At 43.6% G+C, this 143866-nt stretch overlaps 1 protein-coding gene across 8 annotated transcripts; it reads left to right on the forward strand.

The window, feature by feature from the left end:
• The first annotated feature begins 7003 nt into the window (after positions 1–7003).
• CCDC71 (coiled-coil domain containing 71) lies at positions 7004–119128 on the forward strand. 8 transcript variants are annotated; one of them, XM_073591803.1, is made up of 3 exons: positions 45418–45458; positions 48763–48807; positions 108430–119128. In XM_073591803.1, the coding sequence occupies exon 3, from the start codon at positions 108467–108469 to the stop codon at positions 109550–109552; it is 1086 nt and encodes a 361-aa protein (XP_073447904.1). In that variant the 5' UTR covers positions 45418–45458; positions 48763–48807; positions 108430–108466; the 3' UTR covers positions 109553–119128. The 8 variants fall into 8 exon arrangements, with proteins under 8 accessions (XP_073447899.1, XP_073447900.1, XP_073447905.1 ...); XM_073591798.1 differs by lacking the exons at positions 45418–45458; positions 48763–48807 and adding an exon at positions 7004–7310; XM_073591799.1 differs by lacking the exons at positions 45418–45458; positions 48763–48807 and adding an exon at positions 23849–24237.
• The last annotated feature ends 24738 nt before the right edge of the window (positions 119129–143866 follow it).

Genomic DNA, 143866 nt, shown 5'->3' on the forward strand with positions numbered 1-143866 from the left:
GGGCACACCCTAATCACCCAGTGTGGTTCCCTCTGCTGTCTGGGTTGCACACACCTACAGTAAGCTCCCTAACTAACCAAGTACGACGACCGCCAAGCGCAAAGTCTGCCTTCCTCCCTTCTCTCTCCTGCCTCTGAGCGAGTGAGTGCACTATGGTAAGGGGGGCTCAGATGTTAGGGGTGCTCTGTGGACTCTGATGTAAGGGGGGCTTTGGGAACCATGATTTAAGGGGGAATGCTAACAATTCTGATGTAAGTGGGGGCTTTGGTCAGAGTTCCACAGCCTTCCCCCTTAAAAAAAAAAAAAAAAAAAATTGCCATGTGTCACTTAAAGGGGTTGTAAAGGTAAAAATTTTTTCACCTTAATGCATTCTATGCATTAAGGTGAAAAAACTTCTGACAATACCGCCGCCCCCAGCCCCCCCCGTTTTACTTACCTGACGCCTCGAAAGTCAGCTTCTCGTTCCCAACATCTATTTCTCCGCTCACCCTGGCCGCTGATTGGCTACAGTGGATGGATTGGAAGCAGCGCAGCCATTGGCTCGCGCTGCTGTCAATCACATCCAATGACGCGGCGCACTGGGGGGCGGGGCCGAGTGATACAGTGAGCGGCTATAGCCGCCGGCTGTATCACGGGAGCGCGCCCGCAAGCACTAACCACCATGCGAGGGAGCTCGCATTAAGGTGGTTAGTTCTTGCGGGGAGGAGCTGAAACAGCCGCCGAGGGACCCCAGAAGACCAGGTTCAGGGCCACTCTGTGCAGAACGAGCTGCACAGTGAAGGTAAGTATAACATGTTTGTTATTTTTTTTTTTTTTAAATTTTACCTTTACAACCCCTTTAAGTGTTCGGGTTTGGCTTGAACAAAAGGTGGCCACCCTACACACAGCCCCCACACAGACAATCGCAGGAGCCATCTCAACGGGGGGACGTGGCCACAATCTGATAACCTGGAACAATGGTTCTCAACCTCAGTTCTGAAGTACCCCCAACGGGCCGTGTCTTGGGAACTTCCCTTAGATAAAATAGCTCTTATCATTACTATGTCATTGATATTGATTTAAAGTAGCTGTGCAAAGTAAAGGAAAACCTAAAAACATGGACCGTTGGGGGTATTTGGGGACTGAGGTTGAGAACCGCTGCAAAAGAACACACATATGATTGTGCAGCATTAAAGTGGAACTAAACCCGCCTATACTTTACAGCCAAGGAAGCAGCCATCTTGGCCTCCATTTGATCTGAAGATGTCATGGTGCTGAACATGTGGTCAGTTATGACACCAACCATTTCATGGCTTGACAGTCTGTTTGAGGACAAATGCAAATGTGGCAGTTAGCATTCATGGGATACCTTAAACAGTTAAATCAAGGGGTTTAGTTCCACTTTAAAGTGGTTGTTAACCCTTACAATACACTTTTTGCTACAGGTAAGCCTATAATAAGGCTTACCTGTAGCTACCCAGGATATCTCCTAAACCTGCACGGTTTAGGAGATATCCCCATAATAAGCTAGTATGCTATACATACTAGCTCATTATGCCTTTATCTTGCAGGTTTTTTTTTTCTCCCTGAGGGTTTACAACTACTTGTAAAAGGTGGGAAAAGCACACAGACTACAGCATACAGATCTAAGAGGGCTGTCAGGTGATCCAGCTCGGCAGTTGGCCATCATTTTTCTTTTTTTAAGTACCGATTGGCAAGCTGCCACCACTTCAGAGCCTGACAGCTGCACACAGTAGCACTTATGGTCATAAAGTCATAACATCGGGTAAATCCGCTGGATATTAAGTCATTTTCAAGTACAGTAAAACCTTGGATTACGAGCATAATTCGTTCCGTAAACGTGTTTGTAATCCAAAGCACTTGTATATTAAAGTGAATTTCCCCATAAGAAATAATGGAAACTCAGATGATTTGTTCCACAACCATTTGCTACACTTGTCTTGCATACACACAGCCACGCAATTGTTGGCCAACAAATACGAACGTAGTGACGTACTACGTGGTTTTTCAGCTCTTTAGTGCCACCCTTTGGGCTCCCTCTGCTAATTTCTTGTTAGTAGAAGTTTGGTGAGTACTGATTCGCGCTTTTCATTTCGCATTTTTTTTTGTTCATTCCTGAACGGCCGTTCGTCAACCAGCCATGTTGCGGAATCGGAGGAGATAACGTGTTATTTATTATTGGCCTTGGAGTTATTGCTTTGACATTATTTTTTTGGGTTGAAAAATGATTTGATTTGGTATATCTTCTGTGTTTTTGGATGCATAGAATGCACTTTTTGGTTAAGTTCTATTGGCAGATATTTCATCTGTTTTTTTTTTTTTTAATCCACAATAAAAAAATTGTGGAGAATAATACTTGGCTATGTGTTTTACTTCAAATGACAGTTTGGGAGTCGGCAGTTATATTTAAAAAAAATACAATGTAAAATTAACAAGGGACACCAACATAGTTGTATCATTGATCTTTAACAATACGGGATAATGGTGTTGTGGCAACTTGCCCAAATAAAAAAAAAAGCATAATAATATTATTCTTGATATCACTAGAAAAAAAAGCCTTTGAAATTTTGTTTGCAATAACCCCATCAGTATCACCAGCAAAGCAGCTTCATTATTATCCCATTAAAGAAGAAGAAGAGAATTGTGCGCTACATTTGGAGATTTCATAATTTGTAGCGTCACGAATGTTAATTCTCCATTACGAACGCTAGTTTACAAGACAAGCTTCCGGCTCATCCGAAAACACATACAGTGCCTTGCAAAAGTATTCACCCCCCTTGGTTTTTTACCTATTTTGTTACATTACAGCCTTTAGTTCAATGTTTTTTTTAATCGGAATTATATGTGATGGATCAGAACACAATAGTCTAAGTTGGTGAAGTAAAATTAGAAAAATATATACATAAAACTATTTTTCAGAAATAAAAAACTGATAATTGGCATGTGCGTATGTATTCACACCCTTTGTTATGAAGCCCATAAAAAGCTCTGGTGCAACCCATTACCTTCAGAAGTCACATAATTAGTGAAATGATGTCCACCTGTGTGCAATCTAAGTGTCACATGATCTGTCATTACATATACACAACTTTTTGAAAGGCCCCAGAGGCTGCAATACCTAAGCAAGAGGCACCACTAACCAAACACTGCCATGAAGACCAAGGAACTCTCCAAACAAGTAAGGAACAATGTTGTTGAGAAGTACAAATCAGAGTTAGGTTATAAAAAAAATATCCAAATCTTTGATGATTCCTAGGAGCACCATCAAATCTATCATAACCAAATGGAAAGAACATGGCACAACAGCAAACCTGCCAAGAGACGGCCGCACACCAAAACTCACAGACCGGGCAAGGAGGGCATTAATCAGAGAGGCAGCACAGAGACCTAAGGTAACCCTGGAGGAGCTGCAGAGTTCCACAGCAGAGACTGGAGTATCTGTACATAGCACGAAAATAAGCCGTACGCTCCATAGAGTTGGGCTTTATGGCAGAGTGACCAGAAGAAAGCCATTACTTTCAGCAAAAAACAAAATGGCACGTTTTGAGTTTGGGAAAAGGCATGTGGGAGACTCTCAAAATGTATGGAGGAAGGTGCTCTGGTCTGATGAGACTAAAATTGAACTTTTTGTCCATCAAAGAAAACGCTATGTCTGGCGCAAACCCAACACATCACATCACCCAAAGAACACCATCCCCACTGTGAAACATGGTGGTGGCAGCATCACGCTGTGGGGATGTTTTTCAGCAGTCGGGACTGGGAAACTGGTCAGAGTTGAGGGAAAGATGGATGGTGCTAAATACAGGGATATTCTTGAGCAAAACCTGTACCACTCTGTGTGTGATTTGAGGCTAGGACGGAGGTTCACCTTCCAGCAGGACAATGACCCCAAACACACTGCTAAAGCAACACTTGAGTGGTTTAAGGGGAAACATGTAAATGTGTTGGAATGGCCTAGTCAAAGCCCAGACCTCAATCCAATAGAAAATCTGTGGTCAGACTTAAAGATTGCTGTTCACAAGCGCAAACCATCCAACTTGAAGGAGCTGGATCAGTTTTGCAAGGAGGAATGGGCAAAAATCCCAGTGGTAAGAAGTGTCAAGCTCATAGAGACTTATCCAATGCGACTTGGAGCTGTGATAGCCGCAAAAGGTGGCTCTACAAAGTATTGACTTTAGGGGGGTGAATAGTTATGCACGTTGACTTTTTCTGTTATTTTTGTCCTATTTGTTGTTTGCTTCACAATAAAAAAAAAACAATCTTCAAAGTTGTGGGCATGTTCTGTAAATTAAATGATGCAAATCCTCAAACAATTCTTGTTAATTCCAGGTTGTGAGGCAAAAAAACACGAAAAATGCCAAGGGGGGTGAATACTTTTGCAAGGCACTGTATTTGTCTGCGGAAAATTTTAAAGCCTGCCATTCAAAATTTGCCTGCGGAAAATCCGCGGAAAACAGCCTGTCATCACACAATTCCCGTCGGAAAATCCAATCATGTGTATCAGGCTTAAGAGGCACAAAAAACACAGGTTATTGGCGCACTCCAGCTGGTGTTGTTTCTGTTAAAAAGTCCTAATTAGGTGGTGATGTGACCTTCAATACATAGTCCATAGGTCCCGATATGTAAATATTTAAAAGGTAAAAACCTAACACCTTCAATGGCGGCCGGTGTTCCGTCATAATCGGCGACCCATCAGATTAGGTAACGGAAGTGACGTTCCTTCACTACACTGTGACGGCCATCTTGCTACACCCTGCACTCATCTGCAGTAAGGATACAGTGAGAAGGCGGCAGCGGACATCTTTTTACACCCACCCAAGTCTTGCACTTCACACTTATTTTTACCAATAAACTGAGCTTATATAGTGAAATACAGTATTTTATAATCCATGACAGTTTTGATGTTGAATTTTAAAAGCAGCGGTGTTCTGTCAGATTAGCAGGCTTGCCGCTGCTTTTAAAATTCAACCATAGGTATGCGCAGCCTATTGCATTAGGGTGTGCACCCTAAAGCTCAAATCTATGTGCGTGTTAATATGTCTACATATATATGACCCCGGCACATTGATCCGGCACATTGATCTCCCAGCCGGCACGGTGAAAGAGAAGTGCATAAACACTTCTCTTATGGCAGAGCCGGTAAGAGGGAGATCTTTCCCATCTTCCTGCTGGTACACAGAGCGATAATGCGCATGGGGTGATTAGGGTGTGCCCAGGCACACCCAGCACACCCTGTGCGCACGCCTATGAATTCAACATTAAAACAGTGTCACGGATTTCAAAATACTGTATTTCACTATTTAAGCTCAGTTTACTGGTAAAAAATAAGTTTAAAATGCAAGACTTGGGTGGGTGTAAAAAGACGTCCGCTTCCGCCTTTTGACTGCAGGCTTACTGCGGCCGAGTGCGGGATGCAGCAAGATGGCCGTCGCGGTATTGTACGGAACGTCACTTCCATTACCTATTCTGATGGGTCGCTGATCCTGACGGAACACCGGCTCGGATGAGGGCTAGTAGGCACTCTGGAGACACAAAGAACAAAATGAACAGGGGCATCTAAGTGTAGTATGATCACAGTTTTATTGTAAAAAAAAGTGGAATGACTCTCAATGTTAAATACAATATCCAGCTTTAAGGAGTCCGATGCTCATCCACCTTGCTTCCGGAGCGTAACGCTGGTGGTGTATACGTGGCCAAAGGTCCCGGGGGCGCTGGTGGCTCCCAGCACTTCCTGGAGAACTCTGAGACACTCTCAAAAACTGTTGACGTCACTTCCGGGGTGGGGCGGGCGTAACGCGTGTTCGGAGCACCCAGAAGTAACGTCAACTTTTCCCTAGTGTCTCCACGTGTCTCTGAGTTCTCCAGGAAGTGCCGGTGTCTTGTCAAATACAGTCCCCTATCCAGAAGTGTCCCCCCTGTACTGCGCAGGCGCAGTACGGGGGACAAACGAGACGCCGAAAGTCTCCGAAGTTCAACAGCTGATCGTCAGCTGTACACGGCGCCTGCGCATTTATTCTTACCCTATGTCCAGGATCATTCCTTACTATCCAAGTGGACATAGAGCTAGAATAAATAGTTGCCGAGCGCAGCGAGGCCGTGCCCGAAGCGTGGCGAGCGAAGCGAGCCCGCGAGGGGCCCTCTTACACAGCCATCGCTAACAGGTGCCCGAGCGCCGTGTACAGCTGATGGTCAGCTGATCAACTTCGGACATTTTCGGCATCTCCTGCTCCTCCGTACTGCGCAGGCGCTGCGCCTGCGCAGTACGGGGCGGACACTATCTGATAGGAGGACACTATATGTCAGAACACCGGCAACCACCAGCGCCCCCCAGACCTCTAGCCATGTATGGGAGTTCTCTCATTTTTTCACCTGCAATCTGGCCAGTAACACATTTCCTGTCCTGGGGTGACAATGCTCACTCTTCTACTTTATCTGTGGAGGAGCAGTGTAGACACCCTTGTCTACACTGCCCAATGAGTAATTTATACCTCTCAGATAAGATCCCACTGACACCATTGATCTTTTTAGCTATTTTTAAGGGGGTAATTCTTCCCATTGACCACAAGTGTAAGGAACATTCTTCCCACTGACCATCAATGTATCATCAGTAGATATAGCGATTTTATTAGGGGTTCCCTGAAACCAAAATATTATTTCAAGGGTTCCCCTTGAAATCACCAATCAACGCATCACAAAACCATTGCCCTGCAGAAAAATAATTTTTTTAAATGATTACACAGTCCTTAAAAATGCTGTAGGAAACCTAAAGGAATGACATGTATTCTCCTAATAGCCATTTTTTAAAGACGTCTTTAAAATCTGACTTGCGATTTCTATTGGCATAAAGACAACTAAGAACCAAATGCAGCACTATTCTAATATGCAATTGTTGCATTTGTGTTGCAATTGCATAGAAAGGGTTACAATTGTGGATTGCATTGATATGTTTTCTCGTCTTAACTGATGTTTTGTGAATCTACAGCTCCCCCCAGCTGCACCAAAGCCAGTCTGATTCCTGACAGCCTTCCCCACCTCCAGCAAGGTCAGGGAGTGTGGTGTTTTCTCACCTCCATGTGGAATGAAAAGAGTGTGATAAGGGAAGGTTCAGGCTCCAGGCAGTGTGGCTACAGCTCACTGTGTGTGGGGGAGGAGTAAAAAAAAAAAAAATTGGGTGCAGTATGCAGTGGGGGAGGGGAGGCAGTATTGCTGACTACTCATCAGAAACCCTGTGGCTGTTCCTTTGATACATTCCCTAACTGACAGGAATTGTGGCCTTCGCCCTGCCGGGGGAAAAAAAAAATGGAGAAGAGGTATGATTGAGTTTTCACATATCCCTTGGGCATTTAATGGGGTGTAGGATTGTGAGCAGCTGTAATGCACAGGAGACTGCAGGGTACATCCTCTGTTGGGGGGGGGCGGGGGGGGTGGGGTGATGCCATTTATAGGCTGTACTTTTGCACTGGTTCCATTAGCATCTGTCTAGCAAGGAACCGTAGACAATTTGAGTTGGCTTGGGCAAGGAAAATGGCCAAAGACAGCCTCACTGTCAGCCAAGGAAGGTCATTAGAAGCCTCCTGTGTTTGGGCCTCCTACCGACTTTCGAGGTTTTTAAATATCTGATATTGGTTGAATGAAGGTCAGGTTGTATGTAGTTATCTACTATCTGATATTGGCATTTGAATCTTTATATCCTCCCTTCAAGGCAAAAAGAACCTTCATTAAAAGAAGGCTGAAGCCGAGGGTTAAGGTACAACGATGTTCGCATGCAATCAAAAAAAGTCATTACTCTTCTGAGGAACATTAAACAGGAACAACCCTGTCCAAGAGGAAATCATGTATTTATTTATTGTATTTATATAAAACTCGGCATGTTGCACATTAGAGTACATAGAAGCATTTCCATAGGCCTCACTCCACGGGAGCTTATAATCTAAAGCCCGGATTATACCTGCACACACAAAAAAGGTCAGCTTGAGGAGCAACAAAAATCCTTTCATGGCCCTTTTGAATCTTAGGAGGAATCTCAGGCAAACTCCATGCAGATGGTACATAAGGAATAACCTCATCACCCTGATGTAGCAAGGCAAGAATGCTAACCTCATAGCCACCTTGCCATAATAATTCCATCGAAGATAATGATTCCAAAATTTTTACTGGACAACTAATACCAAGGCCATGCATGAGATAATTTTTCTAGTAAAGTAAGGATGGAAAGTTTGTACTTTTCTTTGTAGCTGAAATACTTCCAGCCATATTTGGGGACTCTTACGATCCCTCTTGTACCTTACTCTTCTAGGAAATAGAGGCCAAAGATGGCCTCACTATCAGCCAAGGAAGGTCAGTAGAAGCCTGCTGTGTTCGGGCCTCCTACCTACTTTCGAGGTTGTTAAATATCTGATATTGGTTGAACGAAGGTCAGATTGGCATGTGTATGTGGTTATCTGTTATCGGATATTGGCATTTGAATTTTATATCCTCCCTTGAAGGCAAAAAGAACCTTCATTAAAAGAAGGCTGAAGCTGAGGGTTAAGGTGCAACGATGTTCACATGCAATCAAAAAAAGTCATTACTCTTCTGAGGAACATTAAACAGGAACAACCCTGTCCAAGAGGAAATCATGTATTTACTTATTGTATTTATATAAAACTCGCCATGTTGCACATCAGAGTACATAGAAGCATTTCCATAGGCCTCACTCCACAGGAGCTTATAATCTAAAGCCTGGATTATACCCGCACACACAAAAAGAGTCAGCTTGAAGAGCAACAGAAATCCTTTCATGGCCCTTTTGAATCTTAGGAGGAATCTCAGGCAAACTCCATGCCGATGGTACATAAGGAATAACCTCATCACCCCGATGCAGCAAGGCAAGAATGCTAACCTCATAGCCACCTTCCCATAATAATTCCATCAAAGATAATGATTCCAACATTTTAATACCAAGGCCATGCATGAGTTAATTTTTCTAGTAAAGTAAGGATGGAAAGTTTGTACTTTCCTTTGTAGCTGAGATACTTTCAGCCATATTTGGGGACTCTTACGATCCCTCTTAACCTTACTCTTCTAGGAAATAGAGGCCAAAGATGGCCTCAATTTCAGCCAAGGAAGGTCAGTAGAAGCCTGCTGTGTTCGGGCCTCCTACCGAATTTTGAGGTTGTTAAATATATGATATTGGTTGAATGAAGGTCAGATTGGCATGTGTATGTGGTTATCTGTTATAGCATAATGGCATTTGAATCTTATATCCTCCCTTAAAAGCAAAAAGAACCTTCATTAAAAGAAGGCTGAAGCCGAGGGTTAAGGTGCAACGATGTTCGCATGCAATCAAAAAAAAGTCATAACTCTTCTGAGGAACATTAAACAGGAACAACCCTGTCCAAGAGGAAATCATGTATTTATTTATTGTATTTATATAAAACTCGGCATGTTGCACATTAAAGTACACAGAAGCATTTAAATAGGCCTCACTCCACGGGAGCTTATAATCTAAAGCCCCAATTATACCCGCGCACACAAAAAGGGTCAGCAGGAGGAGCAACAGAAATCCTTTCATTGCCCTTTTGAATCTTAGGAGGAATCTCAGGCAAACTCCATGCAAATGGTACATAAGGAATAACCTCATGACTCGGGTGCAGCAAGGCAAGAATGCTAACCTCATAGCCACCCCGCTGCCCATTCCATCATAATTCCATCAAAGTTAATGATTCCAAAATTTTTACTGGACAACTAATACCAAGGCCATGCATAGTTTAATTTTTCTAGTAAAGTAAGAAATGAAAGTTTGTACTTTCCTTTGTAGCTGAAACTTTTTCAGCCATATTTGGGGACTCTTACGAACCCTCTTGAATCTTAACTCTTCTAGGAATAGAGGCCAAAGATGGCCTCACTATCAGCCAATGACGGTCAGTAAAAAAGCCTGCTACCAACTTTCGAGCTTGTTAAATATCTGATATTGGTTGAATGAAGGTTAGATTGGCATGTGTATGTGGTTATGACTTCATGACTGGTCAACTAATACCACTTCCATGCTTGAGTTATCTTTGTAGCAAGGTAAGGACCTAAAATTTGTAATTTCCTTTGTAGGTGAGACTTTTTAAGCCTGTTTGGGGACTATTACAAACCCTCTGTGACCAAATACCTTGTTTTCAATCTTAGTTTATTTTCAAAAGAAAGAACACAAAGAATATAACAGAAAAATACCGTTCTTTACAGTATGGCATCACATATAGTATACATAGATTAGTGAGGTGTACTTTACCCATGTATAAACAGGAGTGATCATTTTAACATACAGCTTTCGGTGAACTACTGGTATATCATATTGTATATTGAAATCTTTATTCTAAGAGAGGAATAATATGCGGGTGGGGGCCAACATATAATGAACCTTATAGTTTCGCGGGTTGGTGTTATCTGAGGGTTCCCTCTCAACGAATTAGAATGCTGTAGAAGTCTTTTATTCACCTATTGTAGATAATTAAGTCATTTAGCTATTCCAAAGATATGATCTTTAACTATATAAGTGAGTGGTCGGTTCAGTACTTAACAAAGAGGAAACAGAAAAAGTCAGAAATAAGATCGTGAGTAGAAGTGAGGGATGGTACCTGAGGCACCAGGCACTCCAGCATGGCTAATCGGCGGGTAAGGGTGGGGTATCTCTGACCCATAGGGAAAACTCATCAGAATAGCGAAACATGGACCATGAGGCCCAGGTGGCGGTAAACTGCTCCTCCTTTCCCGCTTCCTCCTCCAACAGGCGCTCCAGATCTCTTATCTGGTCCACTTCAACCGCCCATTCTCCCAAGGAAGGCACATCTGTCGTTTTCCAATGTCGGGGGATCACTGTCCTAACTGCTGCCAGAAAGTGGCGCAGTACATCTTTTTTAATCGACTTGAGGGGGCCTGGGAGTATAGATAATAGGGCTATCTCTGGTGTGGGTTTGATTGATGTCGCCATCAGCCTGCTGTAAAGATCAAAGACCTTTTGCCATAGTTTCCAGATTGGAGGGCAAGCCCACCAGATGTGAGGCATTGTCCCGCTAGAGGACAGGCATCTCCAACACACGTCTGTCAAAGAGGGGTTAAACTTTTTAATATCTACTGGGCATCTGTACCACCTCGTTAATAATTTAAACCCTTTTTCTTGGTTCTTGGTTGCCAGGGAAATCCTATGCGTTAGGATAAAGCTTTTTTGCCAATCAGTGGGGGAGATGGAGTGTTGCAGCTCCGCTTCCCATTTCTGTGTATATGTTGGAAGGTCAGGGGCGTATTTGTTCAGTAGTAGGGAATACAACAGTGATACTACATGTATTGGTGGGTCTGGTTGTAAAAGCAGTTCGTCAAAGTCTGATGGGTCGGCCAGTATCTCTGAGATGGATGAGAAAGTGCGTATGTATGACGTTATTTGACCCCTTTGTAACCACATTGTTGAGGTCCCTAATTCCGTCCGAGAGGGTATGTCTGTTCTCAAGGATGGGTCAGCGCGTAAGACCTGTGCTAAACGTCTATGGCTATCCCTACTCCAGGGTCCAAATCTTAACTTGTTCGCTGCTGGGGGGAAAGCCGGAGTCCCAAAGAGAGGGGTCATTGGGCCCTGGATTTTAGACAATTTACTCGCTGAGATCATGCGGTCCCAAATCTGGAGAGTTTGGCGAGTAAGAGCAGTGGAGAATAAGCCGTCTCGACGCCCAGCCGTAGGGGTCCACGGCAGGGCGCAAAGATCAACCTCATTAAGATATTTCTCTAGTTGAACCCAAAGTTTGGAGGAAGAGTGGTGGAACCAATCCACTATACGCACGAGTACCGCTGCCTTATGGTATATAGAGGCATCTGGGACCCCTGCACCCCCCCTGACTTTCGGGAGAATCATTGTGTCATGTTTTATCCTGGGGCGACGTCCCTGCCATATAAATTTAGAGAAGATCTGACGGAGCCTTTTGAAGAACGAGGTGGGGATATAGATAGGAATGGTCTGGAAAAGGTATAAGAATCGAGGGAGAACATCCATCTTCAAGACATTCACCCTACCCAGCCAGGAGAGCTGTTTAGAGGCATATGTGGTCAGATCCGCTTGAGTTCTGGTAAGTAAAGGGGTGAAGTTGCTGGAGAATAGTTGGGATGAGACTGTTGGAATATGGATTCCTAGATAGCGGATAGATGTGGAGCTTGTCTTAAAAGGGAAGGAAGTCGTGAGCTGTTGTAGAGCCGCTGTTGAGAGTGAAATGTTGAGGATTTCTGACTTATTTAGATTAACTTTAAAATTACTAACCTCTCCATACCTCTGAAACTCCTGCATAATGGAGGGTAGAGAAACTTGTGGTTGGGTTACAAATATGAGTAGATCATCAGCAAATAGGGCAATTTTAGTGTGTAGTGGGCCTATTCTAACGCCATGTATGGCCGGATTGTTTCTAAGGGCTATGGCTAGGTGTTCCATGACAATCACATAAAGAATGGGGGACAAGGGGCACCCCTGCCACGTTCCGTTGTGTATAGTAAACTTAGGGGATAGGGAGCTGTTTAGTCTAATCCTAGCGGAAGGAGATGTGTAGAGGGACATTATTCTGGAGATCATGTTTTGGCCTAGACCTAGTTGTTGTAATGATAAGCGGAGAAATTGCCAGTCGACACGGTCGAAGGCTTTTTCCGCATCGACTGTGAGAAGGCACAATGGGATATTGTGGGCCCGAGCATAATCCGCAATGAGGAGTGTTTTTAGGGTGTTGTCACGCGCCTCCCTTCCACTCACAAAGCCAACCTGATCTAGGTGTATTAAACGGGGTAACAATGGTTGCAACCTATTAGCTAAAATTTTTGCGTACACCTTTAGATCTACTCCTATTAGCGAAATAGGTCGGTAATTAGCGCAAACATTCAGGTCTTTGTCTGGTTTGGGGATGAGGGTAATATGTGCCTCTAAGGTTTGTGGTGGAAACACTGATCGTTCAGAGATGGAGTTAAATACTTTTGTCAAGAAGGGAGTAAGAAGGGTAGCAAATTGTTTGTAGAATTTCGGAGTAAAGCCATCAGGACCCGGGCTTTTACCAGATGGGGTAGAAGCAATGGCGCGGGCAACCTCGTCCTCCGAAATCGGGGCCTCAAGGTCCTCTATCGTCTCGCCATCTAGAGTGGGTAATGCAGTTTGCTCGATGTATAAGGCTTGTGTTTCCGCTGTAGTGAAGGGAGGATCAGTGGCACTCGCTGCAGGTATATTATATTATTATTATTATTATTATACAGGATTTATATAGCGCCGACAGTTTACGCAGCGCTTTACAACAACATTAGGGCAGACAGTACAAGTACAATACAATTCAATACAGGAGGAATCAGAGGGCCCTGCTCGTTAGAGCTTACAATCTAGGAGGGAGGGTCAAGTTATACAAAAGGGTAATAGCTGTGGGGGATGAGCTAATGGAGAAAATAATGCAGTTGTTAGATGGAGGCAGGATAGGCTTCTCTGAAGAGGAAAGTCTTCAGGGATCGCCTAAAAGTGGATAAATTTGGAGACAGTCTGACAGATTGGGGTAGGGAATTCCAGAGGATGGGCGAGGCTCGGGAGAAGTCCTGGAGGCGGATATGGGAGGAGGTGATGAGGGAGCTAGAGAGCAGGAGATCTTGGGAGGAACGGAGATGGCGTTTAGGTTGGTATTTTGAGACTAGGTTAGTGATGTAGCTGGGGGCACAGTTGTGGATGGCTTTGTAACTTATTGTTAGTATTTTGAATTTAATTCGTTGGGCGAGTGGCAGCCAATGGAGGGATTGGCAGAGAGGGGTAGCAGACACTGATCGGTTTGTAAGGTGGATGAGTCTGGCAGCAGCATTCATGATGGACTAAGGGGGGATAGTCTATTTAAAGGTAAACCAATGAGGAGGGAGTTGCAGTAGTCGAGGCGAGAGATAACCAGGGAGTGAATCAGGAGCTTTGTAGTTTCACTGGTTAGAAAGGGACGTAGTTTAGAGATGTTGCGGAGGTTGAGGCGGCAAGCTTTGGAAAGTGATTGGATGTGGGGCTGAAAGGAGAGTTCAGAATCTAGGATAACACCTAGCATTATATAGGGATTGATAAAAGTCCCGGAACACCTGTCCCATCTCGGAAGGTGATGAGACAGTTTTCCCAGAGCTGTCCCGTATATGAGGTATAAAGGTGTTAGGTTGTTTGGTGTGGAGGGTGCGAGCCAGGGATCTACCACATTTATCTCTAAATTTATATTGATGAAAGGCTAGTTTGCTCGCAAACGTGCGGGCTGATGCCTCATATAACTCTCTAAGCTGGGTGCGAGCAGAAGAAACCTCCGTAAGCAGTTCATCCGTCGGGGAACGTTTATGAGTAGTTTCTAGTGTCCTTAGCTTATGTACTGCCGTAACTATCGCAGCTGAACGTTCTTTTTTCATGCGAGCACCCATCTGAATAAACCTACCCCGTAATACCGCCTTCAATGCTTCCCATTTAATGGGTGGTGAGGTGTCATCAGATGTGTGGTCTGTGAAGAAGTTTGATATCGTCTCTGCTATCTGTGTTTCAAACCCTGGTTCAGTCAAGAGAGAGTCATTTAACCTCCATGTCCATTCTTTTATTGGAGTAGAGGGGATTGTAAGCGTCAGGAATATGGGTGAGTGGTCAGACCAAACCATAGGGTCTATTTCACAGTTGGGGGACCAATCTAAGCAGCCGTGCTCGACTAAAAAATAATCTATACGACTGTATGATTGGTGGATGTTGGAGAAGTGTGTGTAGTTTCGTGAGTCCGGATACAGTTTTCGCCATACGTCAATGAGATGCATATTGTAAATGGCTTGTTTTAGGGCCCGTATTTTTGGAAAGGATATAGATGAACGGGATGTCGATGAATCCAAAAGTGGATCCAGGGGAGTATTGAAGTCCCCTCCGAGTATGAGCTTACCCTCGGTGAAACCCGCCAAGATCTTTAGGTATTGCAAGGCTGATGGGACTTGGTGTGTGTTAGGCAGGTATACGTTGGCTATTGTAAATTTAGTCCCCCATAATAAAATTTTTACAAAGACATACCTGCCTTGGGGGTCCATCACCTGATCAAGCAGTTCAATAGGGAGTGTTTTATGAAACGCGATAGATACTCCTTTAGATTTTTGTGTCGGGTTGGTACTGTGTATCCATCTATTGAAATATCTATTGGAGCAGGAAGGAGTGGAGTCAGAATGGAAGTGGGTCTCCTGCAGCAAGAGTATGCTGACCTGTCTTTTGTGCATCTGATATAGAATTTGCCCACGTTTCGACGCTACGTTAAGTCCGTTTACATTTTACGAACAAAGTTTCAGGTGTGGGCGCAAAGTCACCGTGTGAGCCATGCTGGAGTGCCAAAAACTATAAAAGGGAGAAAGTATTAAGATATGGAGGAAAGGTATAGGGAGCAGGAAAGAAAAAGAAAGAAGAGATGAAGAAAAAGATAAACAGACAAAGGGGGGGAAGAGAGGGAGGGGGGGAAGAAAAATGAAAGGAGCGTGAGGATAATGGAAGAAAAACGATATGAATGAAAAGACACCTAAAAAGATGTGTCTGGAAAACTAATGTGTCCGCGAACGCAGAACACTGCGTGAAAATTCACGTTTTAGGCACAAACTGTGCCTGTCCTATTGCAGGGGAAAAGTCGAGATGAATGGGTCTGAGCCGTGTTCCCGACAGCATATCAGGCATGCAAGTAGTATGTGTGGCACACTTGATATTTAAAACGAGTGTGGGGCATAAGGCAGCTTAACCACAACAAATGATAACAATCAACCAAGTGTGTGCATTGGATTTAAATAATTAACCCTGAGGTATATATAAAACTATTACATTGTCTCATGTATATAAAGAAAGTTATTGCGCCAAGACAATTGGGTGGGTATATGGAGGGCAGGGAGAGCGGGGGATCCCCCCACGGGGGCAATCCTCCGCTCCATGTGTAACGTTCTTTAAACCTTGTATTCTCTGTAGCAGAGACTGAGTAAAACCGGGTGCCAAACCCCCCTCCGAGAAAGGTATCCCCCCACTCCCGCTACACCTCCCCCACTGCATATATCATCATGGGGAAGTGAGAGAAATCAATCTGAGACAATGCAAAACATCTTTAGAAAAACAACAGATAAAAAGGAAAAAAGAGAAACACAAAAACATAGCATTGGTATACATTCGCATTACCTGACGCTCTTCATAATGAGAGGCATAAGATTGACTCCAATCTATCTTCTCACCCGAACCCCAGCCAAATTATAAATTGGCAAAGAGCAGGGAAAGAGCCGGTGGAGACAAAACAAGCCATTAGTCTCTAATTAACTGTTGAGTTAATCTTCTGGGGAAGTAGGTCTTCTTATCCCTGGGCCAGAGGAAACTGATCTGGACCTAGGACGTCTGCGGCGCTGTGGAAGTGGACCAAGTCCCACCTGGCCTGATCTATCCTCTGGAGGGTCTAACCAGTTCAAAACTTCCACCGGATCTTGTTCAATAAAGAGGAAAAAGTCGGGCAGTTGGTCTGGATCAGAGAGCGTAAACCTGTTGCCGCCCCGTGTCACCTTGATGCTGAAGGGGTGACCCCATGTATAGGTAGCTCCAGCTTGCCGTATAAGGTCAAGTAGAGGGCGCACCACTCTACGCATATACAGCGTATTGCGAGATAAGTCAGGGTATAGGTGAATAGGGGCACCAAAGAAGTCAACAGGACCCAAGTTCCATGCCTTTCGCATGATCTCTTCTTTTAAAGTGTAATAGTGGACCCGACATAAAACATCGCGGGGGCGACCATCTCGGGCCCCCCCTGGTCCTCCTACCCTGTGAACACGATCCAGTTCAATTGGTGATGTTGCCTCTCTTCCCAGTGCTTTATTGAGGATAGTTATGACAGTGGGTTTCAATTCTGCTCCAGATGTTGCCTCCGGTATGCCTTGCAGTCTAATGTTATTTCTGCGACTGCGATTTTCGCTGTCTTCTATGCAGAGTTGCTGATGGCGTATGCGCCTAAGATGTGTCGCGGATGAGGATTCAAGGGCTGTTATACGTGCCTCGTGGTCATCCTGAGCTGTGGTTAAGACCGATACTGGTTCCTCGTTAGCTGTGACTTGTTGCCTCAGGGCGTTCAGCTCCACGTGGAGGGAATCTTCCATTTTGCTTGCCCAGGATTCGAAATCCATTCTGAAGGCAGAGAGGAGGGCAGCAGCTTCCGTTCTAATGGGTTCTCCTGATAGGGGATGCGTAGCAGACTGGTATTCCCCGGTGCCTGTGTTGGACGATGAGACTGTCCTTGTGGAGGAGGCTGAGGGCTCTCCCTTACAATTCTGAAGTCTCTCATTATTGTCCTCTGCCGTGTGAGCTGCTGTTGAGGCGGAGGTAGGAGGCTTGGTCTTCCCCGGGTTGCGGCCGGGCGCCATCTTGTCTTTGGGAGTTCGGGGATCAATCGGTGTCGTTCTAAGTAGATACCTCTGTATGGTGCCTTGTTGGGGGTCGGTAAGCTCCGTGGAGTGTGAGCTAGCTGCCGCCATGTATTATGTGGGTGTGCTATGCTATGTAAATAGCCTGTAGCTGTCGGGATAGCACGGGACTCAGGGGTGCGGGTCTTCAGCCATCCATCGTTAGTCTCTCTCCATCAAAACCTATCTTCCACGGAGATGAGGGGGACTGGGGAGGGAGAGCAGGCCTGCGGGAGCAGCGGTGTCACCCTATTAACATGGGCGCAAGGCTGGGACCCCGTATGGGTTCAAGGGGGAGAGCACCGTCCAGCCAGGGCACAGTTTCTGATAGTGCGGGCCCGTCTTGTAAGCTAGGCCGCAAGATGGTAAGATGGCGGCCGTCACTGGAAGTCTCTAGTGTTACCGGGGCCAGCGATGGGTCTGAGCTGGCTATAGACTTGTCAGATATGCCCAGGGGGTGGCCACTTTAAGTGAAGGTGAATTATATGACCCCCTTACCTCCGGTCGTGGCGCCAAGATGCGGTGATGCTGGGGGCCTCACAGGCCTCGGGCCTGCCGCAAGCATCCAGGTCCTGCTTTCTCTGCCCCGTCTGCTGTCCCCTCCGCTCAGGATACAGCGCTCCCGGCCCCAGGGCCGCCGATCGCCCTCCGCGCCGCCGACCGCGGCACTCAAGACCGGGGATTCTGTGTGTCTCGTAGGCCGCAAGATGGCGGCCGGCGTCTGTGGAGTGAGGCCGGCCGCGGCCCGAAAACAAGGCAATCCGTCAGCCAATCTACTTAAATACTCTCAGGAAAGGACTCCTCCAGTGCCCAGTGGCTACCAGGTAGGCTTTGGGGCAGCTTTTGATGTCTGTGGAGGCCGGATGGCAGTAGTTTGTAGAGGGCCAAGCGGAGCTCCCCTGCAGTGCATCCAGGGCCTGTTTGCTCTGCCCTGTCTGGTGTCCCCCTCACAGTCCGGTCCGCTCCAGATAAAGCACTCCCAGCCCCAGGGCCGCCGATCGCCCTCCACGCCGCTGATCGCGGCACTCGAGACCGGGGATGCTGTGTGTCTTGTAGGCCTCAAGATGGCAGCCGGCGTCTGTGAAGTGAGGCCGGCCGCGGCTTGAAAACAAAGTAATCCGCCGGCTAATCTGCTCCAATGTCCTCAGTAAGAGGATCTCCTAGTGCCCAGTGGCTATTAGATGGGGGCAGTTTTTGGCGTTTATGGATGCCGGATGGCAGTGGATTGCAGAGGGCTAGACGGAGCTCCTCTGCAGTGCGTCCATTCACCTCGCCATTCGGACACGCCCCCCACCTTGTACTTTACTCTTCTAATGCCGTGTCCACACAACCGGACTGAATCACGTCGGACTTTGATGGACTTTCGTCGGATTTACGTCGAATCGGACTTGTCTGCACACAATCACACCAAAGTCCGACGGATTCGACCGTGATGACGTACAACCGGACTAGAATAAGGAAGTTCATAACCAGTAGCCAATAGCTGCCCTAGCGCCGGTTTTTGTCCGTCGGACTAGCATACAGACGGACTGATTTTTCGACCGGACTCGAATATGTCGGAAAGATTTGAAACATGTTCTAAATCTAAAGTCCGTAACATTTTCGACAGAAAAGGTCCACTGCAGGTCTGATGAAGCCCACACACGGTCAAATTGTCCGACAGATTCGTTCCGTCAGATAAGTTTGGTTGAAAAGTCCGGTCGTGTGTACACGGCATTAGAGGTAAGCTAAAGGTGAACAAAATGCCCCATGCCTGTCTTGCTCACAACAGAGAAGGGGAGGTCTGGGACTGACCGATCTTCTCCATTCTGGGTTCTTAGAGAGGTGACAGCTAATTTGCCTCTCAATTTATCTGCAAAAACCCATATTCTAAAATAATGCCTCCTGTCCATTATGGCATCATTCTGAGCCAGACTTAGGCAAGAAATGTGCCTCACACCTAAGGGAAGAACAATAGCCTCAGTGGTACAACCAGGCTTCTTCCCTTTCTTTCCTTACAGCACTGAGAGAAACAATCTAGTTACTATGAACAACAAAAGCTATTTTTTAAAGCAATCTTGCCAGGGGGTGTAAAAATGACTGCACCAACTTCAAAAGACAAAGCTTTATATTTACCTTAATTAAACTTCACTCTCTTGAAGAGCTCCAGGCATTGATACTATCTGACACTTCCGGGTGTGTTGAATCACACATCCCCTGGTGACTGCTGTGGTTCTTCTGGCTGACCCCTATGTCACCACAATGACCTATACAGACGTAAGGGTCTATGAAAGGCACCACAGCCCTCAGTGGGGTACGAGTTGCATGCCTTAACCAGAACTTTTGGAGCTTTTCAAGATGGTAAAGTTTTAACATGAAGGCTGCCGGACAGGTAAGTAAGCTTCATCTTGGTGCAGTCATTTTAACACTCCCCGAAATGGTCGCATGAAATAAAATTGGCTCTGCTGCTCATAATAACCAGATTCAAAATAGAAAGGTAGGGGACTGATATTGGTGAAAGGTTGGTGAAGTTTAACCTTCCATTAAACTGCTGGAAAGCCAAACTTTAGATTTCAAAGTACTCCTAAAGCCAAAGCCTTTTATTTATAGTTTTGGATTTTTTTATTTTGTTACAGGTACTTATATAGCGCTTTACATATTTATTACACATTCACATCAGTCTCTGCCCTCAAGGAGCTTACAATCTAAAGTCTCTTATTTAACATTCATACATACCCATACTAGGGCCAATTTGGACAGGCACCAATTAACCTGGCTGAGATTTGAACCGGTAATGGGCAGGCTGAATGTACCAAGTTGATCAATCGATCACCTTGGGTACAACCAGCCTGCTGAATTTTCTTGCGATTATCAGTAGCAGCTGCTATAGCTTCTAGTGAAAATCAGTCTTCTCCCGCTCGTCCCCCACCCTCGTAAAGACAATGCCCTGGCAGGAGGGATTTCCGCATCAACACGGTAATAATTCTCCCGCTCTACAAGACTCTGGTCCAGCCGCACCTGGAGTATGCTGTCCAGTTCTAGGCACCAGTCCTCAGGAAGGATGTACTGGATATGGAGCGAGTACAAAGAAGGGCAACAAAGCTAATAAAGGGTCTGGAGGATCTTAGTTATGAGGAAAGGTTGCGAGCTCTGAACTTATTCTCTCTGGAGAAGAGACGCTTGAGAGGGGATATGATTTCAAAATACAAATACCGTACTGGTGACCCCACAATAGGGATAAAACTTTTTCGCAGAAGGGAGTTTAACAAGACTCGTGGCCACTCATTAAAATTAGAAGAAAAGAGGTTTAACCTTAAACTACGTAGAGGGTTCTTTACTGTAAGAGCGGCAAGGATGTGGAATTCCCTTCCACAGGCGGTGGTCTCAGCGGGGGAGCATCAATAGTTTCAAGAAACTATTAGATAAGCACCTGAACGACCGAAACATACAGGGATATACAATGTAATACTGACACATAATCACACACATAGGTTGGACTTGATGGACTTGTGTCTTTTTTCGACCTCACCTACTATGTAACTGTCTGTGTTGACGGGGGAATCAAGTGAATTGCTTTCTTGCAACCCATGGTTCCGGGAAAGAAATTTGCTCCGTGTATGGCCAGCCTTCACTTCCTGTCCCAGGAAATGAGAGGAAATCTCTTGGGGACCCCTTGGTCACCAGAACTAGTGTCTCCGTTGGAAGATTTCCCCTCTATTACATTTCTGGGGACAACCCAAAATGTCGGGTTTTCTTTTACTTTTAGGGATAATGGTAAACACGACAAATAGAGAGTGTGAATCTCCCTAATGGGGGCACAGACAGCAATAAAAACTAACAGGGGTTATAATCCCTCTCCACTCTATCCAAAACTAAAAAATAAAAATTGCCCTTAGTTATACTTTAACTAAAAAATGAATCATTCAGTTTCTAACTCACACATAGTGATGATGAAATTGATTTACAAACCAGGTGAACTGCACATTTTCTCATTTGTCCTGCAGATAATCATATGATTCATGAAACCATTATTTCCATTCTCCTAAAATACGAGATTCTTCACAGATCACAGACTTGTATGTAAATATTTCAGAAAGTTAAAAATGAGTCAGAGATTTTTCTTGTTCCTTTCGTACTTATGTAGTTGCCACAAGCAGGGCTGGCCCAAGACGTTGTGCTGCCCGGGTCCAAGAATGAAATGCTGCCCCCAACCCCCAAAAAAAATCACGCCCACCAAAAGGCCTCCACATCCATTATCTTATATCATGATAATTAAAACTAAAATTAAATTTATCAGGAAGTCAGATTTTACATGCAACAGCACCTTTTCTATATGCAAAATGATATGACATACCGGCCGCATGTTTGGAAAGGTGCCTGCACCTTTTTTTTTTGCAGGTACAGAAGCCCACACAAACATGGCCTGCACTAAACAACAGAAGTGTGAACCTAGATTAAGGGCCAGTTCATACCAGGATCACATGGGAACACGCGCTTTCTTGTGGGCAGCATTTTGACAGTCCGTTGATTTGAATGGGCTGCAAAAAGTAACAGACTGTGGAAAAAGTAGTGTTTGCACTACAGGCATACCCCACTTTTAAGTACACAATGGGGTTTATTTACTAAAGCTGAAAAGTGCAAAATCAGGCTCACTTCTGCATAGAAACCAATGAGCTTCTAACCCCAGCTTGTTCAATTAAGCTTTGGTAATAAAACCTGAAAGCTGATTGGTTTCTATGCAGAAGTGAGCCTGATTTTGCACTTTTCAGTGCAAAAACATAAACCCCATTGTGTACTTAAAAGTGGGGTATGCCTGTACTTTTAAAAACACACTGCACCAAACTGCAAAGTACTGTGGTACCATTCGATATTGTGCCTGGAAACACACTGCATTTGCGATCTGCGTTTCGGCTGCCATTAACAATACATTGGCACCCACATGCAGCAGATCGCAAAAGTAATCTGTTCACCTGCTGCGTGGGAAACGTGCACACAGCCTACCTTAGCCGCACCGACCGTGTGCTGGTGTGAGCCGGCCCTCAATCAACCAGGTATAATAGGGAGCCCCCCCAGATCCCCACACATGACATGAGCATGACATTTACAGTCGACTTTACAATTTACAATCAATCCCCCATACAGCCCAGCGATCTCCATGGCCACATGCAGTCTTGCCCTGGGAAGGAGGAAAGGACAAGGTGTCCAGACCAGGACTCATCTGTGACCTGCAGCCAGGGTGATCACTCTCTGGCTGGCTCTAATAACCTGGTGGCGGTGCGGGTTTTCCCTGTTGTCTGTCCACTCCAGCAGTGTGCCCGGCGGGCGGCAGGTGAGGCTAAGTTTCGGTCATGGTGCTGTGGTTCCGCCTGCTTCACTCACCTGCTCTCCCCGGAGCCTGTCTGTTGCCGGCCCGTGCGGGGGGCGGCAATCCCAGCTGAGCGATGCGGTTCCTCACCTGGCTGGGAGGAGAGAGAGGTGGTCATTCTCTGGAGCCCAGAGGGGGGTCGCTGCAAGTAGGTAAATTAGGCTGCCGCCAGGCCCCTGTGAACACGAGGCCTAAGGTGACCGCCTAATTTACCTACTTAAAGAGCCGCCTCTGCGGCCCCTCTCAAAGTTCCGCCTGGGTCCAATGGAACCAGTAGGACCCATGGTAGGGCTGGCCCTGACCACAAGAAAACTAGCTAAAGATTTACCTATAATGACCTCAAGTGGTTAAAAAGGCCACACATTCTTCAATTCCTATAGATTTATTCAGAATAATATCAATTTTGCAAAATCAAAGTTAAAGCGCACCCGCACGAGTGCCCCAAGGGAGAACGGCTCTCCAACAGGGCACTCGAGAAGAGGAGGAGCCAGGAGCACCGCTGAGGGAGCCCAGAAGAGGAGGATCAGGGCCCGCCTGTGCAAGACCAACTGAACAGAGGAGGGAAGTATAACATGTTTGTTTTTTGTTTTGTTTTTTAAAACTAACCTTTACATATCCTTGAAAGTGGACCATCAGTCATTTTTTCAACTCCATCTATTAAATCTTCTGCCCTTGTGGTTTTAACTTTTGATAGTAAAACAATTTTTTTTTTTTTGGATTTGTATGGCAGCAGATCGGCAATTTACCGGGACATTCAGACAAATCAATCTACTCATCGCCTATTGACAACCCACCACATTACCATTGTCCTTTTTGTTCAGGAAGGTTATTATTTTACCCGCTTTGAATTGTCCTTACAAATTTAACAGGATACCAAAGGAAATGACATGCACTCTCATAATAGCCAAAACATTTTACTTTTTTTTTTTTTTTCTAAATAAAACTTCCTATTTCCATTGGCATAAAGGCAACTTTAAACCAAAAGCAGCACCATTGCATTATGCAACTGTTGCCTTTGCATTACGTCTGCTTTGAAAGGGTTACAACTGTGGCTTGCATTTATACTTTTCCTACCACTAGCAAATGTTTTGTGAATCTACAGCTCCCCCCAGCTGCACCAAAACCATTCTGATTTTTAGCAGCCTTCCCCACCGCAAGCAAGGTCAGGGAGTGTTTTTTTTTTTTTCCCACCTCCATGTGGAATTAAAATAGTGGAAGGTTCTAACTGCCAATGATCAGCATAGAAACTATATCCAAGCTCCAGGCAGTGTGGCTACAGCTCACTGCGTGTGGGGGGAGGAGGAGAGAAAAAAAAAAAAAAAAAGCTGCAGTATACAGTGGGGGAGGGGAGGCAGTATTGCTGACTACTCACCAGAAACCCCGTGGCTGATCCTTTGAAAGATTCCCTGACAGCACATTAACATTCAGCAATTGTGGCCTTCGCCCTACCGGAAAAAAAAAATGGAAAAAAGGTATGATTAGGTTTTCACATATCCCTTGGGTATTTAATGGGTGTAGGATTGAGAGCAGCTGTCATGCACAGGAGACTGCAGGGTACATCCTTTGCTGGTGGGGGAGGGGGTGGGGTGATGCCATTTATAGGCTGTGCCTTTGCACTGGTTCCATTAGCGTCTGTCTAGCAAGGAACGGTAGACAATTTGAGTCGGCCTAGGCAAGGAAAATGGCCAAAGATGGCCATACTGTCAGCCTTGGAAGGTCATTAGAGGCCTGCTCTGTGCCGGTCTTCCTACAACTTTCAAGGTTGTTAACAGTCTGATATTAGTTGAATGAAGGCCGCATTGGTATGTGTATGTGGTTACTCTTCTAGGAATAGAGGCCAAAGATGGCCTCACTATCAGCCAAGGAAGATCAGTAGAATCCTGGTGTGTTCAGGCCTGCTACCAACTTTTCGAGGTTGTTTAATATCTGATAATGGTTGTATGAAGGCCACATTGGTGTTTGTATATGGTTACTCTTTTAGGAATAGAGGGCAAAGATGGCCTCACTATCAGCCAAGGAAGGTCAGTAGAATCCTGGTTTGTTCAGGCCTGCTACCGACTTTCGAGGTTGTTTAATATCTGATATTAGTTGTATGAAGGCCACATTGGTGTGTGTATGTGGTTACTCTTCTAGGAATAGAGGCCAAAGATGGCCTCACTATCAGCCAAGGAAGGTCAGTAGAATCCTGGTCTGTTCAGGCCTGCTACCAAATTTTTGAGGTTGTTTAATATCTGATATTGGTTGTTTGAAGGCCACATTGGTGTGTGTATGTGGTTACTCTTCTAGGAATAGAGTCCAAAGATGGCCTCACTATCAGCCAAGGAAGGTCAGTAGAATCCTGGTGTGTTCAGGCCTGCTACCAACTTTTCAAGGTTGTTTAATATCTTATATTGGTAGTATGAAGGCCACATTGGTGTGTGTATGTGGTTACTCTTCTAGGAATAGAGGCCAAAGATGGCCTCACTATCAGCCAAGGAAGGTCAGTAGAATCCTGGTCTGTTCAGGCCTGCTACCAAATTTTTGAGGTTGTTTAATATCTGATATTGGTTGTTTGAAGGCCACATTGGTGTGTGTATGTGGTTACTCTTCTAGGAATAGAGTCCAAAGATGGCCTCACTATCAGCCAAGGAAGGTCAGTAGAATCCTGGTGTGTTCAGGCCTGCTACCAACTTTTCAAGGTTGTTTAATATCTTATATTGGTAGTATGAAGGCCACATTGGTGTGTGTATGTGGTTACTCTTCTAGGAATAGAGGCCAAAGATGGCCTCACTATCAGCCAAGGAAGGTCAGTAGAATCCTGGTGTGTTCAGGCCTGCTACCCACTTTTCGAGGTTGTTTAATATCTGATATTGGTTGTATGAAGGCCACATTGGTGTGTGTATGTGGTTACCTGTTGTCTGATATTGGCATTTGACTCTTATATCCTCACCTCAATTCAGAAAGAGCCTTCAGTCGAAGAAGGCTTAAGTTAAGCATTAAAGTGGAACTTCACACTCCCAATCAACATTGATTATTTTAAAGGAGTTGTAAAGGCAGAAGGTTTTTTTTATCTTAATGAATTCTATGAATTAAGATAAAAACCTTCTCTGTGTAGAACCCCCCAATTACCTACTTGAGCTCCTTCTCTCTCCAGCGATGTCCACTATCCCCTCAGCCATCCAGTACGCTCCTCCTGATTGGCTGAGACAGAGCAGCGGCGCCATTGGCTCTCGAGGCTGTCAATAAAAGTCAGTCAGCCAATCAAGGGAGAGAGGGGGGCGGGACTAGGTTGGGGCTCCGTGTCTGAATGGATACACGGAGCTCTGACTCGGCTTGGATGCCTCTTGTAGCAAGCTGCTGGCTCAGGGGGCACTCAAAGAAGGGAGGGACTAGGAGCACAGAAGAGGGACCCGAGAAGAGGAGGAACCAGGCTGCTCTGTGCAAAACCAACTGTACAGAGGAGGTAAGTATAACATGTTTGTTACTTAAAAAAAAAAAAAAAAAGAGCCTTTACAATCACTTTAATCCCTCATGCTGCTAGCATTCGTAAAAAGATAGGAAAGTATATCATATTTATTTGTTTTAAACTTTTTTTTTTTTTTTAATTTCTTCAGTTCCTCCCTGCTTTCTTGTCTAGGCACTGATGTCATACAACCCAAGAGTCTTCAGGCGAGGAGGAGGGGTTTTCTCAGCTAAGCACGCCCTCCTGTGTGCATGCTTGAGCTAAGGGCAGATGGATTCCAGGAAGTAAATTCTACATGAAACATTTGCTCTTACTCAAGATGGCCATGGACAGAAATTCTAGGGGTTTGTGATTTCTCAACAAAATAAAGCATGGATATATGGATGGATGGGGAAGTTTCCTTTCAACATTAAACATTAATTAAAGTGGAGTTCCACCCAAAAGTGGAACTTCCACTCATCAGATTCCTCCCCCCCTCCGGTGACACAGTTGGCACCTTTCAGGGGGGAGGGGGGTGCAGATACCTTTATATTACAGGTATCTGTACCCACTTCCAGCATAGATAGCCGCAGAATCTGCGGTTATTTACGCCACTTCCTGCTCCCTCCCCGCTGCCTGCTGGGAAACACACGGGTCCCAGAGGCAGCAGGGACCATCCGTATTGCGCTGCGCGACTCGCGCATGCGCAGTAGGGAACCGGGAAGTGAAGCCGCACGGCTTCACTTCCTGATTCCCTTACCGAAGATGGAGGCGGCAGCACCCGAGGACGGAGAGACTGTTCGGCCACGGGTGCCGACATCGCGGGCGCCCTGGACAGGTAAGTGTCCATGTTTTAAAAGTCAGCAGCTGCAGTATTTGTAGCTGCTGACTTTTTTAAAAAAAAATTTTGGCAGCGCTCCGCTTTAAATAGTGTTTTTGGTGGTGCTCAGACGCAGTGAAGATCTGATTTAAGGTGCAACAATGTTAAATTGCATGCAATAAAAGTCACAATTTTTCTGAGAAACACCAAATAGGAACAACCCTGCTCTATAGGAAATAATATATATTTACTTCCCTATTTATATGCCACCAAAATATTACTCGACTGAGTACCTAGAAGCATTTTCATAAACCTCTGCCTCTAGAAGAGCTTACAATCTCAAGCCTTTTTTTGCCATGCATGAGTTAACACTCCAGGGTCAACCTAAGGAGTCAACAGCTAAACCATCAGGGCCTTTTTGAATCTTAGGAGGGAACTCAGGAAAACTCAATGCAGATGATTCCAAAATTACAACTAAAACCAGGGCCATGCAGGAGTTAATTTTGTAGTAAAGTAAGGACCAAAACTTTGTGCTTTCTTCTGTAGCTGAGACTCTTAAACATGTTACCAAATACTTTCTACCCTACTCTTCTAAGAAGTAAGCTAAACAAAAAAAAATTACCCATACCTGTCAATTAATTAACGCTATGAATGGCTAGATTTGTCTCAGCCTTGCCTACAACACAGAAGAAGAGGCTGGTTTGGGCCTATCTTCTCCATTTGGGCACTTTGATGTTAATTAGCTTCTCAGTTTTGCAAACAGGTAACCATATTATAAAAATTGTCTGCCTCCTGGTCATTAGGGCAGCAAACCGAGCCAGACTTTGGACAGAAATGGGCCTCATACCTAAGGGAAGAACGGTTGCCTCAGTGGCCCAACCAGGTTCTCCACTTTCTTTCGGTACAGTGCTGAGAGAGAGAATCTAGTTACTATTGGCATCAAGAGCTATTTTACCTAAAGTGACCATGTTTAAAAGAAGAAGCTTTATACTTCCCTGTTCAGTGTGTTGAAGCTTGCCTCTCTTGAAGATCTCCAACCACTGACATTTCCAGGTGTGCTGATTAGCGTGTCCCCTGGTGGCTGCTGTGGTTGCATTCTGCATCATTAAAAGTGACCATGTCAGGGGGTGTAAAAAATGACTTCACCAATACACTCTGAAAGAAGAAGCTTTTTACTTATCTTCCTAGAAGCCAAGGACTTTGCTCTTTTGAAAAACCCCAGACATAGAGACTAATTTACATTTCCAGATGTGTCGAAAAGCTGCTGTGGTTCCATCTGCCAATCCCTCTGTCATTACTGTGCCCTGTACTGACATTCAGTGCCTTGAAAAAGTATTCATACAATTGAAATTTTCTACATTTTGTCATGTAACAACCAAAAAACGTAAATATATTTTAGTTGGACAAAGTGGCACATAATTGTGAAGGGGAAGAAAAATTATACATGTTTTTCCAAATTTTTTCCAAATAAATATGTGAAAAGTGTGGGGTACATTTGTGTTCAGCCCCCCGGAGTCAATACTTTGTAGAACCTCCTTTCTCTGCAATTACAGCTGCAAGTCTTTTTGGGGATGTCTCTACCAGCTTTGCATATCTAGAGAGTGACATTTTTGCCCATTCTTCTTTGCAAAATAGCTCAAGCTCTGTCAGATTGGATGGAGAGCGTCCGTGAACAGCAATTTTCAAGTCTTGCCACAGATTCTCAATTGTATTTAGGTCTTGACCTTGACTTGGCTATTCAAACACATGAATACGCTTTGATCTAAACCATTCCATTGTAGCTCTGGCTGTATGTTTAAGGTCGTTGTCCTGCTGGAAAGTGAACCTCCGCCCCAGTCTCAAGTCTTTTGCAGGCTCTTTTTTTCTAAGATTGCCCTGTATTTGTCTCCATCCATCTTCCTATCAACTCTGACCAGCTTCCCTGACCCTCCTGAAGAAAAGCATCCCCACCACATGATGATGCCACTCGTGTTTCACGGTGGGGATGGTGTGTTTAGGGTGATGTGCAATGTTAGTTTTTCTACCACACATAGCATTTAGCTTTTAGGCCAAAAAGTTACATTTTGGTCTCATCTGACCAGAGCACCTTCTTCCACGTTTGCTGTGTCCTCCACATGGCTTCTCACAAACTGCAAAAAGGACTTCTTATGGCTTTCTTTCAACAATGGCCTTCTTCTTGCTACTCTTCCATAAAGCCCAGATTTGTGCAGCACACGACTAATGCCCTGTACACAGGCCGTCGGAATAAACTCTGAAGGTATTTCCGACGGAGTTCCGACGGAATTCCGCTCAAGCTGTCATGCATACATACAGTTACACCAAGTTCCGACCGTCCAGAACGTGGCGATGTACAACACGTGCGACGGGACTAGAAAAAGGATGTTCAATAGCCAGTAGCCAATAGCTTCCGTTTCGTATTTGCTTCAGAGCATGCGTCAATTTTGGTGCGTCGGAACAGCATACAGACGAGCGTTTTTTCCCGATAGGAATTTGTTCCGTCGGAAAAATATAGAACATGTTCTCTATCTAAGTCCGTCTGAATTTTCGACAGAAAAAGTCTGATGGGACATACACACGATCGGAATATACGATGAAAAGCTCCCATCTGATGGCTTCACAGAACAGCTGTATTTATACTGAGATTAAATTACACACAGGTGGACTCTATTTACTAATTAGGGGAATTCTGAAGGCAATTGGTTCCACTAGATTTAAGTTGGGAGTATCAGAGTAAAAGGGGGTTGAATACAAATGCCCCCCCACACTTTTCACATATTTATTTGTTAAAAAAGTTTGAAAACCATTTGTCATTTCTTTTCCACTTCACAATTATGTGCCACTTTGTGTTGGTCTATCACATAAAATCCCAATAAAATACATTTACTTTTTTGGTTGTAAGATGACAAAATGTGGAAATCTTCAAGGGGTATGAATACTTTTTCAAGGCACTGTAGGGGTCAATGGGAGGAACCACAGTGTCCAGTGAAGGACACATTATTTGCTACACCTGGAAATACAGGTTGGATAATACAGATGGCCAGAGCTCTTCAAGAGGGTAAAGTCTACCCGCCACTAAACAGATGAATTTGTTTGGCAGCAGATCGGCGATTTACGAGAAACATTCAAGCAAACCTATCCACTCGTTATCTGATGACAACCCACCACAAAACCTTTTTGTTCAGGAAGGTAACCCTTTTACCCCTTGCAAATTCAACAGGAAACCAAAGGGAATGACATGCACTCTCATATTAGCCAAAACATTTTTTTAAATAAGACTTCCTACATCCATTGGTAGAAAGACCCCTGAGAATCAAACACAGTATCATCTCATTATGCAGCTGTTGCCTTTGTGTTACAAGTGCTTAGAAAGGGTTACAACCGTGGCTTGCATTTATTTATTATTTTCTACCACTGGCTAATGTTTTTTTTTAATCTACAGCTCCCCCAGCTGCACCAAAACCAGGTTTCTTAGTCAGTCTTCCCCACCACCAGCAGAGTGTGGTATTTTCTGACTTCCATGTGGAATGTAAATAGTGTGATAAGGGAAAATTCCAACTGCTAATGATCAGCATAGAAACCGTATCTAAGCTCCAGGCAGTGTGGGGGGAGGAGGAGTAAAAAAAAAGCTGCAACATACAGTGGGGGGAGGGGAGGCAGTAATGCTTACTAGTCACCGGAAACCCTGTGGTTTTTTTTTTTTTCCTTTGAAACATTCCCTGACAGCAAATTTACATTCAGCAATTGTGGCCTTGGCCCTGCCGGGAAAAAAAATGGATAAGAGGTATGATTGAGTTTTCACTTGGGTATTAATGGGGTGTAGGATTGTGAGCAGCTGTCATGCACAGGAGACTGAAGGGTACATCCTCTACTGGTGGGGGAGGGGGGAGGAGATTCCATTTATAGGCTGTGCCTTTGCACTGGTTCCATTAGCATCTGCCTAGCAAGGAACAGTAGATAGAGAATTTGAGTCAGCCTAGGCAAGGAAAATGGCCAAAGATGACCTCAATGTCAGCCATGGAAGGCCATTAGAGGCCTGCTGTGTGCAGGCCTACCTCCAACTTTCAAGGCTGTTACAAGACTGATATTAGTTGAATTAAGGCAGAATTGGTATGTGTATGGGGTTACCTGGTGTCCTGGCATTTGACTCTTATAACCTCCCTCAATTCAGAAAGAACCTCCAGTACAAGAAGGCTGAAGTTGAGAGTTATGCTGAAACAATGTATAATTGCATGCAGTAATAAAAGTCTTTGCATATTCCTTGGGTATTTAATGTTGTGTAGGATTGTGAGCAGCTGTCATGCACAGGAGACTGCAGGGTACATCCTTTGCTGGTGGGGGAGGGGGAAGTGATGCCATTTATAGGCTGCATCTTTGCACTGGTTCCATTACCATCTGTCTAGCAAGGAACTGTAGACAGACAATTTGAGTTGGTTTGGGCAAGGAAAATGGCCAAAGATGGCCTCCCAATCAACCAAAGAAGGTCAGTAGAAGCCTACTGTGTTCGGGCCTCCTACCGACTTTCGAGGTTGTTGAATATCTTATACTGGTTGAATGAAGGCCAGGTTGGTATGTGTATGTAGTTATCTGTTATCTGATATTGGCTTTTGAATCGTATATCCTCCCTTAAAGGCAGAAAGAACCTTGAGTGCAAGAAGACTGAAGCTGAGGGTTAAGGTGGGATGATGGTTGCATACAATAAAGAAAAGTCATCAATCTTCTGAGGGACATCAAACATGAACAACCCTGTCCAAAGGGAAATTATTTATTTCAAATTTAGAAAAAGAGGGACTTAAGGCCTCCAATGAGGCCAAGGGACATTAAGGGTGCTCAGTAGACAAAATGAAAGATAGCAAGAATAAAAAAATACATACTTTATTAATAGATCTTATTAAAACATCTTTTAAAAAAAAAAGAAGAAACAGATATAAAGCAACAAAGCTAATGTGTTTCCAAGACAAATCTATACAGATGTGATACAGAGCTTAATACCACTTTCTCGACATGTTTCGCTTTTTTAAGCTTCTTCAGGAGATATAGTGTGGCATCTGATCAACTATAAAATGAAGAATGGATAAACAATAAGTGCTCATGTCCAGAAATGTACATAATAACCACATTGATTATATTCAAAATGTGTAGTCTCATAATTAGTATACATCAATACATTTATATGTAAACAGTTGTAGGGTATAGATATATACGTATGATATAGCATCAAAATTGCAAAACAAATGCAAAGAAGATAACAATACATTTGAGAAGTAAATAATTTTGAAAAATAATAATATACACACATAGGTAATATGAAAAAAAAAAACACACACACACAATCCACCTTACCAGTATTGTGGAGACTAAGATTTTCCAAAATGGCCGCCGCTCAATGAACGCTCGTGCGTCATGAGCGTCGCCGCCATTTTTGTGAGCCCTGATGCGCGCGAATGTGCGGTCCTCTTTTTCGGTCCGCGGCGTGACGGTGAGTCAGACGCCGTCACGCCGGAGGGGGTATATAGTGGGGTTCTCCCTGCCACCCGCTGACACTCCTGTTTGAACGTGAGACGGCTAACGTTGTGGTCCTCCTGGCGGACCACTCCTGGGTCCCATTCTGCTATCTGTGGATGTATACAAGTAAGTTTCTTATCCCTGGCTGAACTATTGATCCTCTATTGGCTCCCCAATTTTTTATTATTATTTTTCATTATCTTATGGTTGATTTTTTTTAAAAACTTATAGGTTCCCATCTATGGGAAGCTAAGCATCTGTTCCTTACTGCCTGACCTACGGGATTTTATGGGCCAGTCTAACATCTTGCGGAGCAGCGCTTACTTCCCAAGGAACCCTCCACCTAAGAGGCAATCTGTTTTCAACCATCCTTTGGATGTGACTTTAAAATCCTATTGATTCCATTCACCCCACAAGGTATTTTTAACCTTTACTGCCCCCTGGTTGTAAGAACTTTGTGCCCCCCTCTGATAAGAACTTTGTGCTAAGACTCATTACTCGAGTTCATTGTTTGATATTATCGATTTTTGATTCTTACAGAGTTCCATTTACTCTATACATAGGAAGTTTTTTCTTTGTCCCTCTCTGCATACCACCCCAGGAGGCCAGTCTTGAAGGGCATGACGCACTGCATATAATCTTGACCTTCTAAGTTATTTCTACAGACATTTTTAGTCTCCACAATACTGGTAAGGTGGATTGTGTGTTTTTTTTTTTTTTTTTCTTTTCATATTACCTATGTATGTATATTTTTATTTTTCAAAATGATTTACTTCTCAAATGTATAGATATCTTCTTTGCATTTGTTTTGCAATTTTGATGCTATATCATACGTATATATCTATACCCTACAACTGTTTACATATAAATGTATTGATGTATACTAATTATGAGACTACACATTTTGAATATAATCAATGTAGTTATTATGTACATTTCTGGACATGAGCACTTATTGCTTATCCATTCTTCATTTTTTAGTTAATCAGATGCCACACTATATCTCCTGAAGAAGCTTTAAAAAGCGAAACATGTCGAGAAAGTGGTATTAAGCTCTGTATCACATCTGTATAGATTTGTCTTGGAAACACATTAGCTTTGTTGCAGCATGTCTGTTTCTTCTTTTTAAAAAAAAAAAGATTTTTTATTAAGATCTATTAATAAAGTATGTATTTTTTTATTCTTGCTATCTTTCATTTTTGTCTACTGAGCACCCTCAAAGTCCCTTGGCCTCATTGGAGGCCTCAAGTCCCTCTTTTTCTAAATTTGAATTTAATATTGGGATGTGGTGTTCCTGTTTGATTCCTCCCCTCTACTCCTATGATAGAAATTATTTATTTGTTTATTGTATTTGTATAAAACTCAACATCTTGCACATCTGAGTACATATTATTATTATTATTATCATTATACAGGATTTATATAGCGTCAACAGTTTTCGACACATACATAGAAGCGTTCCCATAGGTCTCACTCCACAGGACAGGAGCTTACAATTTAAAGCCCTGATTATACCTGCACACACAAAACACTTAAAGGTCAGCTTGAGGGTGCAACAAAAATCCTTTCATGGCCCTATTGAATCTTAGGAGGAAACTCAGGCAAACTGCATGCAGATGGTATATAAAAAATAACCTCATCACCCTGATGCAGCAAGGCTAAACTGCTAACCTCGTAGACACCTTGCTGCCCATGGCATAATCACTTCCTTTAAAGATAATTACTCCAAAATTACTACTGGACAACTAATACCAAGGCCATGCATGAGTTAATTTTTCTAGTAAAATAAGGACCGAAAGTTTGTACTTTCCTTTGTAACTGAGACTCTTTCACCCATATTTGGGGACTCTTATGAACCCTCTTGTACCTTACTCTTCTAAGAAGAGAGCTAAAGGAGAAGAAATTCCCCATGCCTGTCAAATTCAATATTGCAGAGAAGCCTGTGACCAAATTCCACACCCCCATGGCCAAGGGATCATTACCGTAGCCTGCAGAGCGGCATCAAAGTACCCCAGGAAACCCTCATCCCTGACAGTCAGCTTCATCTCATGAACCTGTAAGTTTACATCCTACACTAACATTCTACAATCAGTAGGACTATTTCAGTTGGCACCTCCGCCCCTTCTCTCACTTCCTGTCAAATTCAATTAATGCTATGAATGGCTTGACTGATTTAAGCCTGGCTTGCCCACAGCAGAGAAGGAAGGGTCTGAGAGGGGGCTATCTTCTCTATTCTAGGTATTTTACAGGGGTTACAGCCAATTAGCCTTTTAGTTTACCAAACAAGAAACCATATTATGCCATAATGTCTGCCTCTTTTTCATTAGGGCAGTATAACAAGTCAGACTTTGACCAGAAATGGGCCTCATACGTAAGGGAAGAACAATTATCGCGGTTGCCTAAACAAGTTCTCTCCTTTCTTTCCAGCTATTTTACTCACCAAGTCAGAGGGTATAAAAGATACTACACAAAGTACTACACTAATACCACCTAAAAGAAGAACCTTTATACTTACTATACAAATTATGTCTGGTGGGCAGTGTGTTAAGACTCTGCTCTCTATACATTTCTGGGTGTGCTGACTAGTGTGCCCCTTGTGGCTGCCATGGTTCCACATTATGTCACTACAGTGCCCTATTCTGATGTAATGGTCGATGGGAGAAACCACATTGTCCAGTGGGGAACACCTGGAAACCACCACACCAACACCACATTTGTGACACCTGGAAATTTTGGATAGTATAGACCCCTGGCACCCAACCTGTGGCCCTTTGGTATATCAACCTGCAGCCCTCGGATCTCATGTAGTGGGAATATATTGATTATGGTAATAGCATTGATCTACACTAGCCTCACGTAATGTTCCCAGTTTTGTATTGCCTATCCCCAGCCAAAAAAGTAGCATGTCTACACTCTCTTAAAATTTTGGATAGTATAGACCCCTGGCGCCCAACCTGTGGCCCTTTGGTATATCAACCTGCAGCCCTCGGACCTCATGTAGTGGGAATATATTGATTATGGTAATTGCATTGATCTCCACTAGCCTCACGTAATGTTCCCAGTTTTGTATTGCCTATCCCCAGCCAAAAATGTAGCATGTCTACACTCTCATTTCTTCTATTAGGACTGCAGTTCCTGACAGCCCTCTAAAGTATTACATATATAGAACCTTATGTGCGTCATGTGATGTCATGAGCTGCATTTGTGGCCCCCTTTAGCTCTTAAGTGGACAACCACTGGTATAGACACCCAGAGCTCTTCAAGAGGGTGAGGTTTCAACACAAAGGCTGCAGGACAGGTAAGTAAAAATACTGGGTTTGAAACAGCAGATAGGAGATGGATATTGCTAAAAATCTTCCATTAAACTGTTGGATTTCCAGACTTTAGATTTCAAAGTATAGCTAAAGTCAAAGCCTTTTACTTGTAGTTTTGGATAGAGTGGTGGTGGTGTTGGTGGGGGGGGGGGGGGGGGATTGGGTGTTAAAACCCTTGTCAGGTTTATTATTACTGTCTGTGTCTCTGTTGGGGAAATTTACTCTCTTTGTCCTGGTGTCCATTATCAATTGGGACAAGAAGTGAAGAAAAATTCCAATTGTTACAGTTGTCACTGGGCAGGAGGTTATGGTAAAATTTTTAATGAGAGCAACAATTCCAATGACAATTCAAAAGGTATTTCCCATAATTTTATAACGATTTACTCTCATTTCCTGTCGCATTAACGGGAAATGAAAGAAATCTTACCAACAGGATGTGGCAATAGGGGGGAAAATAAGGGTTCATTCTCGATACAAAACAAATTATTTCCATCAGAAACTTTGAACGAGTTTGTGAATGCTTTAACAATAATTCCAATCAGAAACTCACAAACTAGCAGTGGCAATATATTTCCTTTCAATTTTCCACTAAAAAAAATGAATCATTCAGTTATAACACACACATAGTGATGACCAAATTGATTCATTGATTGAGTGAATCAGGCAGACCGCAAATTTGGCTCATGAACATTTATCCTGCAGAAAATCATCCAATTCATGAAGTCGTCATTTTCAATTGTCCCCGAACCACGGAATTCTTCACAGATCACACACCAGAACTGTATTTCAGCAAGTTAAGGTTACAGAATCAGAGATTCTCCTTATTCAAACATTTCTTTGAACTTACGTAGATGCTACAACCCCAAGAACGATAACTAAAGATGTATCAACTAGACCTATACCAACCTTTTTCTAATAAACAAGAGCGTTACAAAGGCCACACAATTCCTTTACATCCACTCGGGATTATTGAAAATTTTGCAAAATCAAAGTTAAACAGGAACACCTACGTACATGAACTTGTGAAGGGTCCAAAAGGACCTCTCTACTGACTTTCTACTAAACATATGAATTCATTTGGCAGCAGATTGGTGAATTACAGGGAATATTCAGACAAAGCAATCGACTCATTACCTAACGACAACCCATCGCAAAATTATTGTCCTTTTTGTTCAGGAATATAATTTTTTAAACAGCATTACTTTTTCCCTAAAAATTCTATAGGAAAATGAAGGGGACAGCCTTTTTTTTTTAAAGATAAGACTTCCTATTTTAATTGGCCTAAAGATAACTTTGAACCAAAAGCAGCACCATCCTATTATGCAACCATTGTCTTTGTATTACGATTGCTTAGAAAGGGTTACAACTGTGGCTTGCATTTATACTTCTTCTACCACTAGCAAATGTTTTGCAAATCTACAGCTCCCCCCAGCTGCACCAAAACCAGTCTGATTCTTGACAGCCTTTCCCACCACCCAGCAAGGTCAGGGAGTGTGGTATTTTCCCACCTCCATGTGGAATGAAAACAGTGAGATAGGGGAAGGTTCTAACTGCCAATGATCGGCACAGACACGGTATCCAAGCTCCAGGAAGTGTGGCTACAGCTGTGTGTGGGGGAGGAGGAGAAGAAAAAAGCTGCAGTATACAGTGGGGGAAGGGGAGGCAGTATTGCTCTGCAGAAACCCTGTGGCTGTTCCTTTGATACATTCCCTAACTGGCAGCACATTATCATTCGTCAGACTGTGGCCTCCACCCTTCCGGAACAAAAAGGAGAAGAGGTATGAGTGAGCTTTCACATATCTCTTGGGTATTTAATGGGGTGTAGGATTGAGAGCAGCTGTCAAGTACAGGAGATTGCAGGGTACATCCTCTGCTGGTGGGGGAGGGGGAGGAGATTACATTTATAGGCTGTGCCTTTGCACTGGTTTTATTAGCATCTGTCTAGCAAAGAACAGTATTTGTTTCAGCCTTGTCTACAGCAAAGAAGAAGAGGCTGGTTTGGGCCTATCGTCTCCATTTTGGGCACTTTTGATGTAGCAGTTAATTAGCCTCTCAGTTTAGCAAGCAGGAAACCACATTATAAAAAATTGTCTGCCTCCTGTCAATTAGGGTCAATAAGGGCAGCAAACCGAGTCAGACTTTGGCCAGAAATGGGCCTCATACCTAAGGGAAGAACGGTTGCCTCAGTAGCCCAACCAGGTTCTCCACTTTCTTTCGGTACAGTGCTGAGAGAGAGAATCTAGTTACTATTGGCATCAAGAGCTATTTTACCTGTCCAGTGGCCAGTGTATTAAAGCTTGCCTCTCTTTAAGATCTTCAACCACTGACATTTCCAGGTGTGCTTATTAGCGTGTCCCCCCCCCCGTGGCTGCTGTGGTTGCATTCTGCATCACTACATAAAGTGACCATGTCAGGGGGTGTAAAAAATAACTTCACCAATACACTCTAAAAGAAGAAGCTTTATACTTATCTTTCTAGAAGCCAGCGACTTTGCTCTTTTGAAAAACTCCAGAAATAGAGACTATTTGACATCTCCAGATGTGTCGAAAAGCATGTCCCTAGGTGGCTGCTGTGGTTCCATCTGCCAACCCTTCTGTCACTACTGTGCCCTGTACTGACATAGGGGTCAATGAGAGGAACCACAGTGTCCAGTGAAGGACACATTATATGCTGCACCTGGAAATGTTGGACAATACAGATGCCCAGAGCTCTTCAAGAGGGTAAAGTCTAACCGCCACTAAACAGATGAATTTGTTTGGAAGCAGATCGGCGATTTATGAGACACATTCAAACAAACCTATCCACTCGTTATCTAATGACAACCCACCACAAAACCTTTTTGTTCAGGAAGGTAACCCTTTTACCCCTTGCAAATTCAACAGAAAACCAAAGGGAATGACATGCACTCTCATATTAGCCAAAACATTTTTTTAAACAAGACTTCTTACATCCATTGGTATAAAGACTCCTGAGAATCAAACACAGTACCATCTCATTATGCAGCTGTTGCCTTTGTGTTACAATTGCTTAGAAAGGGTTTCAACTGTGGTTTGGGTGTATTTATTTTTTTTCTACCACTGGCAAATGTTTTTTAAATCTACAGCTCCCCCAGCTGCACCAAAACCAGTCTGTTTCTTAGGCAGTCTTCCCCACCACCAGCAAGGTCAGGAAGTGTGGTATTTTCTGACTTCCATGTGGAATGTAAATAGTGTGATAAGGGAAAATTACAACTGCTAATGATCAGCATAGAAACCGTATCTAAGCTCCAGGCCGTGTGGGGGGAGGAGTAAAAAAGCTGCAGTATACAATGGGGGAGGGGAGGCAGTAATGCTTACTAGTCACCGGAAACCCCATGTTTTTTTCCTTTGAAACATTCCCTGGCAGCACATTAACATTCAGCAATTGTGGCCTTCACCCTGCCGGGAAAAAAAATGCAGAAGAGGTATGATTGAGTTTTCACATATCCCTTGGGTATTAATGGGGTGTAGGATTGTGAGCAGCTGTCATGCACAGGCGACTGAAGGGTACATCCTCTACTGGTGGGGGAGGGGGAGGAGATTCCGTTTATAGGTTGTGCCTTTGCACTGGTTCCATTAGCATCTGCCTAGCAAGGAACAGTATATAGAGAATTTGAGTCAGCCTAGGCAAGGAAAATGGCCAAAGATGACCTCAATGTCAGCCATGAAAGGTCATTAGAGGCCCGCTGTGTGCAAGCCTACCTCCAACTTTCAAGGCTGTTACAAGACTGATATTAATTGAATGAAGGCAGAATTGATAGGTGTATGGGGTTACCTGTTGTCTTGGCATTTGACTCTTATATCCTCCTTTCAATTCAGAAAGAACCTTCAATACAAAAAGGCTGAAGATGAGAGTTATGGTGAAACAATGTTTAATTGCATGCAGTAATAAAAGTCTTCACATATTCCTTGGGTATTTAATGGGGTGTAGGATTGTGAGCAGCTGTCATGCACAGGAGACTGCAGGGTACATCCTTTGCTGGTGGGGAAGGGGGAAGTGATGCCATTTATAGGCTGCACCTTTGCACTGGTTCCATTACCATCTGTCTAACAAGGAACTGTAGACAGACAATTTGAGTTGGTTTGGGCAAGGAAAATGGCCAAAGATGGCCTCCCAATCAACCAAAGAAGGTCAGTAGAAGCCTACTGTGTTTTGGCCTCTTTTGGGACCGACTTTCGAGGTTGTTACTGTAAATATCTTATACTGTTTGATAGAAGGCCAGATTGGCATATCTATGTGGTTATCTGTTATCTGATATTGGCATTTGAATCCTTTATCCTCCCTTAAAGACAGAAAGAGCCTTCAGTGCAAGAAGGCTGAAGCTGAGGGTTAAGGTGGGATGATGGTTGCATACAATAAAGAAAAGTCATTACTCTTCTGAGGGACATCAAACAGGAGCAACACTGTCCAAAAGGAAATGATTTATTTGTTTATTGTATTTATATAAAACTCGACATCTTGCACATCAGAGTACATATTATTATTATACAGGATTTATATAGCACCAACAGTTTGCGACACATACATAGAAGCGTTCCCATAGGCCTCACTCCACAGGACAGGAGCTTACAATTTAAAGCTCCGATTACACCTGCACACACAAAACACTTAAAGGTCAGCTTGAGGGTGCAACAAAATCCTTTCATGGCCGTGTTAAATTTGAGGAAGAAACTCAGGCAAACTCCATGCAGATGGTATATAAAGAATAACCTCATCACCCTGATGCCGCAAGGCTAGACTGCTAACCTCATAGCCACCTTGCTGGCCATGGCGTAATCACTTCCTTTAAAGTTAATTACTCCAAAATTACTACTGGACAACTAATACCAAGGCCATGCATGAGTTAATTTTTCTAGTAAAGACTGAATGTCAAAGGATTGGAGGTGTGGGTATAATAACTCATCTGCTGAAATTGGCTGACATCCCAAATTGATACAGAAAAAGTTTTCCCCAAAAGGAAGGTGGGACTTTAAAGGCATAAATTGTCAACAAAAATTGATAAAAAGTATATTTTATTTTAGCAAATATTAAAAAAGTTTTTTATATAAACCAAGAAAATTGATAAATACAAGCATATACGTAAAAATATTCTTAAATAGAGCCTATGAAATGCATGGTGCAGGGCTGAAAGAGACAAGAGACACCCAAATTGTAACAAACATATAGGCATTAAGTAGATTAAAATGTAATGACATATGAGCATTCGATGAATCCTACGCGTTACGAAGTGTTTTACACTTCTTCAGGGATAACGAAGTGTTTTACACTTCTTCTTCAGGGATAATTCGATATGCATACATATTGTGCGTGTAACCATCTAGAATGTAAGAATACATACATATTATCAACAACATAGCTGAGTCAAGTACTTATATCCATTAGAGGCAACAAACGAAAAAAAAAAAAGGATACGTCAGTGAGGCTATCATACCTACGCATCCAAAAAGCAAACAGAGCCTGAACAGTCGGACTTGGAAGACAAAGGGAAAAGGATTCCCGTCTGATGAAAAAGGTGGGCCCGGAAAACACCCGGACACAAACCGGGACCGCAAAAAAGCTGGAGGCTGAGAAATAGGAAGGAGCAGAGTATAAGAAGATCACAGTGAAAGCAATGGACCAAAACACAATAATGTGAAAAAAGCCTAGTATAAAGATAATGTATAAATGTATATATGTATAAAATATCTCAAATATCCATAATCGATGTGGGCAGGGGGTGTTCAGGCTCTGTTTGCTCTTTGGATGCATAGGAACGATAGCCTCACCGACGTATCCTTTTTTTTTTTTTTTCGTTTGTTGCCTCTGATGAATATAAGTACTTGACTCAGCTATGTTGTTGATAATATGTATGTATTCTTACATTCTAGATGGTTACACGCACAATATGTATACATATCGAATTATCCCTGAAGAAGAAGTATAAAACACTTTGTAACGCGTAGGATTCATCGAATGCTCATATGTTATTACATTTGGATCTACCTAATGCCTATATGTGTGTTACAATTTGGGTGTCTCTTTTCTCTTTCAGCCCTTGAAGACACCATGAATTTCATAGGCTCTATTTAATAATATTTTTACGTATATGCTTATATTTATCAATTTTCTTGGTTTATATAAAAAAACTTTTTTAATATTTGCTAAAATAAAATATACTTTTTTATCAATTTTTGTTGACAATTTATGCCTTTAAAGTCCCACCTTCCTTTTGGGGAAAACTTTTTCTGTAGTAAAGACCGAAAATGTGTACTTTCCTCTGTAACTGAGACTCTTTCAACCATATTTGGGGATTTTTATGAACCATCTTGTACCTTACTCTTCTAAGAAGAGAGCTAAAGGAGAAGAAATGCCCCACGTCTGTCAAATTCAAATAATGCTATGAATGGCTTGACTGATTTAAGCCTGGCTTGCTCACAGCAGAGAAGGAAAGGTCTGAGAGGGGCATATCTTCTCTATTCTAGGTATTTTACAGGGGTTACAGCCAATTAGCCTTTCAGTTTACCAAACAAGAAACCATATTATGCCATAACGTCTGCCTCTTTTTCATTAGGGCAGTACAATGAGCCAGACTTTGACCAGAAATGGGACTCATACCTAAGGGAAAAACAGTTGCCTCGGTTGCCTAAACAAGTTCTCTCCTTTCTTTCCATACAGTGTAGAGAATGAGAATCTATTTATTATTGTCATCAAGAGCAATTTTACTTAAAGTGACCAAGTCAGAGGGTGTAAAAGATACTACACAAAGTACTACACTAATACCATCTAAAAGAAGAACCTTTATACTTACTATACAAACTATGTCTGGTGGCCAGTGTGTTAAGACTCTGCCCCTATAGGAGCTCCATGCACATACATATCTGGGTGTGCTGAATAGTATGCCCCTTTGTGGCTGTCGTGGTTCCAAGTTATGTCACTACAGTGCCCTGTTCTGATGTAAGGGTTGATGGGAGAAACCACATTGTCCAGTGGGGACACCTGGAAACCACCAAACCACACCACATTTGTTACACCTGGAAATTTCGGATAGTATAGACCCCTGGTGCCCAACCTGTGGCCCTTTGGTATATCAACCTGCAGCCCTTGGACCTCATGAAGTGGGAATATATTAATTATGGTAATAGTATTGATCTCCACTAGCCTCATGTAATGTTTACAGTTGTGTATTGTCTATCCCCAGCAAAAAATGTAGCATGTCTACACTTTCTGACCCTCATTTCTTCGATTAGGTCTGCAGTTCCTGACAGCCCTCTAAAGTATTACATATATTGAATCTTATGTGCTACCCTTTGGTGATGTCATGGGCTGCATTTACGGCCCCCTTTAGCTCATAAGGGGACAACCACTGGTATAGACACCCAAAGCTCTTCAAGAGGGTGGGGTTTCAACACAAAGGCTGCAGGACAGGTAAGTATAAATACTGGGCTTGAAACAGCAGATAGGAGACGGATATTGCTGAAAATCTTCCATTAAAGTGTTGGATTTCCAGACTTTAGATTTCAAAGTATAGCTAAAGTCAAAGCCTTTTACTTGTAGTTTTGGATAGAGTTGTAGTGGTGGTGGTGGTGATGGTGTCAAGTTTTTATTACTGTCTGCGTCTCTGTTGGGGAAATGTACTCTCTTTGTCCTGGTGTCCATTATCAATGGGACAAGAAGTGAAGAAAAATTCCAATTGTTACAGTTGTAACTGGGCGGGAGGTTATGGGAAAACATTTAATGAGAGCAACAATTCCAATGATAATTGAGAAGGTATTTCTCCTAATTTTATAACGATTTACTCTCATTTCCTGTAACCTTAACAGGAAATGAAGGAAATCTTACCAACAGGATGTGGCAATAGGGGGAAAAAATAAGGTTTCATTCTCGATACAAAACAAATTATTTCCATCAGAAACTTTTAACGAGTTTGTGAATGCTTTAATAATAATTCCAATCAGAAACTCACAAACAAGCAATGGCAGTATATTTCCTTTCAATTTTCCGAGATCTAAAAGACCCAACTAAAAAAATGAATCATGTAGTTATAACACACACATAGTGATGACCAAATTGATTCATTGATTGAGTGAATCAGGCGGACAGCAAATTTGTCTCATGAACATTTATCCTGCAGAAAATCATTCAATTCATGAAGTCGTCATTTCCAATTGTTCCCGAACCACGGAATTCTTCACAGATCACACACACTGTATTTCAGCAAGTAAAGATTACAGAATCAGAGATTCTCCTTATTCAAACATTTCTTTGAACTTACGTACAACCCCAAGAAAAATGACTAAAGATGTATCAACTAGTCCTATACCAACCTTTTTCTAATAAACAAGAGAGTTACAAAGGCCACACAATTCATTAACATCCACTCGGGATTATTGAAAATTTTGCAAAATCAAAGTTAAACAGGAACACCTACGTACATGTACTTGCGAAGGGTCCAAAGGACCTCTCTACTGACTTTTTGCTAAACAGATGAATTCATTTGGCAACAGATTGGTGATTAATTCCCTGTACACACGACCGGTTTTGCCGTCGGAATAAACTCCGAAGGTTTCTCTGACGGAACTCCGCCGGAATTCCAGTCAAGCGGTCTTGCCTACCCACGGTCAAACCAAAGTCCGAACAAAGTCCGACCGTCCAGAACGCGGTGACGTACAGCACTTACGACGGGACTAAAAAAAGGAAGTTCAATAGCCAGTAGCCAATAGCTTCCGTCTTGTACTTGCTTCAGAGCATGCGCCGTTTTTGGTCCGTCAGAACAGCATACAGACGAGCGGTTTTCCCGATAGGAATTGGTTCAGTCGGAAATATTTAGAACATGTTCTATTTCTAGGTCCATCAGAATTTTCGAAAAAGAAAGTCCGACGAGGCACACACACAATCGGAATAGACGATGAAAAGCTTCCGTCTGACTTTTTTCTGTCGGACATTCTGCTCGTGTGTACGCAGCTTTACAGGGAATATTCAGACAAAGCAATACACTCATTACCTAACGACAACCCATCGCAAAATTGTCCTTTTTGTTCAGGAATATAATTTTTTAAACAGCTTTACGTTTTCCCTAAAAATTCTATAGGAAAATGAAGGGAACAGCCTTTTTTTTTAAAGATAAGACTTCCTATTTTATTTGGCCTAAAGATAACTTTGAACCAAAAGCAGCACCATCCTATTATGCAACCATTGTCTTTGTATTACGATTGCTTGGAAAGGGTTACAACTGTGGCTTGCATTTATACTTCTTCTACCACTAGCAAATGTTTTGCAAATCTACAGCTCCCCCAGCTGCACCAAAATTATTCTGATTCTTAACAACCTTCCTCACCACCAGCAAGGTCAGGGAGTGTGGTATTTTCCCACCTCCATGTGGAATGAAAACAGTGTGATAGGAGAAGGCTCCAACTGCCAATGATCGGCACAGACACGGTATACAAGCTCCAGGAAGTGTGGCTACAGCTGTGTGTGGGGGAGGAGGAGAAGAAATAAGCTGCAGTATACAGTAGGGGAAGGGGAGGCAGTATTGCTCTCCAGAAACCCTGTGGCTGTTCCTTTGATACATTCCCTAACTGGCAGCACATTATCATTCGTCAGACTGTGGCCTCCACCCTTCCGGAACAAGAAGGAGAAGAGGTATGAGTGAGTTTTCACATATCTCTTGGGTATTTAATTGGGTGTAGGATTGAGGGCAGCTGTCATGTACAGGAGATTGCTGGGTACATCCTCTGCTGGTGGGGGAGGGGGAGGAGATTACATTTATAGGCTGTGCCTTTGCACTGGTTCTATTAGCATCTGTCTAGCAAAGAACAGTAGATAGATATAGATGGCCTCACTGTCAGCCTAGAAAAGTCATTAGAGGCCCGCTGGGTGTGGGCCTCTCTCCGACTTACAAAGTTATTACACATTTGATATTGGTTGTATGAAGGCCGCATTGGTGCGTGTATGTGGTTATCTGATATTGACGTTTGACTCCCTTAAAAGCAGAAAACGCCTTCAGTACAAGAAGATTAAAGTTTGGGGTTAAGGTGCAACAATGTTTAATGGCATGCAGTAAAGAAAAGTCACACCTCTTCTGCGGAACATCAAACAGGAACAACCCTGTCAAAGAGGAAATCATGTTTATTTTTATCCTCTTTGTATACACCACCCAGAATGTTACACAACAGAGTACATAGAAGTGTTTCCATAGGTTCCTGCTTCCACAGGAGATTACAGTCTAAAGCCTCAATCATACCTGGTGGTGACAAAAACACTCTAGGGTCAACTTAAGGGGGCAACATCTAAACTTCAGGGATTTTTGGGGGGAAACTCAGCAAAAGTCCATGCAGATAATTCCAAAATTACAACTAATACCAGGTCCATGCATGAGTTAACTTTGTAGCCACTAGCCAGGCATGGACCAAAAGTTTGTGCTTTCTTTTGTAGCTGAGACTTTTGCAGCCATATTTGGGAACTCAAACCAAGTACTTTCTATTTTGCTCTTCTAAGAAGTGAGCTAAACAAGAAAAAATGACCTATACCTGTCAATTTTAATTAACACTATGAATAGCTAGATTTGTTTCAGCCTTGCCTACAACAGACAAAAAGAGGCTGGTTTGGGCCTATTGTCTCCATTTTGGGCACTTTGATGTAGCAGTTAATTAGCCTCTCAGTTTAGCAAACAGGAAACCACATTATAAAAAATTGTCTGCCTCCTGTCAATTAGGGCAGCAAACCAAGCAAGACTTTGACCAGAAATGGGCCTCCTCATACCTAAGGGAAGAACGGTTGGCTCAGTGGCCCAACCAGGTTCTCCACTTTCTTTTGCTACAGTGCTGAGAGAGAGAATCTAGTTACTATTGGCATCAAGAGCTATTTTACCTAAAGTGACCATGTCTAAAAGAAGAAGCTTTATACTTGCCTGTCCAGTGGCCAGTGTGTTGAAGCTTGCCTCTCTTGAAGATCTTCAACCACTGACATTTCCAGGTGTGCTGATTAGCGTGTCCCCCCCTCCCCCTTGGCTGCTGTGGTTGCATTCTGCATCACTACATAAAGTGACCATGTCAGGGGGTGTAAAAAATGACTTCACCAATACACTCTGAAAGAAGAAGCTTTAAACTTATCTTTCTAGAAGCCAGCAAATTTGCTCTTTTGAAAAACTCCAGAAATAGAGACTATTTCACATTTCCAGATGTGTCGAAAAGCATGTCCCCAGGTGGCTGCAGTGGTTCCATCTGCCAACCCCTCTGTCACTACTGTGCCCTGTACTGACATAGGGGTCAATGACAGGAACCACAGTGTCCAGTGAAGGGCACATTATTTGCTACACCTGGAAATGTTGGATAATACAGATGGCCAGAGCTCTTCAAGAAGGTAAAGTCTACCTGCCACTAAACAGATGAATTTGTTTGGCAGCAGATCGGCGATTTACGAGAAACATTCAAGCAAACCTATCCACTTGTTATCTAATGACAACCCACCACAAAACCTTTTTGTTCAGGAAGGTAACCCTTTTACCCCTTGCAAATTCAACAGAAAACCAAAGGGAATGACATGCACTCTCATATTAGCCAAAACATTTTTTTAAATAAGACTTCTTACATCCATTCGTATAAAGACCCCTGAGAATCAAACACAGTACCATCTCATTATTCAGTTGTTGCCTTTGTGTTACAATTGCTTAGAAAGGGTTACAACTGTGGCTTGCATTTATTTATTTTCTACCACTAGCAAATGTTTTTTTTAAATCTACAGCTCCCCCCAGCTGCACCAAAACCAGTCTGTTTCTTAGGCAGTCTTCCCCACCACCAGCAAGGTCAGGGAGTGTGGTATTTTTTGACTTCCATGTGGAATGTAAATAATGTGATAAGGGAAAATTCCAACTGCTAATGATCAGCATAGAAACCGTTTCTAAGCTCCAGGCAGTGGGGGGTTGGAAGAGTAAAAAAGCTGCAGTATACAATGGGGGAGGGGAGGCAGTAATGCTTACTAGTCACTGGAAACCCCATGTTTTTTTCCTTTAAAACATTCCCTGGCAGCACATTCAACAGTCAGTTGTGGCCTTCGCCCTGCCGGGAAAAAAAAGTGGAGAAGAGGTATGATTGAGTTTTCACACATCCCTTGGGTATTAATTGGGTGTAGGATTGTGAGCAGCTGTCATGCACAGGAGACTGAAGGGTACATTCTCTAATGGTGGGGGGAGGGGGGGGGAGATTCCATTTATAGGTTGTGCCTTTGCACTGGTTCCATTAGCATCTGCCTAGCAAGGAACAGTAGATAAAGAATTCGAGTCAGCCTAAGCAAGGGAAATGGCCAAACATGACCTCACTGTCAGCCATGGAAGGTCATTAGAGGCCTGCTGTGTGCAAGCCTACCTCCAACTTCTTAGGTTGTTACAAGACTGATATTAGTTGAATGAAGGCCGAATTGGTATGTGTATGTGGTTACCTGTTGTCTTGGCATTTGACTCTTATATCCTCCCTTCAATTCAGAAAGAACCTTCAGAACAAGAAGACCTAAGTTGAGAGTTATGGTGAAACAATGTTTAATTGCATGCAGTAATAAAAGTCTTCACATATTTCTTGGGTATTTAATGGGGTGTAGGATTGTGAGCAGCTGTCATGCACAGCAGACTGCAGGGTACATCCTTTGCTGGTGGGGGAGGGGGAAGTGAGGCCATTTATAGGCTGCGCCTTTGCACTGGTTCCATTACCATCTGTCTAACAAGGAGCCGTAGATAGACAATTTGAGTTGGTTTGGGCAAGGAAAATGGCCAAAGATGGCCTCCCAATCAACCAAAGAAGGTCAGTAGAAGCCTACAGTGTTTTGGCCTCTTTTGGAAACCGACTTTCGAGGTTGTTAAATATCTTATACTGATTGAATGAAGGCCAGATTGGCATGTCTATGTGGTTGTCTGTTATCTGATTTTAGCATTTGTACTTTATATCCTCCCTTAAAGGCAGAAAGAACCTTCAGTGCAAGAAAGCTGAAGCTGAGGGTTAAGGTAGGACGATGGTTGCATACAATAAAGAAAAGTCATTACTCTTCTGAGGGACATCAAACAGGAACAACTCTGTCCAAAAGGAAATTATTTATTTGTTTATTGTATTTATATAAAACTTGACATCTTGCACATCAGATTACATTATTATTATTATTATACAGGATTTATATAGCACCAACAGTTTTCGACACATACATAGAAGCGTTCCCATAGGCCTCACTACACAGGACAGGAGCTTTAAAGCCCGATTATACCTGCAAACACAAAACACTTAAAGGTCAGCTTGAGGGTGCAACAAAAATCCTTTCTTGACCCTTTTGAATCTTAGGAGGAAAATCAGGCAAACTGCATGCAGATGGTATATAAAGAATAACCTCATCACCCTTATGCAGCAAGGCTAGACTGCTAACCTCATAGCCACCTTGCTGCCCATGGCGTAATCACTTCCTTTAAAGATAAATACTCCAAAATTACTACTGGACAACTAATACCAAGGCCATGCATGAGTTAATTTTTCTAGTAAAGACCGAAAGTTTGTACTTTTCTTTGTAACTGAGACTCTTTCAACCATATTTGGGGACTCTTATGAACCCTCTTGTACCTTACTCTTTTAAGAAGAGAGCTAAAGGAGAAGAAATGCCCCATGCCTGTCAAATTCAAATAATGCTATGAATGGCTTGACTGATTTAAGCCTGGCTTGCCCACAGCAGAGAAGGAGAGGTCTGAGAGGGGCCTATCTTCTCTATTCTAGGTATTTTACAGGGATTACAACCAATTAGCCCTTCAGTTTACCAAACAAGTAACCATATTATGCCATAACGTCTGCCTCTTGTTCATTAGGGCAGTATAATGAGCCAGACTTTGACCAGAAATGGGCCTCATACCTAAGGGAAAAACAGTTGCCTCGGTTGCCTAAACAAGTTCTCTCCTTTCTTTCCATACAGTGCTGAGAATGAGAATCTATTTATTATTGTCATCAAGAGCTATTTTACTTAAAGTGACCAAGTCAGGGGGTGTAAAAGATACTACACAGAGTACTACACTAATACTATCTAAAAGAAGAACCTTTATACCTATTATACAAACTATGTCTGGTGGCCAGTGTGTTAAGGCTCTGCCCTCTATAGGAGCTCCATGCACATACATTTCTGGGTGTGCTAAATAGTGTGTCCCCTTGTGGCTGCCGTGGTTCCATGTTATGTCACTACAGTGCCCTGTTCTGATGTAAGGGTTGATGGGAGAAACCACATTGTCCAGTGGGGGACACCTGAAAATCACCACACCACACCAACACCACATTTGTTACACCTGGAAATTTTGGATAGTATAGACCCCTGGTGCCTAAGCTGTGACCCAAGGGCCACGTGGCCCTTTGGTATATCAACCTGCAGCCCTTGGACCTCATGTAGTGGGAATATATTGATTATGGTAATAGCATTGATCTCCACTAGCCTTGTGTAATGTTCCCAGTTTTGTGTTGTCTATCCCCAGCCAAAAATGTAGCATATCTACACTCTCTGACCCTAATTTCTTCTATTAGGTCTGCAGTTCCTGACAGCCCTCTAAAGCATTACATATATTGAATAGTATGTGTGGCCCTTTGATGATGTCATGGGCTGCATTTGCGGCCCCCTTTAGCTCATAAGTGGACAACCACTGGTATAGACACCCAAAGCTCTTCAAGAGGGTGGGGCTTCAACACAAAGGGTGCAGGACAGGTAAGTATAAATACTGGGCTTGAACAGCAGATAGGAGATGGATAATGCTGAAAATCTTCCATTAAAGTGTTGGATTTCCAGACTTTAGATTTCAAAGTATAGCTAAAGTCAAAGCCTTTTACTTGTAGTTTTGGATAGAGGGGTAGTGGTGGTGGTGGTGGTGGGGGGGGGGGATGGGTGGTAAAACCCTTGTCAAGTTTTTATTACTGTCTGTGTCTCTGTTGGGGAAATGTACTCTCTTTGTCCTGGTGTCCATTATCAATGGGACAAGAAGTGAAGAAAAATTCCAACTGTTTTGCCCCGTACACACGGACGGATTTTCCGATGGAAAATGTCCGATCGGAGCGTGTTGTCGGAAATTCCGACCGTGTGTGGGCTCCGTCGGACATTTTCCATCGGATTTTCCGACACACAAAGTTGGAGAGCAGGAGATAAAATTTTCCGACAACAAAATCCGTTGTCGGAAATTCCGATCGTGTGTACACAAATCCGACGGACAAAGTGCCACGCATGCTCAGAATAAATAAAGAGATGAAAGCTATTGGCCACTGCCCCGTTTATAGTCCCGACGTGCGTGTTTTACGTCACCGCGTTCAGAACGATCGGATTTTCCGACAACTTTGTGTGACCGTGTGTATGCAAGACAAGTTTGAGCCAACATCCGTCGGAAAAAATCCTAGGATTTTGTTGTCGGAATGTCCGAACAAAGTCCGACCGTGTGTACGGGGCATTACAGTTGTCACTGGGCAGGAGGTTATGGGAAAAAATATAATGAGAGCAACAATTCCAATGACAATTGAGAAGGTATTTTCCATAATTTTATAACGATTTACTCTCATTTCCTGTCACCTTAACAGGAAATGAAGAAAATCTTACCAACAGGATGTGGCAATAGGGGGAAAAAAATAAGGTTTCATTCTCGATACAAAACAAATTATTTGCATCAGAAACTTTGAACGAGTTTGTGAATGCTTTAACAATAATTCCAATCAGAAACTCACAAACAAGCAATGGCAGTATATTTGCTTTCAATTTTCCGAGACCTAAGGCCTCATGTACACTGCTGCTGCTAAATGGACGTTTTGGATGAAGTTTTTTTCAACTGCCCCTAAACTCTACTCTATGTTATCTTATCTGTCCATGTACACAGGGTCATTTACTGTCGTTTATAGGCAGTTGCGTTTAGAGGCATTGTTTGGAACGCAAAAAAATGCATTCAGAAGCTGAGTTTAAAGGCATTTCAAGCGCCAAATGCTTATAAACGCGGCTAAACGCGGGAACTCATTTTTCATTTTTGGCTATTTCCAAAAAAAAAAATGTTTTTTCTTTTTTAAAACACTTCTAAATGCAAATTGCGCTACTAGACGCGGCATGTAAGAGCGACAAAACGAACGTTTTAAACGTTGATTACTATCTGTCAAGGTAAATCGTTCAGGAGAGGTTATAAAAACATCCTGTGTACATGAAGCCTGAAAAGACCCAACTAAAAAAATGAATCATTCAGTTATAACACACACATAGTGATGACCAAATTGATTCATTGATTGAGTGAATCAGGCGGACAGCAAATTTGTCTCATGAACATTTATCCTGCAGAAAATCATCCATTTCATGAAGTCGTCATTTCCAATTGTTCCCGAACCATGGAATTCTTCACAGATCACACACCAGAACTGTATTTCAGCAAGTAAAGAGTACCGAATCAGAGATTCTCCTTATTCAAACATTTCTTTGAACTTACGTAGATGCTACAACCCCAAGAACGATAACTAAAGATGTATAAACTAGTCCTTTACCAACCTTTTCTAATAAACAAGAGAGTTACAAAGACCACACAATTCCTTTCCATCCACTCGGGATTGTTGAAAATTTTGCAAAATCAAAGTTAAACAGGAACACCTACGTACATGAACTTGTGAAGGGTCCAAAAGGACCTCTCTACTGACTTTCTACTAAACAGATTAATTCATTTGGCAGTAGATTGGTGATTTACAGGGAATATTCAGACAAAGCAATACACTCTATACCTAACGACAACCCATCGTAAAATTATTGTCCTTTTTTGTTCAGGAGGAATATCATTTTTTAAATGGCATTACGTTTTCCCTAAAAAATATATAGGAAAATGAAGGAAATAGCCTTTTTTTTAAAGATAAGACTTCATATTTTAATCGGCCAAAAGATAATTTTGAACCAAAAGCATCACCATTCTATTATGCAATCACTGTCTTTGTATTACGATTGCTTAGAAAGGGTTACAACTGTGGCTTGCATTTATACTTCTTCTACCACTAGCAAATCTACAGCTCCCCCAGCTGCACCAAAACCAGTCTGAATCTTAACAGCCTTCCCCACCACCAAGCAAGGTCAGGGAGTGTGGTATTTTCCCACCTCCATGTGGAATGAAAACAGTGCGATAGGGGAAGGCTCCAACTGCCAATGATCGGCATAGACACGGTATCCAAGCTCCAGGAAGTGTGGCTACAGCTGTGTGTGGGGGAGGAGGAGAAGAAAAAACGCTGCAGTATACAGTAAGGGAAGGGGAGGCAGTATTGATCTCCAGAAACCCTGTGGCTGTTCCTTTGATACATTCCCTAACTGGCAGCACATTATCATTCGTCAGACTGTGGCCTCCACCCTTCCGGAACAAAAAGGAGAAGAGGTATGAGTGAGTTTTCACATATCTCTTGGGTATTTAATGGGGTGTAGGATTGAGGGCAGCTGTCAAGTACAGGAGATTGCAGGGCACATCCTCTGTTGGTGGGGGGGGGGGGGGGGAGATTAAATTTATAGGCTGTGCCCCTGCACTTGTTCTATTAGCATCTGTCTAGCAAAGAACAGTAGATAGATATAGATGGCCTCACTGTCAGTCTAGGAAAGGCATTAGAGGCCTGCTGGGTTTCGGGCTCTCTCCGACTTTCAAAGTTATTACATATCTGATATTGGTTGTATGAAGGCTGCATTGGTGTGTATGTGGTTATCTGATATTGACATTTGATTCCCTTAAAAGCAGAAAACGCCTTCAGTACAAGAAGACTAAAGTTTAGGGTTAAGGTGCAACAATGTTTAATGGCATGCAGTAAAGAAAAGTCACACCTCTTCTGCGGGACATCAAACGGGAACAACCCTGTCCAAGAGGAAATCATGTTTATTTTTATCCTCTTTGTATACACCACCCAGAATGTTACACAACAGAGTACATAGAAGTGTTTCCATAAGTTCCTGCTTCCACAGGAGATTACATTCTAAAGCCTCAATCATACCTGGTGACAAAAACAATCTAGCGTCAACTTAAGGGGGCAACAGCTAAACTTCTGGGACTTTTTTGGGGAAACTTAGCAAAACTCCATGAAGATAATTCCAAAATTACAACAAATACCAGGTCCATGCATGAGTTAACTTTGTAGCCAGGCATGGACCAAAAGTTTGTGCTTTCTTTTGTAGCTGAGACTTTTCCAGCCATATTTGGGAACTCAAACAAACCCTTCGGGACATGCTATCAAATACTTTCTATTTTGCTTCTTCTAAGGAGTGAGCCAAACAAGAAAAAATTACCCATGCCCGTCAAATTCAGTTAATACTATGAATGGCTAAATTGGTTTCAGCTTGACTTGCCCACAGCAGAGAAAGAGAGGTCCTCAGAGGGTCCTATCATCACCATTCTGGGCAGTTTTACAGAGGTAATAGACAATTAGCCTCTCAGTTTACTGACTAAGAAACCGTATTATAAAATTATGTCTGTCTCCAGACCATCAGGGCAGCATACTGAGCCAGACTTCGGCCAAAACATGGACCTCATACCTAAGGAAAGAACAGTTGTTCTTCTAGAAACTCCAGTTATTATTGGCATAAAGAGCCAACCTGGTTTTCCCCTTTCCTTCGGTACAGTGCTGAGTGAGATAATCCAGTTACTATTGGCTTCAAAAACTTTTTTACTTAAAGTGATCATGTCAGGGGGTGTAAAAAATTACTGCACCAATACACTCTGAAAGAAGATGTGTTGAAAAGCATGTCCCCAGGTGGTTGATGTGGTTCCACTGTGACAGATCTATCCAGGACAGGGGCTTTTGGAGGGGGACTATGGTCTAGCCTTCTACCCACTATTTATGTCCCATGGAGGAGACTGAGGATTTTGTCTGCTTCTCCCGGTTTGAGCATGGAGGAGAAACCCTCTGACTGTCCGGGAGTATCTACTGGGATTATGCAGCCAGTAAGTCCCCAGAACAGTGGTGCATCTGCGGAAACATTGTCAGACAGATTGTGCAGGTGCACCTTCACCACCTGTGGATATGAGACTCTTCTTGGGCAAATTTCTTATCTAGCCGAGGCTGGTCCTTGAGAGCTGCATAATGCGGCATTTGCCCATTTTCCCCGGGCTACTACCAACTTTATATAATTAACTTTTTATACTATTTCCGCCGAAGATGTGTCACTTGGTAACCTAGATCTGAGCTGGAAATGGAGTGGGACATTTAGAAAGAGTAGTGTAATGTACTTTATGTATCCAGAGCTGTGGATTTGTTTCTGGGTATCCTGGTGGGCACGCCCTGGCTAATCAAGACTTATTGTAGACATGTTTTCCAGCACATAGACAAGGGAAGAAGGGTGGGAAATTCCTGTGACTACTAGCCATACTGATAAAACCTGTCTAGGTGCCTACCTGTTAATTAGATGACTGTTTAAAGGTTGCATTGTCATGTTTTTACTTATCTTATCTATGCTAATAACTCAAAGAGGGGAAAGTCTTCCTGGGGATAAAAGTATGTGTCTGGCTTTCAATAAACAGTTATTCCTTTGGTTTTACCTAAACATCTTGTCTGCTATAATGCTTGGTTAAAGGGCTGGTCTGCTGGAAGGGTTTGGAGGGCAGAAGGCACTGTTTGACAGAGGCACCCAGTCAGGGTGCCAGGGGGTCTGTCACATCCACCTGCCAACCCCTATGTCACTACTGTGCTCTGTACTGACATAGGGGTCTATGGGAGGAACCACAGTGTCCAGTGAAGGACATGCTATTTGTTCCACCTGCAAATTTTGGATAGTACAGGCACCCAGAGCTCTTCAAGAAGGTGACGATTAAACATCAAAGGCTGCCAGATAGGTAAGTATAAATACTGGGTTTGAAATAGCACGTAGTAGACTGATATCTGAGGATCTTCCATTAAACTGTTGGGTATCCAAACTTTAGCTTTCAAAGTGTATCTAGAGCCAAAGCCTTTTAGGTTTAGTTTTGGATAGAGTGGTGAGGGGTTAAAACCCCGTCAGGATTTTATTGCTGTCTCGGTCTCTGAATGGGGAAATTCAACTTCTAAAATTATAATGGTGACCATTATCAATAGGAAAAATAGCGATGGGAAATCCAAATTGTTACAGCTGTCACTGGGACAGGGAGTAAGAGGGAAATCTTCCAATGAGAGCACCAATTCCAATTTATCTATCATAGGTACTTATATGGTGTTGTCAATTAAGGCAGTGCTTTACATATACAGTACATTGTACATTCACATCAGTATCTGCTCAATGATCTTACAATCTAAGGTCCCTAACTCACATTTATACATACACATACCAGGGCCAGTTTAAACAGGTGCCAACTAACCTACCAGCAGGTCTTTGGAGTGTGGGAGGAAACTGGAGTACCAGGAGGAAACTCCCGCAGGCACAGGGAGCACATGCAAACTCCAGGAAGGTAGTGTCGTGGTTCCAATGACAATTGAGAGGGTTTTTCACCTAATTTTGGAAATATTTCCTCTCTTTTTCTTGTCTCCTGAACAAGAAATGAGGGAAATCTTACCAATATGATGTGGCAATAGGTGGAAAAAATAAAAAAAATTTTTAATCTAGAAAAAAAACAAACGATTTCCATCAGAAAGTTTGAACGATTTTGTAAATACTTTGACAATAATTCAAATTAGAGATTCACAAAGAGACAATGGTTTTAAATCTTTGTATTTCCTTACCTTTTATATTTCAAATTTCTGCCATCTTAAAGATTCAATTGAAAAAGTAATAATTCGGTTATAGCACACACAAAGTGGTGACTAAATTGACTTACAAATCAGGCGTACTGCACGTTTGTCTCATGAACATTTGTCCTGCAGAATATCATATGATTCATGAAATCATCATTTCCATAGTTCATGATTCTTCCTACACCACACATCAGAACTGTATGCAACTATTTCAGCAAGGTAAAGATTACAAAGTCAGAGATTCTTCTTATTCGGAGCGCTTATTCAAACTTCTGTAGTTACTACAACCCCAAGAAAAAAAATACCTAAAGATTTATTAACTAGACCTGTACCAACCTTCCAAATAAACAAGTGTGGGTAAAATGGCCACACACGGTCTTCAATCCCTTTGGATCCACTCGGAATATGAATAATTTAGCAAAAATCAAGGCTAACCACTTCAGCCCCGGAAGATCTTCCCCCTTAATGACCAGGCCAATTTTTGCGATACGGCACTGCGTCGTTTTAACTGACAATTGCGCAGTCGTGCGACGTTGTACCCAAACAAAACTGATGTCCTTTTTTTCCCACAAAGAGAGCTTTCTTTTGGTGGTATTTGATCACCTCTGAAGTTTTTATTTTTTGCGCTATAAAGAAAAAAAGACTCGCAATTTAAAATAAAAACAAAAACAAAAAAAACAATATTTTTTACTTTTTGCTTGAATAAATATCCAAAAAAAAACAACAAAAAAACAAATTTCTTCATCAGTTTAGGCCAATATGTATTCTTCTACATATTTTTGGTAAAAAAAATTTCAATATGATTGGTTTGCACAAAAGTTATAGCGTCTACAAAATAGGAGATAGATTTATGGCATTTTTATTATTAATTTATTTTTTACTAGTAATGGCAGTGATCTGCGATTTTTAGCAAGACTGCGACATTGCAGGGGACAGATCGGACACTTTTGACACTGTTTTGGGACCAGTGACATTTATACAGCGATCAGTGCTATAAAAATGCACTGATTACTGTATAAATGACACGGGCAGGGAAGGGGTTAACACCAGTGGGCGATCAAGGGGTTAAATGTGTTCCCTGGGGGATGTTTCGAACTGTAGGGGGAGGGGACTGACGGGGAGTACAGAGAGATCTCTGTTCCTAATCACTAGGAACAGACAATCACTCTGTACTTCCCTGTCAGAACGGGGATCTGTTTGTTTACATTGACAGATCCCTGTTTTGGCTCTCTGTGGAGCAATCGCAGGTGGCTGGCGGACATCGTGGCCGCTGGCCTTGCACATCAGCTCCCTCGTCATGCAGCGTGCGCACGCACGTGCCTGCTATAGCTGTTAAAGCGGGAGTCCGGCGACCAATCTTTTTTTTTTTTTTTTTTTGAGGTCATTGAGACACTTTGCTAACTCCAAAATAATACTCACAGTTTGGGTGTAATATTTCCGCCTCTGTCTGTTTTCATACTGAAGAATAACTTAAAAAATGTGATGCTGGCTGTTTCCATCTTGCTTGTGGGCATGTAAAGCCCACAAGCATTGATTTCCTGGATGCGGTGAATGCTGTTCATTCACAGCTTGTTCACACACATGATCATTGTTCCCGCACTGAATCTTGGGAAGCCTGACACTAAGCTCCCAGGAGACAGTGCGGCGCAGTGGAAAGGCAATAAACATGCCTACTCCCATGGGAGGAGAGACAGGAAGTGCCACAATAAAGTACAATCTAAAGGTAATTACAGCGATAAAAAAAAAATTCGTGCAGCATTTGAACATCTATGCAATTAACTGAAGGGGGTAAGAATTAAAAATTTGAGTGGAACCCTGCTTTAAAGAGACCGATGTACAGCTACGGCAATTTACGGGAACGAGCCACCCTGTCGCAGTATGACTGCGGCTGGTCGGCAAGCGATTAAACAAGAACACCTGCAACAGGGGTGTGCAAACTTTTGCCCTTCCTGGACCACAATGGAAAAAGAGGAAGAAAAAAGGTCTTGGGCCACACATAAAATGTACTCACAATATGGAGAGCCGATGAGCAGAAAAGGTCAGGCAGATCACAAGCTAAAGTCATAAGGTTCTAAAGTCATAAGGTTCTAAAGTCATAAGGTTCTAAAGTCAGAAGTTTTTCTTTATCTTAATGCATTCTATGCATTAAGATAAAAAACCTTCTGTGTGCATCAGCCCCCCTAATACCTACCTAAGCCCCATCTTGATCCAGCAATGTTGCACGAGAGTCTCGGCTGTCCAGGACTCTCCCTTCTCACTGGCTGAGACAGTAGCTGGGCTCCACTGGCTCCCACTGCTGTCAATCAAAGTCAGGAGGCCAGTGAGGAGAGAGAGGGGGCCGAGCTGTGGCTCTGTGTCTGAATGGCTCGGCTCGGGTGACCCCATAGCAAGCTGCTTGCTGTGGGAGCACTCGGTAGGAGGGAGGGGCCAGGAGCACCGGCGGGGGACCCGAGAAGTGGAGGATCCGGGCTGCTCTGTGCAAAACCATTGCACAGAGCAGGTAAGTATAACATGTTTGTTATTTTAAACAAAAAAAAAAATAAAAAATAAGACTTTATTATCACTTTAACCATCACTGATATAGATAATGTACCTATCGGAGCAAAAAAAAAAACATAATTTCTTTGTAATATTTAATTATAAAAGTAAAAGAGGGCAACATAAAACTATGATAAACTAACGCATCAATATCTGGTTCGATGGAGAAGCAATTCTCAGTGAATTCTCATCAGATATTTAAATTCTAATTTTGCCCTTTGTGATCTTCATCCTTGAAAATAGTTGCTCACAAATCTAGGTGCTACCGAAAACTGATGACATGAATAAGGCGTGATTGTGAAGGGTGGGAGATTTTTCTTTGGGAAGATAAAACTTCTAAAAGTCCTGTAGACACTGTACATTTTTTCTTCAGATGCAATGTATACGCTAAGTGTAAAGACATTTGAAAAAAAAAAAATGTTACAAAAAACCCCAACATTTTTAAGTACCTGTATGTTTACGATTTTGTGTTGGGCCGCATGCGGCCCTCGGGCCACACGTTAAACACCCCTGACCTACATAAACTTGTAAAGGGTCTTTTGCAGGAATAAAATTTGCACGATTCCCCCCATCAGCACAGCAGCCCCGATAGGGGAATCCCTCCTGCCGAGACATTGTCTGCTCCCCGCGGGGGCAGGCTGAGGAAGCCGCTCCCACCGGGAGAAGACAGTGATTGTTGCTAGTGGCTATAGCAGCTGCTAGCAATAATCACAAGTGAATCCGACAGGCTGGTTGTACCCAAGTTGATCGATCAATCAGCTTGGTAATTCAGCCTGCCCACACACAGTTCAAATCACAGTTCATCTTCATGCTGAACCGGCCAAGATTCCAACCATCTATGGCTGGCCTTACAAGGACCATTCAATTAAACCTAGGGATCCTCAAACTACGGCCCTCCAGCTGTTGAGGAACTACGCGTCCCACGGGGCATTGTAAAACTCTGACATTCACAGACATGGCTAGGCATGATGGGAATTGTAGTTTCTGAACAACTGGAGGGCCGTAGTTTGAAGACCCCTGAATTAAACCAATCCACTCATTACCTGGTACAATGATTTTTATTGAAATACAAAGAGAACAGATGAAAAATTCAAGCGCAGGGGAAACGAGCATTAGACACAAAATTTCACGCAAAAAATACAGAAGAAAACGTGTCATAGAGTGTGAACTATGAATTAACAAAGACCCTTCGGCCGAGGCCTGGCGTCAGAGCTAAGTGCCTAAGCCTTCATACTCAGGGGCTAAGGTGGTTGAAGGGAGTGTCCACTAGGAAGGGAATAACTAAACCAGATAGAACATGGGGCAAAAAAAAAAAATAGGGCGAAAGGAAAAAAAAGAAAGGAAGTTTTTTAGAGGGAAGCACGGGAAGGAGATTTGGGAAACAAATAGGAGGGGGGAAAGGGGCATAAACAAGGAGCGAGAAAGGGAAGGGAAGTTCCCCCGGGCTGTGGATAGGGGTAGGTTTATTTTAGAGGCCTAGGCTGGTCAGGTGTAAGGTTGGAAGGGCGTAAGACCACCACGGGGGGCCCACACTTAGTTTAGTATGAGTGTCGTGGAGGATACTTGTCATCTTTTCATGAATCATAGGGGTCGCTTCGCCTCTGCAAATGAAACGGCCGGCTTTTTCCAGGCCCTGGCTATTGCGCTTTTAGCTGCGATAAATAGGTAAGTGGCTAATTTCTGCTGGTAAGAGAAAAGGCCCGGGATCAGACAATGGAGCAAGGCGAGTTTGGCGTCCTTGCAGATAGAAATGTGGAAAAGGGTGACCAGGAGTCCGAAGACCCTTGACCCAATCCACTCATTATCTAATGAAAACCTTTCTGTTCAGGAAGGTAATTCTTTTACCCGCATTCAAATGTCCTTGCAAATTCAACAGGAAACCAAAAGGGAATGACATGCGCTCTAATAATAGCCAAAACAATTTTTAACATTGTTTTTAAACACAACATCCTGTTTCCATTAGCATAAAGACAACTAAGAATCAAACACAGCACCATTGCATTATGCAACTGTGGCCTTTGTGTTAAGATTGCTTAGAAAGGGTTAGAACTGTGGCTTGCATTCATACTTTTTCTACCACTAGCAAAGGTTCTGCAAATCTGCACCTCCCCCAGCTGCACCAAAACCAAAATCTGATTCTTAACAACCTTCCCCATCACCAGCAAGGTCAGGGAGTGTGGCGTTGTCCCACCTCCATGTGGAATGAAAACAGTGTGATAAGGTAAGGCTCCAACTGCCAATGATCGGCATAGAAATTGTTTCCAAGCACCAGGAAGTGTGGCTACAGCTCACTGTGTGTGGGGGAGGAGGAGAGAAAGAAAAAAAAAAAGCTGCAGTATACAGTGGGGGAGGGGAGGCAGTATTGCTCTCCGGAAACCCTGTGGCTGATCCTTTGATTCCCTAACTGACTGCACATTATCATTTGTCAAACTGTGGCCTTCGCCCTTCCAGAAAAAAAAGGAGAAGAGGTATGATTGAGTTTTCACATATTTTTTGGGTATTTAATGGGGTGTAGGATTGTAAGCAGCTGTCATGCACAGGAGATTTGCAGTTCATCCTTTGCTGGTGGGGGGAGTGGTGCTAATTGTAGGCTGTGCCTTTGCACTGGTTCCATTAGCCTCTCCAGCAAGGAACATTACACAGACATTCTGAGTTGGACAAGGCAAGGGGAAGGCCAAAGATGGCCTCGTTGTCAGCCTAGGAAGGTCCTTAGAAGCCTGCTGTGTGCAGGCCTCCTACTCGCTTTTAAAGTTATTACATATCTGATATTGGTAGAAGGAAGGCCACATTGGTGTGTGTGTATGTGGTTATCTGTTATCCGATATTGGCAATTGACTTTTAAATTAGATAGGCAGTTATTGGCTGTGCCTTTGCACTGGTTCCATTAGCATCTGTCTAGCAAGGAACCGTAGACAGACAATTTGAGTTGGCTTGGGCAAGGAAAATGGACTCACTATCAACCAAGAAAGTTAGTAGAAGTCTGCTGTGTTTGGGCCTCCTACCAACTTGCAAAACTATTACATATCTGATGTTGGTTGTAGGAAGGCCACATTGGTGTGTGTTTGTGGTTATCTGTTGTCTGATATTGGCATTTGACTTTATTGAAAGGCAGAGGGAACATTCAGTACACAAAGGCTGATGTTGACGGCTTATGCTGCGTACACACGAGCAGACTTTTCAGCATCAAAGGTCCGACGGTCTTTCCGACGGACTTTCGACAGACTTTTGAACGACCGGACTTGCCCACGCATGAACGGACTAAAGTCTGTTAGAAAGTCCGTTGGTTTGAACGTGATGACGTGACGTACGAAGGGACTAGAATGAAGAAGTTCATAGCCAGTAGCCAATAGCTGCCCTTGCGTCCTTTTTTGTCCATCAGAATAGCATACAGACGAACAGATTTTTCGACCAGACTCGAGTACGTCGGAAAGATTTGAAACATGTTCCAAATCTAAAGTCCGTCTTATTTTCGACAGAAAAGGTCCGATGAAGCCCACACACGGTCGGATTGTCCGACGGATTCGTTCCGGTCGAAAAGTCCGGTCGTGTGTACACGGCTTAAGGTGCAAGAATGTTTAACCGCATGCAGTAAAGAAAAGTCACACCTCTTCTGAGGTACATCAAACAGGAACAAACCTGTCCAAGAGGAAATCATAATTATTTTTATCCTCTTTGTATACACCAGCCAGAATATTACACAACAGAGTACATAGAAGCATTTCCATAAATTCCTGCTTCCCCAGGAGTTTAAATTCTAAAGCCCCAACCATACCTTGTCACAAAAAAAACCCTCTAAGGTCAAATTCAGGAGGCAACAGCTAAACTTCCAGGGCCTTTTTGAATCTTAAAAGGAAACTCAGGAAAACTCAGATGATTCCAAAATTACAACTAATGCCAGGGCTATGCATGAGTTAACATTGTAGCAAAGTAAGAACCTAAGAATTGTCCTTTTTTTTGTAGCTAAGACTTTTTCAGCCATATTTTGGAACTCCTGCAAACCCTCCTGTGCAAATATTTTCTACGTTACTTTTCTAAGAAGTGAGCTAAATAAGAAAAAATGACCCATGCCTGTCAATTTTAATTAACACGATGAATGGCTAGATTTGTTTCAGCCTGGCTTGCCTAAGGCTAAAACAGAGAAGAAGAGGACTGGTATGGGGCCTATCTTCTCCCTTTTGGGCACTTTGATGTAGCAATTAGGCTAACTGCATAGCCACCGTCCTGCTCATGACATAAACACTTCCATCAAAGATGATGATTCCAAAGTTATTACTGGACAACTAATACCAAAGCCAGGTGTGGACCTAATGTTTGTGCTTTCCTTTGTAGATGAGACTCTTTCAGCCATATTTGGGGGCTCTTATGAACCTTTTTGAACCTTACTCTTCTAAGAAGAGAGCTAAACAAGAAGAAATACCTATAGAGGAGAAATCAAAACTAACAGACTTTACCGGTACCAGAAAAAGGACTATGCCACATAAATTTAATTTAAAATAAATACCTGTCAAATATGATCAACTCAATGAATAGTTTTGGCTGATTCTAGGTCTGAGATGAGCCTATCTTCTCCATTCTGGGCAGTTTTACAGACGTGACAGCTAATTAGCCTCTCAGTTTACCAAAAGGGGTAACCATATTATAAAAAATTGCCTGCATCCTGGCTATAAGGGCAGCAAACCGGGCTAGACTTTGGCCAGAAATGGGCCTAATACCTAGGGGAAAAACAGATGCCTTGGTGGCCCAACCAGGTTCACCTCCTTCTTTTGGTACAGTGCTGAGAGAGAGAAAATCTAATTACTATTGGCACCAAGAGATATTTTACTTAAAGTGACCATGTAGGGGGGGATACCGCACCAATACCATTGGAAAGGAGAGGCTTTAAATTCACCTTTCTGGCAGATGGTGACTTTGGTCTCTTGAAGAACTCAAGGCATAGCGAATATTTGACATTTCCAGGTGTGTCTAATAGCATGTCCCCCGATGGCTGCTGTGGTTCCACCCCTATGTGACTGCTGTGCCCTGTAGGGACATAGGTTCAAAGCTTAATTCAGTGATCACATCGTTAAAGCAGAAGTAATGTTTCAGAGCCTCGCCGGCCCCCTTTATCAGGCATGTGACCATACCTGATGAAGGGGTCCAGCGAGGCTCTGATATGTTGCTTCTGCTGTAACAATGTGCATGCTGAATAAAGATTTGGAACCATTCTGGAGATCCATGGAGTGCTGGTGACTTTCGCTTGCTCGGATTATCTTTGGTTCCAGCCAGTGGCAGTTTCAGAACCCACTTACTCACACAGCCATCTCTTCAGGAACTTGTGCGTTGGGAATAGTGCGTTGGAATGTATAGGGACATAGGGGTTAATAGGAGGAGCCATAATGTCCAGTGAGAAACAAGCTTTTTGACATACCTGTAAGCTTTGGATAGTATCCCCGCCCAGAGCTCTTAAAGAAGGTGACATTTTAACTCAAAAGCTGCCAAACAGGAAAGTAAAAATACTGGTTTTGAAAAAGCAGGTAGGAGATTGATATTGCTGAAAGCTGGTGAAATAATTCTTTCAACTGTTGGGTAGCCAGACCTTAGATTTCAAAGTGTATAAAAAACCAAAGCCTTTTATTTCTAGTTTTGGATAAAGTTGTGATGGTTTAAACCCCCTGTCAGGTTTTGATTGCTGTCTTTGCCTCATTTGTGGAGATTCACCCTTACAAAAAGGGACTGGAAATCCAAAATGTTACAACTGTCACCGGAACAGGAAATGAGGGGACATTTTCCAATAGGAACAACATTCCAATGACAATCAAGAGAAAATTTACCCTCATTTTGGAAAGATGTCCTCTCATTTCCTGTCTTCCAAACTGGAAATATGTCCAACGAGATACAAACCACAAAAAAAAAAACAAGAGACCAATACAAAACAAAAAATTTCCATCAGAATGTTTGATTGTATTTGTGAATATCTTGACAACAATTCAGAAAAGAAGCAATGGCTCTGCATTTCCTCTAAATTTTCCAAGTTCTCAAAGATTCAGCAAAAAAATAAATCACCCAGTTATACCACACACATAGTAATGACCACATTTTTTCACAAACCAGGAGAACTTCAAATCTGTCTTGTAAAGGTTTGTCCTGCAGAAAACCATATGATTCATTAAATCACAATTTCCATTGTTCCCGGACCATGTGATTCTTCACAGATAACACATTTACATACTAGAGCATTGATTCTCAACCTTACTAGTGCCGTGACCCCTTGATAAAATTTCCCAAGTTGTGGGAACCCCTAACAGTACAATTATTTTCGTTGCTCCTTCATGGCTGTAATTCTGGTGAGTGCATAATTCAGAAGGTGATGGCGCATCACGGGTGTTTGGGTGCTATACACTATGTATATCTCGCACTGGCATGAAACAACCACTTTTGAGGAACCAAATGGGACGTTTATATATAAATTATATATATAAATTATATATCAACGTGACACAAATTATTGTTCCATAATAATTTTTTTCTTGCACAGTCACGTTGGGCTTGTGTCACGTTGACACACAGTATAAACATGTTTTTATTAATTACCAGTTACTCAGGTGTTTTGTCAGAATTGGCAACCCATAAAATCTGCTAACGGAAATGACGTTCCGTCGACGCCATCTTGGTACAGTCGTCCGCAGTAAGGCTACAGTTAGAAGTCGGCAAGCGGTCATCTTTTTACACCCACCGAAGTCTTGCATTTTACACTTATTTTTACCAGTAAACTGAGCTTATATACTATATTAGACATTCGTACGAATTTCCGAAAATTCATAAATTCGTAAGGATCCGAAATACGAATTTTGTACGAAATTTCGTTTACGAACTTCGGATAACTTTATCATAACGAACTTTCGTTATTGTTACGAAAAGTTAAAGGAACTAAAAGTTAAAAACACAGGAAGTCAGCACAGCACAGGGATGGTGGGGGCCCCTCATAATGATAAATTTATCATAACGAACTTTCGTTATTGTTCCGAAAAAGTTAACGAAACTAAAAGTTAAAAAACCCAGGAATCAGTACAGGGATGGTGGGGGCCCTCAAAATGATAAATTCATCATAACGAACGTTCGTTATTGTTACGAAAATTTTACGAACCTAACGAAAATTCGACACGAATTACGAATTAATTTTAATACGAAACGGAATGAAAATAAACTAATTTATTGACGGCGCACATGTCTATACTATATAAGCTTAGTTTGCTGGTAAAAATAAGTGTAAAATGCAAGACTTCGGTGGGTGTAAAAAGATGTCCGCTTGCCGATTCCTAACTGTAGCCTTATTGCGGACGGGTGCCGGGTGTACTAAGATGGCGGCGACAGAACGTCACTTCCGCAGAGGTCTCCCCTCTCCCAGAAATGACGTCTCGCTGGCTGAGATGGACCTGACATTACTATGTACGGAGTCCGGTCTGTCCGAATTGGAACAACATTTGTGACCCCTTGGCAAATCGGCAATCGACCCCCTCCAGGGGGTCGCGACCCACGGTTGAGAACCGCTGTACTAGAGAGTTGGAGATTCTCCTTGCTCCAACCTATATCGTTTCTAGAGCTGTGCATGACAGAAAACTTTGTTTCGTTTCATTTCAGATTCATTCGTAAAGTAAATAATTTTGTTTAGTCATATACATTATTATTATTATTGTTATTACACAGGATTTATATAGTGCCAACAGTTTACGCAGCACTTTACAATGTAATGGGAGACAGTACAGTTTCAATACAATAAAATACAAGAGGGTTAAGAAGGGCCTGCTCACGAGAGCTTACAAACTAAGAAGGTGCGGCAAGTGGTACAAAAGGTTACAACTGTGGGGGGATAAGGTGATGAAAGCGATAAAAGATTAATTAGAGGCGTGATAGACTTCCCTGAAGACATGAGTTTTCAGGGATCATCTAAAGGGAGCCATCGTAGGAAATAGCAGGACAGATTCAGGTAGAGCGTTCCAGGGGCTAGCAGAGGCTCTGGAGAAGTCCTGGAGACAAGCAGAGTTGTGACAGAGTTGTGAATGGCTTTGTATGTTGTAGTTAGTATTTTGAATTTAATTTACTGGGCAGAGTAGGGATTGGCGGATTATGTTAGAATGATTCGTTTTCAGAATTTTTTTTTTTTTTGTATATTTGATTTTGTTTTCGGATATTTGTTGTTTCAAATCGATTCAAATTTTCGGAAAGTTATTTTGGAAGATTGGCTATATTCCTTTTAATATTAATTTGACATTTCGGGAGATTACTTATGTACTCTGAGTCATCCCAGCTACACCTTTGCATCATCAGCAAAAAGACATAACTTGCCCAACAAGCCTTTAGTTACTGTATATCACTTACATATAGATTAAATAGAACAGGACCCAGTACAGAGCCTTGTGGTACACCACTAGTGACTGCTCTCTGTTCTGAGTGAACCCAATTTACAACCACATTCTGGTCTCTATATCCTTTAGCCAGCTGCATATCCACTGAACCATCCAAGGGTTAAGTCCTAGCCTGTACAACTTTTGTATTACATGATTATGTGCAATTGTATCAAATGCCTTGCTGAAATCAAGATATGCCATGTCCACAGCACCTTCCTGGTCCAAAACATTGGTAATTAATTAAATTCAAAATACTAACCACAACACACAAAGCCATTCACAACTCTGCCCCGAGCTACATCACCAATCTTGTCTCCAAATATCACCCAAACCGTCCTCTCCGCTCTTCTCAAGACCTCCTACTCTCAAGCTCTCTCGTCTCCTCCTCTCATGCTCGTCTCCAGGATTTCTCCAGAGCCTCTCCCATCCTCTGGAACTCTCTACCTCCACCGGTCCGGCTATCCCCTACTCTTGCTACCTTCAGGCGATCCCTGAAAACTCATCTCTTCAGGAAAGCCTATCATGTCTCTAACTAATCTTTTACCACTTCCATCAGCTCATTCCCCACAGTTAAAACCTTTTGTACCACCTGCCCCACCCTATTAGATTGTAAGCTCTTCTGAGCAGGGCCCTCTTAATCTTCTTGTATTTTATTGTATTGTAACTGTATTGTCTCCCTTTTATATTGTAAAGCGCTGCGTAAACTGTTGGCGCTATATAAATCCTGTATAATAATAATAATAATATAGTCGAAAAGTTCAATCAGATTAGTGTGACTGAATTTTTTAGACTATATTACCAATGTTTTTGACCAGAAATATTGGTAATATAGTCTCCAGGGTAGACTCAATGGATCACTCGGTCTTTTTTTTTTTTTGCCATTTTTCTATGTTAGTCCAAAGCACAAAGCAAAATTGAATGAAAGTAATGAATGGAACTAAATTATTTTCTGATTCATTCATTCATTCATTCAGTTATGATTTGGAGATCCTGATGGGTCCATCTCCATCCAAACCATACGTAAACAGTAGAAATCATATTATTTCACATCAAACGAATGTTCTCTCAAGCGAATGGATGTGAATAATTTGTTATGTTGTTACGTTATTTCGGATGCTTAAAGCGGAGTTCCACCTAAAAGTGGAACTTCCGCTTTCCCCTCTCCCCCCCTTTCCGGTGCCACATTTGGCACCTTTCAGGGGGGAGGGGGGGGGACGGGTACCTGTTTTTTGACAGTTACCGTTCCCCACTGCTGGGAGACGGGGCCGCGCTGCTGTCTCTCAGAAGTTCAGTCCCCCTCCTCCTTCCTCCACCGCCAGACCAATTAGAAGGCGCAGTGAGCATCGCGCATGCGCAGTCGGGAACCGGGCTGTGAAGCCGAAAGGCTTCACTGCCGGGTTCCCTTACCAGGAATGGCGGCGGCTGCACCCGGCAGCCGATCCGAAGATCGGCTGGGGTACCGACATCGCGCTCTCCCTGGACAGGTAAGTGTCCATATATTAAAAGTCAGCAGCTACAGTATTTGTAGCTGCTGACTTTACATTTTTGAGGGGGGGGGGCTGGATCTCCTCCTTAACAAAAGAACCGAATTATCGCATTGTGTCATCTGAATGAATACAAATGTATTTGTTGTTTTCGTTATAATTTATTTTGAATTTGTTATATAGTTACATAGTAGATGAGGTTGGAAAAAGACACAAGTATATCAAGTCCAACCTATGTGTGTGATTATATGTCAGTATTACATTGTATACCCCTGTATGTTGTGGTCGTTCAGGTGCTTATCTAATAGTCTTTTGAAACTATCGATCCCCCCCCCCCCCCGCTGAGACCACCGCCTGTGGAAGGGAATTCCACATCCTTGCCACTCTTACAGTAAAGAACCCTCTACGTAGTTTAAGGTTAAACCTCTTTTCTTCTAATTTTAATGAGTGGCCACGTTCCTTGTTAAACTCCCTTCTGCAAAAAAGTTTTATCCCTATTGTGGGGTCACCAGTACGGTATTTATAAATTGAAATCATATCCCCTCTCAAGCGTCTCTTCTCCAGAGAGAATAAGTTCAGTGCTCGCAACCTTTCCTCATAACTAATATCCTCCAGACCCTTTATTAGCTTAGTTGCCCTTCTTTGTACTCACTCCATTTCCAGTACATCCTTCCTGAGGACTGGTGCCAAGAACTGGACAGCATACTCCAGGTGCGGCCAGACCAGAGTCTTGTAGAGTGGGAGAATTATCGTTTCATCTCTGGAGTTGATCCCCTTTTTAATGCATGCTAATGTTGAAATTCATAACTACTGTGATTTGGATACATCCGTATCTCTGAATAATGAAAAGTGTGGCCAAATTTTGATTCATAACGAAAATGAAATCGCACATGTCTAGTAGTTGCTTAAATCCCAAGAAAAATAAGTAAAGTATTGTCAATTTATCTTATACCAACCAACCTCAAAGAAACCAAAGGCTGTTAAAAAGGCCACACATTTTTCAACTGATTTGGATCCACTCAGAATATTGAAAATTTTGCAAAATCAAAGTTCAACAGGAATACCTACATGAACTTATAAAGGTTCCAAAGGACCCATCTACCCTCCACTAAACAGATGAATTATTACGGCAGCAGATTGGCAATTTACAGGGAATATCAAACCAATCTGCCTAATGACTACCTACAAACCATTGTCCTTTTTGTTTAGGAAGGTCGTTCTTTTACCCGCATTTAAACTGTCCTTACAAATTCAACGTGATACCAGAGGGAATGATATGCACTCCCATAATAGCCAAAACATTTTTTTTTTTCATTATTTTAATAAAATTATTAGTATTATTATAATACAGGATTTATATAGCGCCAGCAGTTTAAATACAACTTCCTAATTCCATTGCCAACTGAGAATCAAACGCAGCACCACCCCATTGTGCAGTTGTTGCCTTTTGTATTACAATTGCTTAGAAAGGGTTACAATTGTGGCTTGCATTAATTTTTTTTTTTTTTTTTTTCTCTTACTTTAGCAAATGTTTTGCAAATCTACAGCTCCCCCCAGCTGCACCAAAGCCAGTCTGATTCTTAACAGCCTTCCCCACCGCCAGCAAGGTCAGGGAGTGTGGTGTTTTCCCACCTCCATGTGGAATGAAAATAGTGCGACAAGGGAAGGTTCTAACTGCCAATGATCAGCATAGAAACTGTATCCAAGCTCCAGGCAGTGTGGCTACAGCTCACTGCGTGTGGGGGGAGGAGGAGAAAAAAAAAAAATAAGCTGCAGTATGAAGTGGGGGAGGGGAGGCAGTACTGCTCACTGCTCACCGGAAACCCCGTGGCTGTTCCTTTGATACATTCCCTAACTGACAGCACATTAACATTCAGCATTTGTGGCCTTCGCCCTGACGGAAAAAAAGGAGGAGAAGAGGTATGACTAAGTCTTTCACATATCTCTTGGGTATTAATGGGGTGTAGGATTGTGAGCAGCTGTCATGCACAGGAGACTGCAGGGTACATCCTCTGCTGGTGGGGGGAGGAGATTCCATTTATAGGCTGTGCCTTTGCACTGGTTCCATTAGCATCTGTCTAGCAAGGAACAGTGGATAGACAATTTTGAGTCGGTCTAAGCAGAGAAAATGGCCAAGCGTGGCCTCACTGTTTGCCAAGGAAGGTAAGTAGAGGCCTACCGAGTGCGGTCCTCACTCCGACTTTCGAGGTTGTTAAATATATCTTATCTTGGTTGTATGAAGGCCACATTGGCGTGTGAATGTGGTTATCTGTTATAAGCATTGGATTCCTATATCCTTCCATAAAGACAGGAAGAGCCTTCAATACAAGGAGGCTGAAGTTGAGGAATTGACTTTCGAGGTTGTTGAAAATAGCTTGGTTGTATGAAGGCCGCATTGGTGTGTGAATGTGATTATCTGTTATAGGCATTGGACTCTTAAATCCTTCCATAAAGACAGGAAGACCCTTCAAGCCAAGGAGGATGAAGTTGAGGAATTGACTTTCGAGGTTGTTGAAAATATCTTATCTTGGTTGTATGAAGGCCACATTGGTGTGTGTATGTGGTTACCTGTTATAGCCATTGGACTCTTAAATCCTTCCATAAAGACAGGAAGACCCTTCAAGCCAAGGAGGATGAAGTTGAGGAATTGACTTTCGAGGTTGTTGAAAATATCTTATCTTGGTTGTATGAAGGCCACATTGGTGTGTGTATGTGGTTACCTGTTATAGGCATTGGACTCTTATAACCTTCCGTAAGCCTTTATGGAAGGATATAAGAGTCCAATGCCTATAACAGGTAACCTCATCTGATTAGCAAGGAACAGTGGATAAAAATTTGAGTTGGTCTAAGCAGGGAGAATGTCCAAGGGTGGCCTCACTGTTAGCCAAGGAAGGTAAGTAGAGGCCTACTGATTGTGGGCGTCACTCCGACTTTCGAGGTTGTTAAAAATATCTTAGCTTGGTTGTATGAAGGCCGCATTGGTGTGTGAATGTGGGCATCTGTGTTATAGGCATTGGACTCTTATATCCTTCCATTAGCCTTTATGGAAGAATATAAAAGTCCAATGTCGATAACAGATAACCACATCTGTCTAGCAAGGAACAGTGGATAGACAATTTGAGTCGGTCTAAGCAGAAAAAATGGCCAAGGGTGGCCTCACTGTTAGCCAAGGAAGGTAAGTAGAGGCCTACTGAGTGCGGGCCTCACTCCGACTTTCGAGGTTGTTAAAAATATCTTATCTTGGCTGTATGAAGGCCGCATTGGTGTGTGAATGTGGTTATCTGTTATAGGCATTGGATTCTTATATCCTTCCATAAAGACAGGAAGACCCTTTAATACTAGGAGGCTGAAGTTGCGGAATTGACTTTTGAGGTTGTTGAAAATATCTTGGTTGTATGAAGCCTGCATTGGTGTGTGTATGTGGTTATCTGTTATAGGCATTGGACTCTTATATCCTTCCATAAGCCTTTAAGGAAGGATATAAGAGTCCAATGCCTAAAACAGATAACCACATCTGTCTAGCAAGGAACAGTGGATAGACAATTTGAGTCGGTCTAAGCAGGGAGAATGGCCTCACTATTAGTCAAGGAAGGTACGTAGAGGCCTACTGAGTGTGGGCCTCACTCCAACTTTCGAGGTTGTTAAAAATATCTTATCTTGGTTGTATGAAGGCCGCATTGGTGTGTGTATGTGGTTATCTGTTATAGGCATTGGACTCTTATATCCCTCCATAAGCCTTTATGGAAGGATATAAGAGTCCAATGCCTATAACAGATAACCACATCTGTCTAGCAAGGCACAGAATATATACAATTTGAGTCAGTCTAAGCTGAAAGGTAACCAGAGGTAACCAGAGGCCTACTGAGTGTGGGCCTCCCTACAACTTTCAAGGTTGTTATAAACACCTTATCTTGGTTGTATGAAGATCGCATTGATGTGTGTATGTAGTTATTTGATATAGGCATTGGACTCTTGTATCCTTCCACAAAGACAGGAAGACCCTTCAATACAAGGAGGCTGAAGTTGAGGATTTGGGTGCAAACAAGAATAACCCTGCCCCCTTTTTTCTTTTTTTATATACCACCCAGAATATTACCGAACACTTGGTAGAGTACATAGCATTTTTATTAACACTTGTCTCCAGAGAAGCTTACAGTCTAATGACTCCACCACATAAGCACACACAAAATAGTCTAGGGGAGTGATGGCAAACCTTGGCACCCCAGATGTTTTGGAACCACATTTCCCATGATACTCATGCACTCTGCAGTGTAGTTGGGCATCATGGGAAATGTAGTTCCAAAACATCTGGGGTGCCAAGGTTCGCCATCACTGGTATAGGTTCAACTAGGAAAGGTGCCAGATAACCTTCCAAGGCGGTTTTAAATCTTAGGCGGTAACTCCTTGCAGATGGCACATAAAGGATTAAAGTGTATGTATAGCCCAAACTTTTTTGGATGGGGTAAAGAAGGCTTAGAAACCCATGTCAGGTTATTTTCTGCTATCTCTGTACCAGTTGGAAAATTGCCTTCTGCTTCCTGTCTCAGAGATGCAACAGAAAGTTAGTAGACATCTCCCAAAGTGAGGGGAAGTTTCCTCTTAAGACACTTGTCCACGGAACAAGTGTGCTCACTAGAAGACCCCCCCCCCCCACTTCTTATTCTTGGGACAACTCTAAAATATTAGATTTCCTCTCACTTTTTGTTTCTGGGACAATGACCACCAGTACAATTAGAGATGGTGAATCTCCCCAATTGATACACAAACAGCAAAAAAAAAAACTTAACAGAGGGTCTAACCCATGGGTGCTGAACCTGTGGCTCTCCAGCTGTTGCGAAACTAAAAAGTCCTATGAAAGTCCTATGAAACTAGAAAGTCCTATGAGGCATTGCAAGCCACTGATGGTTACAAGCATGACTCCCAAAGCCAGAGGCATGATGGGACTTTTGCAACAAGAGGGTCACAGGTTGAGCACCAAAGGTCTAACCCTTCCCCACTCTATCCAAATTCAAAACAAAATAAAAAAGTTTGGTCCAGAGCAGTCTTTCTCAACATTTTTAAAGCGGAGGAGCCCTTGAAATAACTTTTTATCTTCATGGAACCCCTGCTAATAATTATTATATTTTATAGCTCATAGAACATTAGTGTGATGGTCAGTGGGAAGAATTCTCCTTACATTTGAGGCCATTGGGAAGAATTACCCCCTTACAGATAGCTAAAAAGATCAATGGTATCAGTGGGAACTTATCTGAGAGGCAGATATTGCTTATTGCTCAAGGAACCCCTAGCAACCTCTGGAGGAACCCTGATTAAGAAACCTGGTTTTAGAGGAACAGCTCAATCATAAGGCCTAATGACTGGCAGAAATCACGTTTTGCTCAAGGGACCCCCAGCAACCTCTGGAGGAACCCTATTTGAGAAACCCTGAGCTAGAGCTACATTACCATCCTCTTCATCATTATAATTATCATCATTATCATCATTTTCATAATTATCACCCTCTTTACTCACCACCCTGATGTAGCAAGCCAACAATGCTACATTTTATTATTGGACAATTAGGCTGCATTCACACCTGAGCATTTTCAGCTCATAAAACGATCTCTTTTGTGGTTTTTAAACCCTTTACATATACCCAGTGAAGTGACTGGTCTCAGGTGATACACAGAAATATAACAAATCCTCCTACATAAGTTGTACCTGTTTATCTGCAGTCTTCTCTTCTCTACAGCCATTCAAAAAAAAAAATGTAAAGCTTGTCTAAGCTGTCAGAAAACAGAGGGTGGAGAGCTGGAGGTACACTCCGCAGAGTACTTGGTACATTCAGCCTGCCCATTAAGGATTTGAATCTTGGGCAGTTCCTTCTGAACCGTGTATGGCCAGCCTTAATTGGTTCCTGTGTAAATGGGCCCCTAGTATGGGTATGTATGAATGTGAATTATGGACCTTAGATTGTAGGGCAGGGACTGATGGGAATGTACAATCAATATATATGTATATATAAAATGTTGTGTAAATTGTCGGCGCTATATAAGTACCTGTAGTAAATAAATCAATGAATTAATAATATATAATTTTTTGTTTGTAATGCTCAGATGCAGTGTAGTTCCGCTTCATGATAATCAGTTTTATGTGTAAGGTTAATACCTCCCAACTTTTTGAGATGAGAATGAGGGACACCTATCAGCAAAAGTATGCAGGCATAGGACACGCCCTTTGCCAAGCCCCCTTAAAGGAGAATTGTACAAAAATACAAAATTGGTAAAACTCTCAAGTGTTTTTTTTTTTTTTTTTTACCACTACTATTCCTTTATATTGGCTTTTGGAAATTACAAATGCAGCAATTTAGAAAACAGATGAAAGGTTTAGCGCTGGAAAATACTTTTGATAGATAAAAAATGCATTTTATATACAGCTATATAGATCAGACACAAAATGAGGGACAAATGAGGAGGAATGAGGGACAGAGGGAACAGAGGGACATTGCTCCATATCAGGGACAGTCCCTCGAAATCAGGGACAGTTGGGAGCTATGAAGGTATGATCTCGTAACTCTCTCCCAATTGGCTTACAGTAGTTTACACTGAGTTTGGCTTTATATTTACCACCTGATAGCTGAAATCAGGCTGGCAGTGGGAGTGGCTGGTGTGTACTACGTACTTTAGTAGATTGAGAAGAGTGAGAGGTGGATGTGAGATGTGGATGTGAGCTGCCTGGTGATGTTCAACAGGAAGGAGGCGGGGAGAGGGAGTGTGAAAAATGATTACGGCCTACGGGGTAAAAGTTCAAACATGTGTAATGGAAAATCAAAACTACTTGTGGATGGCGGAAACTGTCCAGACAGCGGTGAGATTATTATAAGCATCCGAGCAAAAAAACGACAACATAAAACAGTGATTTCCTTTTGAACTTGTCTCATAACAGGAAGCTGATTACTCCTGACAGGTGAAAATACAATCCGGACACATTAGCAGCTGCTTTTGCAATGCACACACATTTCCCTGACAGCTGTAGAGATTTAAGGCTGAGCTCCAGCCTCACCTTCAGTCTTGCACAGTTGTGCAGACTCCTCTCCTGGTACTGAAATGGCTTACTCTGATTTCACTGCACACTGTGAGCTTCTCACATTGTGCATTAGAAGCTGCAGAAATTCAGATGGAGCCCGTTTTATTACCTGGCCAGAGGGCATCCAGCATCATCCAGTCCTTTCTTTGCCAGCCTGACTGTCCCTGGCCTGCTCCTTTCATTCATTGTATTTCAGTTCTTCCAATCATGGAGGCTCAGCATCACATGTGGGCGTTAGCTAGGGCAGTTTGCATGCAAATACAACCTGCCTAGGAATGCCCACTCCTTCAGGCTGACATCCACCTAAACATAGCTCCACACTGTCCCTGATTTCGAGGGACTGTCCCTGATTTGGAGCAATGTCCTTCTGTCCCTCTTTCCCCCTCATTTGTGCCTCATTTTGGTCTGATCTATATAGTTGTATATAAAATGCACTTTTTATCTATCAAAAAATGTTTCCCAGTGCTGAACCTTTCATCCAAATTCTAAATTGCTGCATTTGTAAATTTTAAAAGCCAATATAAATAAATAGAAGTGGTAAAAAAAAAAGCCCTTGTGGATTTAATTAACCTTTTTTGGGTTAATTCTCCTTTAAGGGGTGTGGCAGGAGGCGTGTCCTATAACTACATTAATTTGCTAATAGGCATCCCTTATTCCCATCTCAGAATGTTGGGAGGTATGCCAAAAGCCGGGTACAGGTGGGTCGAATGTCGGGAGACAACAGGCAGTTAAAAGAAAAGCGGCCGACATTCGTGTTTATATCGGTCTGTCCGACAGAAGCTGGCCGTTGGAAAACCAGCATCTAACCGACTCCTGATCAGCGCTCTCAGCCAATGGCCGCCCCCCCTGTCAGAACACAACAGCTCAGCGGGGGAGATCACTGAACTAACCTCACATGGTCAGTACAGAGTCTCCAAACGGAGCTGACAGTTTTTTTTTCGTTCAACCCAGGGGGTTGAACAAAAAAAAAAAATGAACTGTGTACCCGGCTTACGACACAAATGAATGTAGTTTTGTAATCATCAACACGTCATTGTCCACTTGCCGATCACGTCATAGCTGATTGACAGCTACAGCGCGGTCGTCTAGTTCTGGGAGGCCATCATATGACAGCCTCCTATGACCGCGCCCGCCGCAGCTGGGCATTGGGCACGCGCTCTGTGTTCGCAGTGTCACACTGCTGAATACAGATTGAGCCTATCAGTGGCTCGTTACCACGTGATCAGCTGTGTCCAGTCAGCTGATCATGATGTCAACAGAAGCTCTATTCACTGCTCCTTCTCACACTACCAGCATGTGGAGGAGAGGAGAAGAAAGCCGATAATCGGCTTCTGCAAAAGTGCTGCCAATCTGTGCCCACCACTGCTGCCAATCTGTGCCCACCAGTATCTCCTCATCAATGTCACCTATCAGTGCCACCTACCAGTGCCCATCAGTGCCGCCGACCAGTGCCCATCAGTGCCACCGACCAGTGCTCATCAATGCCGCCTATCAGTGCCCATCAGAGCCTCTTCATCAGTGCCCACCAGTGTCACCTCATCAGTGCCCATCAGTGCAGCCTATTAGTGTCCATCCATGCTGCCTCATCAGTGCACATCAGTGAAGGAGAAAAAAAAAAGGACAGCGCTGTGGTAGTTCATTGAGAACTACAAGCCGACAGCCGCTAAGGATGCCGGGGCTTGTAGTTCATTCAGACACACTGAGCTGTTTGTCTGAATGACGCGACTGTGTGGGCGGAGCTCTGTACAGCCACGCTGTTTTCAAACAGTGGCATCTAATACGGGGAATTTCTCCCCGTACTGCAGCCACAGGGAAGGGGGCAGCGGGCCCTAAAAGCGGGTGGAACATGTAGGCGAACTTATCCTTTTATTAAGTAAGCTGAAGTTAGAAGCTGATTGGCTACCATGCACAGCTGCCCCAGATTTTGCACTCTCCAGTTTTAGTAAATCAACCCCCAAAGCAGAAGTCTTTTCTCCATACAACTTTTCATCTGAATATTTTTCCCTGGCCCCCTTCCTGGCCTTTTCAACCAATGTCTCCTTTCATACTTGGGTGCTCAGTGCAATCCTAGACTCTGACCTCTCCTTTCAGCGCAACATCCAATCACTGTCCAAATCTTGTCACATTCACCTCCATAACATTTCTAAAATACACCTCTTCTTATCCAATGAAACCAATTCACTCCCTCGTTATCTCTCGCCTCAACCATTGCAACTTCCTCTTTGTTGGTTTATCTCTACACAGGTCCCCCCCCCCCCCACAGTTCATCATGAATGCTGCTGAAAGATTCCTCTACCTTACCAACCGCTCTTTTCCAAGCCCTCCACTGGCTTCCACTTGACTCCAACAAATAAAATTCCAAATATTAACATACAAAGCAAAAAACAACTGCCCCCAACTACATCACCCACCTCATCTCAAAATATCACCCAAACCGTCATCTTCGCTCCTCCCAAGTCCTTCTGCCCTTTAGCTCCTTCATCTCCTCCTCCCAGGTTCATCTCCAGGACTTCTTCAGAGCCTCCCCCCATCCATTACAACTCTCTACCCCAATCTGTCTGACTATGTCAAACTCGGGCTGCTTTTAGGAGATCCCTGGAAACACATCCCATCTCCACCTAACTACTGAACTTTTACTTTCTCCATCAACTCAACCCCTCATAGTTATTACCTTTTGTATCACTTGTCCCTCCCTTTTAGATTGTAAGCTCTCATAACCTTTTTGAATTGTTTTGTAACTGTACTGTCTCCCTTTAAATTGTAAAGCGCTGTGCAAACTGTATGCACTATATAAGACCTGTATAATAGTAAAAAATCCTGTAAAACAGGTATCGCTAAATGGTGTACTGTGGACTGGAACCGGACATGTGACAGTGCTGTCCGGACTGCCATGGCCACACCATTTAGCTGCCTCCATGTCCTCTCTTCCTCCCGCTTTTGTCATCTACACATTATGACAGCAGGGGGGAGGTGGGAAAGGTTTTAAAGGAGGGCAGGAGTTGCCCCACTTAGTTACTACACTAGTGATTGGTTGCTACAACACAGGGTGGTCCTAGCAACCAACCCCCTCCTTGATAGTAGGACAATTTGTAAAGCTCCCGTCCTCCATCCAGACCTGTCAAACATCCTGTCCTCTGCCATGCTATGTAAGGTAGGACTGGAAAAAGGGGGAATGATGACATGTAAAGGGGGGGGGGGTGTGCTGTTAGGAGGGAGATGTGATGTAAAGGGGGGCTGTGATATAAAGGGAGGCTGCGATGGACTGTGATCTAAAGGGGGGATTGTATTGTAAAAAGGGGGACTGTGATGTAAGGGGGGGGGGGCTGTGATGTAAAAGAGGGCACTGTATTGTAAAGGGGTTGCTGCGACGTAACGAGGAGCAGCTATGTAAAGGGGAGCTGTGATGTAAAGGGGGGGACTGCAATGTAAAGGGGGGGCTGTGATCTAAAGGGGGGCTGTGATGCAAAGGGAGGAGCTGGAATATAAAGAGGGGACTGCATGGTAAATGGGGTCTGTGATGTAAAGGGGGTCTGCAATGGACTGTGATATAAAGAGGGGATTGTATTGTAAAAAGGGGGACTGTGATGCAAAGGGGGGGGGGGTTGTGATGTAAAAGAGTGCACTGTATTGTAAAGAGGATGTAAAGGGGGAGCTGTGATGTATAGAGGGAGTTATGATGTAAAGGGGGGACTTTGATGTAAAGGAGGGGACGGCAGTGTAAAGGGGGGAACTGTGATCTAAATGGTAGCTATGATGCAAAGGGAGGAACTGTAATAAAAATAGGGGGCTGTATTGTAAAGGGGAGCTGTGATGTAAAGGGGGGGACTGCAATGTAAAGGGGGGGCTGTGATGCAAAGGGAGGAGCTGGAATATAAAGAGGGGACTGCATGGTAAATGGGGGCTGTGATGTAAAGGGGGGCTGCAATGGACTGTGATATAAAGACGGGATTGTATTGTAAAAAGGGGGACTGTGATGCAAAGGGGGGGGGGGGTGTGATGTAAAAGAGTGCACTGTATTGTAAAGAGGATGTAAAGGGGGAGCTGTGATGTATAGAGGGAGTTATGATGTAAAGGGGGGACTTTGATGTAAAGGAGGGGACGGCAGTGTAAAGGGGGGAACTGTGATCTATATGGTAGCTATGATGCAAAGGGAGGAGCTGTAATAAAAATAGGGGGCTGTATTGTAAAGGGGAGCTGTGATGTAAGGGGGGAGGGTGCTGCAATGGACTGTGATGTAAAGGGGGCTTTGTATTGTAAAAAGATGGACTGTGATGTAAAGGGGGGGAGGCTGTGATGTAAAATGTGGCACTATATTGTAAAGGGGTTGTAAAGGGGGAACTGCTATGTAAAGGGGGAGCTGTGATGTATAGAGGGAGTTATGATGCAAAGGAGGGACTTTGATGTAAAGGAGGGGACAGTGGTGTAAAGGAGGGGAAGGCAGTGTAAAGGAGGGGACGGTGATCTATATGGTAGCTATGATGCAAAGGGAGAAGCTGTAATAAAAATAGGGGGGCGGCACTGTAAAGGGGAGCTGTGATGTAAGAGGGGAGGGGGCTGCAATGGACTGTGATGTAAAGGGGGGATTGTATTGAAAAAAGGGGGACTGCAATGTAAAGGGGGGGGGGTTGTGATGTAAAAGGGGGCACTGTATTGTGAAAGTGAAGTCGTGATGTAAAGGGGGATCTGTGATGTTAAGGGGGAGATTGTGATGTAAAGGAGGGGACCGCGATTTAAAGGGGGGACTGTGATCCAAAGGGAGGCTCTGTAATTTAAAGTGGGGACTGTATTGCAAAGAGGGAAGGGGGGGGGGGGTCAGCTATGTAAAGGGGGTCTGTGATGTAAAGAGGAGCTGAGCAATAGCACAAACATGAGATTTGGACCTCTACTGGAAAAAAAATTTGAATGACCTGACCTCCATGAATTTTAATTTAATACCCTGCTATACAGTATAATAATATTTTTTGGAATTCAGTGTACTGCAAAGCTGATGACAAGATCATCCCATACTTGTGTTGATTCATGATAACTGGAAAAAAGAAAAGACCACAAAATTTATACTGTTGCCCGTGGTGACCAATCAGAATTCTTTCTTGTTTATTTCTATAAATTGGAAGGAGATACCTGATTGGTTGCCAAAAGAATCTAATTCTGTTGTCATTATACTTTCTCCAGTTGTCTTGAATCAGCCCCATCATTGTTTCTGTGGATGATGAGAAGAAGAATGAATGACCGGTCTCCTGGTTACACCACACTGAGTTGCGTACGGCCACTGTGACCCTCTGCCCACAGAGGTTCGCACTTTTAAGATTTCTCACAATAAAGGATGCGGTTTATCTATTTTAAAACACAATTTGCATCGTAGGTTAGGATACGAATGGCTTAGCTTAGCAGAGAATCAGATTTTGGCAGGAAGTCAAGATCGTGCTCATTTGTGTAGGCAAAGATAGAGTTTAAATATGCAAACAGTCAGATTAAAGAGCTGATGGATATACATTCGGGACAATACATACACATACTTAAAGCTGAACTCTGCTATAAATTGTGTCTAAATACAAGAGGCATGTGTACTTCTACTTGGTGTGCTTTGTGTATTTCTTCCAGATCTGTGCAGTAATCCAGAGTGAAAATTCCTGTAATAAAGACCGCTCACTGCTGCTCTCTGTTCTTGTGCAGGGTGAATGGTCTTGTCTCCGCCCCCTCCTGCAGTTTTCTGTAGGCAGCCTGAAGTGGGTGGAGCTGCTGAGCCCCTCCCACAGCTCTACCCTCTCGCCTTGTGCAGGGTGACTGGTCTTGTCTCCGCCCCCTCCTGTCGTTTACTGCAGGCAGCCTGAAGTGGGCGGAGCTGTTGAGCCCCTCCCACAGCTCTGCTCTCTCTCCTTGTGCAGGGTGACTGGTCTAGTCTCCGCCCACTTTTGTTATTTTCTGCATGTAGCCTGTAGTAGGTGAAGCCCTTTGGCCCCTCCCACAGCCCTACTCTCTGTATTGTCGACTCTCATACAGACTTTCAGGTGTATTTTATGAGTGTGGTTTTTTTTTTGGTGTAAACAAGCATTTTTAAAAGTGTATTTCAAGCATGTTAAATGTGTAACCATGCTTCAGGAGTTTTTTGTTTTAGCCAATTGGAAGCACTAGAGGAAGGAGATCAGTTCCTATAGGCTATAAACACACCTGAAAAAAGTATAAAAATACTTGATTTGCCTGTTTTGAGGGGTTCCCATTTAACTTTGTGGGGCCAAAAACATCCAATTTGTCTCAAAAGTAAGTCAAGTAGCTTTTGGAGCATCAGGAGTTGAGCTACAGGTGTCTGAGTGCTTAGATGTGAAATACACTATATTGTCAAAAGTATTGGGACTATAAATCAGAACAAAAGTGCATTACCAAACACATTTAATAGGTATTGAAAGGTTAAAAGTGGATACTCACAGAAGTGATAACCCACAATGAGCCATACAACTTGCACAATGTGAAACGGTGCAGACATAGCAAGGGTAAAGGCTGACGTGTTTCGGGGGCGCACCCCCTTCCTCAGAGCATCCTTAGACCTGACGGGGAAAGATGCAGCATTGGACTTATGCTGCATCCACCTAGGTAAGTACGATTCTCAAAAAAAAAAAAATCCAATACTTCTCTTTTAGGCCCGTAGGCCATGAACTGGCTGTGTTTATGTGGCTCACTAGTTTGGCTCTGAGGAAAGGGGTGCGCCCCCGAAACTCATCAGCCTTTACCCTTGCTAAGTCCGCACCGTGTAACATTGTGCAGTTGTATGGCTCATGCCTCCCCTGATTGCATGTCCCTGGTACTGGCCTATGGGCTAATCCAGTAAGCAGTATAGTGCATAGTAGATGAATGCCGCACACCAAGTGCATAGGAAGTGAAAAACAGCCTCAGCCATGGTTCCACCTGATAGCCACGCCCCACAGACGCGTTTCGCCCCCGGCTCCAGCTGCATAAACACATGGCCCATGGTTCCTCCCGATAGCCACGCCCCTGACGCGCTACACCCCGGCGCCAGTTGCATAAGCACATGGCTCACGCACAAGCTATGGGCCTCAGCTACATTGTGAATGAGGCCTTATATTTGACATATCAAGAGCAACTGTGAGGATTATCTCTTATGATAGATACAACACAATGGTGTGCTTTGTGCGCTATCTACTGCAGCAACTTATATGCCATCCCCTGCATAGCTCTGTATTTTGTAGAACATGGGGGTAGGGGAACAATAATGGGGGGGGGGCTGTCATGCAGAAAGACGAACTGTATGGGTGAGAGACTATCACGTCTTCAACTGAACTGCATGGCCTGCAATGGATGAGGTCCGATAGGTCGCAGCAGGTCACATGACTGAGTTCTTATACTTTTCAGTGTCACATTTATGTCCATAAAACAGAAGCGGGAGGTCATGGGCAGACTTTTGTTGATCCTACAGGGTCTCGTGCTTGCTAAATGGAGGAAAAGTCCCTGTGCTGTCCATATTGTGCAATCACACCACTTGAGATGGAATCTAGAACACATATTTTGACTCTGAGTCAGGCCTGCTTGGCTGAAACGCTCAGTGTCTTGTGCCCGGTGGAATCCCTGGAGTCATATATATGCTAATGCAACATTAAAACGCACTTAGAGCTGAACTGAAGGCATTTTCATAACACTTGTGAGCAGGCAGGTTATTTATCACTGATTAGCCATGCAATGGGGTGAATTTACTAAAGGCAAATAGGCTGTGCAGTCTGCAAGTGCAGTTGCTCCAGAGCTTAGTAAATGAGTTGAAGCTTCACTTGCAAAGAATTCCAAATCACGTGCAAAGGAAAATAAACAAAAAATTCTTTTTTTACTTGCACATGATTGGATGACGTAAGGCAGCAGAGCTTCCCCTCATTTACTAAACTCTAGCAAGTGCACTTGCAAAATGCACAGCCTATTTGCCCTTAGTAAATCAACCCCAATGTCTTTTCTGCAAAAAAAAAACCTACCCACCTGCTCGGCATGTAAACTGAGCTGCGCATGCGAAGCTCAGCTTACATTGCCAGCACGGTTCCAGTATGCCAGGAAGACTAACTCCTGTCAATGAAGAGGCCCAAAGACCGGCACTTGGGAAGATGCCAGCGCCAGCGACGGACCCCTCATGGACTTCGGACGTTAGAGAGGAAGTAAATTTACTCACTTTTAGTTCAACGTTAACCACTTAAGGGCGGCCCTATAGCAGTTTAACTGCTACAGGGCGTCACCTCTGCACCCTGTAGCAGTAAAACTGCTATAGGACAGCCCTGAAAGTGGTTGTAAGGCCCCTTTCACACTGGGGCGGTGTGGGCGTTGGCGGTAAAACGGTACTATTTTTAGCGCCGCTTTACCGTCGTTTTAGCGACGGTATTCGGCCACTAGCGGGGCGGTTTTAACCCCCCGCTAGCGCCCGAAAAAGGGTTAAAACCACCGCAGGAGCGGTTTAGGAGCGGTGTAAACACCGCTCCAAAGATGCTGTTTGCAGGAGTTTTTTTTCCCTCCTGCCAGCGCACCGCTCCAGTGTGAAAGCCCTCGGGGCTTTCACACTGGAGACACAGCAGCGGAAGTTTTAGGTCGGTTTGAAGGCGCTTTTTTTAGCGCAATAGCGCCTGCAAACCGCCCCAGTGTGAAAGGGGCCTAAAGGCAGAAGGTTTTTTATCTTAATGTATTCTATGCATTAAGATAAAAAAAAGCCTTCTGCACAGCTTTTTTTATATTAATGCATAGAATACATTAAGATAAAAAACCTTCAGCTCCGCTCAGCCCCCCCCCCCCCCAATACTTACCTGAGCCCATCTAGATCCAGCGATGTTGCACGAAAGACTTGGCCAGTTTGACTTGAAGAAAAGGTGGCGACCCTAGCGCACATGCCTCCTACCTGGAGAAGTCGGATCATGTATATATGTATATATATATATATATATATATATATATATATATATATATATATATAAATATATATATAAATATATATATATATATATATATATATATATATATATATATATATATATATATATATATATATACATATACATATACGTGATCCGGCTCTTCCAGGTAGGGGGCATGTGCGCCGCCAGCGGATTTCTCCCTCTGTGATCACACATAGCGGCAGCTGATCGGCGGGTACGGCGGACTTGGACGTCTGTGGACTGTGCAGTGCGGCAGAGCTGTGTAAATCTCAGAACTGGATGGACAGAAATACAAATCCTTTGGCAGGTAGAACATCTCCCTTACCTCATCTGTGGTTTTAGCTGTGCCCTTCATTCTGAACCCCAACCCACATATACAGTATAGTGCCAACGAAGCATTAATGTTATAGCGCATCATGGTGTACCGCTGCACATGCGCTGTGGTGTGATGTGTTCCAAAGAATGGTTGCAGGTGTGTTGAAATACCATTTGCGGTTAACCTGGCAAAGTATCAACAGGCACTAAGGATATTTAAGAAGCTCCTGTGTGATTTTTTTCTTTCCTTCCAGCATTCACCTGTAATTGAAATGTTTGCCTTGGGCAGACTGACCCCTTAAACGGGAAGTCATTTTTTTTTTTTTTTTTTTTTTCAGAGAGCGAAGCGTTCTCAGAAGGCGGCAATAATTTGAGAAAGTCACGGCATTGTTTGGGCGCATTATACCGCCGTATTGTGTACGGCTGTGATGTCTGTCTCTGTGACAGCAATATCGGCAGGAGGTAACCTGATTTGTGAGCCCACATAATGGAATCGGCACTATTTAAATGTCAAGTTCTTATTTTGTAAATGGCTTGCTTTATGGCTTGTGCACAGCGCTAAAATCTCGGCGGCCGTAAGCGAGACTTATTTATATCCTTAGTCGATAAAAAAGGACAAGCTCTCGGGCCCTTCTCCCCGACAATAATATTTCCGCGGTTTTTATTCTTATTACAGTTACAGGACCAGGAAAGCGAACACACAAATTACCTTTATGCTAAACGCTTACTCCTGCCGCCAGGGCCTCATTCACACGGGTTGCACGGGCCGCGCATTCTGGGGATAGAGATGAAAAAAGGACAAAAAAAGCTTAAAGCGATATAAAACCCAAAAACCAAAAATGCCCTATTTTGTAAATTACCAATCACTAGATGTGGTGGCTGCAATTTTTTCTTTTTTTTATTATTTTTTTTCCCCCGCTGTTTTCACCTGGTGATCTGACTAGTAACACACCTCCTGTATTAGAGCGCCCCCCCCACTCTGGATGAAGGTGCACAGGGGGCACCTTTGGACAGCAGCATTGTCAGGCTGGGTGGGGAGGGGAGTGTTAGACGGATTCGAAGATTTAGATACACTTACAAATGGAAGCCAAACTCCAGCTAATACTTTATAATCAGTTACAGCAAACCGTTTTTTTTTTTTTTTTCTCTTTTTGGATAAAGGTTTTACATAAATAAATAAATTATGAAAAGCTCCAGAGCTGATATATATAACATAGGTCCCAACTGTCCCTGATTTCGAGGGACTGTCCCTGATTTGGAGCAATGTCCCTCTGTCCCTCTTTCCTCCTCATTTGTCCCTCATTTTGGTCTGATCCATATAGTTGTATATAAAATGCACTTTTTATCTTTCAAAAAGTGTTTTCCAGCGCTAAACCTTTCATCTGATTTCTAAATTGCTGCATTTGTAAATTCCAAAAGTCAATATAAAGGAATAATAGTGGTAAAAAAATCCACTTGTGGGTTTAACCAATCTTGTTTTTTTGTATAATTCTCCTTTAACGGGGCGTGGCAAGGGGTGTGTCCTATGCCTGCATACATTTGCTGGTAGGTGTCCCTCATTCCCATCTCAAAAAGTTGGGAAGTATGATATAATAGTGTAAACAGTGAAAGAAGTGTATATACAGTATATATATATATATATATATATATATATATATACATCCCAACATTTAGAGATGGGAATGAGGGACGCCTACTAGCAAATGTATGTAGGCATAGGACACGCCCCCTGCCACACCCCCTTAAAGGAGAATTAACCAAAAAAAAGGTTAGTTAAACCCACAGGTGCTTTTTTTTACCACTACTATTCCTTTATATTGGCTTTTAAAATTTACAAATGCAGCAATTTAAAAATTGGATGAAAGGTTTAGCGCTGGGAAACACTTTTTGAAAGATAAAAAGTGCATTTTATATACAACTATATAGATCAGACCAAAAATGAGGGACAAATGAGGGGGAATGAGGGACAGAGGGACATTGCTCCAAATCAGGGACAGTCCCTCCAAATCAGGGACAGTTGGGAGCTATGTATATATATATATATATATATATAATATTCCTATTGACACCAAAAAAGTGCTCACACTTACACCTATATATCAAAAAAACTATATAAAAGAACAGTGCCGCGCAATAAGCTAAATACATTAAGTTGTATATATATGAATAAGCAATCACTACCATATCCACTGTTAAAGAGGAAGTAAACCCTGATGGGTTTTACTTCCTCTTTGTTTCCCTGCAAAGGTAAAGAATAATGGGCTACTATGCATCGCATAGCAGCCCATTATGTGTCACTTACCTGACACAGGAGCCTGCGATGTCACCGATTTCCTCACTGGCAGCGAGCGTCCAATCTTCACCCCTCTTCCTTCCGGGGCCGCGAACTCCGGCTCTGTGACTGGCCGGAGTTGCGTGACGTCACTCCAGCGCATGCGCGCGGGAGCCGCCAGTCACGGCATGACCCCGGCTTGAAACGGCACAGCGTGCCCTTTCAAGAGTGCGCATGCGCCGAATACATCGGCGCGTGCGCGGAAGAACTCATCGTACGGGGAAATAGTAAATATCTCCTAAACAGTGTAGGTTTAGGAGATATTTCAAGCACCTACAGTAAGCCTTAATCTAGGCTTACCTGTAGGTGGAAGTGGTCTGTAAGAGTTTATAACCACTTTAAGGTTCCAACACTAACCTTTCCCTATAAATAAATAAAAGCTGATCATTGTAAGCACCCCTGTCAGTGATAAATGGTTGGTCTCATCCCTGTGAACTGCTTTCATCTGGAAGCGAGCTTGTTCTTTTTTTTTTTTTAAAACTGGCTGGATCACCCGGTGAAAATAGAAGATAGAAAGCCTAAAAAAAGAAAAACGAATGCAGTCATCACATCTCAGAATCGGTAAGCTGCAATATAATAACAATTTGCCTTTTGTGTTTAAAGTAGAACTATAGGCAAAACTATTTTTTTTTTTTTTTTTTCATTGTTGGATAGAGTAAACACGATAAGAAAATCGGAAGTTAGATTTCGTCTGGCGAACCATCTGCCGATTTTCGGATCGTTAGTACAGTGCTTTTGACAGCCGATTCAGATTTTTCGTATGACAAAAGCTGGATGTGCAGACTATAAAATTTTAATCGTACATGAACACAACGTCCTATTGGGGAGCTTTACCTTCACTTCCTGTCCCATAGCCAAACAGGAAGTGAGAGGAAATCCCTGCAAATTAAAAGAATCCCTTGGGGCTTCCCAGGTCACCAGAACTAGTGTCCCCATTACTTCTCTATACTCCTCCTTTAGGCCAAGTTCACACTGGCATTGAAAGCAGGCGTTTGAGGGGTGTTTTTTTAATGCTCCCCAAACGCCTATGCAAATCATACAATGGACAGCACACGGTGCTGTTCACATGATCAGAAAATGAAGCGTTAGCATCACATCGCTTCAAAATTGAAGCCTCGTGTCGTGTCTGGAGGAGTTTGAAGCCTTTCAACGCCTCTCATTTAAGTAATGTTAACGCTCTGCAAGGGCAAAGGCACGGGCAGATGGTTGCAGCGCAATAAAATTGGTTTTAAAAAAAAAATTATGCAGGAGGAATATAATGTCCCACAATGCCCTGTAATGATAGAGGAGAGGATAGAGTGTCCTGTAGTCACTTCCTTCTCTGCACTTCCTGTTTGTGCTGCCTGTAGATGGCCGACATCAACTTCTGAAGGCAGAGATAAAGAGAAAGGAGTGGGACTTGAAAGTACGCAACTTCTGAAGGTAGGTGCATGATATACAGCATGAAAGTGCCCCTTAGAATATCTCTGGGAGACAATTGGATGTAGGCAAGAGTGTCTGGATGCCCTTCTCTTCTTCCTCTGCTCAGCCAATCGCTCCATACATCACAACCATCTGCAGGAGGCAAAACATGAGATAAAGCCGAGTACAGGAAGCCAGGCTGATGGCGGGCACAGGAACCATTCACCATGACAAGCCACACCTCCAACTCTATTTCCTGTAATGTCACTTCCCTTTAAAAAAAAAAAAAAAATAGGTGTGGAGCACTTTTAACACGCATCAAACGCTTCAAAATCACGCATAGGATGCTTGGGGAGTTTTTTTAAAGCCTCATTAATGCTTGTAAAATGCCAGTACAACGCCCATATTAAAGCACTTTAATGGCAATCTAACACCCATACTAAAGCCAGTCTAATGCCCATACTACAGTGCGTTAACGCCAGTCTAATGCCCATACTACAGTGCGTTAACGCTAGTCTAATGCCCATACTACAGTGCGTTAATGCCAGTCTAATGCCCATACTACAGTGCGTTAACGCCAGTCTAATGCCCATACTAAAGTGCGTTAATGCCAGTCCAACGCCCATACTACAGTGCGTTAACGCCAGTCTAATGCCCATACTACAGTGCGTTAACGCCAGTCTAATGCCCATACTACAGTGCGTTAACGCTAGTCTAATGCCCATACTACAGTGCGTTAATGCCAGTCTAATGCCCATACTACAGTGCGTTAATGCCAGTCCAACGCCCATACTACAATGCGTTAACGCCAGTCTAATGCCCATACTACAGTGCGTTAATGCCAGTACAACGCCCATACTACAGTGCGTTAATGCCAGTACAACGCCCATACTACAGTGCGTTAATGCCAGTCTAACACCTATACTACAGTTCGTTAATGACAGTCTAACGCCCATACTACATTGCGTTAACGCCAGTCTAATGCCCATACTGCATTGCGTTAACCCCAGTCTGACGCCCATACTACAGTGCGTTAACGCCAGTCTAATGTCCATACTAAAGCGCATTAACGCCAGTCTAACACCCATACTGCTGTGTGTTAACACCAGTCTAACGCCCACATTAACACCGGTCTAACGCCCATACTAAAGCACATTAATGCCAGTCTGACGCCCATATTAACGCCAGTCTAACGCTCATACTAAAGCGCATCAACACCATTCTAACGCCCATACTAAAGCGCATTAACACCAGTGTAATGCCCATTCTAAAGCGCATTAATTCCAGCCTAACGCCCATACTAAATCGCATTAACGCCAGCCTAACGCCCATACTAAAGTGCATTAACGCCAGCCTAACGCCCATACTAAAGCGCATTAACGCCAGTCTAACGCCCATACTAAAGCGCATTAACGCCAGTCTAACACCCATACTACAGTGCGTTAACACCAGTTTAACACCCATATTAACGACAGTCTAACGTCCATACTAAAGCACATTAATGCCAGTCTAACACCCATATTAATATTAATGCCAGTCTAACGCTCATACTGAAGCGCATCAATACCATTCTAACGCCCATACTAAAGTGCATTAACACCAGTCTAATGCCCATACTAAATCGCATTAACACCAGTTTAACGCCCATACTAAAGCGCATTAACACCAGTGTAATGCCCATTCTAAATCGCATTAATTCCAGCCTAACGCCTATACTAAAGCACATTAACGCCAGCCTAACGCCCATACTAAAGTGCATTAACGCCAGCCTAACGCCCATACTAAAGCGCATTAACGCCAGCCTAACGCCCATACTAAAGTGCATTAACGCCAGCCTAACGCCCATACTAAAGCGCATTAACGTCAGTCTAATGCCCATACTAAAGCACATTAACGCCAGTCTAACACCCATACTACAGTGCGCTAACACCAGTTTAACACCCATATTAACGCCAGTCTAATGCCCATACTAAAGCACATTAATGCCAGTCTAACACTCATATTAATATTAATGCCAGTCTAACGCTCATACTAAAGCGCATCAATACCATTCTAACGCCCATACTAAAGTGCATTAACACCAGTCTAATGCCCATACTAAATCGCATTAACACCAGTTTAACGCCCATACTAAAGCGCATTAACACCAGTGTAATGCCCATTCTAAAGCGCATTAATTCCAGTCTAATGCCCCTACTAAAGTGCATTACCGCCAGTATAATGCCCATACTAAAGCGCATTAACGCCAGTCTAATGCCCATACTAAAGAACATTAACGCCAGTCTAACGCCCATACTGAAGCGCATTAACGCCCATACAAAAGCGCATTAACGCCATTCCAACGCCCATACTAAAGTGCATTAACACCAGTCTAATGCCCATACTAAATCGCATTAACACCAGTCTAACGCCCATATTTAAGCGCATTAACACCAGTGTAATGCCCATTCTAAAGCGCATTAATTCCAGTCTAACGCCCATACTAAAGCGCATTACTGCCAGTCTAACGCCCCTACTAAAGCGCATTACCGCCAGTCTAACGCCCATACTAAAGCCCATTAACGCCAGTCTAACGCCCATACTAAACCGCATTAACGCCAGTCTAATGCCCATACTAAAGCGCATTAACACCAGTGTAATGCCCATACTAAAGCGCATTAATTCCAGTCTAACACCCATACTAAAGTGCATTAACGCCAGGCGTTAACAGGAATGAGACAAACCACTTACCACTGACAGGGGTGCTTACAGTGATCAGCTTTCATCTCTTTATGCTTCTGCCCTGGAGATTCTGATGTAGACCCCTTTTCTCAGGCTGACTGCAGAGTTGGAGGGTCTTCCTACCCTATAGCCAACTGACCAGTACCAGCGATGTCATAATACAAACAGCAGCACCGCGTCTAGTTCCAGAGTCTTTGATAGCAGTTACCATTCAGGTGAGAAGGTGGTGGAGATATCTGAGAAGTCCTGGACACGGGATCCGGAATCTGCGACTGCAAATAAGAGAAATTAGAATTTATTCAGTTACAGAAAATTGCAGCTGACTGCAATTTAGTTACTTCCTGGTTCCTGGACTAGGGCAAAATGATGTCATACATCCCGGGAGTCTTCAGGAGGAGAAGAGGAGGGGTTTTCTCAGCTAAGCACATCCTCCTGGCCTGTATGCCTGAGGTAAGGGCATATGGATTCCAGGAAGTATATGCTGCATTAATCATCTGCCCTTACTCAAGATGGTGGTAGCTAGAAATGCTTGGGGGGGGGGGGGGGGGGGTTCAAAGTCATTTCTCAGCAAAATAAAGCACAGAGACACGGATTGATGGATGGGGTGGGGGATAAATAGCGGTTTTGGTTTGTGGTGTTCGGATGTAGTGTAGATCCGCTTTAATAGAACACAATGACATGGCATCAAGAACAAAAAAAGAAAAAAAATACATGGAGTATTCCTTTAACCACCTGCCGACTGCGCTATAGCTGAAAAGGGTCCAGTTCTGGGAGGGCATTTATTGACGTCCTCCCACCACGCCGCCCGCTGCGGTGCGCCCCTTCGGACACAGCTGATCACGGATCAGGGTAAAGGGTCAATCACAGCGGTACTTTACTATGTGACCAGCCGGTAACTGGCGAGTGTGAAAGGGGACATCTACACTGATAATCAGGGCACTGATCATCAGTGTCCTGTTTATCAGTGCTGCCAGTCAGTGCCTCCTCATCAGTGCCCATGAGTGCAGTGCAGCCTATCAGTGCCCTTCAGTGCTGCCTATCAGTGCCCATCATTGCAGCCTATCGGTGCCCTTCAGTGCAGCCTATTAGTGCCCATCAATGCGGCCTATCAGTGCCTCCTCATCAATGCCCACCAGTGCTGCCTCATCAGTGCAACCTATCAGTGCCCATCAGTGCAACCTATCAGTGCCCATCAGTGCTGCCTATTAGTGCCCATCAGTGCTGCCTATAAGTGCCTCCTCATCAATGCCCACCAGTGCTGCCTCATCAGTGCAACCTATCAGTGCCCTTCAGTGCTGCCTATTAGTGCCCATCAGTGCAACCTATCAGTGCCCATCAGTGCAACCTATCAGTGCCCTTCAGTGTGGCCTATTAGCGCCCATCACTGCTGCCCATTGGTGCCTCGTCATCAGTGCCCATCAGTGCTGCCTATTAGTGCCCATCAGTGCTGCCTATCAGTGCCCATCAGTGCAACCTATCAGTGCCATTCAGTGCTGCCTATTAGTGCCCACCACTGCTGCCCATCAGTGCCTCCTCATCGGTGCCTATCAGAGCAACCTATCAGTGCCCTTCAGTGCTGCCTATTAGGGCACATCAGTGCACCCTATCAGTGTTAATCAGTGCAACCTATCAGTGCAACCTATCAGTGCCCATCAGAGCAACCTATCAGTGCCCTTCAGTGCGGCCTATTAGTGCCCATCACTGCTGTCCATCGGTGCCTCGTCATCAGTGCCCATTAGTGCTGCCTATTAGGGCCCATCAGTGCTGCCTATCAGTGTTTGCAAAATTTTATAACAAAGAAAAACTTTTTTTTTTCAAAATTTTCGTTCTTTTTTCGTTTGTTTAGCAAAAAATAAAAACTCCAGTAGTGGTTAAATATCACCAAAAGAAAGCTCTATTTGTGTGAGAAAAATGATAAAAATGCCATCTGGGTACAGAGTAGTATGACCGCGCAATTGTCATTCAAAGTGTGACAGCGCTGAAAGCTGAAAATTGGTCTGGGCAGGAAGAGGGTGACAGTGCCCGGTATTGAAGTGGTTAATAGTGAAGGTGGAACGAATATGATTGTCTGCGGATTGTTACATTCTATAATTCCTGTACATTCTTCCCCATCCGTATTTTATACCGACCCACATCCAGTACAAATGAGAATTCCTCATCCATTCTGGGAAATATCATATGGAGTCATCCTAGTTGTATAAAGACACTCAGGACTATGGGGGGAGGGGAGGGGGGGCTGATTTCAGCAGTGATGTGTTCCTGGGATGGTAACCAGACCGACCCCCCCCCCCCCAATCCCCAACCCCCTCCAGTCTAATGCTAGTCATAGGAGGAAAGTCCGCCCATTGTTTACAGGAAAAAGGGGCAACCCCACCTGGCCAGGGATGGACCTAGTGCTCTGTGCCCCCTCCCCCAATGTTATGTGCCCCTCATACTCTGCTACCCCCATGTTATATACCTTTCATGTTCTGTGCCCCCCCATGCTATGTGCCCCTCATATTGTGCATCCCCTCCATGCTGAGTACCCTTCATACTCTGTACCCCCCCCCATGTTACTCTGTACCCCCTTATATCATGTGCCCCTCATACTCTGTACCCCCTTATATCATGTGCCCCTCATACTCTGTGACTCCCCATGGTATACCCCCCCCCATGCTATATACCCTTCATTCCCTGCCCCCTCAATGTAGCTATCATACCCTGAGCCCCCCATTTTATGTACACCCCTTATATTCTGTACCCCTCATTCTGTTTTCTGCATGTTATATGCCCATTATACTCTGTACCCCATAATAATACTCTTTATACCCTGTACCCCCCCATGTTATGCCCCCCTCCTCATATTCTGTATCCCCATGTTATGCTCCCCCTCATTTTATGTACCCCTCATCATGCACCCCTCATGTTCTGTGCCCCACTCATGTTACGTACCCCCTATGTAATGCATCCGTCACATTCTGTACCCCTCATGTTATGTCCCCCTTCATGCTCTGCACCCTGCTGTATTGCCCCCCTCATATTCTGTACCCCCCTATGTCATGCGCCCCTCATGATTCGTACCCTCCGTGCTCATTCTGTATTCCTCCATATTCTGTAACCCAATCGTATGTACCACTCATATCATGCCCCCCCTCACATTAAGTACCCTTATGTCATGCCCCCCATATTCTTTACTCCCATGTTATGTGCCCCCCTCATATTTTGCCCTTCATGTCATGTCTCCCCTCATGCCATGTCCCTACTTATCCCCCCCCCCATGTCACGCCCCCCTCATATTGTGTACCCCTAAGTTATTTGCTACCCTCATATACTGCCCCCCATGTCATGTACCCCCTCATTCTGAACCCCCATGTCATGCCTACCTCATATTGTGTAACCCCCCCCCCCCACACATTATGCCCAGCTTATATTTTATACCCCCTATGTCAAGCTCCCCTCATATCCAGCCTCTCACATCATGTCCCCCCTCATGTTGTGCCCGCCTCATATCCTGCGACCCTCATATCCTGCCCCCCCACTCTGTACCCCCATGTCATCTCCCCCTCATATTATTTAACCCCCATGTCATTCACCCTTTACATTCTGTACCCCCCATATTACGCCTCCATTTATGTTCTGCACCCTGCTGTAATGCACCCCTCATATTCAGTACCCCCATGTTATGTACCCCTCTTGCCATGAACCCTCACATTATGTAGTGTCATGTCATGCCCTCCTCATAAAATGTACCCCCATATCATGCCTTCTTATATTCTGTACCCCCATGTCATTCCCCTCATATCCTGCTCCCCCATGTCATGGTGCCCCTCATTCTGTACCCCTATGTCATGCCCTTCATATTCTGTACCCCCCATATGCACCACTCATATCCTACCCCATATGTCATGCCCCCTTATATTACATACCCCATGTCATGCCCCCCATGTTATGCCCCCCACTAAAATGCCCCCTCATATTCTGTACTCCATTGTCATGTGCCCCACCCATTATACACCCCTATGCCATGCCCCCTCATTATGCACCCCCATATCAATCCCCCCTATCATGTACCCCCATGTCTTGCCCCCCTCATTGTGTACCCCCATGTAATGCCCCTCTCATTATATACCCTCATGCCATGCCCCCCTCTTTGTGTACCCCCATGTCATGCCCCCCATTATGTACCCCCATGTCTTGCCCCCAGTTATGTACCCCCATGTCTTGCCCCCAGTTATGTACCCCAGGTCTTGCCCCCCTCATTATATACCCCCATGTCATGTCCCACCTCATTATGTACCCCATGTAATGCCCCCCATTATGTACCCCCATGTCATGTCCCCCTCATTGTGTACCCCTATGTCATGCCCCCTTATTATGTTCCCCCATGTCATGCCTCCCATGTTAAGGCCCCCCATGTACATGCACCCTGCTAAAATGCCCCCTCATATTCTGTACTCCATTGTCATGCGCCCCACCCATTATACACCCCTATGCCATGCCCCCTCATTATGCACCCCCATATCAATCCCCCCTATTATGTACCCCCATGTCTTGCCCCCCTCATTGTGTACCCCCCATGTAATGCCCCTCTCATTATATACCCTCATGTCATGCCCCCCCTCATTATGTACCCCCATGTCTTGCCCCCCTCATATACCCCCATATCATGTCCCACCTCATTATGCACCCCCATGTCATGCCCCCATTATGTACCCCCATGTCTTGCCCCCTTCATTATGTACTCCCATGTCATGCCCCCCCCCCCTCATTGTGTACCCCTATGTCATGCCCCCCCTCATTGTGTACCCCTATGTCATGCCCCCCTTATTATGTTCCCCCATGTCATGCCCCCCATGTAATGCCCCACCCATTAGGTACCCCTATGTCATGCCCCCCCACCCCCATATCATGCCCCCCCATTAGGTACCCCCATGTAATGCCCCCCTCATATTCTGTACTCCATTGTCATGCCCCCCACCCCTTATATAATATACCCCCTATTTCACCCCCCTTAATATTTTGTACCCCATGTCATGCCCCCTCAATGTTATGTCCTGACATCCTGCTCCTCCATCTTGTTCCCCCCTCACACACTCTTTGTCCTCCATGGAGGGGAGGGGTCAGGTTTCCGGTTTCCATAGCAGCCAGACAGACCGCCCCTCCCCCTCATCACACTCCGGCGCTGTGCGTGGATTGGGGGGGAGGGGCCTGCGGATTCCTCCGGCAGGTGGCGCTGGTCGGCGCCGCACACGTCTCACCTTACCCGCCATGGTCGATGGGGGGCAGCCTGGAGCTCGTGCGGAAGCCGATCGGCATTTCCGGTGCTCAGCGGGGCGGCCATTTTTTTTTCCCAGCCTGTAGAGCGGCGGAGGCAGAGCCCGGGGGAGAGCGGAGAGGGCGGGTCACCGGCAGAGAGCGGAGATAACCGAACAAGGTAGAGGAGGACCGGGGAGGGGGGGAGCGGCGGAGGAGGAGGAGGGCGGCGAGGGACTCCTCCTCCTTCTCCACCGGGCCCCGCCCACCGCCTGTCCGCTCTGTGGACGAGTCCGGGGCGGCGGGGAGACCGGGGAGGAGGGGGCGGGGACCGGACACCCCATAATACCGACCAACCGGGACACCCGGATCTCATATCACCCCCATATACCGGGGAGGAGAGATCCTCCTATACATTGTATCCTCCTCTATAGAAGTCTATGGAGGGGATCCATCATTATCATCATCTATACATTGTATCCTTCTCTATGGGGAGATTCTATCTATAGAAGTCTATGGGATCCATACAGACAGGAGAATACATTCATGAACATTTCTATTAGAGATCTATAGAAATATTATATAGGGGACATGTGTATATATATATATTGTCTATACAGTCATTGTATCCTTCTGTATAGGGATATAGAGTTCTTCTATGACATACTATATATATTGTGTCTTCTCTATAGGGATATGGACATTATAGATATATATGGGCTCTATACAGACCACAAAAAATTATATTAGAGAAATATTATTAGAAAGGGGAGACTCTCTATAAAAATAAATAAATAAAAAAAAAAAATATATATATATATATACACACACATACATTCATTGTGTCCTGTATGGGGAGATTTTACATAGACCTATAGAAGTCTATGGGATCCATAGAGACAGGAGATTACATTGATAATCATTTCTATTAGAGATCTATAGAAATATTATATAGGGGAGAAAAAAAATTATATATCATTTTATATATCTATGTTTTTGTATGTTATATAGGGGAGACTTTAATATATACACATTCATTGTGTCCTTTTGTGGGGAGGTTGTACATACACCTATAGAGGTCTATAGGAGCCATAGAGACAGAAATGTTTCTGAATGTGTAATCTTCTGTCTATGGCTCCTATAGACCTCTATAGGTGTATGTACAACCTCCCCACAAAAGGACACAATGAATGTGTATATATTAAAGTCTCCCCTATATAACATTTCTATAGATCTCTAATATAAATGGGGATATATATATATATATATATATATATATTTAGGAGTTTTTCTATGACATACTATATATCACATAAATATATATATAATAGAAGGTATCCCCTATATAACAACATTTCTATAGATCTCTAATATAAATGTTTGTAGATTTATAATCTTCTGTCTCTATAGAGCATATGTGTCTATAACCCTGTATAGATGGATACAAAAAAACTATATAAAATTTTATATATATATTTCTCCCCTATATAATATTTCTATAGATCTCTAATAGAAATGTTTGTGAATGTGTAATCTTCTATTGGAGATCTATAGAAATATTATATAGGGAAGACTCTCTAAATAAAAAAAAAAAAAATATATATATATATATATATATATATATATTCTCATCTCTTCAGAGATATGGACGTTATAGTCATATATGCTCTAAACAGACAGGAGATTAGTGAGCTATAAAAATATTATATAGGGGACACTTTTTATAACATATACACATTCATTGTATCCTGTATAGGGCTATGGATGAACTTATAGATGTTGTATAGAGTTCTTCTGTGACACTATCTATATGGTCTCTCTATGGATAGAGATATATATATATATATATATATATATATATATATATATATATATATATATATATATATATTGAGAGAGACACAGACAGAAGATTATAGATCTATAAACATTTATATTGGAGTTCTATAGAAATGTTAATTATAAAGGGGAGGGGAGACTTTATTCTATAAAATATATATATAATTATACATTCTATCCTTCTGACACTATAGACATTATAGAGAATCTGTAGACTTTATTCTATAATATATATACATTCTATCCTTCTGACACTTTAGATCTATAGACGTTATAGAGAATCTGTAGACTTTATTCTAGTTAGATACACATTGTATTTTTCAGTATAAGGAGATTATAGAGTATAATGGTTTCTCTATAGATATAATATTATAGATCTCTAGAAATATTATTACAGAGGGGAGTGTAGATTTTATAAAAAAAAATATAAATATGTATATTACACACACACTTAGAGGTGATATAGGGTATATTCTATAGATCTATATGTACATTATAAATACTGGTGCACCAAAATGAAAATTCCAATGCCGAAAATTCAGGATGCACTTGGCCAAAACCAAAATTAACCGTTTTTAACCACTTATTTCTGAGATTTGTTGTTTACAAGTTAAAACAGTTTTTTTTTGCTAGAAAATTACTTAGAACCCCCAAACATTATACTTTTTTTTTTTTCTAACACCCTAGAGAATAAAATGGCGGTCGTTGCAATACTTTCTGTCACACCATATTTGCGCAGCGGTCTTACAAGCGCACTTTATTTTGAAAAAATACACTTTTTTAATTAAAAAAATAAGACAACAGTAAAGTTAGCCCATTTTTTTTTTTTATATTGTGGAAGATAATATTACGCTGAGTAAATTGATACCCAACATGTCACGCTTCAACATTGCGCCCGCTCGTGGAATGGCGACAAAGTTTTACCCTTCCTTAAAAATCTCCATGGGCGACGTTTACAAAAATTCTGTTTTAAGTTACAATGGACGGCCAGGGCTAGAATTATTGCTCTCGCTTTACCGATCAGCGGCGATACCTCACATGTGTGGTTTGAATACCGTTTTCATATGCGGGCGCTACTCACGTATGTGTTTGCTTCTGTTTAAAAAAAAAAAAAAAATGTCACTTTTATTCCTATTACAAGGAATGAAAACATCCCTTGTAATAGAAAAAAAAAGCATGACAGGTCCTCTTAAATATGAGATGTAGGGTCAAAAAGACTTCAGATCTCACATTTACACTTGAATACAATTAAAAAAAAAAATTAAAAAAAAGGCCCTTTAAGAGCTATGGGCGGAAGTGACATTTTGATGTCGCTTCCGTCCTGCAATGGTATGGAGACGGGTGGGGGCCATCTTCCCCTCACTCGTCTCCATGTCTAGCCAGGGTGAAGATCCGATCGCCTTTGCCGACGGCTCCGGTAAGCGGAGCGAATCCACCGTAGAGACCACTCTTATTGGAAACCGGATCGCCGGCCGAAGAAGAGGATACCGGGGTTATGGCAGCTAGCTGCTGCCATAACAAAGATATCCTCTTCAAAGTAAGGACGTATATCTGCGTGCAACGGTCCAGAAGTGGTTAATATAAAAAAAAAATCTACACTCACACAGTGGAACCTCGGATTGCAAGTAACGGGGTTAACGAGCGTTTTGCAATATGATCACTGTATTTTTAAAAATCTTAACTCGGTTTGCGAGTGTTGTCTCACAAAACGAGCACGTTTCAGGCCAAAGCGGTGTGCAGTACCGCTTTTGGCCTGGGGTGGGGGGGGGGCGCCGGAGCAGAGCCGAACGTCGCCGATAGCAGGCGATCAGCGCTGTTCGGAAATGCACGGAAAGGCCCGAGGACAGCACGGCTGACCTCGGCAAATCTCAGGTAGGAAGTTTTTCCGAGTTTTGCCGAGGTCAGCCGAAGTGTCCTTGGGGCTTTTCGAGCGTTTCCAAGGCTCTCCGGCGCCCCCCTCCCCCGGCCAGATGCGGTATTGCATCCTATTGAAGTCAATGTGGAACAAATTATTTTCGTTTCCATTGACTTCTGTGGGAAAACTCGCTTTGATATGCAAGTACTTTGGATTATGAGCATTCTCCTGGAACGGATTATGCTCATAATCAGAGGTTCCACTGTGTGTGTAATAGATAGAGATATATATCTCTATCTATCTCATTCTCGAAAAATTAGAATATCGTGCAAAAGTTCATTCATTTTACTAATGCAACCTAAAAGGTGAAACTAATATAAGAGACTCATTACATGCAAAGCAAGATAGTTCAAGCCGTGATTTGTCATAATTGTGATGATTATGACTTACAGCTCATGAAAACCCCAAATCCACAATCTCAGAAAATTAGAATATTGTGAAAAGGTGCAATCAATATTCTAGGCTGAAAGTGTCCCACTCCAATCAGCTAATTAAGCCATAACACCTCCAAAGGGTTCCTGAGCCTGTAAATCAGGGGTCTCAAAGTGGTGGCCCTCCAGCTGTTGCAAAACTACAAGTCCCATCATGCCTCTGCATGTGGGAGTCATGCTTGTAACTGTCAGCCTTGCAATGCCTCATGGGACTTGTAGTTTTGCAACAGCTGGAGGGCCACCACTTTGAGACCCCTGCTTTAAATGGTCTCTCAGTCTGGTTCAGTAGGAATCACAATCACGGGAAAAACTGCTGACCCGGCAGAAAACCATCATTGACATCCTCCATAAGGAGGGAAAGCCTCAAAAACGTAATTGCAAAAGAAGTTAGATGTTCCCAAAGTGCTGTATCAAAGCACATTAATAGAAAGTGATGTGGAAGGGAAAAGTGTGGAAGAAAAAGGTGCACAAGCAGCCGGGATGACCACAGCCTGGAGAGGATTGTCAGGAAAAGGCCCTTCAAAAGATTTGGCGACTTTCACAAGGAGTGGACTGAGGCTGGAGGCATCAAGAGCCACCACACATAGACGGATCCTGGACATGGGCTTCAAATGTCGTATTCCTCTTGTCAAGCCACTCCTGAACAAACAACGTCAGAAGAGTCTTACCTGGGCTAAGGAAAAACAGACCTGGTCTGTTGTTCGGTGGTCCAAAGTCCTCTTTTCTGATCAGAGCAAATTTTGCATCTCATTTGGAAACCAAGGAGCCAGAGTATGGAGGAAGAATGGAGAGGCACACACTGCAAGATGCTTGAAGTCCAGTGTGAAGTTTCCACAGTCTGTGTTGATTTGGGGAGCCATGTCATCTCCTGGTGTTGGTCCATTGTGCTTCATTAAGTCCAACGCAGAGGTCTACCAGGAGGTTTTGGAGCACTTCATGTTTCCTTCTGAAGATGAGCTCTATGGGGATGATGACTTTATTTTCCAGCAGGACTTGGCACCTCCCCACACTGCCAAAAGCACCAAAACCTGGTTCAATGATCGTGGGATTACTGTGCTTGATTGGCCAGCAAACTCTCCTGACCTGAACCCCATAGAGAATCTATGGGGCATTGCCAAGAGGAAGATGAGAGACATGAGACCGAACAATGCAGAAGAGCTGAAGGTCGCTATTGAAGCATCCTGGTCTTCCATAACCTCTCAGCAGTGCCACAGGCTGATCACCTCCATGCCACGCCACATTGAGGCATTAATTACTGCAAAAGGGGCCCAAACCAAGTACTGAGAACATATGCATGCTTCTACTTTTCAGAGGTTCGATATTGTTCTATGTACAATCCTTGTTTTATTGACTGCATGTAATATTCTTATTTTCTGAGATTGTGGATTTGGGGTTTTCATCAGCTGTGAGCCATAATCATCACAATTATGACAAATCTTGGCTTGAACTATCTTGCTTTGTTTGTAATGAGTCTATCTCATATATTAGTTTCACCTTTTAAGTTGCATTAGTGAAATAAATGAACTTTTGCACGATATTCTAATTGTCCTCTTATGACTCATTCCCCCTCCCTTCCTGGCAAACCCTCAGGAGAAAGAGAGAGAGATAGAGAGAGCCTAGACTACTGACCATGGATATATATTTGTTGGCCATTATTGGCACCTTTTTTGAAGCAGCGTTAAGAATCCTGCTTGGTGCACATTTGGTCAGTTTAAAAAAAAAAAAACGTGCCGAAAACACACCTCCCTATTGAAAACTCAGCAAGAACGCATCAAAAATGCAGCTGTGTTGCGTTTTTGATGCATTTTTTGTGTCATATGACCTATGAGAAACGCCCCATAAGCAAGGTAAAACTGCAGGCATTTTTGGCAGCCATTATCGGCACTTTTTTCTTTCAGCACACCGCTGAAAACCCTGTTTTTCGGCGGCCAAAATTTCAGTGCATCAATAAATATAGATATAAAGGTGTGTATGTATGTAAAAAAAAAAAAAATATATATATATATATATATATTTTTTTTTTTTTTTACATATAAAATACTCTGGTCCCTACTATTTCTCTATACACCTATATGATAGTATTTATTGGATACCTATACAGAGCGCATATAGTAGTATAACCCTGTCTGTATACTGCCTATATACATATATTATAGATTTAGGTTTACAGTCCCCTCTATGTCTATAGAATGTGCTTATACTTCTATATTTTTATATATATATAAATAATAATGTGTGTGTTGTCCATAAACTTCTATAATTCTGTGTGGATGGATAGAGAATGTCCATATACTTCTAGAATTGTATATATAATTACATAGTCTGGTTGAAAAAAAGACACAAGTCCATCTACTTCAAATCAGTAAAACTTTATATTTCCATAAACTTCTATTATCTATCTAGATAGTAGAGCTGGGCGAGTTTCTCAAAAAATTAAAAAATCTGCAATTTTTTTTTTAAACTCGATTCGAATCGAGTTTCATTTTTATTTTTTTTGTTTTTTTTTTTTGTTTTTTTATTGTTTTTTTTGTTTTTTTGGACACCGCGCCGGTCCTGAGGAGCTGCGGACAGGTGTTTTTAGGTGAGGCCTCAGCTTCGAACTAGTCCGCGGCGTCCGGCCTCACCTAAAAACTCCTGCCTGCAGCTCCTCAGGACTGGCGCTGACACCTGTGTCAGTGCCGGTCCTGGTGGGAGAAAAAAAAAATCGATTTGCTGAAATTTTGAATCGATTTGACCTCTCAACTCGATTCAAGATTTAAATCGATTTTTTCCCCAGCCCTACTAGATAGATACATATCTCTTTCTGTGATCAGCTCCCCTCCTGCCCCCCCCCCCCCCCCCCCATACTTACATGATCCTGCTCTTTCCCTCCCCACAGGACTCAGATGCAGCAGCGGGAGCCATTGGCACCTGCCCATATCACTGATAGGTGCACTGCGTGTGTCAACAGAAGCACACAGTGCGGCTAGGGATTGAGCCAAAAGTAGGGGGTCCCCAGAAGAGGAGGGTCGGAGCTGCTCTGTGAAAAACCATTTTACAGGGCAGGTAAGTATGACATGTTTGTTATTTAACAGAAAAAAAAAAAATCCAACGTTTACAACCACTTTAAGGGCTCTGTGCAGAGAAGATCGGCACCTGAACCCAGAGAAGGTGGAGGCTGATAGACTGGAGGTAATATGAGACATTACAATTATATTTAAAAGTTTACTAGTATTGTGCGTTCTATTTAAAATGTTTGTATCCATGAAAAAAAAAAGTCTCAGCCTTTAGTACTACTTTAATATAAAAGATTTATATGTACCCTTCATGTAGCTTCATGTCTGACTCCTAGTTAAAATACCCCGTGTATCCTCCTCCTGGGTGTGTGTGTGTGTGTGTGTGTGTGTGTGTGTGTGTGTGTATAATCTCACACACATTACCAAAAGTATTGGGACACCTGCCTTTACACACACATGAACTTTAATGGCCTCCCAGTCTTACTCCGTAGGGTTCAATATTGAGTTGGCCCACCCTTTACAGCTATAACAGCTTCAACTCTTCTGGGAAGGCTGTCCACAAGGTTTAGGAGTGTGTCTATGGGAATGTTTGACCATTCTTCCAGAAGAGCATTTGTGAGATCAGGCACTGATGTTGGACGAGAAGGCCTGGCTCGCAGTCTCTGCTCTAATTCATCCCAAAGGTGTTCTATCGGGTTGAGGTCAGGACTCTGGTCAGGCCAGTCAAGTTCCTTCACCCCAAACTCGACCATCCATGTCTTTATAGACCTTGGTTTGTGCACTGGTGCAAATCATTTGGTGGATGGGGGATTATGGTGGGGGGTTGTTTTTCAGGGGTTGGGCTTGGCCCCTTAGTTCCAGTAAAGGGAACGCTTAAGGCATCAGCATACCAAGACATTTTGGACAATTTCATGCTCCCAACTTGTGTGGGAACAGTTTGGGGATGGCCCCTTCCTGTTCCAACATGACTTCACACCAGTGCACAAAGCAAGGTCCATAAAGACGTGGATGGGCGAGTTTGGTGTGGAGGAACTTGATTGGTATTTTCCTGCAGTGCTCATTCAGTTGAAAAGGAAACCCTGGGGTAGATTTACTAAAGGCAAACAGACTGTTTACTCTCCAAGGGAATTTTCCCCAGAGCTTAATGAATGTGGTGAAGTTCTGCTGACTTCCATCATACAATCATGCGTAAGTGATTGCACGTGATTGGGTAATCTGTGCGTAGAGAAACTTTATCACATTGACTAAACTCTGGGAAAAATTCCCTTGCAGATTGCAGCTTCACTTTCAGTTTGAGCCGTGTATTTGCCTTTAGTAAATCCACCCCATTGTGTTAACGCAACAATCCACAACGTAGCATATGGGAAAACTGCGCAGTGTACATCACCAGTGCAGACCAATGCATGTGCTGTGGTGTGAGCGAGCTCTTGGAGCTGACTGTAAACTGAAGTCCATAATGTAGTTTTTATGTAGACTTTACATACTGGAGTTTATCATTATGAGTTCTTTATTGGAGAAGAGGTTCTTATATATGCTATTATATAGCTAAATGGACTGTAGGTGGCTGCGGATCTTCTAGGGCCTTCCCAGTCTTTTTAACATGGAGAAAACCCTAAAATAACTTTCAGGTCTTGGGGGACCCTGCCTATAATTACTAAATCTGCAGCTCAGGGTGCATTAGTGTGGTTGTCCTTAGGTCAGTTGTCAATGGCAAAAATGCTCCTTACAATGGGGATCAGTGGGAAAAATGCCCCTTACATTGGTGATCAGTGAGAAGAATGTTCCTTACATTGGTGATCAGTGAGAAGAATGTTCCTTACATTGGTGATCAGTGAGAAGAATGTTCCTTACATTGGTGGTCAGTGGGAAGAATGTTCCTTACATTGGTGATCAGTGGGAAGAATGTTCCTTACATTGGTGATCAGTGAGAAGAATGTTCCTTACATTGGTGATCAGTGGGAAGAATGCTCCTTACATTGGTGATTAGTGGGAAGAATGTTCCTTACATTGGAGGTCAGTGGGAAGAATGTTCCTTACATTGGTGATCAGTGAGAAGAATGTTCCTTACATTGGTGATCAGTGAGAAGAATGTTCCTTACATTGGTGATCAGTGGGAAGAATGCTCCTTACATTGGATGTCAGTGGGAAGAATGTTCCTTACATTGGATGTCAGTGGGAAGAATGCTATGGGGTGGATTTTGGGTGAACATTAAGTGAATCTGGTGTGAAAAAAAAATAATAAATGGCCCCCGATATCTCATATTCAGTTATATGGCCATAATATAGTTGAAGGTGACTGTAGAGCTCATTCTATAATAAAGGTATATATTCTATTATATGGAAACTATATAGCCCATTGTTTTCTTAAAGGTAAATGGGCACTGTAAAGATCTAGAGGCGCCTGCGTCCTATATACTATAATATAGGTATACAGATACTATATCTGTATATAACCATGAGCACCTTCTTTTACTTTCCCGCACATCATAATTGTCCATATGCTCTGCAAGTAGTACATTTTAAAAGTGTAGAATGAGATGGGACATCAAGCGTTATTCACTAAGGATAGCCTATATATATCTGTAAGTTGTGCCATCTCCACACTGAAAAGTGTCACCACCTCCTCCTGCCATTTGCTAGGATGATGCATAAGTTGTGTTTTGACCAGCTGCTACACAGTTGTGGGAGACAACTGGGACTCCGTTTGGCCACTGAACATAAAAACAAAACAAGGGCTTTATTATTCTTCCAACTGCATGTAGTAGGTATTGGGTTGCGTTGATATGCAGTAGGACTCAATGATTTTGCTGTCCTTAAATTGACACTCCTAAAATAGGTGTAGAAAAGGTGAGTTCATAGCAGCACTAAAGACCAAGTTGTCCATGGCTTGGTGGCTCAGGAACCTGGCTTTGTGGTCAAGGAAGCCTTTCTTCTAGTTTTATGGAAGATCCTTGCCATGGATGTCAACCTGGAGTCTTGGGTGCCCTGCCAGTGCAAGGGACATAGATGTCGGCAGACTCTTGTCTCCTGATCAACCTTCTGTAACTTAGAGTGATTTGGTTGACCCTGTAGCACCGAACCACCAGGCTGGAGGGTCTTCCAGATTCAGTCAGGCAAGTCTTTAGTAGTGTCATACTTCAATCATAAGGAACCAGACGTCTCGCTGCAGCAAGGGAAGTAGAGTGGGTTCTGTCTTTGCACTGAACTTTATCTGCCAGCCTTGTCTGCTGTTTATATACCACATGTTGACATTTGGCAGGCAGACTTTCTTAGCCAGCAGTGTCTGGATCTGGGGGGGGTATTCCAGGACCAGAGTCACAGTTGGGAGACACTGGATGTGGATCTCCTAGCCTCCAGGTTCAACAGCAAACTGTAACGGTTGGGATGGAGGCCGTTGTAATGAACCTCATCGCTCAGGCGGCTGTGGTACTCCGCAACCTGGTAAAATTCCTAGAAAACACTTTGTGGGCTCTTCCACATTGTCTGGATCTTCTGTCTTGAAGACCAATTTACTGTCCTACCTCACGGTCTCTGGATTTGACGGTATGGCTGTTCATGGGGACATGGGCACCTTTTTGAATACAGACATTCCCAAGATGCTAAAAGCTAGGATCAGCAAAAGGGAAAAGACGAGTGCTAAAAACATATATACTTTTTATTAGTAGCTGGTGAAAAAAACAGCCATAAAGAGCCAACACGTTTTAGCTGTCAGGCCTTAGTCATGGCTAAGGTCTGTTGGCTGAAACGTGTTGTTTTTTTGTGTCTGTTTTTCACCATAAACAATGTAAAAATGATGCTTGTAGAAACAAATAGTCATCGTTCTTTTTTCACATTAACCAATGCATACTGAGGATGCTAAACTTGGTCTTGGCATCAAGACTTCAATGACCTTTGGTCATAAGGCGGTTAGGTACATTTAATATTTTCTAATTCTACAGTTGCAGTCCTTCTCAGACTTATTTTAGGCCGCTTTCACATGGGGTGGACCCCGCCAGAAGTCCGCCTACTTAGCAGGGAATCTGTCACTGATCCCCGCTGAGCTGGCGGATGGCTTGCCTGTGTCCGCTTATGCTGAGTTGACACAGCCCACTGTCCATTATTGGCAGTCAGATGTAAATGGACCACCTGTCCTGTTTTACACCCGATGGCCATGTGATTCGATAGAGGGCAATGGGGGGGTCTGGTCAGGTCCACTTAAAAAAACTGACTAATGGACCTAATTGGTCCACTCGTGTGAAAGGAGCCTAAGTCTTATGTTTCTGTGGAGTTTGACATTCCTGCTGCAAAACCTTTTAAATGTCTACTTTGTTTTAGGCTCTCTGTCTTGTAGATGAACTAAGTCTTATTTCTCTTTGTGCGTTTCATTTCAGTACAAAGTTAAGCCGACAGACACTGCCACCTAATGCCATGAATGACCACATGGAGAAGAAGGCCGTACACTCCTGGTCACGTTTCTCCTCTGCTGGGAAAAGTGCCCTTGAGGAAGCTTTAAGGGTCTTCAACCCAATGTCCAAAGACCTGACTGACACAGAGACACAGCTGGTGACATTTCTGCAAGGACTCCGGGAAGAAGGCTACCAGCCCACCATTCTGAGCAGCAAAGATGTATACGGATACAACTCAACCACTGCAAATACACCACCCCCAAAAGCAAAAGCCCCATCTAAAACCACTTCTGCGGTGTCATCTTCTAAAACACAGACCAAAAACCAAAATGGCAGGGTGTCCAACTCTACCGTGGATATTTCTGTCAAAGCTACTAAAATTTCACCCAAGCCCTCTGCCAAAAAGTCTGCAAATTTACTCTTGAGCTCCCTGAAAAAGACAGACTTAAAAAAATCCAAAGTTTCCACCGTCGATTTTCCCTCCAACATGTATCCCGGAGTTTATCCTGCCATGAGACTGTCCGTTGTGTTGGAAGCGATAGTTCCAATTAAATCAGCGGCTTCCTCCATCGAAGCCAGCCTTAGGCCACGACCCGCATCAAAAGCCAGCTCTAAGGGAAAAAACAACCAAGCCTACCAGTGTTTATTAAAACAGACATCTCCTCCCAATGGGACAGTTTTAAATGGAGCCAATGGAAGGATCCTAAAGGAGAATAATGCTTGCAATACCTTGGGGGTCTTGAATGGGAGAATCTTGGTCAGCTCTCCTTCCCGTTGCAATGGTATGACCCACACCAAACAGAACACTAAGCTGCAGGTGGATGTCATCTTTAAAGATGAAAAGTGCCAACAGGCTGGCAAGGACAAGAAACGGAAACAGACCGAGGCTTTCCAGGAACCGTTGCCTAACAAAAAAATCAAAATTTTCATTCCGTTGGCCAAAAAGCCGACACTTGATAAAGACAAATACAACTTGCTGAAGTCTAAAGTTATTAAAGTAGACAAAACATCCTCTGATGAAGATGTACGGAGGAAAGCACAGCAGATGCTAAAGGTCAACTTATCTCCCGTACTCCGAATCCAGCCTCTTTTACTCAACATCCAATAAAGTGTGTGTTTCTTTGCTTCTTTTCTTTGTTTTTGTTTTTTTTTGGTTTTGTTTTTTTTCTTTAATAGACTACAGTTTTTTCCTTGTACGCCACACTTTGGAGCTTCGCAAATTTTTTGTACACTCTGAGAACGAAAGCTGCTGGCTGCCCAAATTTCTGAATCTCCCCCCTCCGAATCTTCTGTGGCTTTTTTGTCACTTTATTTCTACAGTATACGTGTGTGGTGCAAATGAACACACAGCCATGTCTTAGGAATGACTGGGGATGAACATAATGGAAAGCAGGGCGTGGAAGTCTTGGTTTTGCGATCATGGCGCGTTTTTGATACATGAAAATATGTACATGTTGTGCAATAGTTTTAAGGACTTTTTTTCCTAAGGTATATGCACTGTGATTTTTTTTTTGCTTCTCTGTACAAGTTGTTACTTTGCTATTTTATTTAATTGACTAGGGACTGTTGTATGAACATGTTTTACAATGTACCAGTGTAGGCCTAACAACGACTTGGTGACTTTGTTAAAGTTAAATTCCAAATATAGGTGTGGAGCCCAGATTAGTCTGAATAGGAATTTGGGGCAAGATGAAGAAGATCTTTGACTTGCAAGGCTTAGTCTGGTACGACTGTATTTGACAAATAAAACGATTCTTCCTGTTATTTGGCCAAATGTTGAAAAGAGGCACCCTTTTCTTCTAATAAAATAGAACCCCCTCTTTCTCCAGCATACCTTACCTCCGTTTTTGTAGAGTCTAATCTGCTAGTCCTCAAGGATCCCATGCCCCCCTGATCCTAAAGTTTGTTGCTTCTGAGTCAGCTGAAATGCACATGCATCCACTTTGCAGTAGGATTGGTTGATGTGGTACTATCCCTGTAATGACGCTGGTGGCTTCCAAGTGGCGACCCAATGGCCTAGTAATCCTCAAGAACCTCACAGCCCAGTGATCCTCACGTTGCTTCAAAGTCAGCTGGGATGCTGATGCATCCACTACGTAGTAGGACTGGTTGATATGGTACCACTACCGTATTGGAACTGGTGGCAACCCAATGGCTCAGTGATCCTCAAGAACGCCATGACCCAGTGATCCTCAAGTTGTTGATTTTGAGTCAGCTGGAATGCACATGCATCCACTCTGCAGTAGGATTGGTTGATGGTGTACTATCCCCATAATGGCACTGGTGGCTGCCAAGTGGCAATCCAATAGTCCAGTGATCTTCAAGAACCCCATGGCCCGGTGATCCTCAAGTTATTGCTTCTGAGTCAGCTGGTATGCACATGAATCCACTCCGCAGTAGGATTGATTTGATGTGGTACTATCCCCGTAATGGCACTGGTGGCTGCCAAGTGGCAACCCAATGGCCCAGTGATCCTCAAGTTGTTGCTTCCAAGTCAGCTGGAATGCACATGTATCCACTCCTCAGTAGGAGTGGTTGATGTGCTACCATCCCCAGTATTGGCACTGGTGGCTCCCATTGGCCCAGTGATCCTCAAGTTGTTAATTCCAAGTCAGCTGGTATGCACATGCATCCACTTTGCAGTAGAATTGGTTGATGTGGTACTATCCCCGTTATGGCACTGGTGGCTGCCAAGTAGCAACCCAATGGCCCAGTGATCCTCAAGAACCCCATGACCCAGTGATCCTCAAGTTGTTTCCAAGTCAGCTGGAATGCACATGTATCCACTCCGCAGTAGGATTGGTTGATGTGGTACCATCCCCGTAATGGCACTGGTGGCTGCCAAGTGGCAACCAGTCCAGCTGAGCTGCAGCAGGGTCCAGTGATGAAAGGTAGTCTTGAAACTAGGTGTGAGGTACCAAGGTTCTTAATGATTAACCTAACATTGCAGCGAGTTATAGATGAAAATTGAATGGGATGCTCCATTCTCTGTATGTAGAGGCAGTGGGTGCCCCTTTTCAAAAATTCTAGTTAAACAAATTCTTTAAACCAATAATGGATTATTGCTACGGACCCCTTTTGAGCAGAAGTGAGTTCACCACCTGGACCAGGCGCAGACTATAAAACCATGGTCTCTCACAGCTATAGCTCCTTCATGGGTGGACAGTACCTTAGTTCATCCAGTCAAATATAAGGGTGCTGTAATAGCAGTTTTATCTAAGGGATGAAGTTGGTCTGTCGGGTTCGGTCGGTGTGTATGGTCCTTAAGCTTCAGCACCGCTCAAATTTTATTAGATGCCTGCTGTTTGTTTAAAATGACTGCACTCTCATTGAGAGGTATGTAAAAAGTGTAAGTTCACCTTCAGGAAGATTTTCCAAAAATCCCCCTGTGCTGTTCTGTATCCAATGAATAGTGCATGCCAGAGCACCTCCTGTTGTAAATGGTGAAGGTCCTCCCTGTTGGACAGCCTCTTCAGAAAAAACGTCTAACCACTTTTTCCCCCCTCGGTCCTGCCGTCTGCAGGACAGGCTGATTATCAATGCGGCCACTCCAGGGCGACCCAACTGCGCACGTGCGTGGTCTTTGGCTCTAGCTGAGCTCAGCTAAAGGAGGAGACTACTTGAACAACCCAGAGTGGCTACTAAGCTGGAGCTGGAAGAGGATGCACTCACTGCACATGTGCAGCTGCTAGGGGGCGCTTTTATTGTGATTTTCAGCCGGTCCTGCGAACAGGACAGAGGGGAATGAGGACCCCAACACCTGCCTTTGTAATAGGAAGATCGTCACCGTTTACCATCAGGAGGTGCTCTGGTATGTACTATTCATTGGATACAGAATTGCATGGGCGATTTTTGGAAAATTGGCTGTAAACCTCAGATATGAAATCTGAACAAAGCATATCCCGCTATAGTGTGTACTTGTCTCAATCCAGAGCACTAAGTGTCATTTCTCTCTGTTACTTCTTTCCTCTGCTATCAGCATGAATCCCTTCCAACAAATTTTTCTGACACCAAGAAAAAAAAAAAAAAGGTGACCGGAAGGAGCTCTAGCACACAGCATGTAATTGACAACCTCAGCTCTGGAATGTACTATTTAGATACAGAATTTAATTTGAAAAATCTTCTTAAAGGTGAACTTCCCCATGCATCCCCATCCCAAGCAAAACACATCCGCATGCTAGAACTCAAACTTAAAGGCTTCAACGAAGCAGCTTGGCGAAAACGTTTTGCAAAACTCTGCCATACACACGGTTATTATTAAAGCCGAATCCCTTGTGAACAAGACCTTGAAAGAATATGGATGTGTCAGCTCCCCTGCCTTTTGCACATTCTTATTGCCCCTTGTGATCCCTTAATTGAACTTGGTGGTTTGTGGTTATTGTGGAGAAAGCAGGTGGGTGACGGGGAGCAGCTGGGGCGGCATGGAGGGCAATTGTTTTTGATTTACTAAAACTTTACTAAAACTTGAGCCCTCAGCATATGGTGCAACCGTGCATGGTAGCCAATCGGCTTCTAACTTCAGCTTGTTCAACAAAACTTGATGGTGTTCTTCAGACCTTCTTCTTTTTGCATGGAACTTATTCTGTTTTGAAGAAACATCCCCATGTCCATTCAAGCAAGTTGAAAAACTCCTTGCGTATTGCCCTGTCCTCATTGATGGCATTTGTTTGTTTTTCCAGGATATCCATCCTCTGTTTGATGTCCATGACATTTTGTTTTGTGTCCTGAATTTCATTCATCTTCTCCTTCATGTGCTTTAAATTTTCCTATGTTCTGCTGTATATCCATCAGCTTATCTTTAATCTCCAACATTTCACTCTTCAATCCTGCTGTCTCCTTCCTTGTTACCTCGGCCTTAAGGTTTATGTTAAGCAACTTGCAACTCATACCAATCAAGGTCACTACAATGGCTAAGAAACCCCATTTGTGGGATGTGTGTACCTGTGGTTGTCGATCAAGGGGTATAATTTTGGTCACCACCTCTGGCAATTGTTTTTGGATTCCTTTCTTGGCATGCAGAAGAAAGGTTGATGCGTGGAGGAAGAAACTGTCCTCTCTGTCGCCCGTGTCTCACCTCCTTGGCAGCTTGGGGATATGAGAATTGCCATTGCTGACTTTTTTTTGAAAGGAGCTCACTCCAGGACCAATCGCTAATTAGTGGGTTGTTGATTTGGCTTGAGCATGTTTTGTTGGTTTTTGGTATACTGGATATGTAGGTGATTGTTCCATGAGAGTGACATATAAAGTAGTGAATCAGAAATGAGGCTGAGCGCCATGGAATGTTTCCCTTGAAGTGACACTGTCAGTTTCCTGCAAGAGAAGAGGTGGTATGCTCACATCCCCGGTGGCCTGTTGTCCTTTCTTCCACCATTCCATCACTACAGTGCTGGGAATGTTTCCCCTCCCCACTACCACCAAGCGCTGTGGTTCCATCTATTGATCCCGTGTTGCTACCGAGTCCGGCAGTGAGAGAGGATTTGGAGGATGGAACTACAGATCATGACAGGGGACAGAACCATCTGAGACACCTGGAAGAGTCCACCGGAGGGAAGGTAGAAGACTTGGACCACCAGAGAGGTGAGGACCTCTTCTCTTGCAGTGAACTGTGAGCTTCGCTTTTTTTTTATTAAAAACCACACAGGGTTGGTTTAGGGTCCATTCACGTTAAGCGCACGTAAATACATGTGCAGTGATATGCATTCGCGCTTTGCGTTAAAATAAAAGCATTTTTTAAAATTTATTTTTTAACCTCTTTTCGTCTTTAGGAGCTTCTAAATCCCGGGAGGCGGGCATTCGTTTCATGTGACCGCTGTGATTGGCTGTTACAGCGGTTATGTGATCGGAAAGCTCCCAATCACAAGTGTGCACTGAGATGTTTCTGGTCTCCGCCTGTGATTGTGCTTTTTTTTTAACCCCCTTCCCACTGCTGCCTCCCGAACCTGTAAGAACTTCTAAATGCCGGGAGGCGGGCATTCGGGTCATGTGATTGGCTGTCACATACTTGGCTCCCAATGGCGAGTATGCATTAGGAGCTTTCTGGTTACTGCGCTTTTTAACCCCTTCCCACCGCCACCTCCAGGCCCGGTAAGAGCGTCTAAATACTGGGAGATGGGCGTTCGGGTCATGTCACTACTGTGATTGGCTGTCACAGCGGTCACGTGATCAGTAAACTTCCGATTTGCAAGTATGCATCAGGAGGTTTCTGATTCCCGCCGATGATTGTGTTTTTATTAACCCCCTTCCCACCGCCGCCTCCCGATCCTGTAAGATCTTCTAAATGCCGGAAGGCGGGCATTCGGGTCACGTGACCGCCATGATTGGCTGTCACAGCAGTCGCGTGATCAGAAAGCTCCCAATCGCAAGTATGCATTGAGAGCTTTTCGGGGCCCCGCCAGTGACTGTGCTGGGAGCGCGCAACACTCTCTGCACAGAATGGTGTTTTATAAAGGACCACATATGTGCAGCCTCTCTGCGTTTTTAAAGCCCACCTGCTGAGGGTCCCTGTATATACGCCACGTCGGTGGGAAGAGGTGACCTTCACTACGTTATATTCGTAAGGAAAACCTCAGCTGTTTTTTTGATTCTTGCTTTTATGTGCTGTACCATTTAAGCCCCGAACAGGACGAAACATGTTGGAGAAGTTCTCTACAGGTGGAGAGCTACAGGAGCTGAAGCTATTTTTTTAATTTTTTTATTTCTCATTCACATTTGTGCAACAGGGAGTCTGTGCAGACGGCCACCATTTTGTTGCATTTATGTGCGTTGCATTGTGCTTACATGCATTGTGTTGCATGCACATTCTTTTTTTTTTTTTTATTCTTTTTTTTAAGCACAACGCACTGGTGTGAACTGCTCCTATTGAAATGCATTGATTTTTCAATGTCTATGCGCTGGCATGTGTTGATCATTAGTGTGAATGGACGGCAGCGGTATGGAATGGTGGGTATGAGCATTTATGCAGCCTAACTTTTGGTGCATTTTGCTAGTTTTATGGGGTACATGTAAACCCACATACAGCCGCAAGCGACCATTCACTTGTATGCATCATAGCAATGTGTCCCGCAAATTTAACATTTATACAGCCCAATGCGCCTGCGTACATGAGACCTTATTTATCATTTTGTCTTAAAGAGAACAGTTATTGCGTTATTACAGTGTTTACTTGGGAGTAGATTTTGATGCCGTCGCTCTATATCTGAATAATGGCATCTCATATGGCTGTATATAGCTGGGAGTGTATACTGCAACCCTCCACTTGCTGAGATTTCTGGACATGTCAAATCTCATGCCAAATCGGCGGCAATTGCACCGTCCGAATCCGTGCGCTGCCGCACCGATTTCCCTTAAGTAGTTTTTTGTACTACTTTTGCCGACTTCGGGGTGCGGTTTTTCAATAGATGTCTGTGCAGAAACCCGCACAGATGTGTCCTGAAATCGCCCCCCGAAGTCGGGACTGACATGCGGGAATGAAAGGGAAGAAGAGGGATCAGTAAAGGATAGTCACTCTTCATGTAAAACAGCCCATGCAAATGTATTTTATTTATTTTTTATTGTTTTTAACTAAGATTTCCATTAAAAAAATACTTTTTAAATGTAATTTCATTTTTTTTTTTATTAAAATATCGTATGAGGCAGGTTTTTCTTTTTCTTTCTTTTAGGCTTTTATTTTTACCTGATGATCCCGCCAGTAAGTCCCGTTTTTCAACAGAACAAGCTCTCCTGTAGAGGTAGCAGTTACAGGGATGAGACAAACCATTTAACTGACGGGTGCTTACCGTGATTGGCTTTTATTTATTCATGTAAAACCTTTTATCCCCAAAGGGATCAAGACTGTTTGCTGTAACTGCTTATAAGGTGTGAGCTGGAGTTTGGCTTCAGTTTTAAATCTCATCTAACACTCCCCTTCACCCACACTGACAATGCTGCTCTCCAAAGGTGCCCCCTGTGCTCCTTCATCCAGAGTGGGGGGGCTCTAATACAGGGAGGTGAGTTACTGGCCAGATCACCAGGTGAAAACAGTAAAGGGGGGGGGGGGCCTAATAAGAGAAAACTAATGCAGCCACCACATCTGATTCCATATGATACATTTTTGGTTCTGGGTTTAATACTGCTCTATATAATAGAGGCGTGTTTATTCTTGCTTGAATCTTGGAGTAATTTGTGTAATTTCTTCAAGATTTAGGCTCGGTCCCCCTAGATGCGCACTGCCGCTGCACCGCATGTTTGTGAACAGCTTCAATGGAAATCAACGTTATTTGACGTCGTGCAAATTGGTTGCATGACGTGAAATAACATTTCACGTCATGCAACCGATTTTGCATGATGTGAAATAACATTGATTTCCATTGAAGCTGTTCACAAATATGCGGTGCAGCGGCAGTGCGACTTTAAAAGGCTGTCCTGTGCGTTTTTTTTCTGAGCACTGCGGTTCAGGTGTGAATTCCAGGCTCCATTGAGTTCTATGGGAACGCTTCTGAATCGCACTTGTGTTCAGGATTTCGGCACAGATTGCTCTCCTACTGCGGGAGTTGACAGCCTTTATGGACTATGTATTGGCCATTACTGAAATTGCAGCTGTGACAAAAATCTGGCCATGAGCCTTGCAAATTTGCATCAAAAACGCACCTGAACCGCTGAACAAATGCTTTTTTAAAAATTTTTCAGTGAAATTGGACATACAATTCTCACCGAACATGCATGAATCCAGCCTTAAAGTTCAGCTTTAAAGCAGAACTAAGCCCAATGGTTTAACAGTTTAAAAAAAAAAAAAAACACATCCTGGAAATGTAACTGTCACCTTGGATGCGCTCTCAACCAAACTGTCAAACCAGCCAATGGCTGGTGTCATAAATGATCACATGTGCAGCATTCGTGGTAGTTGAATATCAAACAGAGGCCAAGATGAAAGCTTCCTTGGCTGAAAACGGTCGGAGGGTTTACTTCCTCTTTAAAATGGAACTATACCCATCGATTTAACCGTTTAAAAAAAACACGTGTCGGGAATGTAAGCGTCATGTTGGTTGTGCTCTCAACCAAAACTATTAAATCATCCAATGGCTGGTATCATAATTGATCACATGTGCAGCACTCGTGGTAGTTGAAGATCAGAGGCCAAGATGGCAGCTTCCTTGGCTGAAACGGATAGGAGGGTTTACTTCCCCTTTTAAAATGGAACTAAACCCATCGATTTAACAGTTTCAAAAAAATTACATTCCCCAGCATGTTCTGGGAATGTAACTGTCTCATTGGATGTGCTCTCAACCAAACTGTCAAACCAGCCCATGGCTGTTTTCACAACTGTGAACCCAGCCTTAAAGTTCAGCTTTAAAGCAGAACTAAACCCAATGGTTTAACAGTTTTAAAAAAAAAAAAAAAAAAACACGTGCTGGAAATGTAACTGTCATATCGGATATGCTCTCAACCAAACTGTCAAACCCGCCAATGGCTGGGGTCATAACTGATCACATGCGGAGCGTCATGGCAGTTGAAGATCAAACAGAGGCCAAGATGGCAGCTTCCTTGGCTGAAAACGATCGGAGGGTTTACTTCCTCTTTAAAATGGAACTAAACCCATCCATTTTAATAGTTTCAAAAAACACGTGTCGGGAATGTAAGTGTCACATTGGTTGGGCTCTCAATCAAGCTGTCAAACCATCCAATGGCTGGTGTCATAACTGATCACATGTGCAGCACCATGGCAGTTGAAGATCAAACAGAGGCCAAGATGGCAGCCTCCATGGCTGAAGCCAATAGGAGGGTTTAGTTCCGCTTTAAGGTGTCCTTAGATAAAGCATCACAATACATTTTTGAATGGGCTGGATCGGCACGAGCGGCCTGTGTGGGTGCATTGCTCTTTACTGTATTGGGGTGTCATTCACAATGGCACTTCATCATGGTTTGCGGGGTACATAGTAAAACATGAATTCACTGTATCTTAGAAGTGCGAATGGGGCCCTAAATGTGTGTGTTAAATGCAGCTAATATAAGTACCTGATTCTGTATTGCAAGTCCCTCTCCTGTAGACCTCAGAATGACAGCGTTGGTGCTGATTTGTCGACAGAAAGGAAAGAGAGCTGGTCTTATTAGTCTGCTGCTGCTCCTTCGGTGTCCAATCACTGGTCACTGTTTATACTTGTTGGAGAACAATTCGGTTACCGCCTGGCAGTAGCTTCCTTTGCTTAGGAAAATTTGATGATGGAATCCTCGTGTTTCAAGACTTTTAGCTGTTGAATTTTTCAAAGGGGTAAAGAGTCATGTTTTTTTTGTTTTTTCTTTTTTTTTGTTTTTTTAGTACCCAAAACACCAGGACGTTATTTAATTCTTTAAAAGTGTACCTTCCGTTGTGCTACGAAAAAAAAAAAATCTATATTTTTCTATAATTTTCTGAGAGTGTTGTAAAAGTGTACCTGTCCTCTCCGTCCAGTGGAGACAGCCATTTTGTGACGGGAATCCCAAAGCGGCAAAATCTGAATTCAGAACCCATAGGCATTTTATTTTTATTTTTTTGGGGGAGGGGGGTGTTTCAGAGAGCAAAATGGCTTCCTCCTCTGCAGCTAGGCAGCAGGTGCGGGTTCAATTTTGTGATTACCATCAATGGAGGCAAATTTCGTTTTTTTTTTAAATATTTGCTGTCGTTTTTGTATTGCCGATGTTAAAAAAAAAAAAAAAAAAAAAAAAAAAGACATTGGAGGTGACAAGTTAATTTATCTTTTCTATTTAACATCTTAAAAAGCTGCCATGTCTGTTTTAATAAAGATCTGTGGTCTTGAATACTTCTGCTTCTTGTGTTGTCATTTAATTCTTTTTGATATCTTCTCGATTTCTGTTGGTGTTGCACGATATGGTTAACCACTTGCTGACCAGGCTTTCTCTGGCACTTTTTGTTTAAATCAGTATTTTTTGCTAGAAAATTACTTAGAACCCCCAAACATTATACATTTTTTTTTTTATTATTATTTACTTTTAGCAGAGACCCTAGGGAATAAAATGGCAATCATTGCAATTTTTTATGTCGAATGGCATTTTAAATAGAAACCTAACATGTCATGCTTTAACCACTTACAGACCGGAAGATCTCCCCCCTTAATGACCAGGCCATTTTTTGCGATACGGCACTGCGTCGCTTTAACTGACAACTGCGCAGTCGTGCGACGTTGTACCCAAATAAAATTGACGTCCTTTTCCCACAAATAGTTTATTTTGGTGGTATTTGATCACCTCCTGCGGTTTTTATTTTTTGCGCATGACCGCGCAAGCACCAGTTGAAGTAGCGCAGTGCTCAATAGCATAAACATGCTTTGGTCATGAAGAGGGGTAAAACCTTCTTGAACTCAAGTGGTTAAAGCTGCTCATTTGGGGGGGCGGCACGACGGCAGCCTGCAACCAGGGGGGTATGCAAAAAAAAAAAAAACGGTAAACCTTCCACATAAGGTGATCATTACTTTTAGGTTACTTTTGTTTTTTAGGTGATGAAAGCCAAACAAAATTGTTCTTTTTCTGGGGGGACATCAAGATGTTTTGAGGTCAGCCTGCAGTTCTAATCCCTATAACCTGGTTCAGTTTGGCCTTTGGCCTGCTCCTAGTTCATATCCGGCACAGCTCCATTAAGGAGCCTCTCGCCATTCATATATCAGAACTTGAAGCAACTCAACTTCCAGCTTTTGGTTTGTTGGAGTTGTGGTTCTCCTGCATAAGGAGGACTACTGCTGCATGAGGAAATCGGCTTGCCTCCAGCCCCATGATAGTGCCATGGACTGAGAGGACAACCCTTGTACCTACATCCATATTTATGACAGCCTCAAAAAAAAGATAAGAAACTATAGACTGATCCCTTGAAGATCTGGACTTAGCAGTACAGTGCGTCCGGAAAGTATTCACAACGCTTCACTTTTTTCCACATATTATGTGCCTTATTCCAAAATTAATTAAATTCATTATTTTCTTTAAAATTTTACAAACAATACCCATAATGACAACGTGAAAGAAGTTTGTTTGAAATTTTTGCAAATTTATAAAAAAAAAAAAATTAGGGTTCCTCGACTAAGGTTCCCCCCAAAGGTTCCTAGGGGTTCCTTGAGCAATGGCCAATTTCTGTCTCTCTGGTAAGTTCTGACACCAATGATCTTTTTAGCTATCTCATCATCCATCACACTAAGGGTCGGTTCACACATGGGCAACACGACTTTAGCGCGACTTTGTACCGCGACTTCAACGCGGCTTCAGCGCGACTTTAGCGCGACTTCAGCGCGACTTCGGCAAATTACGAGGCGACTTGAAGTCGCCTCCATGACAGGCGACTTCGCCTGTGGCCAATCACCTCTCTGGGAGGGAGGGGGGGAGGGAGGGGTTTTCTCTGCAAAGTCGCTTGACTTTACAGAGAGATCCGACTTGCAGGCGACTTACATTGAGTTGAATGGGTACAAGTCGCCTACAAGTCGGATAGAAGTAGTACAGGAGTCTTTTCTGAAGTCGGAGCGACTTCAGTAGTGTCAATTAAGACGCTCCCATTGCCTACCATGTTAACCTAAATGCAAAGCGACTTGGGGCGACTTGAGGACGTACAAGTCGGATCCCAAGTCGCCCCAGTGTGAACCGACCCTAATGTATCGTGAGTTTTAGAGATTAGTCATTTTTAGCAGGAGTTCCCTGAGACCAGAAAGGTATTTCAAGGTTGAAAAGGGCTGTCCCAAAAAGTCATCAAGGCCCTCCTGACCATGCAGATTTTTTTTTTTTGTGAAGCTTTTACCCAAGTAAGAATTTGTGGTACCTGGAAGCTTGTGTGGGATCCATTTATTGTGAATCTATTCTGAGATACTTGTGGAGTGCTGACTTCTCCTTGAGTGTGTGCCCAACAGTCCTACAAGAAGATTAAACATTGCCAATTTCAACCATGGCCTTTGTTTTTTTGCTCATTTACCTGTTCTCTTATGAGAAGACTACATATTGGAAACCTTTGTAGAACAATCAGGCTCAAGGCTCTCTGCAACGACTCAATATGGTGCTGTTAGGATGGCAACCACCTTCCCAACCTGTTCTTCATGCCACTCATGAACAGAATGCCGAGATAACCAACCTACTGAAGAGAAGGCTGTTTTGTTTTTGTTTTTTTTCTCCTCTACAATTCAAAGGCACAATCTACCTATTTCCAAGAGCGTGCCATGACTTTAGACTTTAAATTAACTCACTCTTTAAAAACCCTGCATTTTCCTAAACATCGGTGTTAGCCAAACACAATTATTTTAGATGATGGTTACTCTATAACATCTGTTGGATCCTTCTTGCAGATTTATTCTTTTTTTGAGTTTGACATAAGTTTGTTCTAAATGGATTTTCCACACTATTTTTTTTTTCCACATAACAGCTGTACCTGGGGTTGTTAATGGGGTTTATAAACTTACATGCTTTTTTAAAATGTTCCTGTATGTACATGCCACCAGTCCAACAACAAACCCTTATCTATGACTAGACTTGTACAAATCCTAACGTGTGCTTGTAACTTAATTTCCATGAAACATCCATATAGAGCAGCTTTTCCCCAACTTTTACCTTAAAAGAACCCTTATGCCGCGTACACACGATCGGAAATTCGGCCAGCAAAAGACCGATGAGAGCTTTTGGTCAGAAAATGCGACCGTGTGTATGCTCCATCGGACTTTTGCTGGCGGAATTCCCGCCAGCAAAAGATTGAGAGCAGGTTCTCAATTTTTCGGTCGGAAAAAGTTCCTATCCGAAAAAGCGATTGACTGTACAAATTCCGACGCGCAAAATTCCTACGCGTGCTAGGAAGCAATTTGACGCATGCGCGGAAGCATTGAACTTCATTTTCTCGGCTCTTCGTAGTGTTGTACGTTACCGCGTTCTTGACGGTCGAAAGTTCAGAGAACTTTTGTGTGACCGTGTGTATGCAAGGCAAGCTTGAGCGGAATTCCGTCGGAAAAAACTTGGATGGTTTTTCCGATGGAATTCCGCTCAAGCTTGCCTTGCATACACACGGTCACACAAAAGTTCTCTGAAAATCCGCTCGTGTGTACGCGGCATTAGAAATAATTTTCAGGTCCCAGTGAACCTGTGCTAATACCAATTTTTTGGGAAAAATACCTCTTCCATTGATGGGCAGTAGGAAGAAGTCAGAATGTGGTGGTCAGAATGCCACCCTTACAGATAGCTATAAATATCATTGGTGTTATGCAGTTGACTTTGCCGATTGGTGCTGGCCCTGGAACTGTGCAGATGCCATCAAATGGTTAGCCACAGTTCAAGGAACTCCTAACAACCTCTGGAGGAACCCTGTCTGAGAATGGCTGACGGGATGTGGTGGCCAACTTGAAAATTATAGAGGGCTTCTAGTGTGGCCCCTGACACTTTGGGAGAGATGCACAATAGCAGAGTGTTTTTGTGAGTTGAGATCCGTGGTTTCAGGTTAGACAGGCCCTTCAAAATTTGTTATTAGGCTATAACTTATCTCAATGCCTCAAAAAGCGTTTCTTTGCAGAATATTGCAACGCACACTAAAGAGAAAGTGGGAGTAAAATAAGCCCCATCATTCATGACAGTAATAGTAAGCTTCAAGGTTGGTCTCAGTTGATGCAATATTAACCCCCAGCACTGGTGTCAGTGCCCACAATAATAACCCCCGGCACTGGTGTCAGTACCCACAATAATAACCCCCAGAACTGGTGTCAGTGCCCACAATAATGACCCCAGCACTGGTGTCAGTGCCTACAATAATGACCCCCCAGAATTGGTGTCAATCGCCACAATAATAACCCTCAGCATTGGTGTCAGTGCCCACGATAATAACCCCCAGCACTGGTGTCAGTGCCCACAATAATAACCCCCAGCATTGGTGTCAGTGCCCACAATTATAACCCCCAGCACTGGTGTCAGTGCCCACAATAATAACCCCCAGCATTGGTGTCAGTGCCCACAATAATAAAACTTTCAGCACTGGTGTCAATGGCCACAATATTAACCCTCAGCATTAATGTCAGTGCCCACAATAATGACCCCCCAAAATTGGTGTTAATGGCCACAATAATAACCCTCAGCATTGGTGTCAGTGCCCACAATAATAACCCCCAGCACTGGTGTCAGTGCCCACAATAATAAACCTCAGAACTGGTGTCAGTGCCCACAATAATGACCCCCACAAATTGGTGTTAATGGCCACAATAACCCTCAGCATTGGTGTCAGTACCCACAATAATAAAACTTCCAGCATTGGTGTCAATGGCCACAATAATATCCCTCAGCATTGGTGTCAGTGCCCACAATAATAACACCCAGCACTGGCGTCAGTGCCCACAATAATAACCCTCAGCATTGGTGTCAGTGCCCACAATAATAACCCCCAGCACTGATGTCAGTGCCCACAATAAAACCCTTCAGCACTGGTGTCAGTGCCCACAATATTAACCCTCGGCACTGGTGTCAGTACTGCCCACAATATTAACCCCCAGCATTGGTGTCAGTGGATGCAATGATAACCCCCAGCACTATATTATTTTAAATGAACTGGGGAAAGGGTAGAACCCTCATTACATCTGTTGTTCATCTCACAGTTGTACATTTCAGCAGCTGATCCGTTGTCAATGGCTTGACTTGTATGAATCTCTAAGGCAGGCCATACATTGGGTCGAATATTGAAAGAACTTTCTTTCGAAAATCTTATCTAAGAATTTTCGTTTGATTTTCGCACCATTAGTGGGCTGCAGCAACCGCCGATTTTTGTGCGGCCATCGAATTTGAGAAACTGGACATGTTGGAAATTTTTTGAAAAACAAACAATTTTATGATCAATGATGGGAGAATCGTGCGAGAAATGTGCAAGAAAAAAAAAATTCCTGGAAAGAAAAGAAGATTCCTGGCCACAAAAATTATTTTCTGGGAGGTGAAATTGAAGATTCGGTTGGTAGAATTTCGAAATCAATGGTGGCGCCATCGGATCACAAAACATACAAAATTGTGGATTTTCAAAAGAAAATTCTTTCGAAATTCGACTATGTATGGCCAGCCTCAATGTACTCAAAGCTTGATTTCCATGAGACATTCATGCCCAGTTTAACAGAACAGAGATCTTCAAAGAGACCAAAAAAAGCCTTGGGGAGCCAGCTTGTGGTTACACACAAGAAAGGGAAACTTGTAGAGCTTCTTGGAGCCGTTTCTCACCAAGGCCAGAATATAGAAAACTCAACATGGGAAAAATGTACAGTATTTGCAGGTTTGTGAATTCATTTAGTAACCCATCAGATGTACTTTTATCTGAGTGACAGAGGAGTTCAGATTGGTTTCTGTGGGTAGCTTTACTTTATTTAATCCTATGCAGGGCTTTTTTTCTCAGAGAATTGGTGCAGGAACTCAACCATGCCCGCCGCAAGCACATACCTGCCAAATGGCATCAAATAGTAGCTCTTCCCTCTGCATACAACCCCCTCCCTCCACTGCCCTCATCTTCTCCCCCCTCCTTAAAAGCTCCATCATCTGTCATATTTTTTACCTTTGTTGCAATATTAAGCTGTAGTACCTCCCAGCATACTATACTATACTACAGTTACTTGCAAGGGAGATCATGCAGTAGGAGCATCAACAACTGGTCACCAGGGAAAAATGGAGACCACAGAGGGTGCAGCCTACCACGCACCCTCTCCTGCCCATGACTGCACTGAACCCTGGGCACCTGTTCTGTATCTCTCTTGTCCCTGTCCAGCACTCAGTGGGATCTGCATAGGGGATCTGACCTGTGGGAGCTACTGGGAGATGAGCTATCTATTGTAAACACAGAAGCTGGACTTCAGTGTTACCAAGTGATAGTGGTGAGCAGGGAACAGAAGACCTGAGCCAGAGGTGGCGGAACTGAGTTCCCCCTAGTTCCTGCTGAAAAAAAGCCCTGATCCTATGTACAGCCAAAATAACAAACAGAGAAATCAGCACAAGGAAGATAATTGGTGTGTGCAGCCTATTGCATTAGGGTGTACACCCCAAAACTCAAACACACATCCGTGTGTGTATGTGTATATATATATATATATATATATATATATATATATATATATATATATATATATATATATAAAACACAGTTTACTATGCTTCAGTTATATATGAACACAGTGAGTGATCGGTACTGACCACTCACTGTGTTCATTTACAAAAGGAAGGGGCCAGTAATGACATAGGGGTCGAGGCAGCAGGGGGAATCTGCTCCCAGGCACATCTGGCACACCCATCAGCACACTCCCTTGTGCTGATTCCTCCTCTGTTAGTAAAAAATCTTCCTCCACCCTACCCCCCTCTTCACAGTAATCTTCCGGTATGGTGAAGGTTAATACAACTTATGGGCTGTCACAGGCTCTCATCAAGGGAGCCCAACTATGCCCTCACTTTCTGCCCAGCTCCTCCATTCATAGAAGCCGTACTACAGCTTTTATGAATGAAACATGATCTATGAATGGAGGGGGCAGAGCTACCAATCGTCCACCCATCCTCCATTCATAGGTCACTTTCCATCCATAGAAGCTGTAGCACAGCTTCAATGAATGGAGGAGCTGGGTGGAAAGGGCATTGTGAGTCTCTCTTGTTGAGAGCCTGTGACAGTCCTAAGTTGTATTAAATCTCCAGGCTCAGGGAACCCCTGCTAATAATGACTTTATAAAAAGGCTCCATAGGCATGCACAGGGGGTGTGCCAGGTAAGCCTGGACACACCCTAATCACTATGTAAGGTGCCAATTCCCCCTACTACTGCCTTGGCTTCCCCCCTCTTGGTGGCCCCCCCATGGCACAGTGCTGCTGGCTTCCCTCCTCTCCTCCCCCCCTTCGGTAGCTGCGGGGAGATTTTACAGGATGGAGGGTGGGGGAAAGTACTAGTAAATATGTAATTTACCGGCCTCTTTCTTTTCTAAATGAACACACTCGCTCACTGTGTCCATTCAAAACTGAAACATAGTAAACTGTGTTTACTGTGCTTCAGTTTGTGAATGAACAGGAAGACACTCAGCACAGAGCACTTCCCATTCATTCACTTTCCAGTAAAGCTGAGGCTGCAGAGAACGGGGTGTGTGTCTGAGCTAGGGTGACCACATTTCCAAACTGCCATTCAGGGACACCCCGCCCCCCGCGCCCCCCCCCCCCCCTGGAAGAATGGAGGGGGAGAGCAGGACAGAGGGGGACAACATCAGGACAGAGGGGGACAGCAGCAGGACGGAGGGGGACACGGAGGGAGAACGGAGGGGGACACCAGAATGGAGAGGGACAGCAGCAGAACAGAGGGGGACACGGAGGAAGAATGGGGGGCTACAGCAGGACGGGGGGGGGGACAGCAGCATAACGGAGGGGGACAGCAGTAGAACGAAGGTGGACATGGAGGAAGAACGGAGGGGGATAGCAGCAGAACGTAGGGGGACAGCAGCAGAATGGAGGGGGGTGGGGGACAGCAGCAGAACTGAGGGGGGTGGGGGGGAAAGCAGCAGAACAGAGGGGGTGGGGGACAGCAGCAGAACGGAGGGGGAGTGTGGGGGACAGCAGCAGAATGGATGGGGGTGGGGGGACAGCAGAAGAATGGAGGGGAGTGTGGGGGATAGCAGCAGAATGGAGGGGGGTGGGGGGGGGACAGCAGCAGAATGGAGGGGAGTGTGGGGGACAGCAGCAGAATGGAGGGGGGTGGGGGGTACAGCAGCAGAATGGAGGGGGAGTGTGGGGGACAGCAGCAGAACGGAGGGGGGTGGGGGGTACAGCAGCAGAATGGAGGGGGAGTGTGGGGGACAGCAGCAGAACGGAGGGGGAGTGTGGGGGACAGCAGCATAATGGAGGGGGAGTGTGGGGGACAGCAGCAGAACGGAGGGAGAGTGTGGGGGACAGCAGCAGTGTTGCCAACCGTCAGTATTTTTACTGGCAGCCAGTAAAAAACAGGCAATTTTCTCCTGCCAGTAAATGCCAGTAAAAGGAAAAAGTTGCCAGTAAAAAATATGGCTGTGATGTTCGGCCCGGTCCAGAGCCGGCCGAGTCCATCCAAGTGCCTGCTACAGTGTGTTCGGGCAGCTCTGGTGGAGGCGGTGCCCGATCGTGTCGTGTGATGTCATGGTGCAAGGGAGCCAAGTAGAGCGGCCAGAGCCTCGTGTGTGGGTCTGCAGGAAAGAAGCAGGGGAGGTCAGGAGTGGGACTGTCAGTGCTGTTTAGACTGGAATGGACTGAAGGGACCACCTGGCTTGGAAAGAGACTGTCACTGTGACTCAGGATGGGGACATGTCGTGTCAGTGAGAAGTCAGCATCATCTGTGCTGCTGCATACTTCTGTCATTGTCACTGTGAGAATTTCATGTGTGTGTGTGCCTTCCTATTCTAATTTCTTGCCCTCCTGAGTCCTGTCCCTGAGCTACTTACTTACTATATCGAAAATAAAAAAATAAATATGTTTTTTGCCCTAATATCTACCTTAAATCATATTGCTAATTGCATATTGTACTTGTTTGTAGCCTAAATACTAAAATTTGCACTTAAAACCGTAATTTTTGGAAATGCCAGTAAAAACTTGGCTGTGCCAGTAAATTTTGTGTGTTGTGCCAGTAAATTTCAATCTGGTAGGATGGCAACACTGGACAGCAGCAGAATGGAGGGGAGTGTGGGGGACAGCAGCAGAATGGAGGGGGGTGGGGGGGACAGCAGCAGAATTGAGGGGGGTGGGGGGGACAGCAGCAGAACGGAGGGAGAGTGTGGGGGACAGCAGCAGAATGGAGGGGAGTGGGGGGGACAGCAGCAGAATGGAGGGGGGTGGGGGGGACAGCAGCAGAATTGAGGGGGGTGGGGGGGACAGCAGCAGAACGAAGGGGGAGTGTGGAAGACAGCAGCAGAATGGAGAGGAGTGTGGGGGACAGCAGCAGAATGGAGGGGGAGTGTGGGGGACAGCAGCAGAATGGAGGGGGGTGGGGGGGACAGCAGCAGAACGGAGGGGGGTGGGGGGGACAGCAGCAGAATGGAGGGGGGTGGGGGGGGACAGCAGCAGAACGGAGGGGGGTGGGGGGGACAGCAGCAGAATGGAGGGGGAGTGTGGGGGACAGCAGCAGAATGGAGGGGGGTGGGGGGGACAGCAGCAGAACGGAAGGGGGAGTGTGCACTGCTCACTGTAAGTGTAAAGTTACACTAACCTGGAAGTTTGTCTGGCGGTGGCGGGCGGCAAACTCACGGACTTCGTGGGCGGGAGGGAGGGAGGACTCGGAGACTGGACTGGAGAAGTTTAAGTCGGGCAGCTCGGAGTCGGATTGCGCAGCTGGCAATGTGCTGCTGCTCTCTGCTGCACCGGCTGCTGGATAGTCGGCGGCCCCGGGACTGGCACTGACTGGGCACAGGGCCAAAGGCTAGTAAGTGTGGCTGGCTGCCTGGGCCAGGCTGGCAGCTGCTCTCTCTATCTCTCAGAGCGGAGGACAGAGGCGCGCTGCTCAGCTGTAGCCGTAGGTCACTGCCCAGTGCCCACAATGTGCCTGACTGCCCACGTGACGGTGTCCGCTGACATCACTGGTTGCTAGACGCGGGGCGGGCGGCCCTAGCCTAGCAACCAGTTAACTGTTAAGCATATGATGATGTGTGTGTTTTACTGTTACACAGTTTATGATTATAAGGGTGGCGGAGTCGGACTGGTGCTGGCGGTGTGTTTTTTTTTCCATTCCGGGACACTGTATTGTCCCGGAATGAAGGTGCCCGGGACACGGGACGAAAATCTGAAATAAGGGACAATCCCGGGTAATCCGGGACACGTGGGCACCCTAGTCTGAGCTTTGGGATGCACACCCTAATGCAATAGGCTGCGCACACTTATGAAAGGCTCACAGGACATTGGTGTGATGGTCACTTAGAATAGTGGTCTCCAAACTGCTGCCCTTTGTTTTTATCTGGCCCTTGGGGCACTTTTTCACCCACTGAAACCAACAATGGGGCTTAATCCCTCCCTCCACTGACCCAAATGAAGGGGCACGATTCCTCCCAATGCCACCAACGATGGGCCACAATTCCTCCCAATGGCACCAATTGGGCCCAATGACACCAATGATGGGGGCACAATTTTATCCAAGACACCAACAATATCGCACAATTCCTCCCACTGACACCAAAGATAGGGCATTATTTTTTCCAACTGACATTGGGACCTTTTCTACTCCCAATGGCCACAGTTCAGCCCCCCTAAAGTCTGAAGGACAGAAAACTGGCCCCTTGTTTAGGAAGTTTGGAGACCCCTGACTTAGAAGAATGCTCCTTACATTTGTGGTCATTGGGAGGATCCTCCCCTTACAGATATCTAAAAGACTGTTGATGATAGTGATTTCTCACCCAGAAATTGATGTTGCTCACAGCTCAAGGAACCCTGTAGCAACCTCTGAAGGAACCCAAGGGTCCCAAAGAACCCTAGTTGAGAAAGGCTGCTCTACATTCTGCACAACAGCACATTGTTCTGATAACATTTCTGCAAAATCATCCTAACAAGCGAACCTATTATATCACAAACGTAACATTGGCATATAAGCACCTAATATTGTCATTTATTCATTAGTAAAGCATATACAGTGAGGGAAAAAAGTATTTGATCCTCGGTTGATTTTGTACGTTTGCCCACTGAAAAAGAAATGATCGGTCTATCATTTTAATGGTCGGTTTATTTTAACAGTGAGAGACAAAATAACAAAAAAATCCAGAAAAACGCATTTCAAAAAAGTTATATATTGATTTGCATTTTAATGAGTGAAATAAGTATTTGACCCCTTCATGACTTAGTGCTTAGTGGAGAAACCCTTGTTGGCAATCACAGAGGTCAGGTGTTTCTTGTAGTTGGCCACCAGGTTTGCACACATCTCAGGGGGGATTTTGTGCCACTCCTCTTTGCAGATCCTCCCCAAGTTATTAAGGTTTCGAGGCTGATGTTTGGTAACTTGAACCTTCAGCTCCCTCCACATATTTTCTATAGGATTAAGGTCTGGAGACTAGCTAGGCCACTCCAGGATGGTAACGTGCTTCTTCTTGAGCCACTCCTTTGTAGCCTTGGCCGTTTGTTTTGGGTCATTGCCATGCTGAAATACCCATCCATGACCCATTTTCAATGCCCTGGCTGGGGGAAGGAGGTTCTCACCCAAGATTTGATGGTACATGGCCCCGTCCATCGTCCCTTTGATGCGGTGAAGTTATCCTGTCCCCTTAGCAGAAAAACACCCCCAAAGCATAATGTTTCCACCTCCATGTTTGACGGTGGGGATGGTGTACTTGGGGTCATAGGCAGCATTCCTCCTCCTCCAAACATGGCAAGTTGAGTTAATGCCAAAGAGCACGATTTTGGTCTCATCTGACCACAACACTCACCCAGTTTTCCCCTGAATCATTCAGATGTTCATTAGCAAAGGCCTGTACATGTGCTTTCTTGAGCAGGGGGACCTTGCGGACGCTGCAGGATTTCAGTCCTTCATGGCGTAGTGTGCTACCAATTGTTTTCTTGGTGACTATGGTCCCAGCTGCCTTGAGATCATTGATAAGATTCTCCTGTGTAGTTCTGGGCTGATTCCTCACCATTCTCATGATCATTGAAACTCCACGAGGTGAGACCTTGCATGGAGCTCCAGACTGAAGAACAGTTATTTTGTGTTTATTCCATTTGCGAATAATCGCACCAACTGTTGTTGCCCTCTCACCAAGCTGCTTGGCGATGGTCTTGTAGCCCATTCCAGCCTTGTGTAGGTCTACAATCTTGTTCCCGACATCCTTGGGCAGCTCTTTGGTCTTGGCCATGGTGGAAAGTAGGGATGAGCTTCGAGTTCGAGTCAAACTCATGTTCGACTCGAACATCGGCTGTTCGCAAGTTCGCCGAACAGCGAACAATTTGGGGTGTTCGCGGCAAATTCGAATGCCACGGAACATTCCGTGGCATTCGAATTTGCCGCGAACACCCCAAATTGTTCGCTGTTCGGCGAACTTGCGAACAGCCGATGTTCGAGTCGAACATGAGTTCGACTCGAACTCGAAGCTCATCCCTACTTTCCACCATGGCCAAGACCAAAGAGCTGCCCAAGGATGTCGGGAACAAGATTGTAGACCTACACAAGGCTGGAATGGGCTACAAGCCTACAAGCCTATGGGAGAAATCTAAAGTGCTCATTTTAAGATTGTAGACCTACACAAGGCTGGAATGGGCTACAAGCCTACAAGCCTATGGGAGAAATCTAAAGTGCTCATTTTAAAGGCTTATATTCATGGTATTGTCAAAAAAAGTGTTTGGGGACCTGGGTCCTGCCCCAGGGGACATAGATCAATGCGAAAAAAAAGTTTTAAAAACGGCCGTGGGGAGCAGTGATTTTAATAATGCTTAAAGTGAAACAATAAAAGTGTAATATCCCTTTAAATTTCGTACCTGGTGGGTGTCTGTAAAGGGGCGCATGTTTCCCGTGTTTAGAACAGTCTGACAGCAAAATGACATTTCAAAGGAAAAAAAGTCATTTAAACTACTCGCGGCTATTAACGAATTGCCGGTCCGAAAATACACATAAAAGTTAATTGATAAAAACGGCATGGGAATTCCCCACAGGGGAACCCTATACCAAAATTTGAAAAAAAAAATGATGTGGGGGGTCTCCCTAATTCCATACCAGGCCCTTCAGGTCTGGTATGGATATTAAGGGGAACCCCGGCCAAAATTTAAAAAAAAAAATGGCGTGGGGTCCCCCTCAAAGTCATTTTTAACACATTTTTAGTGAAATGGTAGGGGTACTTTTACCATTTCACACAGGGGGGAGGGCCGGGATCTGGGGGTCCCCTTGTTAAAGGGGGCTTCCAGATTCCGATAAGCCCCCCGCCCGCAGATCCCCACAACCACCGGCCAAGGGTTGTGGGGATGAGGCCCTTGTCCTCATCAACATGGGGACAAGGTGTTTTGGGGGGCTACCCCAAAGCACCCTCCCAATGTTGAGGGCATTTGGCCTGGTACGGTTCAGGAGGGGGGGCGCTCTCTCATCCCCCCCTCTTTTCCTGCGGCCTGCCAGTTTGCATGCTCGGATAAGGGTCTGGTATGGATTTTTAGGGGGACCCCACGCCATTTTTTTTAAATTTTGGCGCGGGGTTCCCCTTGAAATACACAGCAGACCTGAAGGGCCTGGTATGGAATTTAGGGGGACCCCCCACGTAATTTTTTTAAGAATTTTGGTTCGGGGTTCCCCTGTGGGGAATTCCCATGCCGCAATTCATTAATAGCCGCGAGTAGTTTTGAATGACTTTTTTTCCTTTGAAATGTCATTTTGCTGTCAGACTGTTCTAAACACGGGAAACATGCACCCCTTTACAGGCATACTATAGACACCCCCCAGGTACGAAATTTAAAGGAATATTACACTTTTATTGTTTCACTTTAACCATTATTAAAATCACTGCTCCCGAAAAAACGGCCGTTTTTAAAACTTTTTTTGCATTGATCCATGTCCCCTGGGGACACTTTTTATGACAATAACTTGCATAAGCCTTTAAAATTAGCACTTGATTATTCATGTTCGTGCCCCATAGACTTTAACGGTGTTCGCGTGTTCGAACAAACTTTTTGCCTGTTCCCATGTTCTGGGGGGGGTGTTCGGCTCATCCCTAGTGGAGAGATTGGAATCTGATTGATTGCTTCTGTGGACAGGTGTCTTTTATACACGTAACACGCTGAGATTAAGAGAGTGCTCCTAATCTCAGCTTGTTACCTGTATAGAAGACACCTGGGAGCCAGAAATCTTGCTGATTGATAGGAGATCAAATACCTATTTTACTCATTAAAATGCAAATCAATTTAGAACTTTTTTGAAATATCTTTTTGAATATTTTTGAAATCCAGTTTTTCTGGATATTTTTGTTGTTTTTCTGTCTCTCACTGTTAAAATAAACCGATCATTAAAATTATAGACTGATCGTTTCTTTGTCAGTGGGCAAACATACAAAATCAGCAGGGGATCAAATACTTTTTTCCTCTCACTGTAATATTATATATATATATTTATTTTTTTTTTTCTTTATCACTACCATATAAGGAAATAAGCGTCCAAGCTGCACTCAGAAGCAACCTGTTATGTCATCGCCTCTTCAGGGACCGGCCATGGACAAAACAAAAGAAAATGAAAGTCACTTGCTTCCCAAAGTCTCACCTAACATTTTCTAAAGTTTTCTTTTGTTTTAAAGTGTTACTAAACCCCGGACTCTGCATTCACTATATCTGGTCTCCCACAGTACATATAACATGTAACTGCAATAGTTTTAGTAAATATAAACTGCTAAATACTTTTTCTCATCAGCGGTATATAGCAGTCTTGTGACTTCTATCAGTGTCTGGCTAAAGCTTGTAGGAGGAGTTTTCATTCTCCTTTGACTGTCCTATGAGGCTGCAGGACCCCTGACCCTCTGTCTGGACAGTGCTGATTGGCCCTGCGCTCATCACATGCACCCTCCCAAGAAAAAAAAAAAAAAACTCTCTAGCAATACACTCCAAACTGAGCATGTGCAGAATGCCCACAAGGCTCTGTTCTATCATGAGATGTTTTGGGGACAGTGGAAGAAGGGGTGGATCAGAAAAGACGGAATCAAACAACCTTTTGACACAATGCGGAGGGTTAACCCCTTAGGTTCCACAGTGAGTATAACAAGCATGCTTTACTGCATATACAGACTGATTTTAAATGTTGTGGGTTTAGTAAAACTTTAATAAAATGCTACCCAAACTTTTGTTTGGGTAACCTGTTTTGTTTTTAATATTTTCATAACTTTCATAGTCATTTTTCTTATACTTGAGATCTACTGTCTGCCCTCAGAAATACAAGAAACGTGATACTTTTATTATTGGTGGTCTAAATATATTATATATTTATATTGCTTTTATTTGCCAACCAATTCAAAGGTGGAGTTACACTTTAAAGCGGTTAAACCCAAAATCAAACATGTATTCGATTGCAGCTCGTCAATTCTTAGATGTGATGACTGCATTCGTTTCCTTTTTTTTTTTTTTTTTTTTTTTTTTTTAGGCTTTCTTTCTTTTATTTACTTGGTGATCCAGCCAGTAAGTCCGTTACTTTTAAGCAGAATAAGCTGTCCTGCAGATGTATCAGTTTACATGGGTGAGACAAACAATTTAACCAATGACAGGGGTGCTTACAGCTTTCTTTTCATTTATGTCAAATCTTTATCCCAAAAGGAACAAATCTGCTGTAACTGTAGCTATAAAGTGTTTTGCTGGAGTTTGGCTGCAGTTTGTTAGTGGATCTAAATCCGCTAGTACATCTAACACTCCCCCCCCCCCCCCCACCGGGGCTGACAATGATGCTGTCCATTATGCCCCCTGTGCTCCTTCATCCAGAGTGGGGGGGAGGGGTGGGGGGCTCTAATACAGGAGGTGTGTTACTGGCCAGATCACCAAGTGAAAACAGGGGGGGGGGGGAGCCTAAAGAAAACGAATGCAGCCGCCACATCTGATTGGTAAGCGGCAATATATTACATTTTTGGTTTTGGGGTTTAACGCCCGCTTTAATGAGTTAACAAGAAACTTTTTTTTTTTTTGCTAACTTGAAAACTAGAGGTGTGTGCACCATGGGGTCAGGTATTTGGGTCCGTCCTGTGCTATCCGAGGCTCGCCAGAGCCTTATTACCTCCTGAGCGCAACGCGAGCGAATTCTATCAAGAAGCATTCGATCTTCTCGTCTTAATTACATTGATCGGTCAAAACCGATCTCCATACAGCACACCGGTAATTAACTCACAGGTGGATGGCTGGCGCAATGATTCAACATCTTATTTTATCCCATACTTCATCGTTAACATGCGCCTACAGATGGTGGCCACTGGGTGGCACTGTAACCTAACTGTTAAATTGGGACAAAATACAAGAAAACCTATGCAGTACATTTGTTTGCAATACATATACACCCCCTTCTGTTTTATTTCTCATAGAGCCTGCAAATACAGCAAACAGCCACTGGTCTTCCAAAACTGCTCCTAAATTCTGTTTGTGGGCTGACAAAACACACAGCATTGCTGTGGATGAGTGGTGTCAGCCCTGCCCAGTGTCTTTTGTTAAACGGCTCAATCCCTCCCTCTTCCCTATCTCTGATTACTATCATTATCATACAGGATTAATATAGGGCCAACAGCTTGTGCAGCGATTTGCAATATAAAGGGAGACAGTACAGTTACAATAGAATAAAATCCAAAAGGGTTGGGAGGGCCTTGCTCATAAGAGTTTACAATCTAATAATCTGTACAGCATACACTTTATTTACAGGTATAACAAAACACTTTAAATTGTATATTTAAAGCTTATTTTTTTTCCTTCCCTGGTTACTTACCCCCCCCCCCCCCCGTGCAGTGTTTTTCAACCTTTTGTTCAGTCAAGGCCCCCTTTAGAACTGTGCACAGTCCCGAGGGGGGCACATCAGTCTGGGGGCTCAATCACACCAGGAGGTGCGTCCAAGCACGTGGTTTTTTTTTTGTGTGTTCGCGCACATTGCATTTTTTAAAGAGTGCAAAGGTACAATGCATTTACTAGATGCGCGGGGGTGTCATTAAGAGATAATGGGACCCACATGCAACTGCAAAAGGCAGCACATTTTTGTGCGGTACAGGAAAACGTGCGGTTTCGCTCCCGTTCCCTCACTGCACCTGGTGTGAGGAAGACCTAAAATTTAGTCTGTGCAGCAGAGTTCAGTGATCTTAGGTTGTTGCTCTCCTCCCTCCAAACTCCCCCTTCCTGGCACCCCCCTCCCCCCTCAAATCCACCTCGTAGCACAAACCCCCCTGCTCCCAAATCCCCACTCCTAGCACAAACCCCGCTCCAAGCCCCCCCAATCCCCCTCCTAGCACAACCCCCCACCCCCCCCTCTAGCACAACCCCCCCAAATACCCCCTCCTAGCACAAATCCCCCCTCCTAGCACAACCCCCCTCTTAGCACAACCGGCCTACATCCCCCCTCCTAGCACAACCCCCCCAAAACCTCCCTCCTAGCTCAACTCCCCAAATCCCTCCTCCTAGCACTACTTCCCATCCCCCTCCTAGCACAACCCCCCAAATCTCCCCTACTAGTACAACCCCCGATCCCCCCCTCAAATCCACCTCGTAGCACAAACCCCCCTGCTACCAAATCCCCACTCATAGCACAAACCCCACTCCAACCCCCCCAATCCCTCTCCTAGCCCAACCCCCTCAAATCATCCCACCTTGCACAATTCCTCCTCCTAGCACAACCCCCACCCCCCTTTAGCACAACCCCCCCAAATCCCCCTCCTAGCACAACCCCCACCCCCCTCTAGCACAACCCTCCCAAATCCCCCCTCTTAGCACAACCCTCCCAAATCCCCCCTCTTAGCACAACCGGCCCAAATCCCCCCTTGTAGCACAAATCCCCCCATCCCCCCTTCTAGCACAACCCCCCACCCCCCTCCTAGCGCAGCCCCCCAAATCCCCCTCCCAGCAAGACCCCCCACCCCCCTCATAGCACAACCCCCATCCCCCCTCCTAGCACAATCCCCCCAAATCTCCCCTACTAGCACAACCCCTGATCCCCCTAGCACAAATCCCCCTCCTAGCACAACCCCCCAATTCCCACTTCCAGCACAGCCCCCCAAAATACCCCCTCCTAGCACAACCCCACCATCCACCCTCCTAGAAAACCCCCCCAAATCTCCCCTACTAGCACAACCTCCCATCCCCCCAGCACAAACCTCCCCCCAAATCCCCCTCCTAGCATAACCCCCCAATCCCCACTTCTAGCACAGCCCCCCCCCCAAATCCCTACTTCTAGCACAAACCCTACTCCAATACCCCATCCCCCCTCCCAGCACAATCCCCACAAATCCCCCTCTACCCCAAATCCTCACTCCCCCCCCCCCAACTCCTCTCCCTCCACCCCCCCGTCTGACATGTCCTTAACAACTGATGACATCATCAGTTGGTACGATGCAGGCGGGTGGCACTACAGCTTTTTGTTTTGCCGGCACAGTACACAGAGCTGAAGGGCGGAGGAGGAGGAGAGAACAGTGCGGGGTGCTCTCTCTCTCTCTCCTCACAGAGTTGCAATGCACAGGAGTTAACACACAGGGGTAGCGCTCAGACCAGGATGTGACTGCGGCACCCCTGAGTACTCCTTGCGGCACCCCGGTTAAAAAAAACCCTGATCTATGCAATGCAGGCAAATCATGGCTGGTGGGAGGGGCCAGCAGGGTGCTGTACATACCTTCCTGAAAACATCCCACCCCTCCGGCCTCACTACTCCTCCCAGCAGCCCTCAGTCCTGGTGCAAGCAGTGGGCTGACTTTTAGGCTGGATTCACACCTTTGCTTTTTTAGTGCTTTTTGCAGATTTGCACTACAGTCCATTTACCTTGGTTTCCTATGGAACACGTTCTGTAGTACAAATCTGCAAAATGCAAAAAGCACTAAAAATGCCATAGGTGTGAATCCAGCCTTAGGAGGCGTTATGCACAAATCTAATTCTTGATGGGTGGATGTCAGTCTGGAGGAGGGGGCAGGCTGTCCTAGTGTCAGGGCTGGGCTCTGCCTTTCCTGCTCTGAGCTGGCCGCTCAGCTGTCGGCTAATTGCCAGCTCCCATCTCTCTCCACAGTTACTCAGCTGTTGATGATATCCTGCTCGTCAGTCCTGCCTACCTAAACAGTCCAGTCCAAAGGATCTCTGCCTTCGCCTTGGTCAACATCACAGAAACTATCTCCTGCAATCCTGTTCAAGACTTGCTTTGTTGACATCCCTTCTGGCTCCAGATCCTGCTTGCTGTTCCACTACATTGATCCCTGACTTCTGGCTTGGCTGACTATCCGTTGCGGTTACTGAACTTTGGCTATGTTTTGAATACGTTTGTTCTTTTTTACTTTTATTATTAAACAAGTGTGATTTAACTGTACTTCTGTCTCGGTCTGATTTCATGGTTTCTAGGTAACGCCCACATGTGATACTGAACCTCTGTGATTAAAAGAACTGAAATACGATGACTGAAAGAGCTAGATGATGCTGGATGTCCTCCATCCAGGAAATTAGGTGGGGCTCTATCTGACTTGGGGCAGCTTCCGATGCTCATTGTGAGAAGCTCACAGTGTGCAGTGAAATCAGAGTAAAACATTTCAGTCCAGGAGAGGAGCCGGTACAACTGTGTAAGGGGAGCAAAAAAGAGAAGTTAATTGTGGGAATTACATTCAGAGTAATGCTGTTCTCTAAATTAAAAGCCCAGTAAACCCTCCTACATGTATTATACCCATAGCCTGCTCAGTGTCTGCTGCCAGCGCAACCCATTCAGGCATGACGATGGTACATTCCCAAATGGTGATGAGTCCTGAACAGCAGAAGTCGTCCTCATCATCATCACCATCATCGTAATCATCATCATTATCATTACATACTGAGAATTTTTCTTTCATAGCGTGTTGGAAAAAAACAAAAAAAACACACACACAAATATAAAACCTCCATACATACAGAGCATCCGGAAAGTATTCACAGCGCTTCACTTTTTCCACATTTTGTAATGTTACAGCCTTATCCCAAAAACGGATTAAATTAATTATTTTCCTCAAAATTCTACAAACAATCCCCCATAATGACAACGTGAAAGAAGTTTATTTGAAATCTTTGCAAATTTATTAAAAATAAAAAATGAAAAAAATCCCATGTACAGAAGTATTCACAGCCTTTGCTCAATACTTTGGTGAAGCTCCTTTGCCACCAATTACAGCCTCAAGTCTTTTTGGAGTATGATGCTACAAGCTTGGCACACCTATTTTTGGGCAGCTCCTCCCATTCTTCTTTGCAGGACCTCTCAACAGTGGCGGCCTGCGCATTGTGGGCGCACGGGCACTGCCCACCCTGCCACCTCCGCCGCCCTCCCTATTCATGTGCCCGGCCCCTTTCAGGATGCTGGACACACTAAATACTATGGCGGGGATAGGCAGGGGGTGTGTATTTTGAAGCATGTGATTAGAGCCAGAGGCTCTAATAGGCTTCAAAATAGAGTGGGCTCGGGGCGCAGAGTGACAGCCGAGCCTGGCTGCATTTGATGGGCACAAGTGGCTGCATTTGACGGGCACAAGTGGCTGCATTTGACGGGCACAAGTGGCTGCATTTAATGGGCACAAGTGGCTGCATTTGATGGGCACAAGTGGCTGCATATGATGGGCACAAGTGGCTGCATTTAATGGGCACAAGTGGCTGCTTTTAATGGGCACAAGTGGCTGCATTTGATGGGCACAAGTGGCTGCATTTGATGGGCACAAGTGACTGCCTTTGACAAGCACAAGTGGCTGCATATGATGGGCACAAGTGGCTGCATTGACAGGCACAAGTGGCTGCATTTGACGGGCACAAGCGGCTGCATTTGACAGGCACAAGTGGCTGCATTTGATTGGCACAAGTGGCTGCATATACTGGGCACAAGTGGCTGCATTTGACGGGCACAAGTGGCTGCATATAATGGGGCACAAGTGGCTGCATATATGTTGGGCACAAGTGGCTGCATATATGTTGGGCACACGTGGCTGCATATATGTTGGGCACACGTGGCTGCATATGATGGGCACAAGTGGCTGCATTTGATTGGCACAAGTGGTTGCATAGAATGGGGCACAAGTGGCTGCATATGATGGGGCACACGTGGCTGCATATGATGGGCACAAGTGGCTGCATATGATGGGGCACACGTGGCTGCATATGATGGGCACAAGTGGCTGCATTTGATTGGCACAAGTGGTTGCACAGAATGGGGCACAAGTGGCTGCATATAATGGGGCACAAGTGGCTGCATATGATGGGCACAAGTGGCTGCCTATGATGGGGCACAAGGATGTGCGCTATTGCAAACATCACCAGGTGAAATTAGGGGAGAAAAGCCTGCAAAAAAAAGAAAACGAATGCAGCCACCACATCGAAGAACTGGTAAGCTGCAATATATGACATGTTGGCTCTTGGGGTTTAGATACACTTTAATACACAAGGGCTCCCATGGCACTAATGCTGGGAAGTATTCTGGACTTTTTAGTACATAAATGCAGCACTGCCTGAATGCTTTTTGTCAGCCTGTGTATAACTGACATAGCAAGGGGGACCTGTCTCTGCTAGAACAGGAGACGGAGTGTGTGTCAGCAGGGTGTGTAATCTGATCTCTCTTACTATTAAAGCTATTTCACAGCATATTACAGCCTCTTGGAAGCCTGAGCTGTAGCTTGATGCTTATTGCCTGCTGGCTGCAAGTGGTGAATCTGAAATAAACACATTTCATATTTCAGATTCACGAAGGTTAAAAAGAAACTACAAAAAGAAAATGAATAAAGCATATATTTTTAATACTAAATATAATTAATTCATGGAAGAATAATAATAATTATAAATTTATAATTTTATAATAATAAAATCAAAGGGTAAAAAAAAAAAACATTTTGCCCAGCGAAAGTGCATGTGCATTCATTCTGTGTGGATGGGGCAAAAAAAAAGAATGTTTTTAGGCTGTTTCCTGTGCTGCTCGATTGTTTTCCATTGATTTAAAATGCAAAATATTGCATTTGGCCACCAGATGGCACTAAGTATCACAGGAAATTGATACTTAGCACCATCTAGTGGACAAATGCTGTATTTTGTTTATTCAGAATCAATTAAAAACAACCAGCACAGGAAATAGCCCAATTATTATTATTACTATTATTATTTTTACTATGATTATCATTATTATTATTCTTACCGTATACAGGATTTATATAGCACCAACAGTTTACTAGACATGTGGAGAACGAAAAAAAATGTTTCGTTTCGATTCGTTATATACATAAATTTGTTTAGCTAAATTTGTTTCATTCGTTTGATTCATTTTCGGGATTCGTTTTGTTTATTATTTTTCAAATCGATTCGAAGAGTTTTCGAATCGATTTGAAAAGTTTTCTAATCGATTGGAAAAATTTTTTAATCAATTTCGAATAGTTTTAGAATTCGAATAGTTTTCCAATTTCCAAAAAGAATAAAACTGAATAGAAAATAAAGGAATAGAATATATATATATAAAAAAAAAAAATATTCCTTTATTTTCTATTCTATTTTATGCTCTTTGGAAATTGGAAAACGATTCGAATTCGTAAAGTTTTCTAATTCAAATTTGAAAACTATTAGAATTCGAAGTATTCAAAAAAGATTTGAAAACAATTCGAATTTCATCCGAATATTTTTCTTCTTTTTTTTTTTTTTTTTTTTTTCCTTATTTCGGATTAGTTTAAATTCAGTTCTATTCTATTCTAATTCGGAAATACGGATACATCCGAATTTCAGAATGACGAAAATTCATCCAAATATTAATTTGGAACGAAACTGCATGTCTGCAGTTTACACAGCACTTTACAATATAAAGGGGGACAGTACAACTAAAATACAGTTTAATACAGAAGGAATAGGAATCCGTTTTTTTTCCTCCATTTGCACAGAATAATTGTACATACTCTTTCATTGGGCGAAGTGCTATGCTATTTTTTTTTTTGTTTTTTAAAGAGATCTTTAAATGTAGTCCATATTGGGAAAATGGCATAATGATGGCAGAAGACCCATATTAATCTGCACTGCAGCCAATAAATAGGGAGCCCCCACTGGCGGGGCAGGTGAACTGCAGCCCAACAGGAAACAAATGCAACACATAAGTGTGAACCTATAGAATACACTTTAACTTTTTGTAATTTTTTTTTTTTTCTCCTGGGTCATGATGAGTTCACAGTCCATGTCAAACTTAATTGCGACACTTAATAGGATCACACTTTGAAAAGCTAATTGCAGCAATTAGCTCTCAGCCGCACTGCCTCCCCTCCGATTGCGTAACGCAATTCCAGTCAAGGAGCCGCATTGTGCGCCAGACCCCCCCCCCCCCCGCCAATCTCTGCATTGGTCCTTGAGGGTAATTATTAACTGAAATCCGAACTAAAGAGATCATTAGTCCTGAATTCTTCATTCCCACACCTCGGACCTTTATCAACAGCGCTCTTATTTTCCTTTCGGAGCTCGTAGGCGACCAAGACCGTGAAGAAGGGCGCACTGCTGCGGTAAGGGCGACGTCTATCCACCATAGGGGACACTATAGAATCTTTACAGTGTTTTAGTTGTATATATATATATAAAATTCCTTAAATTCTTTTAATTAATTTTCGGAATTCAATTTGTTTATTTGTTTTCAAATCGACTGGAAAAGTTTTCAAATCGACTGGAAAAAAATTTTAATCAATTTTGGAATAGTTTTCCAATTTCCAAAAAGAATAATATTGAATAGAAAATAAAGGAATAGAATATTTAAAAAAAAACTATTCCTTTATTTTCTATTCTATTTTATGCTCTTTGGAAATTGGAAAACCATTTGAATTCGAAAAGTATTTGAATACAAAATTTGAACGTACTGCTGCGGTAAGGGCGACGTCTTCCACCATAAGGGACACTATAAAATCTCTACAGTGTTTTAGTTGTATATATATAAAATTCGTTAAATTCGTTTCATTTGTTTCATTCATTTTAATTCATTTTCGGAATTTGTTTAGTTTATTCGTTTACAAATCGATTCGAAAAGTTTTCTAATCGATTGGAAAAAATTTTAATCAATTTTCGAATAGTTTCGAATTTGAATAGTTTTCCAATTTCCAAAAAGAATAAAATTGAATAGAAAATAAAGGAATAGAATATTTTAAAAAATATATTCCTTTATTTTCTATTCTATTTTATGCTCTTTGGAAATTGGAAAACCATTCAAATTCGAAAAGTATTTGAATACAAAAAGTTTTTAAAAATCGAATTTGAATGTACCGCTGCGGTAAAGGGCGACGTCTTCCACCATTCGTTTAATTCATTTTAATTCATTTTCGGAATTTGTTTAGTTTATTCGTTTTCTAATCGATTCGAAAAGTTTTCTAATCGATTGAAAAAAAAATTTTAATCAATTTTCGAATAGTTTTCGAATTCAAATAGTTTTCCAATTTCCAAAAAGAATAAAATTGAATAGAAAATAAAGGAACAGAATATTAAAAAAATATATATTCCTTTATTTTCTATTCTATTTTATGCTCTTAGGAACTTGGAAAACCATTCGAATTTGAAAAGTATTTGAATACAAAAAGTTTTTAGAATTCGAATGTGAAAACTTTTAGAATTCGAAAAGTATTCAAAAAAGATTTGAAAACGATTTGAATTTCATCCGAATTTTTTTTTTCCGTTATTTTGGATTCGTTTAAATTCGGTACTATTCTAATTCGGAAATTCGGATACATCCAAATTTCCGAATAATGAAAATTTGTCCGAATATAGATCTATAACTATAGATTTATGTATATATATATATATATATATATATATATATATATATATACAGTATTTATACTGTATATACAATCCGGCCACTTTATTAGGTTCACCTGTTCAATTGCTTGGTAACACAAATTG

Source organism: Aquarana catesbeiana, linkage group LG07 (genome assembly GCF_042186555.1).
Source record: "Aquarana catesbeiana isolate 2022-GZ linkage group LG07, ASM4218655v1, whole genome shotgun sequence".
NCBI lineage: Eukaryota > Metazoa > Chordata > Amphibia > Anura > Ranidae > Aquarana > Aquarana catesbeiana.